General features: G+C 38.5%; 26 protein-coding genes across 26 annotated transcripts; 14 read left to right on the top strand and 12 right to left on the bottom strand.

Moving 5' to 3' along the window:
- Positions 1-2,529: 2,529 nt before the first annotated feature.
- Positions 2,530-4,784, top strand: GCK72_003697 (uncharacterized protein; the record flags this gene model as incomplete). The annotated part of the gene is made up of 2 exons (XM_053724197.1): positions 2,530-2,670; positions 4,500-4,784. 2 exons carry the CDS (start codon positions 2,530-2,532, stop codon positions 4,782-4,784), a joined length of 426 nt encoding a protein of 141 aa, XP_053588391.1.
- A 712-nt stretch (positions 4,785-5,496) lies between these two features.
- On the top strand, positions 5,497-9,123 carry GCK72_003698 (uncharacterized protein; the record flags this gene model as incomplete). The annotated part of the gene is made up of 6 exons (XM_003097245.2): positions 5,497-5,554; positions 6,136-6,360; positions 6,806-6,904; positions 6,958-7,127; positions 7,787-7,909; positions 9,037-9,123. The coding sequence occupies 6 exons, from the start codon at positions 5,497-5,499 to the stop codon at positions 9,121-9,123; spliced, it is 762 nt and encodes a 253-aa protein (XP_003097293.2).
- Positions 9,124-9,335: 212 nt separating this feature from the next.
- On the top strand, positions 9,336-11,594 carry GCK72_003699 (uncharacterized protein; the record flags this gene model as incomplete). Its single annotated transcript, XM_003097233.2, has 4 exons — positions 9,336-9,452; positions 9,984-10,150; positions 11,279-11,428; positions 11,483-11,594. 4 exons carry the CDS (start codon positions 9,336-9,338, stop codon positions 11,592-11,594), a joined length of 546 nt encoding a protein of 181 aa, XP_003097281.2.
- Positions 11,238-13,432, bottom strand: GCK72_003700 (uncharacterized protein; the record flags this gene model as incomplete). The annotated part of the gene is made up of 2 exons (XM_053724198.1): positions 11,238-11,577; positions 13,371-13,432. The coding sequence occupies 2 exons, from the start codon at positions 13,430-13,432 to the stop codon at positions 11,238-11,240; spliced, it is 402 nt and encodes a 133-aa protein (XP_053588392.1).
- On the top strand, positions 12,874-13,422 carry GCK72_003701 (uncharacterized protein; the record flags this gene model as incomplete). Its single annotated transcript, XM_003097225.2, has 2 exons — positions 12,874-13,021; positions 13,295-13,422. 2 exons carry the CDS (start codon positions 12,874-12,876, stop codon positions 13,420-13,422), a joined length of 276 nt encoding a protein of 91 aa, XP_003097273.2.
- A 250-nt stretch (positions 13,433-13,682) lies between the features above and the next one.
- Positions 13,683-17,915, bottom strand: GCK72_003702 (uncharacterized protein; the record flags this gene model as incomplete). Its single annotated transcript, XM_053724199.1, has 9 exons — positions 13,683-13,748; positions 14,574-14,758; positions 14,802-14,967; positions 15,402-15,737; positions 16,210-16,288; positions 16,333-16,489; positions 16,834-16,961; positions 17,012-17,105; positions 17,807-17,915. 9 exons carry the CDS (start codon positions 17,913-17,915, stop codon positions 13,683-13,685), a joined length of 1,320 nt encoding a protein of 439 aa, XP_053588393.1.
- Positions 17,916-25,351: 7,436 nt separating this feature from the next.
- On the bottom strand, positions 25,352-28,200 carry GCK72_003703 (uncharacterized protein; the record flags this gene model as incomplete). Its single annotated transcript, XM_053724200.1, has 6 exons — positions 25,352-25,515; positions 26,495-26,633; positions 26,756-26,849; positions 26,898-26,974; positions 27,031-27,196; positions 28,043-28,200. 6 exons carry the CDS (start codon positions 28,198-28,200, stop codon positions 25,352-25,354), a joined length of 798 nt encoding a protein of 265 aa, XP_053588394.1.
- Positions 28,201-35,343: 7,143 nt separating this feature from the next.
- Positions 35,344-36,820, bottom strand: GCK72_003704 (uncharacterized protein; the record flags this gene model as incomplete). The annotated part of the gene is made up of 4 exons (XM_053724201.1): positions 35,344-35,608; positions 35,653-35,750; positions 35,794-36,081; positions 36,665-36,820. The coding sequence occupies 4 exons, from the start codon at positions 36,818-36,820 to the stop codon at positions 35,344-35,346; spliced, it is 807 nt and encodes a 268-aa protein (XP_053588395.1).
- Positions 36,821-39,307: 2,487 nt separating this feature from the next.
- On the top strand, positions 39,308-42,401 carry GCK72_003705 (uncharacterized protein; the record flags this gene model as incomplete). Its single annotated transcript, XM_053724202.1, has 6 exons — positions 39,308-39,424; positions 41,374-41,516; positions 41,563-41,725; positions 41,835-41,908; positions 41,956-42,073; positions 42,126-42,401. The coding sequence occupies 6 exons, from the start codon at positions 39,308-39,310 to the stop codon at positions 42,399-42,401; spliced, it is 891 nt and encodes a 296-aa protein (XP_053588396.1).
- An 11,940-nt stretch (positions 42,402-54,341) lies between these two features.
- On the top strand, positions 54,342-63,512 carry GCK72_003706 (uncharacterized protein; the record flags this gene model as incomplete). The annotated part of the gene is made up of 10 exons (XM_053724203.1): positions 54,342-54,453; positions 54,948-55,321; positions 57,793-57,850; positions 58,690-59,066; positions 59,113-59,381; positions 59,428-59,582; positions 61,635-61,932; positions 61,986-62,267; positions 62,315-62,662; positions 63,191-63,512. The coding sequence occupies 10 exons, from the start codon at positions 54,342-54,344 to the stop codon at positions 63,510-63,512; spliced, it is 2,595 nt and encodes an 864-aa protein (XP_053588397.1).
- A 304-nt stretch (positions 63,513-63,816) lies between these two features.
- GCK72_003707 (uncharacterized protein) lies at positions 63,817-67,306 on the top strand (the record flags this gene model as incomplete). The annotated part of the gene is made up of 7 exons (XM_053724204.1): positions 63,817-63,874; positions 64,121-64,396; positions 64,446-64,591; positions 65,075-65,471; positions 65,576-65,864; positions 66,428-66,997; positions 67,054-67,306. The coding sequence occupies 7 exons, from the start codon at positions 63,817-63,819 to the stop codon at positions 67,304-67,306; spliced, it is 1,989 nt and encodes a 662-aa protein (XP_053588398.1).
- A 122-nt stretch (positions 67,307-67,428) lies between these two features.
- Positions 67,429-70,982, bottom strand: GCK72_003708 (uncharacterized protein; the record flags this gene model as incomplete). The annotated part of the gene is made up of 8 exons (XM_053724205.1): positions 67,429-67,729; positions 68,013-68,357; positions 68,830-69,096; positions 69,144-69,438; positions 69,482-69,648; positions 69,699-69,967; positions 70,024-70,409; positions 70,925-70,982. 8 exons carry the CDS (start codon positions 70,980-70,982, stop codon positions 67,429-67,431), a joined length of 2,088 nt encoding a protein of 695 aa, XP_053588399.1.
- Positions 70,983-71,280: 298 nt separating this feature from the next.
- GCK72_003709 (uncharacterized protein) lies at positions 71,281-74,488 on the bottom strand (the record flags this gene model as incomplete). Its single annotated transcript, XM_053724206.1, has 8 exons — positions 71,281-71,626; positions 71,680-72,015; positions 72,071-72,355; positions 72,410-72,704; positions 72,923-73,080; positions 73,134-73,399; positions 73,447-73,820; positions 74,428-74,488. 8 exons carry the CDS (start codon positions 74,486-74,488, stop codon positions 71,281-71,283), a joined length of 2,121 nt encoding a protein of 706 aa, XP_053588400.1.
- Positions 74,489-75,112: 624 nt separating this feature from the next.
- GCK72_003710 (uncharacterized protein) lies at positions 75,113-77,878 on the bottom strand (the record flags this gene model as incomplete). Its single annotated transcript, XM_053724207.1, has 7 exons — positions 75,113-75,422; positions 75,468-75,812; positions 75,860-76,129; positions 76,179-76,359; positions 76,899-77,062; positions 77,110-77,378; positions 77,423-77,878. 7 exons carry the CDS (start codon positions 77,876-77,878, stop codon positions 75,113-75,115), a joined length of 1,995 nt encoding a protein of 664 aa, XP_053588401.1.
- A 2,577-nt stretch (positions 77,879-80,455) lies between these two features.
- GCK72_003711 (uncharacterized protein) lies at positions 80,456-83,274 on the top strand (the record flags this gene model as incomplete). The annotated part of the gene is made up of 7 exons (XM_053724208.1): positions 80,456-80,782; positions 80,831-81,090; positions 81,135-81,289; positions 81,817-82,111; positions 82,159-82,275; positions 82,475-82,822; positions 82,869-83,274. 7 exons carry the CDS (start codon positions 80,456-80,458, stop codon positions 83,272-83,274), a joined length of 1,908 nt encoding a protein of 635 aa, XP_053588402.1.
- Positions 83,275-83,787: 513 nt separating this feature from the next.
- Positions 83,788-84,224, top strand: GCK72_003712 (uncharacterized protein; the record flags this gene model as incomplete). The annotated part of the gene is made up of 2 exons (XM_053724209.1): positions 83,788-84,036; positions 84,090-84,224. The coding sequence occupies 2 exons, from the start codon at positions 83,788-83,790 to the stop codon at positions 84,222-84,224; spliced, it is 384 nt and encodes a 127-aa protein (XP_053588403.1).
- Positions 84,225-85,227: 1,003 nt separating this feature from the next.
- Positions 85,228-87,861, top strand: GCK72_003713 (uncharacterized protein; the record flags this gene model as incomplete). Its single annotated transcript, XM_003097236.2, has 7 exons — positions 85,228-85,285; positions 85,331-85,692; positions 86,065-86,330; positions 86,386-86,528; positions 86,580-86,868; positions 86,927-87,532; positions 87,576-87,861. The coding sequence occupies 7 exons, from the start codon at positions 85,228-85,230 to the stop codon at positions 87,859-87,861; spliced, it is 2,010 nt and encodes a 669-aa protein (XP_003097284.2).
- A 798-nt stretch (positions 87,862-88,659) lies between these two features.
- GCK72_003714 (uncharacterized protein) lies at positions 88,660-89,184 on the bottom strand (the record flags this gene model as incomplete). Its single annotated transcript, XM_053724210.1, has 2 exons — positions 88,660-88,955; positions 88,998-89,184. The coding sequence occupies 2 exons, from the start codon at positions 89,182-89,184 to the stop codon at positions 88,660-88,662; spliced, it is 483 nt and encodes a 160-aa protein (XP_053588404.1).
- On the top strand, positions 88,675-89,109 carry GCK72_003715 (uncharacterized protein; the record flags this gene model as incomplete). The annotated part of the gene is made up of 2 exons (XM_003097227.2): positions 88,675-88,923; positions 88,975-89,109. 2 exons carry the CDS (start codon positions 88,675-88,677, stop codon positions 89,107-89,109), a joined length of 384 nt encoding a protein of 127 aa, XP_003097275.1.
- A 2,531-nt stretch (positions 89,185-91,715) lies between the features above and the next one.
- Positions 91,716-92,545, bottom strand: GCK72_003716 (uncharacterized protein; the record flags this gene model as incomplete). Its single annotated transcript, XM_003097230.2, has 3 exons — positions 91,716-91,755; positions 91,802-91,887; positions 92,459-92,545. The coding sequence occupies 3 exons, from the start codon at positions 92,543-92,545 to the stop codon at positions 91,716-91,718; spliced, it is 213 nt and encodes a 70-aa protein (XP_003097278.2).
- Positions 92,546-95,346: 2,801 nt separating this feature from the next.
- On the top strand, positions 95,347-98,781 carry GCK72_003717 (uncharacterized protein; the record flags this gene model as incomplete). Its single annotated transcript, XM_003097232.2, has 7 exons — positions 95,347-95,480; positions 95,958-96,420; positions 96,908-97,406; positions 97,453-97,534; positions 97,949-98,024; positions 98,076-98,461; positions 98,517-98,781. 7 exons carry the CDS (start codon positions 95,347-95,349, stop codon positions 98,779-98,781), a joined length of 1,905 nt encoding a protein of 634 aa, XP_003097280.2.
- Positions 98,782-99,065: 284 nt separating this feature from the next.
- GCK72_003718 (uncharacterized protein) lies at positions 99,066-101,682 on the bottom strand (the record flags this gene model as incomplete). Its single annotated transcript, XM_053724211.1, has 6 exons — positions 99,066-99,333; positions 99,682-100,067; positions 100,117-100,192; positions 100,668-100,846; positions 100,894-101,272; positions 101,555-101,682. 6 exons carry the CDS (start codon positions 101,680-101,682, stop codon positions 99,066-99,068), a joined length of 1,416 nt encoding a protein of 471 aa, XP_053588405.1.
- A 141-nt stretch (positions 101,683-101,823) lies between these two features.
- Positions 101,824-104,076, bottom strand: GCK72_003719 (uncharacterized protein; the record flags this gene model as incomplete). The annotated part of the gene is made up of 7 exons (XM_003097251.2): positions 101,824-102,091; positions 102,139-102,506; positions 102,804-102,879; positions 102,928-103,009; positions 103,058-103,368; positions 103,420-103,598; positions 103,684-104,076. 7 exons carry the CDS (start codon positions 104,074-104,076, stop codon positions 101,824-101,826), a joined length of 1,677 nt encoding a protein of 558 aa, XP_003097299.2.
- A 5,817-nt stretch (positions 104,077-109,893) lies between these two features.
- On the top strand, positions 109,894-111,800 carry GCK72_003720 (uncharacterized protein; the record flags this gene model as incomplete). The annotated part of the gene is made up of 3 exons (XM_003097228.2): positions 109,894-109,983; positions 110,716-111,513; positions 111,567-111,800. 3 exons carry the CDS (start codon positions 109,894-109,896, stop codon positions 111,798-111,800), a joined length of 1,122 nt encoding a protein of 373 aa, XP_003097276.1.
- Positions 111,801-113,147: 1,347 nt separating this feature from the next.
- On the top strand, positions 113,148-114,194 carry GCK72_003721 (uncharacterized protein; the record flags this gene model as incomplete). Its single annotated transcript, XM_003097218.2, has 2 exons — positions 113,148-113,387; positions 113,988-114,194. The coding sequence occupies 2 exons, from the start codon at positions 113,148-113,150 to the stop codon at positions 114,192-114,194; spliced, it is 447 nt and encodes a 148-aa protein (XP_003097266.2).
- A 224-nt stretch (positions 114,195-114,418) lies between these two features.
- GCK72_003722 (uncharacterized protein) lies at positions 114,419-118,541 on the bottom strand (the record flags this gene model as incomplete). The annotated part of the gene is made up of 5 exons (XM_003097234.2): positions 114,419-114,686; positions 115,644-115,801; positions 116,483-116,716; positions 116,874-116,963; positions 118,140-118,541. 5 exons carry the CDS (start codon positions 118,539-118,541, stop codon positions 114,419-114,421), a joined length of 1,152 nt encoding a protein of 383 aa, XP_003097282.2.
- Positions 118,542-130,161: the final 11,620 nt, after the last annotated feature.

Consider the following 130,161-nt stretch of genomic DNA (forward strand, 5'->3'; position numbering starts at 1 on the left):
CGGTTCTGCGAGTGCACTGGCAGATCTTTGTTATCTCCAAAGATAGCTAGAAGTGGTTTGTGATCAGTTTGCAGGGAGAACTTTCTTCCAAATACAAACTTGTGACATTTTTTTACGGTGTACACCAATGCTAAGCCCTCCTTCTCGATTTGACTATAACGTTTTTCAGTCTCCGTTAGTGATCGTGCGAAGTGAGCTATGGGCACTTCTTGTCCTTCTGGGTTTATGTGACTGAGCACTCCTCCAATTCCGTATTGGCTCGCATCTGCTGCAATGACAATCTTCCAATCTTCCTTGAAATGAGACAGCATCGTCGCATCGGCCACAGAATTCTTCAATCTATCGAAAGCATTTTGCTCAATGTTGGTCCACTTCCAGTCGACGTCTTGTTTCATCAGACGGTCCAACGGACCCCTAAGATCGCTTAGCTTTGGAACGAAGCGACTGTAGAAGCAGATCGCTCCCAGAAATGAAGCTAGTTGCTTCTGGTTTTTTGGAGATTCCATTCCGCGGATTACTTCAGTTTTCTGTGGATCGGGTTTTCTTCCGTTTCCGTTTACTATAAATCCCAGGAATTTGATCTCTGACTTGGCGAAGGCACATTTCTCTAGACTCACTTTTAATCCATACTCTTCAAGACGAGCGAACAACAACTTTAGTATGTGTTCATGTTCATGCATCGTCTCTGCGGATACAATAATGTCGTCTAAATAAGATGCGACACCTGGCAGCCCATTAGTTAGCTTATCAACAACTTTCTGAAAAATAGCTGGAGCGGGCTTCAACCCAAACGGCATCCGTTTATACTTGAACAGTCCCAAGTGGGTGTTGATGACAGCGAGCTTCTGCGCCTCTGGATCAAGTTCAATCTGCAAGTACGCATCTTTCAGATCGATTTGCGAGAAAATCTTCCCTTTTAACTTTCCAAATATATCTTCACTGGTTGGTAACGGATGGTATTCATCCTGCAAGGCAGTGTTCAGACCAGAACTTTTGAAGTCAGCACATATACGCACTTTACCCGAATCCTTTTTTCGGACCACGACAGTAGGTGAGGCCCAGTCGGAATGTGAGATGCGCTCAATTACTCCCATGTTTTCAAGTCGTTTCAGTTCTGCTTCTACTGGTTTTTCAGATCCATACGGAACTGGTCGGCTCTTTTTGAATGTTGGTTTTACATTCGGAAGAGTGCGAACTTGCGCTTTCTCTTTCGTGCACAACCCTAATGTATCTTCGAAAACTTTTGGAAATTCTGTTTGTAAGGACATTCTCAGCTGGTTGCTGTCCTTCTCCGCAACTGCTGTAGTTACGGTGCTTACCACGACATCGAGTGCTTCTCTGACTTCTGGAGAATGAGCCAACCATGACATGCCAATCAGATTTGTGAACTCCTGTCGAACGTACGCATATTCAGAGTACTGTACTCCTTTTAGCTCAAATGATACTAGCACACGGCCTTTCACGATCATTTCAGTTCCGTTCGCACAGGCAATTCGGTGGGGAACTTCTTCTAGTTCCGGAGCTCCAATAGCCTTCCAGTTCTTCTCGCTGATGAGAGTTATCTCACTTCCAGTATCAAGCTGGAACTTCAGCATCTGACTCCCAACATTCACCCACATCGACGGTTTTACCGACTTACTCTGATTCCCATCAAGATTATCTACTCTAACGCTTTGCGTTTTTTTGGCACCCTTTTTTTCCCAACGCTTACCCGTCTTCTTCTTTCCTGAATTTTGCGGACATTGTGGTGCACAATGACCCTGTTCGCCGCACTTGAAGCAAGTAAACTCTTTCTTCGACTGAGACTCTGAACCGTGACCTTTGGTTTCGGTTTTGTGATTGCTGGTGTTGCGGACGGGTTTCTTTTCAACTTTATTCACACTCAACGGTTGCTTTGGCGAACTCGCTGCCACCGTTTTTGTCTGTTGTTTGAGTTGAAGAAAGCGGAGCCACTCATCATGAATCAAAGCCAATGTGACTTTCTCCTTCTTCCGCTCGCACTGCTCAGCCCACTGCATCAAGAATGCTTTGGCTGCAGCATCACCAGGTCCATCTAATCCCCGGAGGAACAAAAAAACGGACCAATCATCTGTTGACATGGTAGCCAACTTCGAATCTAGGACAGCTTCGCTGATTCTGTTGCTATATTCGAGTGGATCGTGGAACATTCCGGAAGCTCGCGTGATTTGAAGGCACTCTTGTCGTTTCATCATCAGACTACGATGTGAACCAAATACTCTTCCTAACGCCTCAACTGTATCCTTGAATGGAATGTCATATACATCGGCAGCTTCACGCTGCGAGTCGACATAACGATGGAACGCTGATTCATCGAGAGCACCCAGTAGTAACCGGACTTGCTCTCTTGACGATAAGTCTTTTCCATCTTCAACAATCACCAACTCATGACGTGAAAACCATTTCTTAAAAGAATCTGGTTCATCAAGCGTGAACACAAAACGTGGAAGTCGTCTTGCCAAGTCACCCATTAACCGAGCGTTGTTTCTGGCTCGGGGTGTCTGCACAGTCATGTTCTCAAGAGTCTCCGTCTCGGATCCAGCTGCAGCTCGTGCCGCTATTTCTTCGTGTAGCCGCCGATTGTCAGCCATCTGCTGTTGCTGGATTTCCGCCGACGCCACCATTTGTTCGCGGAACATTCGCAGCGTTTCAGTGAGCTCTTTTGCAAATGCTAATTTTTCTTCCCCCATAATACCTGAGTACTTTTAGTTTCCTGATCGCCAATATTATATCGTGAAGCCGAATAAGAATAGCCAAGAATCGATAGACAGTCGTTTATATGAGCGGTGGTTTTATGTATGGTTAAACCAAAGAATAATCAATATCAGAGTTCACTAGTTCTATAATTCGAAGGTCGTCACGTCATTGCCAGCGTGGACGGCCACGCGCCTTTCGTTGCCCGGAGGAATTATTGTTGCCCGGAGGTGTCGAAGAGGGTTTTTATGCTTCTTTGTGAGGTAAGGAGACACATTTTTTAGATTGAAAATGCGTATTTTCAACGTTTTGTTTTTCTTAAAACGCAATTTTTCAGCTCGAAAATGCTCAAAATTCCAAAATGGTCAGTGCTGGCCGAACTTTTTTCTTTTGTGTTTCTAGGCCACGGAAACTTCTTCTACTCGACTATTCTTGAATCTCAGCCTGTTTTCAGTGTTGTTAGCTTAATAATTCTGATAAAACGACGCACTTCAAGAAACATTGTGAAAAAAAAGTTTAGAATGGCCTAAAACCCCTAATTTGAGCATTTTCGGGCTGAAAAATCGTGTTTTTTTTCCAAATTCTTGAAATTCCCCGTGAAAATACAACGTTTTTTGGCTAAAATCCGCTATAAAAACGCGATTTTTCAGAAAATGCTCAAAGTGGTTAGTGGTGGCCTTCTTTGGGGTTCTAGGCCACGGAAAGTTCTTCCACCCGACTATTTCGGTATTACTCTTGAATCTCAGCCTGTTTTCAGTGTTGCCAGTTTAATAATTCTGATAAAACGATGCACTTCAAGAAAAATCGTGAAAAAAAACCGTTTAGAATGGCCTAAAACCCCAAAAATGAAAAGTTTGACCAGCACTAAGGAATTTTGAGCATTTTCGGACTGAAAAATCGTGTTTTTTTCCAAATTCTTGAAATTCCCCTTGAAAATACAACTTTTTCGGCTAAAATCCGGCATAAAACGCGATTTTTCAGCTCGAAAATGCTAAAAATTGCAAAATGGTTAGTGTTGGCCGAACTTTTTTCTTTTGTGCTTCTAGGCCACGGAAACTTCTTCCACCCGACTATTCTTGAATCTCAGCCTGTTTTCAGTGTTGCCAGTTTAATAATTCTGATAAAACGACGCACTTCAAGAAACATTGTGAAAAAAAAACGTTTAGAATGACCTAAAACCCCAAAAATGAAAAGTTTGACCAGCACTAATCACTTCGGAATTTTGAGCATTTTCGGGCTGAAAATTCGCGTTTTTTTCCTGATTCTTGAAATTCCCCGTGAAAATACAACGTTTTTTGGCTAAAATTCACTATAAAAACGCGATTTTTTAGCTCGAAAATTTCAAAATTTCAAAATGGTTAGTGCTGACCGAACTTTTCGTTTTTGTGTTTCTAGGCCACCGAAAGTTCTTCCCCCGATTATCTGAAAATTTGGTATTTTTTGGTAATTTTTTATTAGCAGCCCCCGCCTTATTACAACTACGCCCCACTGCAAACGAGAGAGTATCGGCGAGAGACGCAGAGTTTTTTCTGGCGCGAAACAGATTTTCACCATTTTTGATCTATTTTTGCATAATTTTCACTCGGAAATTGGCAAATTTTTATTAAAACTTGTGAAAATAGATCAAAAATGGTGAAAATCTGTTTCGCGCCAAAAAACTCTGCGTCTCTCGCCTCTCTCGTATGCGATGGAGCGCAGTTGTAACGATATTGCTCTGCTAATAAATTCCCGTAGAAAATACAAAGTTTTTGGTCTAAAATCCACAATTTTTCCCACTTTTTTTCCAGGTGGAAACCGCGAATCCATTGGTTCTCTACGGATCGGAAGTTGACGCCGACGAACAAGTTCAACAGAATAAGAAGTTGTCAGTGTATGCAGCGGGACGTCATACACCAAAAGAAACAGTCGATATCAATGGAATTCCAGCATTCAAATGTGGATTAGAGGAGATTGAAGAGGAAACTCAACTGCTTTATGATGAATATGTCATGTTCGATCAGGAGAGATTCAAGATTAAGTATGTTGTCGAGGTTAAGGTCGAGAAGATGACGGCGGCGGAGATGATGGCGTGATTTGGCTGAAAATGGATGAAAAATAGCTTTATTTTTGAAATTTTCAACTCATTTTGCCAAGATTTTTCTCTAATTTTTATCCCATTTTCTTCTGAAACTCCCAATTTTAACTCATTCCAACTTTACCGAACCCTTTTTATGATTTTTACAATTTCTCATCAAAAATGATGAAAAATTGTTGAAAATCTATAGAAAATGGTCGAAAATCACTCTATTTTCAACATTTTCTACTCATTTTCCAAGTTTTTTAACGGCTATTTAGCCTTTTCCAGTATTTTCCTTCGTTCCCTCATTTTTTGACATATTTTCGTCGAAAATTCTCTTTTTGCTACATTTTTTTTATATTTTTATCCCATTTTTCATCAGAAACCTCCAATTTTTACCTCTTTTAAACTTTATCAATTACTGTATCTCGACCTTCAATTTTTCCCATTTTTTCCCATTTTCTACTGTAAAAATCACTCTGAATCTCACTCTACCTGTTCTCTTCCTCTGCTCATTCCCTTTATATATCTGAATCTCAACATTTCTGCTCAACTCATTTTAATGAATATATAAAAAATACGGATTTTTCTATTTATTTATAAGATTTTTGTGGTTTTTTGAAGGTTTTGAACCTGAATTTTATATATTTTTTGTCACTTGAGGTTGTCTGAAAATGGGCGGAGCCTAACAATTTCAAATTAAAAAACAATTTTCAGCATTCCCAAATATGAGCAGAAGAAAGTTGAGAGCAGTGGAATACGATCGGGATTATGTCAATTTTGATGGTAAATTATGGAAAATTTCAGATATTTCTTAAATTTTGTAATTCTTCTAGAAAACTAGGTTTACGAAACTTTTTTCGTTCGAAAAAGTAGATTTTAAAGGTTTTTTGAGTTGAAAATCACATTTGAAGAATAAAAATAGGGTTTTCGACTATTTTATCTTCATAAATCCAATATTTCTGCTTGAAAACTAGGTTTTTAAAGTTTAAAACGACATTTTTAACATGAAAAATAGATTTTTCATCTATTCTATCATAGAAAATCTATTTTTCTGCTAGAAAAAATGTTTTTCGTCTAAATATTTCAACACCAAAAATTCATTTTTCTGCTTGAAAACTAGGTTTTTTGAGTAAAAGATTACATTTTAATATCAAAAATAGAATTTTCGTCTATTTCAACACCAAAAATTTATTTTTCTGCTTGAAAACTAGATTTTTTGAGTAAAAGATTACATTTTAATATCAAAAATAGAATTTTCGTCTATTTCAACACCAAAAATTCATTTTTCTGCTTGAAAACTAGGTTTTTTGAGTTAAAAATTACATTTTTAGTATCTAAAATCCACATTTTCTTCCACGTTCCAGACGACTTCGAGATCCGTCGTCTCATCGCGACCGTCGAAGAAGTGCATCTGAAAAATCGTGGCGAGAATTGGTCGGCTCAAATGATGGACGAAACTGATACATCGAAATGGACGGCTGAGTTGGAGACATATTTCAGAGATCTCGGTGCACCAGATGGGTGTTCGAGAGCAGCCGCAGTCGATTATGTGCTGAATGCGGCGGTTGCGAAGATTTATGAGCAGAAAGGTACTTGAAGACATCCGGATAGACAGACAGTTGAACAGACATGACAGGAATGTCGATTTTCACACAAAAATTTGAGATTTTCAGTCCAAAAATTGAGCATTTTTAATCCAAAAAGTATCATTTTTAATCCAAAAATCGACTTTTTAAACCCAAAGGTTCTACATTTTTAACTCAAAAATTGAGATTTTAGCCCAAAAAATTCATGATTTTTAACTCAAAAATTGTCCATTTTTAACTGAAAAATTTGTCATTTTCAACCGAAAAATTGAGATTTTCAACCAAAAAATTATACATTTTTAACACAAAAATTATGATTTTTAACCCAAAAATTTACCATTTTCAGCCCAAAAATCGACATTTTTAACTCAAAAAATGAGATTTTAGCCCAAAAATGACTTTTTTAACCGGAAAATTGGCATTTCTTTTAAGCTCCGCCCATTTCCAGGTGGCGACACTGAGCTCTCATCGAAACGGCTCAAAGATCAAGCGGAAAAAGTGCTGGAAGCCCATCGAGACTCGCAGAATCCGATGAATCGACTCGACTGTATGCAACTTCATTTTCGCAAATTCCCTGTTTCCGAATTCAATTTTTTCCAGACTCCTCCCCAAAATTCGCTGAAAACGCGCGAGCACTCTGCTCGATTCTGGGAATCTCTGAACATCATCCGGATCCGAAGGTTCTGATGAAAGCGGCGTGTTTGTATATTACGGAGAATTTGTCGGACGATGTGATTGGCGAGGAAACGGACGAGGTGTTGAAGGGAAAGGTAGGTAGATCTGGCGTGCCTTTAGACGCGTTTCTAGTGCACAAATTGTCTATACTTGAGTCTGGGGCGCCTTTGACCCTTTCCAGGTCTCAAACTATAGAATTTTGAGATCTGGCGTACCTCAGGCGCGTTTTTCATCGCAAAAACTCCAAAAAATGAGGGCTGTAGCGTCGTTGACGCGTTTTTTGTATCGAAAAGACCAATAAAACATAAATTGTCTATATTTGAGATTGGGGCGCCTTAGACGCGTTTTTTCAGGTTTCAAATAACAGAATTTTGAGATCTGGCGCACCTCAGGCGCGTTTTTCAGCGCAAAAACTTCAAAAAATAAGGACTGGGGCGTCGTTGTCACGTTTGTTGAATTAAAAATAACCAGTAAAACATAAATTGCCCATAGTTGAGTCTAGGGCGCCTTTGACGCGCTTTTCAGGTTTCAAACTGCAGAATTTGGAGAGCTGGCTTACCTCAGGCGCGTTTTTCACCACAAAAACTCCAAAAAATAAGAACTGGGCGCCTTTGACGCTTTCCAGGTCTCACATTACAGAATTCTGAGAGCTGGCGCACCTCTGCCGCGTTTTTCCAGCAAAAAAAGACTCCGAACATACAGTACATCAAACAGACATTTTTCTATCAAATCCCAATTCTCTCTTCCATTTCAGAAGCTTCTCGACATCAAAGACTTCCCGATCGGAATGGAAGTTCCAAAGAACGGAGCCGCCCATTTCTCGGCTCGACTCCTTCGACTCATATGTTTGAGTCAGTTGAGAGATGTCTCGAAAATGGTAATTTCGATTATCGGATAGTCCTTACTTCATACTTGCGAAATTGAAAATGTTACATTTTTTGATTTTTTCGCTCGACAAAGTTCTTACAACTGCGCTCCACCGAAATGCCCTTGAAAAATGTCTCTTTTTCTCTGCGTCTCTCAATTTCGCACACCATTTTCTTCGGTTTCGGTAGAGCGCGGTTGTAAGAAGAGTGCCGTGCTAAAATACCTTACTTCAAAGAACAATCCTCTTATTGCAAATGGCTTCTTTTCAAAATTTCAGAAAATTTAAAAATACACTTTCCAAAAGCAAACATCTGTCAGGTTTCACTTCAAAAATCAGTGTGTGATCTGTCTTTTTTTTTGAGAATTTTAAAAGTTTTCCTTTGTCTACCAAAGGCTTCCCCCTCCCTCCGTTCAAAAACCAATTTGTCGCTTAAAATCTTTTAAAATTCTCCCATTTTTTTGATTTCCCCTGAGATCAAATGATCACTTTCTCGATTTTGCAATTTTCAGCCTCCGCTCCGTTTTATTACTTTTTTTCATTAGTTATTTTCCACGCAAGTGACTGAAAAATAGGGTCGGTCTCCATGACAACCGCGTTACACCTCACGGATTTATAGATTTTCTGAAAGCCACGCCCCCATTTTTTGCTAGAAGGCAGGTGACCGAGGTTTTCAGCTGGTTAGAAACTGAAAATATAGATTTTAAGCTCAATTTTCTACTGAAAAACATGATTTTGAACATAGAAAATCGAAGTTTTGAGCCAAAAAGCTCAAATAACCTAATTTTGGCTTAAAAATCCAGTTTTTCAGTCAAATTAACACTGTTTCTGACTGGAAAAGCCCCGATTTCCACTCAGAAAACTTGAGAAAACTCAATAATGCGGAAAATAAGATTTTGAAAGTGAAATTGAGTTTTTCACATCGAAAAGCATGAAATGCGCTTTTTCAATGCAAAAACCACTCTAGATATTCAATTTTTAATACAAAAAGTCGAATTTTGAGCTTATAATTCCGTTCTTCACATCTAAAAGCATAATTTTCTACATTTTCGAGCCTAAAAACCATTTGCCGACCCAAAAAATCCATTTTTCAACACCAAAAATCCAATTTTCCTCTAAAATCCCGCCCCTATTTCCAGATCAACGAAACCCTTGTCGAAATTCAAAATCTAACGATGGATATGTCGAAACGTGCCGATTTGAAACAGGTTCAATACGGACATTAATTCCTTTTTTTGTGATCTGAAATTCCCTGTTTTTTTCTATTTTCCACCATTTTTCCTGATTAAATTATTGCTTTAAATCTCTATTTTTCTTATTTATTTCTATCGCTGTTCTCTTCCCCAACAGCTATACCTATACTTTATACCATTTTGTCTGAAATTCCAGCCAAAAAATGGGTAGTTATTACTATGCGAACAACAATCAACAATTCAGTATGGCCACACCGGAAACTCGCCGAAAACCCAATATTTTGGTGACCGGATCACCGGGAACCGGCAAATCGACGTTGGGACAACAGGTCGCCGAAAAGTTGGGATTCGAGTTTATTGAGGTGAGATAAATGGGAAAAAAAGAGGATTTTCAGCCAAAAAATGACGATTTTTGTGGAAAAAAAGGGATTTTAAGCCTACAAATAACGATTGTTATTAAAAAAAATTGGAGATTTTCAGCCTTAAAAGGGCGATTTTTGTGGAAAAAAAGGGATTTCCAGCTTAAAAGTGTCGATTTTCAGCCTAAAAATGACGATTTTTCGGGGAAAAAAGGAAATTTTCAGCCTAATAAGAGCAATTTTGTGGAAAAAAGAGGATTTTCAACCCAAAAATAGCGATTTTCGTGGAAAAAAGGGATTTTCAGCCTAAAAACGTCGTTATCAACATTTTCTACTCTAAAAATTCATTTTTCGACTCTAAATAAAAACTAATTTTTTGACCATAAAAGACCATTTTTCGACTCTAAAAACTCTTTTTTTGACTCTAAAAGACCATTTTTCGACCATAAAAATCATTTTTTGACCCTAAAAAAAGTGGATTTTCAGCCTAAAAATATACAGATTAATTTCGAAAACCCATTTTTCTCGTTCCAGATCAGCAAAGAAGTGCGCGAGAACAATTTGCAAGGCGAATTCGACGAGCAATACAATTGCCACGTGTTGGATGAGGACAAACTGTTGGATCACATCTCGGAACGAATGGACAGTGATGACGGGGGAATTGTGGTGGATTATCACGGATGTGATCTGTTTCCCGAGAGGTATGAGAGGGGGAGAGACATCTGGAAGTGCGGATGGACAGACAGACTTGCTGATATTATAATTACCTGAAATCCAGTGAAATTGAGAGTCCGGACATCTGGATTGTCAGAAATCCTAGAAATCTAGAATTCGACACATCCGGAATCCTGATTTCCAGCGATCTTCTTCTAGTTTGCTCTGAGTGAGATACATTTCAGAGAGAGACTGAAATTCAGAAAAATAGAAAGGCAAATACTCATTTACTACTTCAACTCATTTACTACCATTTACTCATTTACTACCGTTTGCTCATTTACTACTTTTACTCATTTACTACCGTACTGCTCATTTACTACTTCACTTTTCACCATTCTCTTAGGCTTAGGTTTCTTAGAAATTCGGAAAACAATTGACAGATACGATGAATAACCGTTTTCGTCAATTTTTTCCGAATTTCTAAGAAACCTAAGCCTAAGAGAGTGGTGAAAACTGAATCCCAGCATATCGCTCTAAAGTAGTAAATGAGTAAAAAGTAGTAAAAGAGTAAAAGTAGTAAATGAGCAAACGGTAGTAAATGAGTAAATGGTAGTAAAAGAGTAATGGGAGTAAATGAGTAAGGTAGTAAATGAGCAATTGATAGTAAATGAGCAGGTAGTAAATGAGTATTTGCCAAAATGAATATTATGAGCTGAAAAATATACCAAAATGTAGATCTCGACGAGTTCTATGTCTGTTATCTGCTATGGGCCGGATGACTATTCGTTAATGTGCCGCGGGCCGGCAAAAAGTGCCAAAAAACTCGAAAATGGCCAAAAAAGCCTTTCTAGCCCGGCCCGTGGCATATTAACGAATAGAGATCCGACCCGTAGTAGGTCACGGACATAGAACTCGTCGAGATCTACATTTTGGTATATTTTTCAGCTCACAAAACTCAGTTTGAAGCGAGTTACGAGCCGGCCCGGTTGACAAGTATGATTAATACACTGTAAGATTGCATACAGACAGACCTTTAGATTTCGTATGTTTGAAATCTTAAACTTCCTTTCTATTCCCTATAACTATGATATAGATAGACACTCATACTCTGAAAGTTGAGAAATCTGCCCATTAGACACCCCCAACCATCATCCAAATCATTCCAATTCCAGATGGTTCGACGTCGTCGTCGTGCTTCGTTGCTCCACCGAAAAGCTCTACGATCGTCTCAAATCTCGTGGCTACACCGACTTCAAAATCAAAGAGAACGTCGAATGCGAGATCTTCGGATCCTTGTTGGAGGAGGCTAAGGAGTCTTATAAGTACGGAGATTTCAAAAAATCTTAAATAAATTTCTTTTTTTTTGTTGCTTTCAGAGAAGAAATCGTGCACGAACTCCAATCCGAAACACCCGATCAAATGGAGGAGAATATCGAGAAGATCTGCGAATTGGCCGCCGCCTTCAAGAATTCTGATAATCACATGTGACTAAATTTTGTCTGAAATTCTGAAATTTCCCACTTTTCTTACAACTGCGCCCCACCGCACACGAGAGAGCATAGGCGAGAGACGCAGATTTTCACTGTTTTTGACTTATTTCCGCTTTTTTCTTAGTATTTTTCTGATTTTCTATGAAAAAAATGCGAGAATAAGTCAAAAATTCTGCGTCTCTCTCGCCGATACTCTCTTGTTTGCGACGGGGCGCAGATGTAAGAGGGATGAACTGCTAATATCTTTGTTGTTGTGTTTGTGTTTCTCTTTCCTATCGTTTCTTGTTTTTTTCCCTTTCCTTTCTTCTTACTTTTTCATTTTCCCCATTGAGAGATTGAGATTTTTGAATTTTTTCGATGAAAAAATTTTCACTAATTTTTTTTTTTGAATTTTTCGAAGGTTTCTTCAACTTTTTCAATATCTTTTCTGCTTTTCTGATTACAGATTCAATTTCCTATTCCCGATTTCCATTTAGCGTAAAAATGAGTCAACTCTGGTCGAAAATCCGATATGGAGTACGTTGGAATCCGGCGGAGCGGTTGGCACTCGCCACCAGGGCTCTCAATTTGCAGAAGGTTGAGTTTTAAGTTTTAAGCGGGAAGAGACATTTCGCAACTGTCGATTTTGGCAACCATTTGGGAACCGCACAACTTTTTGATTATGAGAAAATCAATTGACCTAAGTTCCAATGTACTCGATATTTTAAAGTTTACAGTTTTTAAAGTTTACAAACTGACCCAAATTTCAAAACAATTTGGTTTCGAAACATCGTGGTTGCGAAATGACCGGTTTTGAGATGAAACTTTTCCGCATTTTTGAGAAAACTTGATTTTTATTAAAGAAGTACGAAGTCATATTTTTTAATTGTAGATTCCGATACTTCAGACAATTCTTTTAAAAAAAATATCATTGACGAATATGCTAAAAATAGCTCAAAAAGGCACAATTTCCGTTTTCCTGGAGCCTTGATGGAAAAGTTTTTCCACACGGCCGTGTAGTCCTCTCGGACAAGATTTTTGCTCAATTTCTCGTTTTCTTAGTCTTTTTTCGCATTTTTTCTTGATATAAATTGAGCAAAAACTTGTTCGAGAGGACTACACGGCCGCGCGGAAAAACTCCTCCACCAAGGCTCCAGGAAAACGGAAATAGCGGTGGTTAGAGCGATTTTTAGCATATGCGTCAATAAGAAAAGTTTCTTACCTGAAGAAAAGAAATTTGAAAGTTAAAAAAAATATTTTATCAAAATTCTCTCCAGGTAAAATCAATCGATATCTCGATGGACCCTCTCCACCACGACAATCTCTCAATCCGCACATTCTGGCACTCGATAATGGCGCCAAAAGTGCGATTGACCAACCCGAATGTTCGTGTCAAGACCGAAATCCGAAACGATCGACGTGCGCCGTTCTTTGTCACCACTCTTGGTATTATAAATTCACAACACTGCGCCGCATGGCTTTAAAGGCGCATATAATTTATTAGAAATTTCGCGGAATGGTCTCGTAGTTGAAAAAGATCAAATACCCTATTTTCGAGCTTTGCAGGTCTAAAAATAAATGCAAATAATGTTTTTCGCTTCGAGACCATTTTGAACAAATTAGAGGCGCCAAAAGCCATGCGGCGCAGTGTCGGGAATTTATAATATACATTTTTTGATGAATTCTGAGAAAAATTAACACAAAATAATTATTTTGCAGACGACGGTCAAAAACTGCACATTTCAACGGAAAACATGTCTGCAATGGACGTCATCATGAACTTCAATCGACTCACCGGACAACCACAACTCGGAAAAGCTGGAACTCGTCCGAAAGCGAAAATTTGATCGATTTCATTGTTTTTAGCCGATTTTTAGCAGTTTTTTGATATAAAATTCATTTGTTTTTTAAATTTCATTGAAAATAATCAAATTACCCGTAACACGTTGTGACAAGTGATAGGTGGGGAGGACATTCCTTAAAATATACACAAGAGGTATTTCAGCGGGATCACTTAGGCATCGAGAAAAGAAGTTTTGAGCAAAGATTCGGGGATATTTACAGGTTTGGAGGGAAAACAAGGAAAAAGTAACAAAATAAACGATAACTAGATGTTGAACAACAATTCCTGAGAGAGCGGATCGAATGGAGTGATTTTGAAGAGACGCATCACCTGGAAATTAATTAATTTAGTAAAAAACGCAGAATTTTGAGCTGAAAATTGAAATTTCAGAGTTTGCGCGGCAGATATGGTGCATCATGTAAATTGCGTACGATGCACCATATTTGACGAGCAGCGGCAAAAATTCAAAATTCTTGGTTGGTTTTTTCTGGTTTTTGCTGCAGTTTTATCGGGTTTTAAAATTGTCGCCTTTTAAAATTAAAATTTGAGGGTTGATTATGTAACGGGTGTAAAAGTTTACGGTGCGACAGCAGTGCGAGGCGTAATATCCCCAACGAGCAGAATTTTTTCCGAGTCGCGTTGCGTGCGCGTCGCGGTTATGTTGGTGAACCATGTTTAAATAGTTAACTGTGAAAATTTGACTAATATTCAAACTGCATGCCATGAGAACTATTTTCAGTTTATAAAAAGTCTTGGAAGTTAGAAAAAACCGTTTTAATTTTTTTTTGAATTTTTTCTAGTTTTTGGTTTAAAATTTAAAACACAATCAAAAGCGGAATATGTATGTTGATCTTAATTTGGAAATTTTGAAAGCTTTCAGAAAATTTTGTTAAAAAATGAGCAACTATGGTGCATTCAGTGCATACATATACGATGCACCATATTTTTTACATAATAATTTTGTTTTTCATTAAAACCTGTTTTTCATCAAAAGGCACGCTTCTTACAACATGCACTACCGAAACCGAAGAAAATTCGGTGCGAAATTCAGAGACTCAGAGAAAAAGAGACAATTTTGAAGGGAATTTCTGTGGAGCACAGTTGTAAAAACTGTGTCGAACTAATAATAAACCTCCCGATTTCAAGAATTCTCACCTGATACGCCTCCAACATGGTCGATGCTGCGGAAGACACGCCCGACAACATCAACACTAAATTTCCGAATCTTTCAGCATAATTTTCGAGACCAACACTTTCATAATACGCGAAAAGGGCGGAGATCACTTTATTTCGGAATGTCAGAACGACTCGGCGAGACGCTTCTGTGATTTCGGAGTAATCTGGAAAACTTTTTTCCAAATCAGCAAAAATAGCAAAAATTACCTGAGGAGCAACCGCAATTAAAAAGCACAATAATCTTGATGACCACAATCTCTTGAGGGCTTAATTTCAGATTTCTGAGGGGTGTCGCCACTTCGTCAATACAACAATCGGTCATCTGTTTGTACAGCTTCTCCTGACGCCATCGACGATCAGCGGACACGGAAATCTGGAAAAAATTTGGGTTTCGCCACGAAAGTATACGGTAAACGGGATTACTGTAGGATTCGTGGTGGGACTCACTCCGTCTCACAACGATTGCCACAGCGGAAATTTCGGAAAAGTTACGAATTCCGAAATTTCCTAAATTTTCAGTTCCGCAGATTCCTGGTTGGCACGGTGACAAACTTGACAAGGATTTTAAAGTTTATTTGTCGTAAGCCTCGCACCGCGCATGTTTATACATTTCTGGAAGTCTAGGGTCTAGGGTCTAGGGTCTTACAAGAAACAGCAAAAGCTACAGTAACCCAGCAGTCGTGCCTTCGTGAAGGGACCCTTTCATGATTATACTTTCCAGAAAGTTCTTGAAATGCAGAATTCCCTCAGCAAGCGTAATTTGAGTTTTTTCAAGTTTTTGGTGCCAAAAAAGATGCAAAAACTCACTCTACTCCCCTCCTCCAACTTCTCGACATTTCTCGGCATACACGTTCCATTTGTGATCAACCAAACGTCGTCGATATTCGCCTGTGCCGTATAGTATCCGTGTTCCAGAATCAGGCAGTGTACAGCAAATCTTTTCAATATTACTGTACGATCCTGTACTGGTAAGTTGGCAAATACTGGCAGCGTTCGCGTCCATTCGAGCATCATGAGAAGTTCGGTTTGAGTGGCGACGGAGATGTCTGTTCCGAGCATGACCATCATTTTATGGTCACCACAAGAGGGAGAGGTGCCGCCGGGTACATATCGGGAGGTGGACGGTCCCGAGGTGTCGGTGGCCTGAAAAACGTTTTTTTGAAGAAATTAACGGTAAATTGGTCAAAATAGTATTCAGACCAAGTCGCGTCTCGCCACGAAATGCTACAGTTGCCTAACTTTTGAAGCTACCGTAATAATAATTTCTCTAATCGATTTTAACAAATCTGAACCTATCATAACCATTTTGATGCGAGCTCAATAGCTATTAAAACGATCTTAACCGATATTTACTGTTATTAACTAGCCTTAATAATGATAAAAAACAATTTCAGCCGATTTCAGTTGCTCTTAACAGTTCTAAGATGTTCTTAACAGTTTCTACCGAATCGTAACAATTTTTTCCCAACCGCAATTAATTATATCAACCGATCGTAATTATTGTGAACCATATTCAGCCATTATTAACCGATCTCAACCGATCTTAACCAATTCTACCTTTCTCTATCCCTCTATCCTTTTCCAATTTTTATTCTCAAAATATTTCAAATCTCACACTCATGCATCCTTGTTTTGTTAGCTTTGACAGGTCAATGGCGGCTTGTCGGGAGGCGACCACTTCCAGCTTCTTTTTTCTGAACAACAAAATTTTTCTTGAATAATTTCTAGTACCACTTACCGTAACCTATCATCAATAGTTGTCAAATTATCCAAAAGTGTCAAATACTGAGTCTTATCCTCAACTTGAGGTCGTGGGGGTGTTGGTGTCGAGTTGGAGCAGCTGGGGCGGGAACGGATACGACGGCATCCGATGAGATCACGACGCGGTTGGAGGGCTGAAAATTTGAAAATTTTCATGATAAAAAGGTGGAGATCGTTTAGAAAAGTATAATCATTCGGGTCTTGCCACGAAACCATACGGTTGCCTAATGTTGTCAGTACCGTTATTTATAATTTCTTGGTGAGACCCGACTCAATTGAAACCCCAAAAACTTTGTTTGAGGTTAAACTGGTCGAAATAGGTAGAAACCTTTGAGAAATAGGTAGAAACTCATTAAGCTCGTCGAGGGCTTTCAGAGAAGTGTAATGATACAATTGCCTAATTTGTGAACCTGCAGTAATTTCGTTGTGGGACCAAACCTAGATTGTACTTTTCTAAAAGCCCTTTTCAAATCCTCACCTTCTTTACTCATCCCACTCTCCAAACACTTCCGATACCGACACGCGCGGCACGCTTTCCGTGCCATCGTCGTTGTGTCACAAGCCTTTTCTCGTTTACACTCGGTGTCTTGTCGTTGGACGACTGCTCTGGAACCAATAATATTAAGAAAATCCTCGAAATCTGGTAAGAACCGTACCTGCGAAAAAACGTTTTGCATCCAAGGCACGCCACTATTCCATAATGTTTGCCTGTGGAGGGTTCGCCGCATATTAAGCATTGACCGATGACTCCTGGAAAGGGAAATTTTGAGTTTTCGTTATGGTATTAGGGTCTAGGATCTAGGGTCTTACAAGAAACAACAAAAGCTACAGTAACCCAGCAGCCGTACTTTCGTGACGGAACCTTATCATGATAATACTTTCCTGAAAGTTCTTGAAATGCTAAATTCACTTTTCCCCCGATACTTTCTATTTTGTGCCAACTTCAGCACCAAAACTTTCAATTTTGTTTGTAATCGAAAAATTATGTGATCGTTGCTCCGAACTCATTAAAAAGAGTGTTGCGTTTTCTCTTTCTTATTATCAGTACAGGAAGCACATGGGTTTCACTGATTCTGTACACAATGATAAAAGAGGAAAATGTGTGTTTCAAATGCATAGAAAGTGATTTCTGTGTAGTTAGTTTGATGAGAACTTGCAAAAAATGTTTTTGACTGGGAAAGCGCTACAGTATCGTTTTCCTTACGATACCGTAATATATAATTTCGTGGTGGGACCCGAAACCCAAAAAAACGTTTTTCGAAGTTCAATTGATTAAAATAGGTATAAAATTTTGAAAATGCGATTTTAACCTCGCCTAGAGTAGAATGTTGCCCAATTTTTGAAGCTACAGTAATTTCGTGGTGGGACCAAACCCAGACTTAATTATACTTCTCTGAAAGCTCTCAACTCCCTGAATTCAAATTCAAAAATTTTTCTAAAAAAATACTCACCCTTTTCCTGTTTGACATGTTGTGCCAATTGGGGTGCCATCGCGGCAATACTGGGCACCGCACTGATCACTGATGTGAATGTGGGCATTGTTTGAAATGCCGTAGACATTGACTGGCTAGGCGCCGTTATTTCTGAAAAGATTTGAGGTTTTTTGGAGGGGGAAGCGGAAATTAAGACGGAAATTGAATAATAAAATTCATCGTGATGAGAGCTTTCAGAAAAGTATACATACCGTAAAACCTGTAATAGAGGCGCACAAGAGTTTGGAGCATCCTATCTCGACTGTCTTTAAAGAAATGAAAATGTTTTCAACAGAAAAAATATTCTATGAGTATTGAGCTATATTTTGTCAGTTAACAGCTTTTTGATATCTTCTTTGGGAACCGAGATTTACCGCTGCGAACAGTCACAACTAGGTGGCCTCTATTACAGTTTTTACGGTATAAACCATCGCGCTTAGATTCTAGGGTACAGTATCGTTTTGTGGTGAGATCCTCACCAAGGTTATATTTTTCTGAAAGCTTTTAACTAGCCAAGTATAATTATTTGAATAACTATAGATGAAATCAACGCTCAAGAAGAAAAACCAGAACTTCTACGAAATTATGATGCCTCAATGTTTCCAAATTAAATTCACATGTGCGTAGTAAGAGAGGGGGAATGTTCGATTATCAGTTGGTGGTCACGGGGCGCAAACGACGTCGGTGAGAAGAGGGAGAAAGTTGATACAGGCGAAGAGAAGAGAGAAAGACAGAAATATCATCGTGACAATCTCTGACACTCACACATTTTTACACTCGCCATACACGCCACAAACACGTTGGGAGATGAAATATTTTGGGGGGGACTAGAAAATAATATAAGTTTTGTATTTTATATAATCAAGAAGTAAAATTTTTGGTTGTTGATGCAAAGGTAACTCGCAACACTTTTTGTTCTCTCAGCAATCTTATCAGATAATGTGTTTTGAGTTAGAAAGGTGTCACGTGTCTTTTTTCGCGGGAAAACGTTTTGGAGGGGAGCGAGGTGACACCACACCACGAGGTAGATCTTTGGGGTCTATTCTTCATGTTTTTGAAGAGAAATTTACACTTGATTCTTTTTTTTTGTTGAAACAACTTAACGAACAAAGAACAAGACAAGCAAAAAAGTGAGTTTCAAGAATTATATGCACATCTTACAGAAAAGTACGAAATTTTACAGTATCCTACATTAAAAAGTAGTGAGACTTTTTTGAAAGGTCTCAACGCGAAAAATTCAAATTTGACGCCCTGACAGGAAAAGGAAATAGTTGAAGATGGAAATGTATTTTTTGGTGGGTAACGTTGTAGTAAAACGGAGTTATGTAGTTTCAGTCAAGAAAGTTTCAAATAGTCAGGCAGAAAAACACAACAATGGGAAGCGTAAGGTCGTAAAAACGCGCTCTATCGCACAACGGTTGGCACTGTGCCAAATTTAAATTTTACATTTAACCGCAACGCGCACGCAACGCTACACGGAAAAAATATTTTGGTTGCGGACCTTACGCTTTTTCAGTTTTAGGATATTTTTACTAAACTACTGTTATGGTAACACTTATTCGGATGATCAACTATAATTTCAATAGAAATTTCGATTCCACAAAGTCTCGAAGTGTCCAAAATTCTCTGTTCTCTGTCCTAGCCAACACCTAAATTTCTTATCTACCGGGCGAGTCTAATAGAATTCCCTATAGAACACGTATATCGGATCTTATCCCCCATCCATCCTTCCTGTTTTCCTGGTCAGAATAAACGATACATCTTTTGGAAAAGTACAACGGCACCCACATCCTCTATATATTCTGATGTCATCAGGTCAAAGATTGATAGGAGGACACACGGGAGTGGAGAAGCACAAAGTATATTGGAGATAAAACTAGAGATGGAATTGACAAAAAAGGGGGAAACGAGAAGAATTGATGAATAAGGCTACCATGAAAAGCGATACAGTTATGTATGCTTAGCAACTACAATGGATACCTGATAAGGCCCGGAATCACAAGCATATGTGGTCTTGACAGGATGAGTTATGACCGGACCGTCCTAACCCCCAAAAATCGGGAGACGGTATCATATTTCGTTTATATTATATTATAGGTCTGAGTGAACCGCAGACACAAAGTTTTAATAGAAATGCAACTTGAATGTAATACATTTTGTAAACATATTAGACTTGAAGAAAATCCTAGTTGTCAGTGCTGCCCTAATACAAAGTAAAATTTTCAAACAAAGTTCAGACATGTCTGGTATGATCTAGAAAACATTCATGTCTGGCACAATTTGAAAATAGATAAAAGCTACTGATGAATTCGATAAAAAAATCAAAAACTCCTGAATAGTCATTTATGTTTCTTATAAAGACATGAGTGTATCCAGTTGACAGATTGAGCGAAATGTAACTATATCAGCTTGAAAAAAACACAAAAAACTATTAAAAAGTACATAAAAGCTATGCTAAAACATTTCTATTATAAAATAGTTGTGTTTTGTGTCAAAAACGTTGTTAGTCATAAGTTCATTTCCATAGATACACAATCTTTATAAGATTCTAAAACATGGAATATCACATTCACTTCACTGACATTGAAAACTTATGTTCAGACATTAATTGAATTCAAAAACTAAGTCAAAACTATTATAAAACGTTTTAAACCGCACTTTAATTGTGTTCTGATCCCAAAAGTCAACAAAAAACTTCACTTTTTTCAAGAGCTCGAATTTCTAAAACATATATCACATTATAATGCAAATTCAACAAAAAAAACAAAAAAGCAACATTTCTCAAATCCCTCAATAGCAAAAAAGAAGAAGAAGGTTGCAATCGTTTTCGTCACAGGGCAACAAAAAAAGAAAATGAGAAAAAAAAGAGAGAGAGAGAGTTCTAGTAAAGAGAGAGAGAGAGAGAGCGCACGCGCTTCCTTTTTTTCTCTTTCTCTCGCATCTCTCTCCACACCACACTATCTCGTTTCGTAGAGAGTGTACTTGGTTTGCAGCGAGGTTGCATACGCAGACATTTGAACAAAACATACATACACTCACACACACGACAACTGATATCACGTGGGGGAGTGTTGCTGCTGTTGGTGGTGGTGGGAAATATAGTTAGAGAATAGAAAGAAGGACATCCGGACATACAGATTTACAGACAAACATGTTTATGTTTAATATATTCTACATATAGTTCTGAGTAATGTTTGTTTTCTGTTTTGTTGAATTTTTTTTGTTGCCGGTTTGATGGTTTAGTTCACTATAGTGTACTTGTTTTCCTGATGTTTATTTTAGTATCGTTTTTTTAGTTTATGGTTTTGTTATAACCTGACTTGCAACGGGTCGGGTCAGATTTTCAGGCTTATTTCCAGATTACACTAGTCCTTGTGGAATTTAGCGAAAATTGTGATTTTAACTGTAAAAAACCTCAAAAATCGGGAATTTTGAACAAAAAAAAAACATTAAAATTCCACAAAATAAGATGATTTAAGCACTTTTGCTCTAAAATTTTGAAAAATTTCAAAAAACTTTGTTGAAATGAATAAGTACCCATTTTTTGAATCCATGCTGAGAAAAAGTTCAGAACGGCCCGATTTTAACAAGTCCGGTTTTTTGTTCATATTTTTGTTAACACGATTATCTCAGTCAGATTGAATGAGTATTTAAAAATATTGTGATCACGATGTTCAGCTTGCCGAGAACTTTCAGATTAGTATAGCGATTGTTGGGTCTCACCACGAATTCATACATTACAGAATCCCTAAATTGGAATTTAATGATAATTAGACATAAGGTCTTCAACATTTTGTTACAGTGAAAAATTATACAAAGCAAAAACATGAATCGAGTCTAGTCAGAAGATCTAGGACAAAAACAAAACCGTCTCCACACCAACTAATCTTCTTCTCTTTTCCTACGCCGAACACGTTTTCGTTACACTGCATAGTAGTGTGTATTCCGAAACGAACAGAGTGTTGTGATCTCTGTCATTTCGGAGTATGAGAGGAGAGTGGGGGACGACCAAAGCTCAAGCGGTAAGATGGGCGGTTCTTTGATTTTTGGTGGTGTATAATCATTATATGGTGATAACATGGGAATACTGTGTGTGTGTGTGTGCGATAGTTTAGTCAGCACACACTCTCACACGAAAAATTTTTTGACGGGATATTTTTTTTTCAGAATGTGAAAAATCAAATTGTGATATGTTTCATAAATTTGGATTCCATGCAACGAGAGCTTTCAGAAGAAATGCACGATATTCCGTAGGCGGACGCGCCCATTTGAGAAAAATTGCATTCCTAAATTGGCAAGCAAGAGTTTGGAGCATCATATCTCGGCTGTCTTTAAAGATATGAAAATGTTTTCAACTGAAGAAATATTTTATGAATATTAAGCTAAATTTTGTCAGTTAACAGCTTTTTGATATTTCCTTTGGGAACTGAGATATAACGCTGCGAACAGCACCGCTAGGTGTGCCACAGGTTTTTCGGTACTTAAAACAATAGCATACATACGCATACCGACAAAACGCTATCTCCACTCAATTCCAGACAAAAACCTCATTTTCAAAAAGTTCCATAGTTCAAAATATCTCAGAATCGGAAAAAAATCTTTTCCGTTGTTGCTTCTCTCTAGTTTCTTTGTGTCGACGCAACCCCACTAGATCAACAACGTGGGAAAGACAAACAAACAAAAATTGTAATGAGAGAAAAATGATGATCTTTACCCCACTCTCTTAGAACTCTGGGCGCTGTGTGTACTTTTACACCGATGAAATAATAAACTTGATGAAAAAAAATAGCAGAATATAAGCTGAGTTAAGTTTGCCGCGAGGTTCCTATAGTACCTTCCTGCAGTACTGTTCGGGTTATGGTAATTATCGTGGTGGAACCCAAATACTATTCAATCTTTATTTAGTGGCTTCAGGAAAGTATAGTCATGACAATGTTCCAATGAAACTTTTGTGGCAGGACCCTAAAATTTAAATAACAACAGCACCCTTATCATGATTACACTTTTCCGAACGCTCGTGACATGGTGAATTCAAAAATCATAATCCCAATCTTAAAAATATAGGGAATAGTCAAAAAAATCCACTCAGAAGCCACTACAATTTACAACGTGTTCTGTTCTCCATGTTATCATTAGATCAGATAAAAATGGAGATAATCAATCTTTTTAGCAGAACTAAACTCGCCTCGTGACAATGAACCGATTGAACCATTTATCTGTCGATCCATCTTCTGTACGCTTATCAATGCATACGGAGTGAGAGAGAAACCCAAAAAAGATAGAAACTATGATTTCTTATCGTATTTTGGGTGAATTTATCGGAGGGAGATGTTTCAATAAATCGAAAAACTAATAGAGTTGAAAATTCTGTCAGAATCCTACAGTAAACCGATCATGAACTACTTAAAACCCTAAAAATCAAATGCCTCACTTTCTGGAAGTTAAAAAGTTTCTACTCTCGAAGATATACTCACTCTTCTCTCTGGCTACCATCACAGGATATTTGGGCACCGGACTCATCACTGACGGGAAAGTGGGCATTTGTTGGAGTACTGTAGTCATGATGACAGTCGGTGGGAGTTCTGAAAATTACTTAGTAAAGCACTTTCATACGGTAAGGCAAAAATTTGGGTTTCGGTTACTGTAACATTTCGTGGTGAGACCCAAGTAAGGAAGAAATTGTGAATACCAACCATCAAAAGCAGACAAGACTGAAAGAGCGATGCCCAAGTTGTTGTCCGCCCCAACCAGTCCGTTCCCCTTCAAAGTTCCCCCACGTGCTATTTTCAGATGTATACACAAAAAACAAGATCATCTGTCCTTTTTGTCCTGAAAAACTGAACAGAAAGTTCCCTTCTCTAATCCTCTCTTTCCTACACACTGTTTTCCCGGGTCTACGTGCATTTTTGCATTTATTTTCTCTTGTTGTTCGTGTTGCGGGTTCTAAATGTCCCTCCTCTCGCTCTCTTCTTTTTCTTTCTATTTTCTGTTTTTTTGGCTACACACCCGATTGAATTGGCCACGTGACGTGGTGTGTTGGCCATGAGGAATTGGTGATGATAAGGGGAAAGACATAGAAAAAGAAATAGCCATTGGTCACTGTCAAATAGGTGTAAGAATTGTTAGATAAAGAACCCGAGGAAAAGAGAGAAAGGAGAGAAGACAGAGAAAATTGTTTAGAATTTAAGATGGACCATGAGTTTTTAAAAATTGAAATAGTGGAAAGGCTTAAATAAGGTCAGGCTGTAAAATAAAACATGTCCCATAGACCGTCTGCAGTTTTCAGTTGTCACAGATTAGCACATAGATTTAAATTTAGATCTAGAAAAGTGGTTATTCGGAAGCTGAATTGCTTTGACGAGATACAAAAGTTCTGAAAGTCCCTGACGCTGCAAAAGTGAAGCTCCTCACTTTTCAAAAGTGAATATCCGCACTTTTTACAAAAATGAACAAAATTTGACAAGCAGTGACATTGTGACCACGGATGAGCGGAAGAGTTGACGGAAGAAATCCTTAAATTGGCGGAATAGCTTTTCTTGAAGACGGTAACAACAAATGTTAACAGCAACACTCTCCTTCTATCTACTAAAGGTAATTATTAAGTTAAACTAAATTTTTCAATTTCAGATTTTGAATCATAAGTCTAAAACCTTGAAAATTTCAAAAACGTCGACCTGCCACTACCAAAACTGATATATACATACATTTTGAAAACAAGTATGAAAACTCCAGAAAACTACCAAATTGTCGATTTGAGCTCAAAAACATATTTAATGCTCTCTGATAAGACTGCCCAAGTTCGTTAGTTAGATATGAAATGATAGGTTGCAATTTCTCTGATAGGAGAGAGGTATCACTTCAAAGAAGTATCACAGATCACCACGCTGGTGAGTGATTGGGGAGATCAGTGAGGAGTGATGTACGCGAAATGAGGTTACGGATCGGGAGGTTGGACAGACAAATTCTAGCAAGATAGAAAGTTTGTAACAAGAAACTCTGGATACCCAGGAATCAATAGATCAAAAAATTGTTAGAATGAGAAATTAGAAATCTAAAAATCGAGTAAAAACACGTTATGACCAAATTAGCCAAGCAGGAAAAATCTATGTTACAATTTTTAATCTATGTTATCATTTTGTAACAGCGTCCGCTTTAGGAAAAATATTTGAACCTGTGAACACTGGAAAGCTACAATTTGAATTAACAATCAATAAATTTGCAGGATGTTGTTATATTACCTTTCAATAACAATCTTCATATGTTGATCGCATGATGCCTAGTTCAAGAATCTTCTAGAAACTCTTTATATGTACTACGGTATATCACTGTTTCAAACTTCTGAATCTCTATTTACAATAAAAGTATACAAATAAAATGTTCATTCATGTTTTGCTCTCTTAAATAAAAAAAATAACCGTAAACCAAAAAAGATCATGTCAAATTAATTCTCTCTCCCAACTCAACGTCAACATCTCCAGGACAATACAGACAAACAGACAGAGAGAAAAAGGGGATTCAAAAAAGTTAGTATTTCGCACATGTCGGCATAGAAACATCAGGAGATCCGGAGCAGTACGTCGCGTTGTTTGGCGTGTAGTCACTGTTGTATGGAGGGTAGTAGAAGTTGGACGGGAAATATGTCTGGTATGGGTAGGCGTACGGAGCAGTTGCGGCGTTGTACGTCCAGGCTGGAAAATTTGAGAAAGTTAGTGATAGGTTTTGAAGATACTGGACTACAAGGTTACAGTACTTCTGAGGAATTACCCACTACAAAAATTGTGTTGTTGATCCCTTTTTCTCCTCAAACACCTCCAGAGTCATTCACTCACATTTTTACATTTTTGGGTCATGCCCAAAATCATGAACAGAAGGTAGACACTGGATTCAAGTAGTACCTAACCTATTACAGCTAACAAAGGAATTGAGGTTATCTGTCAGTGTAAAATGTGTCACTGTATTGAAATGGGTGGTGGGAAGTTTGCTTCTGGGAAAACTCATTAGGATGAGACGGACAGATGGTTTAAGACGGCTCTGTGGTCTCCCGGAATTCTTGAACAATGGAAAGGGATAAGACGAGTTTTGAGAAGACTGGTACTATTTCAACATGAAAATGTTCAAAAAACCAGACTTGCAAAATATCGGTCCGGTCCGGGGTCAAAAAATGTTCACAATTTTTGTCACAATATTTTTTGAATTGTTCGATAATTTCTATCAAAAATAGTCAAAAATTATATATATACGCTTGAGTTATTAAAAACATAGACAAGAATTCAATTTGCAAGAAATAAAAACAATCCAAATTTTCAAATTCTGTACTGAGATCCGGGCCGGGTCTAAAAAATCTCAAACGGCCCGTTGCAAGTCTGAAAAAAACCTATTGGGCAAAGTTGAGCGTCCCGTGTCAACATACAGTAACCCGAAGAAATAAGGGTACTAGATCAAGGCATCTTATCAGAAGCTAACGAGGACTTGTAAGTATAGTAGTAGCCAATGAAATTCTAGATTTTCAGTTTTTACTGCTAAACCATCAAACGTTTGAACACTTTCCGGAAGACAGTCATGTCACAAAAACTACAGTAATCTATCAGTAATTATTTGAGTAGTTTCGAAACTTTTTGGCCATCACATTATTATCAAAGACCCCGTCTCCATTTGTAATCTACTAACCTGCTGCCTGCGCTTGTGGAATTAATGACTGGGATGATGTTGTATCATATTTAGACTCTGTCGTCTCCTTTGTATCCTCCAATTCACTTTTTGGTTGTAGCTGCGATTGTTGCTGAAGGCTCAAGACCAGCGAGTTGGCCTGCAAACAAAATTGGATCATTTCCGGTAGTATCGCACGTCCGGAGTGGACCTGCCAACAGGAAATTAATATTTGACCTATCTACACATGCCCTCACTCTCTCACTATTTAAAGGATGTTACCTCATATTTAGCTGCGTTGAAGTCCGGTGGAGTGTGAAGGCCAAACGGTTTCACGTCCGGCTTGATGTCACTGTGTGGTGAATCATTGGACGAACTGCAAGAAAATAATTTCCAGATATCATTTTCCTTTTGTTGGCTATACCGAGACGAGATACTCTCATGTGGGCCATCCAGTTTCTTGTTGTTACGCTCCTTGGCCCGACGGTTTTTGAACCAGACCTGCAAAATGAAAGAAGTTTTAGAAATAGATGAAAGATAAACAAATATGGGATTACCGTAATCACCTGAACACGCCCCTCGGGGAGATTGATAGCTTTCGCGAGGGCTTCGCGCTTGTGGACATCTGGATATTGGGTTTCGACGAAAACTTTTTCGAGTTGGTCGAGTTGGTGACGGTTGAATGAGGTGCGCTCTCGACGGCCATTGCGGCGGTTGTCAACTCTGGAAATTGGAGGAGGATTACGGTAACCGGTTCAAGTTAAGGGAGTCTGTTGAGTTTGTAGAAACCTTTGGAGACTTAGGGGAGTTACAGTAGGGAAGATACAGTTACCAAGTTGAGAAACACAACTTTTGATAGAAATGCAGGTTACTGCTAACCTCACTAGGGAAATTTCTTTGGAGACGCGGCTGTCAAACTATCTATAAATTTGCTCATAGGTAATTTCGACTACGGGCAGTCTATTTCTGCCATCAAAACCGGCTAAATGTAAATGTAATCGCACGATAGCGTATAGGCGGCCGATTTAGAATTCCATGATAAAACGCTTAACCTTAAGAAATGTTTGAGAGCTTAGCTCGCAGTGACATTCAGCCGGTTTTGACTGAAGAAATGGACTTCACGTAGTCGAAAGTACCTGTGGGAAAATTTATAAATAGTTCTAAGGTTCTATGAACTTGTTGACCTAGGAAAATTGAAAAAAAGTAAACTAAGCTTATACGGAAAACTTTTAAAGGAAAATTGAAATTGATAGAATTGGATACCTGAAGCTCAAGAATTAAGCTAGAGTTAGGGAACTATCGTAAAGGTTTAGATTAAATAGCTAACTAACAACATTGGAGAGACTATAAATAAATTTTCCGTCCAAAAAACCTTGAAAAATTGCGGGAAAAGCAGAAGATGACCAACTAGCTATCAGTATCAAATAGCGTTGCCGCTTCCGGTATTTAAGCCTGTATCAGCCCTCCCAAGTCTTAGCGTAATCTCAAAATCCACCCTAATCTTGATCTGTGCCCGCCCTCCCTGTTTACAAATCTAATCTATTTTTATCTTAAGCGCTAATCACTTACCCGTGATTTGGCGCCATCGAGGATTTAGTAGACGTTGGGCTCGTAGTCGTCGTCAGCACTGTCGGACTGATAGTGCTCGTCGTTGTGGTGGTGGTGAAGAACGGAGGATAGCCGGGGTATCCGAGGGCTGGGAAGGTGGCGTAGAAGTTGGCAGCCATTGTGTGAAGGGTGAGAGAAAGTGCTCGACAGAGCCAACACGGGGGCGTGTTTGTGTTGAGTCGCCTGAAAAGAAGAAGCCTTGAGAAATGAATTGGTGAATAATAGGCAAAAGAAAAAAGAAAAGATAAAGTTGAATAGATTCTCAATTTCGCGGATTCAGATGAAAGGATGAGGCTAATGGATTCCGGCAAGAAGACAATAAGACAAGTCAAGGTACCGGTAATCCTCAGATTATCCTAATCCGCATTTTCTCGTGGCACCTCTTTCAACAAGATTTTACCTCCTTTCATTTGCCGCAGATTACTGTAACTTTCAGTTTTGCATAACTTCTGGCACTTTCAGAACTTTCAGAACAAATGACGTGGCGAAACGAAGCTCTAGAAACCTTACAAGAGGATTACGGTAGAGAAGGAGTCTCATGATGAAATCGTAGATAATTAGCAAAGTTTTAGGGCTTCTTGAGAAAGGGGCAGAACTAATGTCAGAGAAGGGGGGATTATTATGAAAAGAGAAAAATATGAAATTAGAAGGGAAGAGGATGAGCTTGGTGAACTTGGACATTGTGATTACGCTTAGAGGGTAATACAGGCTTAAGCCTAACCAGATAAATTATTCAAGGCAGTGACTTAAAACCGGAAATTCAAAAAATTACTAAAATAAACGTTAAAAAATAGTAACTTTCAGAAAAAATCAAAATAATTGGAATTTGGATGTCCTAAGAGGGCATTTAGAGGGGTTAGTCGGGTGAAAATTTTCAAGACGGATTGCCTAAGTGTGCATATCATACCTGTCAAAAGGTTATGGACTTGGCCGTTTTCAGTTGATAAATTTAAACTTTGAGAGTGTGTTATGGTAATTCTGATAGTTCCATCAAGTAGGTTTTAAATGGATTATACAGATCAAAAGTAGATCTTCATTTTTGTAGTTGACAACATTTTTGTACTGACAGTTCCTAGCAAGTTACGTATCGACAAAGTAATTTCTCTTTCAAATCAACCAATTTTTGTTTGAAACAATGCAATGTTTGAGCTGTCTCCTTAAAATCACCATAACTCTCTAGGGAATGTCCGTACAAAAAAGTTGCCAACTGCAAAGATGAAGCTTTACTCTTAATCTGTATGATTCATTAAAAATCTACTTGGCGGGACAATTAGTATTACCATGAAACACTCTCAAAGTTAGTCATTTTCAACTGAAAACGGCCAAAGTCATAATCTTTCGACAGGTACTGTAGGAAACTTAAGAAAACTAGAGCAAGTTCTCATATGATAGTTTTTATTTGGTAATAAACAGTGTGTTTATAATCAGATTTGACCACCGACGTATAAAATAAGAATTATGACAAAATCACCAAAGATCTAAGTTTAGAACCTCATAAACGGTTCTCTGAGGTTTCACGGGTTCAAAATCTAAGCCACAACAATCCATCGAGCAATTAAAACAGCAAATGCAAAAATAGGACCAACACAAATAACAACTGGTTGCATGGTCCCTCCCAACCATCTGCCTCCTCCTCCTCCCGCCCACACTTTCCCAATACGGTCTCGAGATGGGCGGTCCGTAAAGGATCCCCCATAGAGTGTTCTGTCTGTGTGTGTGTGTGTGTGAGAAAGTGGGTGAGAACATGAACTAAAAAGGGAAACCGCTAAGTTTGTTTGAGCGTCGTAACACGTACGTTTCTTTTCAGAGCAAATAACAAAGTACAAGGGATACCGATACCTGAGGAGGTGGCGGATTAGGAGGTCCTGGGAAGTCAAGAGTCACTTTTTGTGGTGTTATGTCTTAAGTGTTGAAAAAAAAACGAATGCTAATACTAATAGGTGGTTGGAGGATAAGCTTTATCCCAGATGGGCGGGGCTGAACTTTTCGATTTCTGATAGATTATAATAGAAACAACCTAGTTTCTCTTCCCAAAGACCTAATCCTGCACCTGCCTATGATTGACTACTCATTGTTCTACTAATCGTCGGCGTTTACACGTTCACACCTATAAACAACATGCCCATGACATATTGATACCAATATGTCAAAAAGTACTAAACAACCGTAATCCCGGAGGCTGAGCAGATGGGACCGTAATGTTCTGTGTGAAGTAATGGATGACATCGTCTAGAGGTGCCTCTCAAGAAAGAAGGAATTCCTTTGCGGTGAGCGCGAGAATTTTTGAGTGGGTTAGGTAATACGGTACTTGAGGAACATTGATGAGCAGAGAACCGCCTAGTTAGCGGGTGGAATAAGAATAAGGAAGGAATTGTGTGAGGAGGAAGAAGAAAATAGGCTAATCTGGAAACAAGTGATACTATGTATGTAGCGTTAATTCAAGGAATAGGGATTCTGGACTTAAACGTTTGAAATTTTAAGCCAGATCTGGAAATGGAAAAGAAGAAAAGAATAAAGATCAGGAGATTAGGCCATGGGGGGATGTGTTGGTCTAAAAAGAAAGAAAGACGTCGAATTATTTGTACTGCAATCCCAGCGTAAAGTGTCAGATATGTCAGAATCTTAATATTTAAAAATTTAATAGACGTGGGAGGTCAGAAAATTAAAAAAATAACTTATTACCACCCGACAACTAGCTGGTGATAATTATCAGTTATGGTAAACCTGTCTGACCCTCAAAAATAAAGATTTAGACTCGATTAATCTGAAATTATTTATTATCCCACTTCTAGACATTTATTTTGAAAAAGTCATGGCCGGAACTAAAAAAGTCAATTTTTCGGTTTTTGCAATTTTCGAAAATCTATCAGAAAAGTTGGAAAAACCGATATTTCTATTACGATTTTTGGGTTCGCACATTTTTTGCATGACGCTGTACACGAAGACGTTGATAAATCGATTTTCAGAGAATTTAAACAAAAAGTACATTTTAAAAGTAAATTCAGACACCCAAGGTTTTCTTTCTTATCAGTAATAAAAGAACAAGCAAACTAGCTGACTGTGATTGTTAAAACGCGTAGTGCTCACTGATAACATTGAGGGTAGTTAGTTCGAAAACTATCTCACACCACAGTTTTTGATCTACCCGACACATTGACAGAAACACTTTCATGCCCACCCATTCAAAAACCAATTTGCTCTATAAAGTTCTTTCATCCCAAAAAACACACACCTATGCATTTGAATACTACGTCTACTGGACCATTACTCTGTCATCATAACCCGGAATTAGTTGCACAATGTGTCAACTTCGTCTCGCATACTGTTACATTATGTTGTTTGGCTAGTTAAGCGAAGGAGAAACTAGGAGGGGGATTTAGTGACACCTTACGTAATTTCTCTTTTCGATTAACACACTCTTGACCAATAGGGCGCAAACTGTGTATGTTAAGCGAGGAATTTTGAGGGAAATCATCTACATACAGTACCGTTCAAAAATATTTAATATTTTTCCTTTTTTTGTTAGAAATGCCCAAATTTGACAGTGTGCCATGGTAAAACTAACTGTCCCACAAAATAAATTATGTATAAACCATACAGAACAATAGTAGTGATTTTTTTTTAGTTGACAGCTTTTTTGTACAGACACTCCCTAGAGAGTTATGGTCACTTTAAGGCGACAGCTCAAAAACCGCACTAATTTTGTACTGAAATTGGTCGATTTGAGGGAGAAGTTACTTTTTCGAGATGTAACTTGCTAGGGAGTGCCCGTAAAAAAAGTTGCCAACAACAAAAATGAAGTTCTACTTTTGATCTATATGATCCGTAAAAATTGATTTTCTAGGACTGTTAGTTTTACTATGACATACCCTCAAAGTTGGGCATTTTCAACCGAAAAAGGCAAAATATGATATATTTTTGGCAGGTACTGTAGCTCACTGGGGTTGGGGTTATTCATGACATGTAAAAGTGTATCTTATTACATGTTTTCCATATTCACGAGCGATGAATGAAAATTCGATGAAAGAAATGGAAATTAAATTAAATTAGCGTTGGTCTAACTGTATTTTTCCCCTTTTGGAATTTTCGACATGTTTATGTAGAAAAATGGGATAATAACAATAATGGGGAAAATATGTTTATTACGTTTAATAATATTTGGCCTGGATCAAAAGCCCGGGAAACTGGTGGCAAAATTCAAACTTCAAATTTTTTAAAAAGGATTTTTACGAATTTTGTTTGCAAAAAAGTCAAATTTTTGACAATCATTCAGAAAATGTCCCAATTTCGATGAAAAATTGAAAAAGTGAAAGAAATTTTGAAAAAATTGGTTCGTGTTTTGAAGCCGGGCCCTTGAGCCTTCCCTGGCCTTGCAGGGAATTTCCAATATGTTCTCAAATTAAACCCAATTTTGGAAATAATACTTTTCAATTTATTGCTTCATTTCAACAAACTGAAACATTTGTTCAGAATATTCAAATTTTCAGCTTTTCAGCAGTGCAACATTCCTTAGAGAGCTAAAGTTTTTTTTCAAGATTTTTCGTTCCAAAAGTTCCAGCTCTTTGCCACAATTCCCATTAAAATATTACTACAACAAAATTAAGAATAATCTCTTAAATGCCACCTTTTCAAAACGTTCCCCTTCAAAGAGCATGAGCTAAGCGACATCTAATCCCCCTCCCTCCAATTCTCTGTCATTTGTGCCGCTCATGTTCATAAAATAGACAGGGAAGATTTATAAGATAACATCTATTATGTAATAATGGAAGCCACCTGCATGTATATGAATTTGAGGAGGAGAAGCGGTGAGATGGGAAGGGAATGAGCTACATAATGATGAGGAGATGTTGAAACCGATGTACTTTTAGATTGTATCCAAATTGTATTCAGCGATTAGCCTAAATCTGGACCTTCATTTTTGTTGTTGTCAACAATTTTGTATGCTTGCACCTGTGGCTTCTGAAGCTACCGGATTTATTAAGCCAAAAATAAGTATGTGTTCCGAAAAGTGGTCAAATAAAATTCAGAACCGAAATTAGATATAAAACCTTTGGAACTTGCTTTTAGAAACAAGAAAACAGTAAAAATCATCAAAAAACTCGATTATTATGAATTCAATTTTTTCTGTGCAACTCTCTCCGCCCCTTGCGGCCACCACGCCCATTTTTTTGCGGCAGTGTTCAAAAGTGACCGCAGCGTTGAAATGGGATATTGAATTGATAATACTATATTAGAAAGCCTCATAGTGCACAAGTCAAGATTCCTTAAAATTCCGAAATGAAACAAAAAATATACACAACTGAAAGTACACATCGAAAACGACGGATGACTCACTTACTGCACTTTTTGAGTGATTTGGATACCGTTGAGGATTCAGATGACAAAAAATTCTTCTGATTTTGTCAACATGTACTTTACATCAAAATCAACCTCAAAAATTCAGAAGTGTAAAATTCTCGAAATCGAGTATATGGTTTTGTAGTTCTGTGTCGGTGACTGACATGAGGTACAAAATATAGACATGAGTTATGTTTTGATTGAAATTGCAACTGCGAGAAGGGTAGGTCAGATTGGAAAAATAGATTTTATCGGTTCATGAACGCTCATCTAATTTTTAAGAAAGGCGCATCTAATTCGTACGAAATGGTCTTTGCAGTTCTTTTCAGGCCTACAAAGATCAAAAATAAGGCATCTCTTTCAACTACAAGACCAATCCGCGAAATTCCAAATAAATTCTATGCGTCTTTAACACCCCCTGGCATGTGTTCGTGTACCGAAAATAACAGGGACCGAGTTACGTCTTGAAGATGTGGAAATATGCATTTTGTAAAACCATATCTTGTGAATCATCGACGATATGCACTGTTGATGATATGAATAGAAACGTCATAGTCAAATTAGTATTCAAACCAATTTATAGCAAAAATTAACGACTAAACCTAACAAAGTTCTATTAATGGATTTGCATTCATACCTTAGTCTGTCCATGTGTCTTTATGTCCAGACATCTTATTTTTTTGGTTTTGATAGAGATGCAAAATGTCATTGTATCTAAGATTTTTTCTGTTTAACATAGAAAATATACTAAAACAAAACTTTTGTTAAAAAGATATTTTTTTAAAAACATGTAAGTTCAAAAAAACTTATCTTCCAAGAGGTCAGGTAACTGACCTTCATGTAGAGCGATAGAGCGCAGTCACAACACATCATCAAGATTTCTAATCAGTTGACTACTGAATCGTAAAAACAGTCATTAACGGTTCTGAAGCCATGAAGCCACTAGAAACGGCACGAGAAGGTACGAGTTCTCACAATCCTGTCAATTTGTAACATCCGTACTAAACGGTGCCTCATAATTACTATCCTCCTACTCATCTTGCTCTTCCTCTCCGAGCAGATGTTCCCCAGTCAACCATTTCCGGAGATACGAATCGGAAGACATGCGCAACACAGTACGCTTCTCCAATTATACACCGTCACACCGGACTGTGAACAGGCGGCGGAAAATGGAGATGATGACGCTTTGTAACGAGATAACGATCTTGCTTATTAGAGGAAGAGCCAATAGGTTTAGATGTTTTGGGATTACGGAAAATAATATTTGGATGAAATTTTGGTTGCTTTTAACTAACATAACTTTAAAAAAGTAGACTCATCAATTTGGGCCTGTCGGGTTCAAAAATGGGTATTCATTTTTTAACGGCATGTTTTTTTTTTGAAATTTTCGAAATTTTAGAGAAAAGGGCTTGCATTACCTAGAATAATCAGATTTTGATTGAATCCTTAATTTTCAGTCAAAATTTATACTTTTTCAATGAAAAAATGCAAAAACTTCTAAACATTCAAATTTTGGTTCACAAAGGACCGGGCCCAGCAGAATATCTTTGATTTTGGCTGGAACATGACAAGTTTGAAAAAAAGAATCATTTGAACTGAAAAATAGACCAACATGTAGATCTAGGCAAATTCAATTTCTTTGGTATAATACGGCTTAGGATTCTATGATTTTCGCCTTCTTGGTACTTTAGCCCTGTGCGAGGTATCATAATAAATTCCTAGCCTGTCCGTGTTATACTTGCGTTACTTAACAAGATCCACGTGAGAATTTGGCTGATTTTTCTTGCAGTTTTGGAGTCAGCAGCATCGAAAGTATCTATGGTCAATTTTATAGAAAAAGTTAAATTCGAATCGTCATGAACTTCTCTTGTAAAACAAAAACATACGACAACAACTTCGAATAAATTATTTTTCATTTCTAAACTTCAATCAATAACCGTTGTAAAATGAACATATTCATCAGATCGAATACTCGGCACATGTTCCGCTCTATCTGATCTTCCAATTTTAGTCTTACTCTTCTTCGATACCCAATATTCAACATTCATTCCAAACCCTTTGCCATCAAACACTGGAGAGTGATAGGCAACTATTAGAATTTGACGTCGTCTCGGAGGAATCACATCAGCAAATTGTTTATCTTCATCATTCCTTGAAAATTGGATGAACGCTGTATGTGAAAAGTGGATGCTGGAAAATTTGTTGGCTTAAAGAAATACACTAGAATAACATACTGAACATGCAAGTATTTGTCGATTGTATAGTTTTCAGCCATAACCACCATGAACGAGTCTTCGTTGTCAGTATACTTTTGGATGGAGATGTCACGTCGCTAGAAATAATACCTTAAGAGACAAAAATGCAAGAAACCCTACCGTAATACCTCTCATTTCCATCCCAAACGTCCCTACCGCCTTCTGGAACACGTCGATCAAGGATTTTGGACTCCAACTACAGATTCTTGCAGAAATTGGTATAGATGTGTAGATCGCCACATTTCTTTCTTCTTTGACACCAAGTAATTCGGTTATCATTAGGATATAATCACCAGGTATCAAACTGATATCACGCGATGATTCTTGAATAAGCTCACACATTAGAAGCTCATCACACTCGTTTGAATCCAGCTCGTTGACTCGATGAATTGAAACCCATGTTCGGTTCTGAATGTGGAGTTTCTTATGGTTTAAAGCACTAAAGCACGGTGTCTGGGAGTGAGTACTGAAATCAGGGAAAATTTTTAGGGGGAATAAAATTTAAAAAAAAATGAATATTTTAGTAGAATTGATCTCAAAAAGACGCGCAACAGTCAAAAAACTGACCAAAAATGCGGGAAAACTGACATAGATCGGCTCAAAAGTGGTCGATTAGACTGCTGCGTAACAAAATGCCACAACGAAACTGCGGATTGAAAGAATTAAAATTTGAATTTACCTCCAAGGATCGCGTTTCATTTTAGTGCTCACCCCCAGACCCGTGTTAAATAGCTCACTTGCACTCTATTATTTGGATTTATAGCTGTCAGACAAATTTCACAATTTCTCGGCACATGAATCAATATACTCTTTTGGCTATCATCCCATTTCCCTCCAATGACCATATTTACACGAAGAACGCTCCAATGTGGCCGGTATCGACATATACACACTAAGAGCACATTTATGACGACTCATCCTCCTCTTTATACTTACACTTCCCGAAATATTTGAGAAACATTTTCCATTCAACAAAAAAACTTCCAGGAACCATAGGAACGTTCTCCATTTTCAGAAGGCCCGCCAATTCTGGTGAGCAAAGACTCCACTCATCGAATGTTATTTTGTTATCACCCCACGAATTCCGTAGGCGAAGATACTTATCGCCACCACGTTCCCCAACGTCAACAACTGAGTATCCGTGCATTGAAAGCAAGTTTATTTTTTGAACGGCAGGAAAAGAATTTGTCGCGCAGGCCATCGGAAAGCCGTTGGATCTGAAAGACTCAAATGTTATATTTGGATGGCTCAAGGAATGTCTAAAAATCATACTTGCAAACCGGGCCGGCACGTAACTTGCTTAAATCGCAATATTTTGAACTAAAAAACATACCAAAATCTAAATCTCGGAGAGATCTATATCCGTGGTCTGCAAAGGGCAGGAGGACTATTCGTTAATGCACCGTGGAATAGTTTTTTTGCCATTTTCGCGTTTTTGGCACTTCTTCCCAGCCCGTGGCATATTAATGACTATCCATCCATCCCGTAGCAGATCACGGATATAGAACTCGCTGAGATCTACATTTTGGTATACTTTTTAGATTATAATATTGCGTTTTAAGCGAGTTACTCCCCGGCTCGAGTCAGCCCGTGTCGGCTCGTTTGCAAATACGCTAAAAATACCTTGCATCCAATACCATATTCCAGGACAACATACTTGGCCGATTTTTAAAGTAGTATTCTATTGTTGGTGCTCCAGTGAGAAAAGAATACGTGTCCATTGAAGAGAAGCCAATTAGTTTTGAATAGCCTCCTCGCACTTTTGCTATTGCTTTCTCGACGAGTGGAGCCCAAAGCTTCAAACCCAACAGTCTTTTAATTAACTTCACATGAAAAAAAAAACGAACCAAATTATCCCAAACTACCGCAATACACCGTCTGTCACGTCTATGCGGAAACCAATCATCAACCAATATCATTTTCCACTCCCCATCAACACATAACTTGACTCGATAGACACCGTATTCCGATACAGTTGACACCGGAAAAATTCTTTCTAACAACTGTGGATTTGAGGAAACGGAAGACAGTGCTGCAACAAGAGCACAATTTCCAACACCATGTTGAAATACATCGTTTAATTCGGTGGGAAATGTCCAATATAGGTAAGGCTTCAATTTGGGATCATTTGACAAACGACGCCAACTTTTTTCCTTTTTCAACGGGTAAAAGCTTCTCTGAAATTCAAATCGTTTGATATCTACATTCAAATAACTGAAAAAAACGAACCCCTCTTAGTATCCTCTTAATTAGTATCCCCTCGTTGAAATCCTCTCCAAACGTCATAAAAGATTTAGTAGTGTGCGGGAACTCTCCATCATGGAAGCATGTGTTGAAAACTCTTAAAAACCAATAAATCGCTCTTAATGCTAACTAGGGAAGGTCATAGAGTCAGTTTGGAACTATAGGATGTGACATATATCATTGGAAAGCTGAGAAAACGCCGATTCCAAATATATTCTGTTTTTGCCCTTGAGATCGGGTATTCGAGAAAAACGCTGCCACGCTGCCAACATTTTTCGCACATCAAGATATTAATGACTTGTTAAGGGTTGAAACTTTGACCTTGTTTTTCTCGAATACCAGACCTTGAGGGCAAAAACAGAATATATATTTGTCATTAGGGTTTTCTCAGCTTTCCAATAACATAGGTCACATCCCATATCTCAAACTGACCCCCACAACCTTTCCTTGTAAGACACCAAACCTGCAATAAGCCAGAATCGCCAGATACTTCCAATTTGTCTCCTCAAAATTTTGAAAAATAAATCGAGCTTGCAATGAATCGATTCGTAGCTTCTTGGCCTCTTTCTCCGCCTTCTCTTGTTTCTTTTTGCCCATGGAAAATTTCGTAATTTGATTTTTAAGAAATGCAGAATAAGAAATGATGATGCGAGGGGGAGATAAGAGACTGTGAATTTTTCGGTATTCAAAAAAAAATCGATAAAGGACACGTCACAAAATTGACGCTCGGGAAGTATTGATGCTATTAACAGATCATTTTTATTACAACTGCGCCCCACTGTAAACGAGAGTGTATCGACGAGAGACACAGAGATTTTCTCGCGCCATAACAGATTTTCACAGTTTTGACCTAGTTTAGTCAAAATCTGTTTCGCGCCAGAAAAAAACTCTGCGTCTCTCGCCGATGCTCTCTCGTTTGCGATGGGGCGTAGTTGTAAGAGGAGGTGGGCTGCTAATAGATAATTCTCTTGTATTTGTTTGCAGAAACGTATCCTGATCCCTATTTGAACCCTTCCTCTCCGTTTTCATCTCATTTCCATCTCGCTTACCAAAAAAATTCCAGTACTCTTCTTGATAATTTATCTTCTGCTGATTTCTGACTGCTCCAGTGCAAGATCTAACGGATTGAGAGAAATGAGACTATAATTTTAATGTCAAACTTTAAAAATTAAAACTGAAAGCAGGGATACAAATGATAATAACAGAGGAGCAGGGGAATACTCGGAAAATGGAGGCATTTATTGTATTCTACGTGCGTCAGGGAATAAATGGATCCGCCCATTTCTTGAAAGCGACAAAAAAGTTTCCAGACAGACTGGGCGGGATTTCGGAATCATCGTAGGTTCACGATAAATTTTTATCTCATTTATTCGATTCAACGATGTTCAAGATGCAAACCATTCTTCTTATTCTGTTCCTTCTTGTCCCAGCAACGGTCGCATTCGTTTTTGGCAATTTAAGATCCTTCAACATCAGAAGCATGTTCTCCAATATTGATTATATGGGTGTAAGTTCACGAATCTATCATTTAAGGAAAGATTTTTGCTCAATTCCTTGTTTTTTCGCTTTTCCAATAAACTTTCGTGTTTTTAAATTTATATCTAGAAAAATTTGAAAAAAAAACTAAGAGAACTGTGAGAAAGCGAGGAATTGAGAAAACATCTTGTCAACACGGCAGCGCAAAAACTCTTCCATCAAGGCTCCTTTTGAGTCAGGAAAACGGGAAATGTGGCGTTTAGAGCGATTTTTAGCATATGCGTCAACAATAAAAGTTTCTTAGACTTGTTTGAAGAATCGGAATCTGTAATAAAAAATGTGATTTCAGTCCTCCTTTCAACCAATTCCATCAAAATGTGGTTATTTTTACAGGTGGTCGATGCTCGTCTCCGACTTGGTCTTCCCATGCCATCTGAAAAAGACAACATCACCGTTTGGTACAAGAGAAAGTAATCTGCCTCAACTCTTTCAACAATTCTGTATTGAACATTGTCTTGCACTATATTTTGAACATTTTCCAGTGCCCCGCCTTGCATAATATTTGTTACTTCATATTTAACTCATTCTATTTTTTTGTTGATTCTAGTCTTTAATCATTTTCTATGGCTTTTTGTGTTGTTTATTCAGAGTATTTTTTAGTCATCCTATCCCCCATTTATTCCAATAATCCTGTAACCGTAGAATCTTTATTGATTTCTTCTATTGAAATTTTTCGACACACTAAATAAAGTTTTAATAGATTATAATTTTCTAACTCTCAAGATAAAAAATGCACATCTCAAGAGCTACCGTACTACCGTACCCCCGAGCTAGCACCAATAATGTGTGTATGTGTTACTAGAGGCCCATACTGCATATAAAAATTAATCTGTCTTCTATACAGGCTCTAGGCCCCTATTTTACAGAGAACGCGTTATATGAGTAACATTACAAATTTTCAAGATCAGGCCGGGAGGGCGCATAACTTTTCTTCAAAAGTTTGAGGAGCTATAAGGTCATGAATTTATTTTGAATCTCCAAATTTATAATGGTGTTTCAAAAGGTTTTTGCACTTCTTTCCTGGCCGATATAGAACTCAAGAATTTCTCTCTCATTAATAAAAATATGCTGAAAAGCTGATAAAAAAGTGCAAAGATTTTCAAAACATCCTAATAATATAACCGTATCAGTTCCTCAAGTTTTTCTTCCTTCTTTTGAATTCTGACGTTGCATTCTCCGTTCCTACAATTCACATCACCCTTTCATCATTTCCTATCTTTGATACTTTTTTGTATCTCTTATCCCTTATCTTCGCCCACATAGAATACAATATAATAATTGTAATATAATAATTGTAATATAATAATTCTACACTTTTATATTGGAAGATGATTATTTACGCTGCTCAGTTGAAAAATAATTATTATTCTGTACGGTTGGCACCGTGTGTTTTTCTAAACAATTCTGTAAAGTCGCTTGAGTTTCTAGACTCACCTCCGCTAGTCACTGTGTACCGCGTTGACCTACGGGCGCCCGCGCATTTCTCGTCGCTGTTTTGTCAATTTCTCTTTTGAAATGGAAAATATAGGAACTCTTGGGCGCTGGCGGCGGCACGTTAGGTGCTCCGTTATTTTCGTTCTATATTGCTTTTCTCTTGAAATTCGTTGTTTCTCTTGGGTTTTTGTGTGTTTTCTCGTTGTTTTAGCTAATAAGTTCTGCAAGTTCGTTCGTTTGAAAACTTTTTTAAACGAAAACAAAGTTTTGAAAACTTTTGAAATAGTTTTTCTTGAAATCCATAGTTTTTTGTTATAAATAAAATCAATTGTTTTTCGGAAAAATTTATTTTCAAAGGTTTTCCAATTTTTGTCTATCATTTGATGATCGAATAGTCGAAATATTCTTAAAAATTTGTTCGGTTTTTTCTTACAATTTCTTTCTTTTCGCGTAATATTCATATCATATTCATATCATTATATTTAGATGTTGGATGAAATAAAGCAGTGGAAAAATGCTAACATGGGAAGAAAAACAACCATCTTCACAGCTGTCAACTTCAAAGACTACTCACAAGACCGGTACGATCTGGGAATCTCGCCGTTCAAGAAGTTTCTGAATACACAACAGTAAGTAATTCTCGAATCGTATTCAAGTATTTTCAACCAATTTCAGAACAGATCAACGGAAAAACTATCATATTCACGTGGCAAAGCTGCCATTCAAATCGGACAAATTTATGAGTATGATTGGTTTGAGAAGCGACAATGAGATAACTAATATCGAGAAACATCTGGCTGACAAAGACTGGCTGGTCTTCTTCTCTCATAATAGCATGGTACGAACCGGCATTTATTTATTTCATATCGGAGTCGCTACATTTTGACGAAATGTACTTATTCCGGCTTTTAGCATTTTCTCGACTTTCTAATTTCGTATCATTGCAGAGCCATGACATCAACTTTGTGTGCTCGGCGATAACACCAGAGGACGTGACGTCATTGTTGCTGCTAGCCACGAAGTGAGCCAAATTTTTTTATCTGTCTCCAATTATTCTGAAATTTTCAGAGAACAACTTCATCCCTGCCAACCATACAAGTATCGAAGCATGAGGGATGCTATAAGATCGAAGCACGACATTGTAAATGCATATAAAGACTATCAGACTCGAACATTAGTAGAATCAGTAAGTTTATAAGATTATGAGAAAAATAAACCAAAACTTGTCATAATTTCAGTTACTCCACCAAAATGCCGTGTTGAAACTGAACTCTGATATGCGAGGACTGGGATTCGATTCGGATTCAGAAGACGACGATCAGTGTCAGGACATAGTGAATGTGGCAAGACAGAAAAAGAGACAAGAATTGCTAAGGGACTTGAAGCGTGAGAGGAAGATTGTGAATACGCGACAAAAAGAGGGTGAAATGATCAGAAATGCGGAGATGCAGGCAAAAACGACAAATGATTGTACTATAGGCGAAGATTCGAAATCAGAGTTTGAGTTTTCGTAGAGTTTGAGTTTTCGTATATTGAGTTATAACTGTAAATATACATTTTTCTAATTTAAAACATTATGTGTAAAACAAAAATAATACTGTGTAAAATGTAAGATATATGTGTAAAATGTAAGATATATGTATTACTGTGTTGAATAAAATATTTGTTTGAGTTACTGGTCCGTTATTGTTGATATTGAATGATGGATCAGTAAGTATAACATTGAAATAGGAGAATCTTTTTTATTGGTGAACTTGGTTTTGTTTTTGGTTTTCAACTTTGATAAACAATTTTTAATACAATTGAAATCTTGGTGTATCTGGAGATATACATTTCTGGCGGAAAGATGCACCCTTTCAAATAAAATAATAAAAATACAAACATTGAACAATCAGAACATAACCTCGATCAAAATAATTGGGAGAGACCAAATACAAATCAGAAATAATTGAGTAATGACAAAATGATACTAAATATATTACATATTGCAAAAAGAAATTATTCTTTGTCAAATTGGGTGCCCGTATGTCTATTAGAGTAAATGCTGTAACGTAACTTCAGCAAATTTAATTGGGAAAACTTTGAACATACAATTAACTTCGACTCAATCCAAAACTATGACATTTCGGTCGGCATCCGGCGCACTTTCATCCCCCATCTGCATAATTTGGCTCACAACCCAATTTCCAAAATTTTGGGAATCCGGGCTTCTTCCTTTTGATATCACAAGAAGAAACACTCGTTTCGCGTCTTCTCCATTCTCCATTCTATAATTTTTCACCACTCTAACAACTTCGGCAACAAGGTTTTCTTTGTTTTCAGCAGACAAGTCTGGGTTGCAGAGAAAGTATACTGTAGCAAGGAGAGATGCGACTTCTTTGTGCCTATTGTATTCTTTTTTGTGTAGAATTTCTCTGAAAAATTGATAGGAGATTAAGGAAATCAAGTTGTCAAACTAACCCTAAGATTTCAATCAAATTCTTCTGGAACATTTTCTTGAGGGACTCCACTCTCAGATACGGGACGATTCCCTCTAGCATCCTAAGCGTTTTTGATTGAGTTCTATAGTTGTGATTGAAAATTCCCACATTCTCCGCAACTGCTTCAATTATCATCTCTCCCATATCGATGCTCTCCGTTACTCGGCGAGTTGAAAATTTTTCCACCACTTCCAGCCATAACAGATAGATTCCTGGATGTCGGATTTTCTTTGCTCTTCCAGCTGTCAGAAGCATCCTTTTCCAGTTCTCATCTTTGAAAAGTTGATTGTATTTATCATCCGATGTTTTGCCAAGAAACGATGCGAGAACAGTCATTGCACACTCAAAAAGCGCCGTCTCCGCTGGTCTTCTTGGTTCCCGTGTCTGTGTCAGCTGGGCGCGCACTTTGATGGCATGCTGCACAAATTTCACAGCTCGATCACACAACACGTCATAATCGAGAAAGTCGAGTTCCCGAACTCTCCAGATAGAAACCGACGGGCGACCATGCAACATGAATAATCGCCAAGAGTCCACAAATTCCATATGTCCATAGACCACTGGATACTTTTCGAAGCCCGGGAATGCGAGACACTTCACATACATATGTAGTTCTTGAATGGAGAACATTTCATGTCGTTCGTCACTAAAAAGAAACAAAATTTCAACCTCAACAAGCAAAACTCTGATTTCTCAGTTAATTTGTTATAATTTTTCCTAAAATTTAGCACAGATACAGATTAAAATGTTTTGAATCGGATACATTTTACCGTTTGGCTCAAAAAGAAAGTTGCAGCATTTTTTTTCGATTTAAAGTCTGACGGTCCACATATTCGATCCCTTTTCACATAAATTCAGATAAAACAAATCTACTTGCCTGAAAAGTTTCCATGCACATCCCCCTGCATAAAAAAGCATTTGGGCGTTCTTTGGAAACGTCTTCATGACGCGAATTACTAAATGGAAGACATTCCTCAGCACGGATTCTTCCAAACTTTCATAATTTTCCTCAACTGCATCAGCCATTTTGTCCACGAGTGCTTCTATGGTCATCTCGTGGGTGTCATCACGTTTCAGATAGAACTCAAGAGCATCGATACAGTCGGCGACAGTTCTATCAGTCAGTAACCTGACACGTAGGTTGGGCGCCACAAAGTCTCTATGGAGATCAACTTCTGCAAGAAATCATTGTTAAATGACACAATTTATCAGCAATTAGCAACTCACCGACCAATCCCATCAATTCCAAATTCGGATGATTGTTCAAGAATGTCAGAACTTGATCTTGCTCAATTCGAGTCCTGGAGATCTCCAAGTACTTTAATGCAGGGAGAACCCGTCCCTGCGCAATCAATTGCATAAAAATCTCAATCTGCTCTACTTGAGGAGGACGAACACCTCTTTCTCCGCTAAAGTTATTAATGCGCTGAGAAATGTCTAGTGTCTCCAGTTGATTCAGCTCAAAGATATCCGCCATGTCTTCTTGACTGCAAATATGGAGTGCGGCAATGCGGAGGGTTTTTAGGTTTGAGAGGTTCCGGATTCCTTTCAAACTAGTGAAGGATGTATTTGTGTATGTCATGTCGAGCTCCTTCAGGTTCTTCATATTGTCGCAGATGCTCGAAAATTCGTATCTTTTCAAGCGACAACTTGGGATGTATAGTTTTGTCAGGGAGGGAAGGATGTTTGACAGCTGGAACGTTAGCATTGGACATCCGGACATACATACTTCCACTTACGCTTTCAATCCAACCGTCTGGAAACTTCAATTCCTCTCCATTGATTGCCAGTTTTTGAAGATTGTCACGAGTTGATTTGTTCAATAGAGCATTCAGCCACATGACAACATCAAAGAGTATTGGATCCGCTGAAAACAGAAATAATCATGTTTGCAAACCGGGTCGAAGCGGTCCGACACGGGCTCGCTTCAAACTCAATGTTATAAGCTGAAAAGTATACCAAAATGAAGATCTCGGCGAGTTCTATGTCTTTGATATAATACGGGCCAGATGGCTATTTGTTAATATGCCGTGGGCCGGGCAAGAATGGTTTTTTGGTCATTTTCCTATTTTTTGGTAATTTTTCCCGGCCCGCATTATTTGTCGGGACCCCTAGATTCTCTAGAGTCTCCGGTAAATCGGTGTATAAGGGTTCAGTGGTATTTGTTGTTTATTAGGAAGAATAAAATGTAGTAGAATAAAATGGGGTGAAAAAAGGGGGAAGAATGCGATGGGGAAAGGTAGAAGAGGGAGTTTTGGAGGGGGGAACTCTTTGCTTCAGGGAAGCGTTAAATCAGGGAAGTAAATCATACCAAAGTACAGAAGACAAGAGTATTTATAGTCGAGAAGACCGGTCCCTGATTGTTGCCAAATTGTTGCGTTGCCAATGCCATCCTTCGTCCTCAAAAAACCATAAGAAGGTAATTGACGTGCTGATGCGGGAAAGCAATTGAGGCGAAACGAGAAGGTTTCGCTTGAGTAGGTGGGAGGATAATTACTTCAATAGATGGAAGGGAGGGCACGATTCGGAGGAAGGTGAAAGTGGTTGAAGATGGAAAAAATGATGCAACAATTATAGAATAATTATAGAACAATTATAAATCGCGTCCGCTGGGCGCGAAACTCCCGGGCGGCAATGATTGTGTGATAAGAGATAGAGCAAGAAAGAGTGGAAGGGAAAAACAGCTGACTGGGGAAGAAAGGGAATTGAAAAAATGGGGAAACTTGAGGAATGCTTTTAAGAAAATTACATAAAATGTTTCAAGGAACTGGGGAAGATAATGTGATACAATAAAAATACATAAAAGAAAAATGGCGGATTTCCGTCATCTTCCGGCGCCTACGCGATCGAGACGGCGGGTATAAAAGAGCTACTGTATTTTATTTTATCATCATTCGAAATGATTTTTTCATATTTCTTTCCGCTGTTTATTCTGTTTTCTATTTCTATAGAAGGTTCGGTTGTGGTTGGTTCGGTGACTCTTCCGGTTGTAATTGTCGTTACCGTTGTACTTGGCGGCTGTGGTTTGGTTGTACGTTTTGTTGTGGTAGGGCTGGTAAACGTCGTGGTTTCCGTTGTTGAATTTGGCTGTGGTGGCGTGGTTTGGTGAGGTACTATTCCTGGTACTTTTGCGAAGTGATCATCTGCTGGGGTTGCTGAGGCTGTAGCCAGTAAGCATAATGCCAAAATCATTGATGGGTATTTCCAAAAACTCATTGGAGAGTTCTTTTTTATCGACATTCTGCAATTATTCACCAATTTGGTTTTAATTTTAACTTGCTTTTCAGTAACGTTTTCATTTGGTTCTTCAACAATAGTTTTATTTATGTTACGTGTCAGGAAACTAGCTATTGACTGTTCAGGTCTATCTTCTTTTTGTTTTACTAATTCTGGTAGCTCTGGTTCGACTTTATCCGTGGTTGGACGGATTTCTAATGGGATGACAAGTTGTAATGGTCTTGTTACTTCTATTGTTTTTCCTGCTTTATTGGATTGAATATTACGACTCTTTTTCTTGGTCGTAGTTCTTACACGTACTGATCTAATTTCGCCATCTCTACCTTTTATAAGTTCAGTAATTATTCCGGTTTTCCATGTTTTACGATTCGTATTTTCCTCTTTCAAAAGTACAACTTCTCCTACTATAGGTTTCACTAAATTAGAAAAGGCTCTATTTTGCTGAGAGATGGTTTGAAAGTTTTTGTTTTGTTGTAAATAGTCTCTATGAAAGACTTGCCAAAATCTTTTAACGTGTTGGCTGACTTGCCGGTAAAGGGATGAATACTCGGAGTACTCGTCTCTTAGTTTATCTTCATCAAAATAAGGAAAACAAAGTCCTGGAGTAAAAATATCAATAGGTCTTAGGACTTTCCAGTCTTCATTATCTTCATCAATGTAAGTTATTGGTCTTCTATTTACTAAACTTTCGCATTGAATCATAATAGTTTCTAGGTCTTTAGTCCTAAATTCTTCATCGCCTAAAGCGTGTTTCAGTGACTTTTTTGTCAGTCCTACTAGTCGTTCAAAGAATCCTCCTTGCCATGGAGATAATGCAGTATTAAAGTACCATTTAATTCCTTTACTAGACATTTCTTTATCAAGAGTGCTAATTTTCTTATTTTCTTCTTGACTTTTCCTATTTTCCAGTTTAGCAATTGCTAGTTCAACGAGAAAATCGTTATCTTTCGTTGAACATTTATCTAGGATTTCAGCAGCCAATTTGAAAGTTACTGCGTTATCGGAAGTTATCGTATCGGGATATCCTCTACGACTCATAAATCTCGATAGTGCTAAAAAAAATTCGTCAGTAGTTAAATCTCGGACTAATTCTAAATGAATAAGTCTAGTTGTTGCGCAAGTAAAAAGTGCGATGTGAGATTTTTCAATTTCAGTAGAATTTCTTCTTTGAGTTTTTATGGGTCCCATAAAGTCTACTCCTACATGTTGGAATGGTCTACATTCCGTAGTACGACGTTCTGGGATTTTTCCTGGGGGAGCATCACGAAAAATTTTCTTGCGGTATTCTATCATTTTTAAGACGGTTCCTTCATTGACAATGTCTGTCCATTTTATGTTGTGGTCAGCAATGCTGCTGATAATCAATTTACCTTCGAGGTATAAAGGTGCAAAGTATTGCAAAGGATCAAAAATAGTTGCAATTTCGCTTACTATTTTGCGTTTATTCATTCTCGGAATTTTGTTTACGTTGTATTCAAAGGAAGGTTTTCTTACTTGCATAATATCGCTTTCTAGGTAATAGTTATAACCTAGTATCTTAATGTTTTCCTGATTTGTTGTTCTATCTTCTGGGTTAATGAAATTTTCTGGGCAGTTGACACTAAACTCCCGGATGTTCATACCTATTTGTTTAAAATAGTGTTTTGTTTGAGTGTATAACTCTGGTAATTTCTCAATTTCGTCTGTGGTCATGAACATGTTATCTACGTAACACATATTCTCAATAGCTTCTATCAGTTCTTTAGGTGCGTTGGAATGTTGAATTCCATAAAGAATTGCCATAGACAAAAGATACGGAGAACAATTAACTCCGAATGGGAGGTTTGTGAAACGCATATGTCTAATGTTGTCATTAGAAGGTGGCATGTTAGGATCCTTAAGCCATAAAAATCTTAAGGCATCTCTATCTTCTGGATTAACTTCGACTGCATGGAAAGCTTTCTCAATGTCTCCACTGAGAACGTATTTTCCTATTCTAATTCTTAGAAGTATTCCTTGTAAGTCAGGAATCAAGGAGGGTCCTTGATGCAGAGCGTTATTCAAACTTATTTCGCCTCGCTTTTTACTGGAGGCATCAAAAACAGTTCTTACTTTAGTAGTATTACTATTATTGTTGAAAACGAGTTGATACGGGATGTAAAAGCCTATGTTAGGATCGTTATCAATCTCTTCGATGATACTATTATTTTCCATGATTTTGAAATTTTCAATCAAATTATTCCATGCTTCTTTTTGAGAAGTGGATGAGTATTGTTGCTTCAGTCTACAAAAGGCAACTTCTTTGTTATTTGCTAGTTTTTCTCTCTGTCCATGTTTCCATGGAAGAGCGACTATCATTCGCTTAGTGTCGTTGTTTATTTTTACGGTTTTTTCAAAATTTTCGATTAAATCTTGGTTAGTTGGTTCGCTGGTTTCTTCAGTGATACCTATATTTCCTAATTGAAAATATTCTTCGAGGCTTGTTTCTGGGAAAGAGTCTTCGTTTACTCTTGTCATAAGTGCGTGAGTCAGAGTCACGGGTTTTTCATACTTGCCACAAATAAGTGGTCCTAAATGAGTTGCTATCATAAATCTACCTGATGGCAATTTTTCTTTTGCTTCATCAGCCATTAGATTCCAAAATGTATCACATCCTATAAGTGCGACAGGTGCCTCTGGTTTTGTAATATTGATGGTTTTATAATTACCTTCTTCAAGGTATTCTCTATCTTCTTTAGTCAATTCGATCGGGTTAAAAAGATCGGTTAATTTGGGGACAGTGAGTGCTACAACTCTTACAGAAGTTATATCATCTCTATCTATTATAATATCGAATTCTACTTTATTAGAAACTAAAGTAGACTTGTCTTTGCCAAAGACGGAAAGGTCGATTTCGACGTTTTTCTCAACTATTTTCATATTTGCCCTATTTGCATAATCCTCTAATATGAAGGATTGGTCTGCTCCCGAGTCTAGTAAGACTGGGATAGTTTCTATACTCTCATTCACGTAAATTGGCGCGTTTGCTATCATTAGCGATGTGTGATGTGATCCTACTTGGTATCCACTCACTTTATTTGAATTTTGGTTTCGGTTTGGTGCTGACTGACCTTGGTTTCTTTGCTGTGTTTGCCCTTGTGGTTGGTTCCATTGCCCTTTTTGTTGATTCGATTGCCCTTGTGGTCGGGTCCCTTGCCCTTGTTTCCATTGTGGTCTCTGATTTGAGTTTGTGAAGTTTTGCTGCTGGCGATTTCCATTTCCGTTTTGGAATCCTTGGTTTGAGTTTCTGTAATTCTTCTGATAAGAATTCGATTGAGAGTTCTGAGTTTTGAATGAGTTTCCGTTTCTATAGTTTGAGTTTGAGTTTCTGAAGTTTGAGTTTTGAGAGCTTGTGTGATTGTTCCTAGTCAGGTTTTGATTTTTCGGGCAGATTGACATGTTATGTCGTGTGTTGCATTTTCGGCATGCTGGGGTTCTACAGTCTTGGGATCTGTGTCCACTATTCATACAATTAAAGCACAATTGGTTGTTTTTGATGAATTCTCTTCTATCATCAAGTGATGCGACTGTTTTACACTCATTTGTGGCGTGATTGTTTCTCTGGCAATACTTACATTTTCTTTGTGTTTGCCTAGGATTTGCGTTACTTTGTCTTAGGGCGAAGACTGATTTCTCTTCTTTTTCTGGCTGAAGATTAGATCTATAAGCTAATTCTTCTATCTCGATAATATCATCGAGAGTTTTCAATAGGTCAGTTGTGTTGCTCGGTTTGGCTTTCAAGATTTCTAATAAGGTAGCTTTGGGAATTTTGCTTCTGATTACTGACTGGAAATTTTGCGATTCTATATCGCCAAATGGTTTTAGGGCATTAGTAATTGCTAACATCTCATTATGTAGCGCTCTCAAACTATTCGCAGTTTCTCTAGCTTTTGGTAAACTAGTAAGTTTCTGCCAAAAATGATCGTATTGCTTATTTTCTGCATTATACATCTTGATCAGTCTATTTAGGGCTGTTTTGAATTCAGTACCATCTGTCTTAAATGGTCTGACTATGTCGTAGGCTGCGCCTTTCAAATGTTGTCTTAATATGTTATGCTTCATAACATCTGAGAAATCCTCGTTTTTAGCTACCATTGGGTCGAACATCATGAAGAATGCGGGCCACTCCGCGATATCTCCATAAAAAATAGGGATTTCCATATCTCTACTACTTAACATGTGCTTTTTGGTTTTTTGATGATTTACCTGAATCGGTTGTTGTTCCTTTCTCCATTGTGGGGCTGGTTCATATTCTCTGATTTTGTATCTGTATTCTCCATACTTCTGGACATTTTCCTCATCTGCGACTTCGTTCGCTGTTTCGTGTCTACTTTGGAGTCGCTTTTCGATCTCGGAGATTCCTTCTCTGACGGTTGTGTCACCTTTCTCAATTTCTTCGGCATATTTGATTGCTTGTTCTGCAAATGTGGTTCCTATAGGGGCTTGGTAAAGTTCACTCAATCCTTTATAAAGTTCTTCTTTATATGTTTTGTACTGGTCTTTAAATTTCGCTTCTTCTGAACGAAGAGTAACCATATATTTGCCAAGATAATCCTCAATTTTCTCATTATTGGTATCTGCTCGGTCCTTGGATGGGACCGCGTGGAGCGTAGTATGCTTAGAACTATGAAGATTGGTGTTTATTTGTTTTTGTAAGTCAACAATTCTATCTTTTATTTCGCGTACTTCTTCTAAAGAAGACATTTTTCAAAGTTATGGGAAAAGTTTTTTGTTTTTTGGTTTTTAGGATTTTTGTACTAATGATGGATAAACGTTTGATTATAGATACTGTTTTCGAAGTAACTGATTAAAGCACCGCCGATGAGGTGTGAGGTTGCCGATATCCGTACGTGGCTTAAGCTATTATAGCTGGCTGTTATAGCGCCGATCAAGGACCGGTATATTCCACTGAGTGGAATGGGACGTACCTGGATAAATCCTCCAATTGCTCGATTTGGTCGATGCACCAATGTCGGGACCCCTAGATTCTCTAGAGTCTCCGGTAAATCGGTGTATAAGGGTTCAGTGGTATTTGTTGTTTATTAGGAAGAATAAAATGTAGTAGAATAAAATGGGGTGAAAAAAGGGGGAAGAATGCGATGGGGAAAGGTAGAAGAGGGAGTTTTGGACGGGAAACACTTTGCTTCAGGGAAGCGTTAAATCAGGGAAGTAAATCATACCAAAGTACAGAAGACAAGAGTATTTATAGTCGAGAAGACCGGTCCCTGATTGTTGCCAAATTGTTGCGTTGCCAATGCCATCCTTCGTCCTCAAAAAACCATAAGAAGGTAATTGACGTGCTGATGCGGGAAAGCAATTGAGGCGAAACGAGAAGGTTTCGCTTGAGTAGGTGGGAGGATAATTACTTCAATAGATGGAAGGGAGGGCACGATTCGGAGGAAGGTGAAAGTGGTTGAAGATGGAAAAAATGATGCAACAATTATAGAATAATTATAGAACAATTATAAATCGCGTCCGCTGGGCGCGAAACTGGGCGCGTCTTTGATATAATACGGGCCAGATGGCTATTTGTTAATATGCCGTGGGCCGGGCAAGAATGGTTTTTTGGTCATTTTCCTATTTTTTGGTAATTTTTCCCGGCCCGCATTATTAAAAACTAGCCATCCGCCCCGTAGTAGGTCACGAACATAGATCTCGCCGAGATCTACATTTTGGTTTTTTTTTCAGCTCCTAAGATAGCGTTTTAAGCGAGTGCCCGGATTGCGTATAGAAATAACAGTATATTTTATGAAGAACACCAACCTTCCATATTGTCCATCCACAGTGATTCATCATCTGAATCAGAATCGTGCGTGTGTTCTTCCACTTCTACCACCTCCTTCAATTGGTTGTTAACTACTAAAATCGGTATTTTTGTACAATTCACTATTTTCAAAAAAAACTAACGTTTCTGAGTCTCCATCAACTCATTGAGTCCTTCTCGTACTCTTGGTAGTGAAAGCTCGAACGGATTGAGATTCGAGAGAAGCAAGCAAGAGTTGTACTTGTGGAATGAAGGACCCCAAGCCACTTTGGTCACTTTTTTGAACAAATTGTGAAGCAAGTTAATGTTCTCCGGGGTGATTTCCACATCATTGCTGGTGATTGCATTGAAAACTTTGTTGACGAGATGTTTGGGGAGTGCGGATTTGAGGCAAGAGTTGTTTCCTGGAATTTTAAGTCCAACAGTGGCTGGGGGCACCTCTGGCGCGTTTAGCAGTAAAAGAAGCGGAATTAGAGAAGTCTGGGGCGCCGTTGACGCGCTTCGGCTTGAAACCACTCGATTTTGACCGTTTTCGAGCAGATTTTCAGTCAAAAAATGCAATTTTTGAGCGATTTTTATCAAAATTTAGCAGAAACCATAAAATCTCGAATATTCTCAGTCATGGTTGAATTTGATGATGAAATACGACATTGCGTGCTTCTAACTTTTTAAAATTTGAGACAACTAACCACTCTTGAGAGCATCCACCAATGTATCGATACAAATGTCTTGGAGTTTCTTCGCATATACTGGAAGAGGTTGGTCTTCCATTGAGCCGTAACTAGTTTTCTTTTCTATCGAACTAGCTGCAAAAAACGAAAAACTAGACAGAAACATTCATCGAAACTGAGAACCAGTTTGGAAAAAAAGAGAGAATTCAGAAATATCGGAAATAAAATAAATAACAGATAGTCGAAAACAAAATAGAGATAGGTTCAATATGGAAGGAGACGCAGAGAAGTCATAGCGGCGAGATACTACATATTGAGTGGAGTGCTAACCTAAGCGAAGGGGGCTCCTCGTTGTCTTCTCTAGATGGGAGAAAGTATAAACGAAAGTGAAATCAGAAGGAATTGAGTGACACTATAAAATTGTGGGTTTGATGAGAAAACGTTTTTTTCGAAACTGTGTTCATGTCTACGTCTATATGCACATACTGAGAGTGCGATCGGTAATGACAAGGAAAGATCTGGCGCGCCTCACGCGCGTCTCTAGACACGCGGCTTTCAAACGATCTATGAATTTGGTCATAGGTACTTTCGACTACGGGGAGTCCATTTTTACAGTCAAAACCTGTTGAATGTCTCTGCAAGCCGAGTTATCGGCTCACAAACTTTTCATATGGTCAAGCTTTTTCACATGGAATTCCAAATCGGCCGCATCTGTTCCATTTGTGTTAGCCAGCGGTTTTACCTGTGCTCGTACGTTAAAGAGAATATATTGCGTATACTGTTTGCCGATTTGGAATTCTATGTAAAAAAGCGTGATCATAAAAAAATCGCAGAGACCTTTAGTCGGTTTTGATGGCACAAATGGATTTGACGTAGTCGAAAACACATATGACCAGATTTATAGATAGTTTTTTCATAAAAAGTAAGAAAAAAAATCCAAAAAGTAAAATTTCTTAGCTTCTTATTTTCAAATTTCGTATGTTATTAAAAACTAATGCTCTCGAGAAACAGAGGCTGTATAAATTATTCAAATTTCTTCGAAAAAATAGTAATTTCTAGTGGCAATGTGCCATACGTCCGTCAACAGCGGATGGCTCAATCGGAATAATGACTCTCATTTGTCGTTTTTCGAATTGTGAGGAGTAGCCAGAACAAAAATCAGAACCGACACGAGATATAGTGGAAGGGCCGATAGTGAGAGAGAGAGGAGTACGTGGCTCTCATTCTTTTGACAAAATGTACACATAATCGTTAGAATTTGTCCTTTGAATGTAATTGCCGTATATGTACGCATTTGTGGCTATCAAGCAAAATACTAAGTTTAAAAAGAAGCACAATCAGTGGAGACACGATACGGCCAAGGCTACCAATGCAGCCGCACTCTATTGTAAAGAAGGTACATTTTTTGCGTCACAGTGAATATTCGAACTTATGTGCATATTATACCGGCTATATTAATTCTAATGTTCACCGTAACGCAAAAAATCAACCATTCTTGTCAATAGAGCGCGGCTGCATTGGTTTCCCTGGCCCCATCATGTGGAGACTATATAAACCATGCAACTAATGATAAAATATGTAAAGTTGATCTTATTCAGATGAAAAATGGGTTGCTTAATACAATAAGCTTCATGAAGAACGCAAAGAATATAAATGGATAGAGTGTACACTAGACAACGGAGAGCTATCAAAATTATGCTAATTTTGAGTCTGTTTGTTTGGTGAGGTCATAATAGTTTTGCATGGATTGGTAAAATGAAGACTTACCGTAAATACTGTATTATAACGGCGTGCCTTTATATTTTTCAACTGCCTCCCAGAGAAATTTTGTGGTTTCAGAAACCCATTAAAATTGAAAGGAAAAACTTTTTTTTGGACGTTCTGTTACAGGTGCCGTTATAATACAGTATTTACGGAATATAATGTATGACAGAACTGGAGTGGCACTAAGATGCATTGAGATTGTAACAATCAAAAACTGGCAACGTCTGTTCGATAAAACACTTGTCTTCACAAGACACGCCGTTCAACCTAATGTAACCATACAAGAGAAGGTGTCTGTTACATTTGGTTTATTCGTTTATAACAGACAGATTGACCTCATCCACAAAAAGATGTCGATTGCATTGAGCAAAGGAGAGGAGAAGGTTGCACATTGGTTAGGAGAGGAACGCAGCTGGGTAAGGTCACCAGAGTGGAGAGCAGGAAGAATGACGTGTAGTGTAGGGCAGGCGTCAAGATTCTTGACTCAAGAAGGAACATGTGTAAGCTTTGTTTTTGTCTATTAAGGATATTTACTAAAAATTGATTCATACAGCGAAACATTCAAAATTGTAGTGAACCCACCTGTCTGTCCCGCCTTGGGAGGTTCATCCAGCTGGATTCTCCTCAATTAAATGGTCTAATTACAAGGCGGCGGTCGCTGTCCAAAGCGGATCAATTCGGTTTTGTCCGCTGGCTCAGCTTCCATAGCACAGGGTCAAATTTTGTCCATATGAATTCAAATAATTTTCCCGAGAAAACCGGAAGCTCAGTGAAGCGCGTTTACACACGACTTGCCTGGTTGCCAAGCGAGTCGTCGATCAGCATAATGCTGCCCGCATGCGGGACTTATAACGTGGACACAGTAAGACGAACGATAGGGACTGCAATTTTTCGAATGAAGCTGACTGTTCTTCCATTTTTCTCGCTATTTTCGAGAAAACTTCGCACAAAACATATCGAATTCATCAAAAAAGAGAAAAATACAAATTTTTAATACACAAAATTTTTTTTAAAGATAAATTTTTTGAATTTCGCTCTAATTTCACGCTAATTTTTTTGAAGCGCAGTTGCTTCATATGGACATTCTATGACCGTCTGTATAGGAAGTTCGGCTCGTCTCGTTTCATCAAGCAGCAGGTTTGAACAAATGATGGATGAAAGTGTACGGTTAAAGTTAACCTCAGAGACTCACAATTCCCTTTGGCTTGGCCAAAGGGAATTGTGAGTCTCTTTTCCAGGTTTCCATTCAAAAAATTTCAAGATCCCTCTTTTTTTGAAATCCATTTATGGATTCTCGCTGCTTTTATCTAATCCTTGAATATAAGAGGACTACATTCAGGAAAGTTATTTGACGTTGTGGGATTTACTGACGACTCACGGAGCTGTAAGTCAGGGATTATTAGATTTTGAATCTATGATATGAAAAGGCTATCAATCCCAAGAAATATGCGGAGATGAACAAAAGTGTAACAACAGCAAATATTGTTTCAAATATTTCTAAATCCCCTTTTCAGGAAACTAACAAATGGAAGCTCTGAATATTAATGTGCCATTGCATCATTCACACTATTTCTTCATGGCACATATGTAAATGTAATTAAAAAATGCAAAGAGATGAAGTCTTGTGAACTTCATGTATCCAGAATTAGATACCAGAATTAGATACTGAGTAATTGTTTATTAAAAACACAACGGCAGCAAAAAGTGAGAGCTTATTTAATCTACACAAGATTGAATTAGGTTAACAATGTTTTGGTTCTTTGAACTCTCTCATACCTTTTCCCTCATGTTATCTAATTGCCGTTAATAAAATGAAAAAAAACCCTTATCAATCTGATCTTATCAGTCACAATTCTTGTTCAGAGTTATCGTCTTAGTTCGCCGCGCTACTAAAAAAACAGAACTGTTAAAATAAAAAATTTGAATAGCCTGCTTTATTTCTGAGTTGTGTATACACATGAGAGACTACTGGTCATTTTTAGCCCATATTAAACGTATACTCAAACAAAAAGTTTAGAGACTGAAATTCAAAAATTTTAAGACTTTTGAGTGTTTGATATAGAATACATAACTAGAAACTATTGGAAAGCATTGTTACTTTATCCCTGTTAACGAAATGAAGCTTTTCTACAAACTTATGTATGTAAAAGTTATATAATTTATTTAAAAACGATTAAAGATCGTAAAAAAATGCCAAATCTCACCGACTGGCAATCCAAAATGATTTTGTATAAATGCATTATCATGACAATAATTTTTTTGCTGGTAATAAGAGAGTGCATTAATGCAACTGAGAGATGCATGGACCGGGATAGTGCTATTACCGTAAAATCTTTAATAGAGGTGCCTCCAGCAAAGTCTATTTAAAGCAGTGTGTCTTTTTTCTCAAAGGAGATATCAAAAAGTTGCCAACAGACAAAATATAGCTGAATTTTTATAATGTTTCTTTAGTTTAAAATAGCTCTCAAGGCATTCTCGCGACTGGGAGCACATCTATTAGAGACTTTACGGTATATGGATATTCGCGTTAGTGTTTAAAACTTTTAAGACTTTGACTGATATTGCTAAGTCCTATTTATCTTCTGAGGCTCTGAATTCTGTTTTTCCTTGATCTCCCTTATAATTTCCATTCGAATACATCAATTCTCTCTACGCCGAACCTTATTATCATTTCTCTATCAACGAAAACCCCTTTTCATGAACTTTTACCCAATTGCAGGCCGGACGCACCAGACGCGGCCGCCGGTGGTGCGAGTAACGCGGTATAGAGAGTGATACTCTCTTTTTCTCTCGTTTTCTCTGCCATACGTTATTCGTCCACATGTAGTCCTTCACCCCTTATTTTGCCCCACCGCTGCAGCCGCCACTGCTTCTTCTCCTCCTTCCCCGCCTATTCCATCTTTTCTCCGTCTTCTCCCACTTTTCACTTTTTTGATTCTCTTTTCTCCCGAACAATAATTCGTTCTTGAAGATGTCACAACCTTTGCTGAATATGGTCGCCAAGAAGGTTGGGAACAGTATTATCAGAGGTGAGTTCGAAAATTCAGGTGTCCTCTTCTGAAATCTTGTGTAAATAGAAGGAATTAAATACGTTTTGACCGTTGAGAGAATGAGAGACGCCGAGACCGGAAAAAAAGCGCATGGAGAGAGAGTGTCTTCTCACAAAAAAAGAGAGAGAGAAAGAGAACACACGTATCCCCTATTTCTATCTTTCGTGATGTTCCATTTTCTTAAAAATTTATCTGGTCTTTTTAAAGACGCTAGGGTGTCAGAAGGAAGATGAAAATGGAGAAATTGAGTTCAGCGCGTAAGGAGATTTCGAATGAGTGGTAATAGTCATATCCTAATGTATGCGAAAGGGTTTCAGCAGCTTATGGGAAAATTGAAGATGTTGATTGGCTAGAGAAAACAGCTTGGAAATACAGCAGAAAAACTAATTAAGTAACTTTGGGGCTCTTAACTTTAGGGGCTCATAACTCGGTCCAAAGTCCCGAACGTGTGTCAAAGATTTCAGGGAAGTAGGCAAATATATGGTAGCAATATCATCAAATTCCAAACTCACAAGTGCTTGGGGCTCTCTTGTAAGACCTGATCTCCAAGCTATTATGTTATCAGTTTAAAAAATGTTCCAATTGGTATATAGCTAAAACAAAGATCTTCGTTTTTGTAGTTCAGTTCTTTTTTGAGAAAGTACTCCAGAAATAAATACCACAAGAGTGCCGTTCCAGTCTTTTGTTCAAAATTCTGCAATTAATTTAACCCAAAGTTTGTTGAACGAAACAGATTTGATGTTTTTCCGAGTCGCGTCGTGGTTTATATCAAAGATATACTATTGACAATCAAATACCTTTATTTCCCCCTTTTCCAGGCGAATATTCAGATGTCGACTTCACGCTCCCTGAGAATCTCAGCAATGTTGTCTACCAAGCCATATCTCAAGAGTGGCCAAGCGCTGATTCCGATGAAACCAAGAAAAAGCTAGGAGTGACTAGTTTGAAGTTGTTCAACAAGCCGTTAACTGACGATGAGTACACCTTCATCAACTCTCAAAGCTTGAAAAATTTGGAGCTGAAACGATTTGATTTTGCGGCTCCGTTTCGTCAGAGGTCTCGTCAAGATGGTTCTTTTAATGTGAACATTGTTGGTTTGTTGCAAAGGCTTCTCAACAAAGAAAGTCAAAAAATCCTTACAAATCTGACCATCAATGGAAAAGGCGCCAATTTCTCAGACAATTGGATAAAAGATGTAAGATTTTGGAGAATGGAGATATAGAAAACAATAAAATTTCTAGATTCGTCCGCTACTCCCAGCAATCGACTTTCTTAACATCGCCAATTGTACTTTGAGCCCCCAGGAATACACTAATCTCTGCAACTCATTTATCACTATCACAAAACTGGACATCAGCAAATCAAAAGTTCAAGATCTCACTGGAATTTCGAAAATACCAAACCTACAGTATCTCAACTTAAATGAACTGGTCTTTGACAACCGCGAACAAATGATAGAATTATTCGAGCTTCAGCAACTCCGCGTATTAAACATTGGCGCGAGTGCCTCGTAAGTTGTAAGTAGGAAAATCGCAATTCAATAGTGAAATTTTCAGTAGTGCATTCACAAACAACTTCAAATACTATTCGCAAAGTGGGAGGTCTCTCCCAGAACTGAGAATTCTGGACTGTAGAGGCGCTGACATCAATTTGGAAGAGCTCAACCAGTTGGTGAAGTCTCACCCTTTGTTGAACATGGTAGTATTGATTGGTAAGTGTTCGTGAGCAAACGATATACAGTACCGGTCAAAATTATATGGACTTTGGCCGTTTTCAGTTGAAATTGTCCAATTTTGAAAGTGTTTCATGGTAATACTAGCAGATTTTTAAAAAATTATACAGATTAAAAGTAGTGCTTCATTTTTGTAATAGACAAGTTTTTTGTACGGGAACTCCCTAAAGAGTTATGGTCATTTTAAGACGACAGCTTAAAAATCGCACTTTTTGTATTGAAATGGGCCGATTTGAGGGAAAAATTACTTTTTCGATTGTAAAAAAGTTAACAATTACGACATCGAAATACACTATAAGAGACAATCTCTGACTGCCTCGAGCATAGGCCTACAGGGCATGTTACACATAAACCAAAGGGATCTGTTTCAGCTGATTTTTTGATATGTTAGTACCCGAGGAATTCTAAGATTTTTATACCATACCAGATTAGGCTCCGCCCCCTTTCACCTACCTAAACCATCGATTGAAGTTGAAAAATGAAAATTTTTGTTTCGAAAGATAGGGTCAAAATCTTTTCAGAAATGAATTGCCAATTTAATTTCGTGCATTTTACAAGATAACTACTTTTTTCTAGCTCTCCTGCATCATATAGAAAAAATCACTTTTTTGAAAAAATTGTCGATTTTTTCGTATTTTTTGGATTTTTCGGGATGACGAAGTACTGCGGTCCGAAGTAAATTTATAATGGTAAGATACATATTTGTGTTGGCTATCTGAGAATATAAAGACTTTCTTCAGATTCCACTGTCTAGGTGAGTTATGATCAAAAAAGTGGCTAAATTTGATGCATTTCAACGTACCCCCCTCCATCGTAAAAAATGGCTGGGTGATGAAAAATAAAAATATTTTTGATTTGAGTTAATGAGAGCTAGAATAGTACTCACACAACTTTTCAGACAATTTTAACCATGTTTCAGTTAGTTACAGACACCTCCTCCATTTTTTCGACACAAAAAGTTTGAGCTCTCGTAACTTTCCAGATTATTACTTTAAATCTTAGAAACTTTTGGGAAACAGTGGAATATACTTTAAAAACACAAATGAATAAAAAAAAGTTAATTGCAAAAAAGAATGCTGGCATTTCATGCCCCAGAATACCTCCCTATTGTAGACACGTGAAGCTATCTTATATGAAATGAGACGAAAGTTGAACAAAACGACAAAACTTGACATTTATCTATTCATTTATGTTTTTGAAGTATATTACACGGTTTTCCAGAAGTTTCTAAGATTTTAAGTAATAATCTGGAAAGTTACGAGAGCTCAAACTTTTTGTGTCGAAAAAATAGAAGAGGTGTCTGTAACTCACTGAAACATGGTTAGAATTGTCTGAAAAGTTGTGTGAGCACTACTCTGACTTTGATCAACTCAAATCAAAAATATTTTTATTTTTCATCACCCAGCCATTTTTTACCATGGAGGGGGGTACGTTGAAATGCATCAAATTTAGCCACTTTTTTGATCATAACTCACCTAGACAGTGGAATCTGAAGAAAGTCTTTATATTCTCAGATAGCCAACACAAATATGTATCTTACCATTATAAATTTACTTCGGACCGCAGTACTTCGTCATCCCGAAAAATCCAAAAAACACGAAAAAATCGACAATTATTTCAAAAAAGTGATTTTTTCTATATGATGCAGGCGAGCTAGAAAATAGTAGTTATCTTGTAAAATGCACGAAATTAGGTTGGCAATTCATTTCTGAAGAGATTTTGACCCTATCTTTCGAAACAAAAATTTTCATTTTTCAACTTCAATCGATCGTTTAGGTAGGTCAAAGGGGGCGGAGCCTAATCTGGTATGGTATAAAAATATAAGAATTCCTAGGGTAGTAACATATCAAAAAATCAGCCAAAACGTATCACTTTGGTTTATGTGTAACATGGCCTGATGGCTTGAGCGAGACATTGTCTCATAAAACTTAGTCATTTTCCACTGAAAACAGCTAAAGTTGATTAACTTTTGGCCGGAACTGTATAATTATCAGTTTTAACTAACTTATTTATCTCAATGTTTTACTTCAGAAACACCGTTGAAAAGAACACCTCAACTCGACCTACCCAACAGGGCCATTAACCTTTTAACCACTGAAAATCTCGCCTGTTGCCTCAAGTCCCTGAAATACTGCACTGAAGTCGTCGCTGCGAAAATTCCAGTCGTAACTGCTATTCTTGGTGAAATGGATCGCTGTATAAAAGAACAAAACTGTAATATGGAAGACCGCAAGGAGTGTCTAAAAGTGATACTTGCATTCATCATCAAATATAACCGCTTTCCGAAAATTCAAGAAAGAGGGTTCCGTTGTTTGCAGAGTCTCTGGAGGCAAGGATTTAGGAATGGAGATCTTGTTAGAACAATGTTGAATTTGTTTGCAGAAAACCAGAAATATTCGAGTTGAACGAGAGACAACAAGTTATCGGGGCAGTTCTTAAATCTATGCCCCGATATGAAGGACCGTTCCAAGAAGAAGAAGAAGTCGAAAACTGTCATACTGCTGGATGGTCAGTTTTGAGCAGTGATGAGATTATGGACACTATGTACAGTACCCCTGAGAATACGGATACAATGTGCTTATTGGCTGCGGAACTAGTGGATCACGCGGAAACTATTAGCGAGATGGCGAAGATCGGTTTTCTTGTGCTTTCACGATTGTTGACGTATGTTTTCTCATAGATTTCAAACCAAAAATTTCAAAACGTTCTAGAAAATTGACGCCGCGCGGTGCCGAAGCATTCATTGGTCGTAAGCCATGGCTCAGAATTCAACTCACCGCATTTCTTCGTAATCACTTTGAAGTTGTCGAAGAACGTTGTCTTAATGTGATACTAAAAATTATTTACGAGCTGACCTATCTGGTTAGACACAATCCTATGGATCCAATGGTTTTTAGTGTCAATCAGGGATGTTTGATGAGTTATGTGGAGATTCTGCAGCAAGTGGCAGATGATGCGATGAAAGAAAGAGTTCTGGAAATCATGGAGGATTTCTTGAAGTTGATTGATGTGCGCACATTTGATGTCTTCTTCCAGAGAGATGGGATTTCAGCATTCTTGTAAGTTCTAATGAGAATTTTTGACCTAGAAAGCCTGGACGTCCGTCAAGACAACAAAACAAACTTATTCAAACGTACTTAACTAAGTCTGCTTGGAAAAAAACATGAAAATGCTAACGAGTGTCTAGTATTCTGACGCTAATAAGCTAAGTTTGAGCTAAGAATAGTCTAGTCTAGGCACCTCACCTATGTGATCGGAAAGCTGAAAAATCGCTGGTGCCAAATATATATTCAGTTTTGGCCCTCGAGACCTGGTATTCGAGAAAAATAGGGTAGGTAAAGTAATAATTATCTACTTTCCCTAACTTTGAGCCTGTTTTTCTCAATCACCATCCCTCAAGGGCAAAAACTGAATATATATTTGGAATCAGCGATTTTTCAGTATTCCAATGATGGGTACCGTCCCATTATTTCAAACTGCCTCCATGACTTTTAGAAAGGGAAAAACGTCTAGTAAACATATTTAAATAATCTAGCTGTTCTATACTCCTTTTCCCATGCGTTATCGTTTTATATCTTTGTTTCCAGACCTCTCCTCCGTGATATGAACACTGGAAAGCAACGAGCTGCCATATCTGTCCTGGTCACGATGCTCCACTGTATAGAAGATAACGAAAACAGAGCCGCCCCAGATCGTAACAAGGAGTGGCTTGTCGATGACATCCTAACGAGCATTTCTTTATTTGAGGAACCAAATCATTTTGACAGATACGATGTTTTGCAATGGGTTGGATTAAATCCAAGGAGTGTAGAAGCGTTCGATTGGGCCAGGTGGCTATTGGGCAGATGTGGTGTGGATATAGAGGAGGACGCAGAGAATGTTGCGCCTGTGCATCGAAGAAACGTATAACATGAGACATATATAATTTTGGATACTTCACATATTTTTTCTCGAATTCTTGCATTCTTGCTAGTTTTTATTATGTTAATAAATATTTATTTTAACATTTACAATCCACAGATTTAAAAAAGTATAATAGTTTCTTACTGAAACATAATATATTGATGAACTTCTTTTTTAAACAGTAAATAGAAGAGAATACGCTAGGCCGCGGTGATAAATACGTGTAATACTATTGCTGCGTCTCCGGTCTCTCCTTTTCCGCTTTCAAATCAATTCTTTTCAGAGCTTTCACCTATTTTTCGCCGTAACCATGGTCGCCACGCTTCAGGACATAGCTATGCGTCTATTGGTGGATTCACTTGAGAAGTGTAAGGATATTTTAGCATACTCGCCGGGCCGGTCCGGATTATTCGCGCCAAAATTCAAAATTTTTCGATTTTATGATATTTTTTTGAATTTTTTCGCGAATAAGTCAAACTTTAGACTATCATTCAGAATTAGAACAAATTCTGAAAAATAACCGGGAATGTTCGCATTTCCGATGAAAAATTGAAGCCAGGCCTTGACAAGTGTGTATTTAAGCTTATTGACAATTTAAAATCTCATCATTTTAGGGTCTATCGATTATTACAATGGGGACAGGAGTGGAAAACAGAAAGTAATTCTGGAAAATTCGATGGGTAGTGGATTCAAGTGTCATGAGAAACTCAGCAACACGCTTTTCGTAAATTTGATAATGAGACAGTTTGAATTCCCGCCTGATATGACTTCTGAAATGTGGAAAGTGTGCAATGTAACCAAAGTAAATTGGATTTACAACACGGAGCCGATGATCGTTTATGGTTTTGAATTGAAGGAACTTCGATTGATGATTCCTTCAAGAAATAAAGGTGAGGGGTATGCTCCTTTTGAAAGTATGTATATTCTCTGGAATTTCAGATGCCGTGCTCAAAATAAGGGAACTGTTGAATCAAAAGAGTGCCGACAAGCTGAAACGATTGGTCATTGAATTTGAAAAAAGGAGAGCTCTTTCAACGGATGAAATTCGAGAGGCGCTGGAAGGGTGCAGGGAATTAATAGAGGAAGTGAGTAGTACTAATCTTCAGGAGAGTCAGATTTTTTGAGAGAAGAGGAAAAGAAAACATGCGCCAGCGGCACGCCAGAAAATATTGGTTCATAATGTTTGTTTTCTAACTGTGAAAAAATGAAGTTACGACAAAAATGTTCAAAAAGAACATTCGCTGGCTATAAAACGCAAGTGCGGCAGGGTATCGTGAGCGGAGCTGTGGATGTAATTTCACCTGATTTTTTAACGAGCAACATCGAATTTTCAGACAAACATGAAAAATATGAAAATATACAACTAAAATGCAAAAAACATTAATTCAAATACGAGTATGTCTTGAAATTCATTGTTGCTCGTCAAAAAATCAGCTGGAATTTTATCTTTGTAGTTTAAGCTCCGCCCACGCAAACTTGCAACTCAGGCCGCGAACTTTTTTTTTGAAAATGCGTCAGCGGCGCGCCAAATAATGTTTTTTGTCTTCTGAGTATCTTCATCTTTTCAGAATACCCCCATGCTTCCGATGCTTCAAGAACTGGCACTTATCCGATGCGATCTGTCCAATGATGTCTTTGAGTTCATCCATAAGAACTGTCCCACACTCAAAAAACTCAATATTTCTTTCACGAATCTTACTGATCTTACAGGAATATCTGTTTTGGAGAATCTGGAGTCTTTGGCGTTGGAGGGAATAATATTCGAGAAGAAAGAAGATTTGATGGAAATTTTTGAATTGAAAAAGTTGAAGGACTTGGATTTGTCTATGCAATCTCAGAGAATTGATTTCGGACCTTCTCGTGCGCGATTCGACAATTTAAAATACTTTCGGCAGTGCATGGATCTTGGAAAGGCTCTTCCAGAGCTGAAATACATTGATTGCTCTTATAATGCGGTAGATGAGAGTATAATAACAAGATTGCTGGATGTTCACCCAAATCTCAGAAAAATTGGAGTGCTAAGCAAGTTTAATAATATAACAACTTTTGTTGATTGAATTTCTTTACAGCGGAAGAAAGACCCTTTAACATTCCCAACCGCAATGTGGACTTTCTAATGGTTAACGATTTGGCGAGTACTCTAGAATATATTGAATTTTACAATTCACACGACGTGGAAGCCAAGGAGTCTCACGCATTGTTTGTCTTTTTCCGAATGGGTATTATTTATATAGATAATAACATGAGTGAGATGGAGATCCGAAGAAGTGTGGATGGTATAACTATGTTCATGAAAAAACATTCTTATAACGGAAGGATTTTGTACGTAGCTGCCTTCTGCTTGCACTTGATTTGCAGGTGAGTTAGTTTGCTATCTAAGGAAGGTCATGGAATCAGTGTAGAGATATGGGACGTGGCATTTATCATAGGAACGCTGAAAAACGCTGATATCAAATATATTTTTAAAGAAGACAAAAACTAAATGTATACTTGGAATCAGCATTTTCTCAGCTTTCCACTGGTATAGGTCACTTTTCATAACTCCAAAAAAACTCCATGACCTTCCCTAATAGAGTCTTGATAATTATGACAGTTTTCTAATACCGTAACTCAAGTTTCAGTTCCCAAATCCTTAATGTGCAAGCCCGTAGTATAATCCGTTTGCGAAAACTAGGCGACCCTTTTTGAGGGCGCGTGGGATTTGTTTGGATGGGTTTTGCAGTTGAACACCTGAAAAACAATTGCAAAATGCGGTATTTCGAGCAAATTACATGAGCTTTTAATACCCACCGGCCAGTGTTCACAAACCGATAATAGGTCACAGACGTAGATCTCACCGAGATATACATTTCGGTATATTTCTTGCAATCTCGGATAAAAGCCATTACTTCTCTATTCTCCAAAAAACAATTTGATTTCAGATATAACGACAAATATCTTACCACTACCCATCGGCAATCGATTATTGAGCACGTTCTTTTTCCAAAACTATGGACCATTGAACATAACCATAAACTGAACATTCGCTATCATTGTTCCGAAACACTTGTATCGAAATCAATGATCGATACTCCTGGGATCAAAGCCGACATATATTGTAGGCGTGCCGCCGATTTACTTATGGAGTGTGATTTCTTGGACCTTCCTTTCGAATCCTGCATGCATATACTCTGCGAATTCTTGGAAGACGTAACTGAAGAATGCTATTTGAAGTTATCTGGAGACAATGCTTTGAAACTGACGATCTCCGAAATTTCAACGCATCACGTTAACCCACTAAACATTGCAGTTCTTATCAAGTTGCTCAATTGCCGTGGAAAAGAAAACAAAGAGATCAGTAGAAATTATGTTCAAGCCTTTGCTAACACCATGCGAGAATATCGAGATTACGGTACTGTGGTAATGCTTGGTATGTTAGAGGAAACTACATTGCATTTGGAGTTGAATCCACTCAACGAGATTTTCCCGTGGGAAATCTTCGCCTTTTTGGAGTGAGTTTAATTGCATGTAATTACGCCATCCATAAAATACACCGATTTGTTTCCAGAGAACTTCTGGCATCGCCTGATCTAGAAATTCGACGTGCCACGGCTTCTCTACTTGTCACTCTATACCATCAGTACATGTTTCCCAGAGATATGGATGATAGCGTTAGATCTGAAAAGAAAGAAGACCTTATCTCAAAAATAGTGGATTCTGTCGAAAAGAATGTGAAAGATGCATTTCGACATATCAAGAGAAATTCGAAACACCCGCAAGCAGTTTTGTGCATGAATTGGATTTTGGTACATTATGTATAGATAATACATATTTTTCGACGTGTTTTATTTTAATAACTTTTTGATAACACATATGGGTTTTTAGTGATAAACATTTTTGTAAACCTCGTATTCAATAAACGTAACGATTTGATTGAAAATGATTAGATTATCTTTCTATTGCATTTCTCCAACATCCACGTGGCCCAACTGATGGCTTCTGGAGATTCAGATTTTGAAACAATGTGTTTTAATACATCCAATGTCTTCGATTCATCTTTAACCTCCTCTTCTGAACACTCGAAAGTGTTGATCGCATTCAGAATCGCATCCAAATGTGTCCTGTGGCTAAAATCTTCGGGGAAATTTGACGGGTGTCGCTTTTTGATGTAACGATACATCATTTTCCAGAGTACAGCAACCAAAACTTTTTGCTTGAATGAGTTTTTCCTGGTGAGAAATGATCTGAAAACGATATAGCAGTTTTTAGGGGAACCTGGCTTCATTTTGCAGTTGTCTACCGTAAAACCTGTAATAGAGGCGCACCTAGCGGTGCCTGTGCCTTGTTATATCTTGGTTTCCAAAGGAAATTTCAAAAACTGCTAACTGACAAAATATAGATTATAATTCATAGAATATGTCTTTAGTTAATAAAATTTTCATATTTTCAAAGACAGCCGAGATAGGATGCTCCAAACTCTTGCTAGCGATGCGCCTCTGTTACAGATAATATTGAAAAGAGACTCACATTAACTCTCCATTGAATATCTTGGGAAGAACCACTATGTAAACTCGTACGCTAATCAGACTGATATACCGCTCGAACTTTATCAAAAACCATGTTCGCATTCGTCGTTCATCACTCAAATTATACAATGTTGATAGAAAAATTGTAAATACGGCAGCATCCAAATCGATAGTTCTGCTATCATGGTATACGTACTTCTGTATGGATGTCATGATATGAAGGGTCTTGATTAAACTGTAAACTGTGTCTCCATCGAGTCTCTCACTATTCACAAAACAGAAATGGATTCGCTCCTTCAATATTCCGTCCTCCATCACTTCTCTTGCATAATTTGGAGTGATTTTTCTGGAAAATATCAAAGATGATATGAAGCAAACTCCACGAGGGAAGTCCTGTCTTAAAAACGTGGTAAAATCCTAACCATATGGAAAGTTTGACGGGTCACAACTCGGCTCATAGCAGAATTTAGGGAAATTTTTATTCGAATTCCGAATCTACGTACTCAAAAGTATGAAGGACCAAATTTCAAAGTTTTTTGAAAGAGGACTGTTTGAGGACTTCCAATGTTTGATATTATTGGTTCTCAAAACTTTAACACATCCCAGGAGGTGTTAAAGACGCATCTAAACTGTTCGAAAAAATGGTCTCGAAGGGAAAACATGATTTGCAGTTCTTTTCAGACCTGCATTGCTCAAAAATACAACATTTTATCGTTTTAAACTACGAGACCGTTCCTCGAAATTCCGAATAAACAAGATGCGCCTTTAACACCCCTGGCAAGTTTTCGTAAACAGAAAATATATATTTGTTAACTGACCTCATCAAAACACTCAATACTCCCAGACAAATACGTGTTGCATGTGAATTTAGATTCATCGAACGTTTGACAACCATTGCTGCCTGGTCACATATCTTCTCCATATTCTTCATAGAAGTTTCTAGAAACCCTTGAAGAACAATCCATCCAGCTCTCTGAATTCTGGTCACAACCTCGTCGGGCTCGTTTGGTTTATATTCAGGCAAGGCGTCTAGAATAGAGTTGATGAGTAAATTCTTCTCTTCCTCATTGAATAAATAAGGTCTTCTGGAAAGAAAATCAATTTGATTTCTCCTTGAAAATTTAAAGCAAACCTTCGACATCTGCACAAATAGATTAGTGATTCCTGTTGAATATCTGTGCAATCTTTGAACCCATTTAGAAGCGAAATCATTATATTAAAATGCTCCCTATGACTATCATCACTGATATCCAAATCATCAAGGTTTGAGATATCTCTGAAAACCTTTGAGACCGCTCGAGCTTGAATTTCCTTTGCTTGAGTATAAAATTTCAACGATTTCAAACAACAATCCATATTCTCCACAGTCAATAGCTCAATGTTACGATTTGGTAGTGTTAATTGGGGAGTTCGTTGCAGTGGGGTGCCTAGAAAACTTTAGGAGTTACATAAATCCCACTGGGAACTTACCAATCAAATTAATCATCTGTAGTGTTGGGTGAGACTCAATCAAATGCAAGAGGTCCGCCAAACTGATATCATTATAAGAACAATCGAGAAATTTCAGTGATGGCAGTGTCTTGCCACATTCTAGGTAACATTTTAACAAGCTTGAATTGATGTCACTTCTAAAGCTTCTAAATTAATTAATTATGCATATTTGAAATATTTCAATTATCCAACTCACCTGACCAACCCGCTGATGCTCAAAATTTTCAGTTTCTCCAATTCAAATAGATCAACCATATATTCTTTTGTTTGAATTTTCAAATCAACCAAGTTTAAGAGTTCCAGATTTTGAAGATTTGAGATTCCAGTCAGACTCTTTAAGCTTGACGCATTGATATCAAGTTTAGTAATACTATTAAACAAATAACATAGACTGGAGAACTCCGCTTGAGTTAAAATACAATTTGGGAGCATGAGACTATCCACGAATGGTGCAAATCCATAAATCTTTAATAAAAAAAGCTATAAGAATCATATTGAGTTAGGAATAGAATTAAACTCACTACTCGTATCCAGCCACTGGGAAGTTTGACCTTCTTTCCATTGATTATCAACTTTCTTAGAATTTCCTGACTTTTAATGTTCAGAAGAGCTTGTAAAACCTTTGCAATATTTATAATGGGTCTGCGACCTGATTTTCCTTCACGGAAAATGAAAAGTGGTTTTAGATCAGTGAGCTCTAGACTTTCAAGGTTTTGAGCTATGGCTACAGTGAAAATGGCATCCGTAAATCCACCAAGACCACTGATTTTCATTTTTGATATGCTCAACTTTTTGATGAGCTCATTGGCAATTTTAGGAGTGATTGGATTGTTATTAGCACGCATATAGTCATACAAGATATTGCTGCAGTTCTCGTCTAGCTTGAAGTCGATGTTCTTGTAGTCACCTGTAGAAGATGAAAATGTGAATAGAATTAGCTAAAATTAGTATCATTTTTCAAAATAATACCTATATAATTGCAAAGCTGAGAAAACGCTGATTCCAAATATATATTTAGTTTTTGCTCTCGTGGCCTCGTATTTGAGAAAAACAAGGTAAAAGTTTAGGAAAAAAGAGATTTAGCGTGTCAGAAAGGTAATAATTTGTCATTTTTCAGAACTATGGTTTTATTTTTCTCGAATACCAGGCCTCACGGCCAAAAGTTGAATATCTATTTGGAAAAAGCACTTCCTCAGCTTTCGGGCAAATTTCACTGCGAATTTTGGGATGAAAATGCTTTTAACTCCGCCCATTTATGCATTGAGAAAAAAATGAATACATATTTGTAAGCTCCTAGATTTCAGCTATCTAATGAAATAGGTCATGTCGGATAACTCCAGTTGGTCCTAGTTAATCTCGTCTTAAATCTATTTTGGACACTTCTCTCAAGACATGTTTTCTAGTTTTCATACTATGACTCACCATTCACAAGACTTTTCGCAACTATCTTTGCAGAACTTCTCAGAAGCGATTCGCTCATGCTTGACCGGAAATACGTTTGAGTTGGAATGAAACAGCGAAAAGGAAAAAGAGGGATTATGGGTTAAAAATGAAGAGAATTGCTATGGAAACGGAGCATTGATGTGCGAGAGAGTCGGAAAGAAAACAGACATTTTACTTGTGAGAAGAGCAAAGAGGGGATTGTTGTTTTATCAGTTGTAAAGCAAGACGTACTTAGGGGACTTGCGATATCATTTTTTTTTAGTTTTCAAATTGCACGTTGTACATGAGATAAAATAGGAATGGAGAACAAATAAATAGAAAAGTTAAATAAGTTATCACACTCTTCGTCTCTTGGCTTCTGGCTCTTCTTCCCTCGCTTCTTCTGGAACGATTTCTTCTGGAACCATCTCTACCCAAGCTCCCTCTTCTTCTGCCACCCCACCACACTTTCTCAAAAACCATTTTGCCCAGTTTACAGCTTCTCTGTTATCTGACGTCTGCACAATACATCTCATCGGATGTGTATATCCAGTTGCCTCAAATGAATTAAGGGATTGCAGAATGGCATTGAGAGTTTGTTCGGTGAACGGAGTGGCCTGCTGGTCTTCACAACACATCATTGAGCCCAGAGCTGATACCGCAGCTTTCTGTTCCTCGCTATTCTTTGCAAGAAGTGATGACCTAGAAATAGTATAAATGAAGAGAGATAAGAAACTCTACTTCAAGAAACTCACATCATAATTTCTTCAAATCTGTGAAACAGACTCTCAAAAACCAAGACGTTCACATGCTTTACATATCCCCCTAAAATATTCAAAACGTCTCTTTTCTGAGAGTCGTCATCGAGGTTTGCCATCGTGGCTATAATTAAATGGATAACGGCGGTGTCAGACACGAGAGCTAATTCTTCTGCGCAGAATTCTCGGTTGATGTAGGTCAAATCATATATGACATTGAGCAGTAGAATGAACGTTTCTACTCCGTTTTCATGAATATCGTATTTCCGAGCAATCTGAAGAAGAGGAAGTTTCAGCTCCGCGACATCTAATGCGTCTGGGGATGTGATTCTTCTGAAAAGTAAGCTATGAGATGTACAGATTTAGCCCAACAGTTAGTTCAACATACCTCGCCACCTCTTTCAATATCAATAAACAACAATACGGTGTCGTTCCAGGTCTCACAAAATTCGCGAATCTGAACACATCAGAAATTCCTTTACAGACAGCGTCGATTGCTTGTGGCGAAGCTTCAAAGATTTCGTTTCTGGATAAAATGTTAAACGCGTTATAATAAACAACTGAAATCGGGTCATCATCATCGTCGTTTTCATAGGGTGGATAGTCCGATAAAGAATCCAAAATGGTTCTGATAAGGTGATGTTTCTCGTTGATATCAAGAAGATTTGCTTTTCTGAAAAACATGAGCGACTCAAATTATATTTACAGACGAACACACAATACTTACAGGCAGGCATACTGCAAACAATCGAGGGCATATTCTTGATATGTCTTGCTATCCTTATATTTTTTGATAAAGAAGAGCATAAGCCTCATACAATCCTTGTAATCTTGGTCGCTTGTATTCAAATTTTCCAGAAATTCTGCACATTCGTTGAAAATCCTTTTGACATCGCCTTTATATTCGATGGTTTGCATACAGTAGTTCAAGGATCTAAGACAACAATGGGCGTTTTCAGTTGTTAACAGTTCGATAGTGCGCCCAGGGAACTCAATCTGCGGACACTTCTCCAGTGGGGTTTCTGTAAAAGAGATTTTGATTTACGGATGCAGAGCAGCGCAAGGCGTAAGGAATGCGCAACACTAAACGACGTTTCAGTATCTCAGTTGTAAAATATCAGTATAATGAAAACGCACGGCTAACTTCTCTGAAAATGGTCTACATATTTCTTGGGCAAAACGCTGTCTGCTTCTTTCATATCTTTAGTAGTTGCCCATTATATGTCCCGCCCGTACTTACCAAGCAGGCAAACAACCTCTAGCATTGGATGTGTCTCTACCAGAACACTTAGATCTTTCAAATCGATATCGTTATTCGAGCAGTCAAGAAATCTCAATTGTGGAAGCGATTTTTCACATTGCAAATACAATTTCAAATTTTGTGAAAAAAAATCCTCGCTGGAAAAAATCTTTTAATAATGATTTCTTCTTTTTCGAAGAGCATAACTCACTATAGAAAAGAACTCATATTTAAAACTCTCAATTGTTCCAAATTGAACAAGTCCATAACATCCTCTTTTTCCCGGAATTCCAGGTTACTCAAGTTGAGAAGCTCCAGATTTGTAATGTTGGATATTCCAGTTAAGTTGTTGACTGCCGAATAACTTATATCAAGTTCTGTGACATTTTTGAACTGGCAGAGACTTATGAAGTTGGATGGATTCATGGTACAAGAAGGAAGATGTAGTTTGGCCACTGATGGTATAAACTTGTAGACCTATAAGATGGAAACTGAATACCTGCTGAGAACATTTCAAATCTTACCTCATCTACCCAATTGTTCGAGAGCGTTGCATAACTCCCATTAATCCTTATTTCTTTCAATATCTCCTGACTTTGTGAATTGAGAGATTTTTCCAAAATTGTACCAACATTAATTTTGCCATCATCATCACGGACACCAGACATTTGATAGAGATATTTCAAATTCAATTTTGTCAAATTTTGAGCGATAGCAATATCAAAGTAGTCTACTAACATATGTTCTGTGTCGATTGTCATCTCCGTGATGTTTAGTCTTTTTAGAATCTCCTTAGTTGTTGTTTCAGTAAAAGACAACTTTTTATTGGTTCTAGTATATTCATACACCAGATTGCTAACTCTTGGATTCAGCTTCAAGTCGACATTCCGAAATTTTTCTGAAAAAAGGAGACATTGGTGAGGGAATTGAATTTTTAAACATTTTTGGCACTAAATAAGGATGGGCTTATGGTTGGACAAGTTTGAAAAGTTCGTGTAAGCAAATATTAAACAATCAATTCAAGGCATGGTGCCCGACGATCGATTTATTCGAAGAATTATGTTTTTCGAATTATTGATGACCCACTATTCGAATAAATGTATTATTCAATGCTACTTCAACACAGATACTATTTAAACCGCTATTATTGGTTCACTCTTTTTTGTTCGGATGTGACTAGTAGTTGAAAGTATGAAAAACCGTGGTAAAATACGGTTTTTAACCCATTTCAACTACGCGACCCATCAGAACAAAATCCATCCGCTTTTAACATCGCCGAAAAGGGTTCGTGAACTGATATTAGCTTTGAATTCGACAAAATTATCATCCCAAATGCTCTACTCTATAACAGATTCCTCCGGAACATCGCTCTAAGTGGAAGAATTACCGAGCCATCTCTCGTCATCTCCATCTCACACTCTCTCGTTTCACTCTCTAACGTCTACTTTTACCACCCTGTTTGGCTCATTTTAAACGAAACTCTACGATATTTAATTGTGACTCACCGATATGAATAAAATCTGCAACAGATTTCGCAGCGATTGTCTGCAACGAGTCGACGACCATTTTCTGAGTAGAAACAATTGATTCTTAATGGAATGAAAAAAGAGCCGCGAAGAATGGAAAGTGGACGACACGAGAAAATGTGAGAAGAGAAAGTGGAGGGCAAAGAAAGGAAGGAATCAGAGAAAGAGAGGAAAAAAATAGAATGCATTTGGAAAAAAACCAAGTGTTAAAAACTGAGAGTATTGCTATGTCAGAATATTTATTGTAAGGAGTTCACAAACAAAAAAAAAGAAATACATAGTTTATCAAAATTGAATATAGATATAAAATTAAATTGAACTATCAGAATTACGATTGTCTAGATTTCATAATTAACAAGACATCTGAGACCCAATTTTCTTAAAAATGAGCAAAGTTTAGCAGATTTTGAAATTAGAGCATGGTCGAAAATGTATCTCTGCAAAATTGCAGCCAATTCTCAACCCTGATATGAATAAGATTCCCTTTTCAGAGATTTTGATGTAGAAGTGGTCATTTTGCATTAAAATAAGAACATACACGTCAAAAAATGGGCAATAAAGAATAGGAGAAGGGAATAATGTTTTGAAATGACATAGAAAAAAGGGAAGATTGTGAAAAAAAAACCCGTCAGAATGTAAACTTTCAGAAAACACAGTTCAAAAATTATAACGATTTTACTCTCTTTGCTGCTGGCTCCTCCTCCTTTTCATCCTCTTCTTCTATTTCCACACCACACCGTCCGGAAACCCATCTTGCCCACTCAGCTGCTTCTTTTGACTCACACTTCTTCACAATCCATTCGAAAACTTTTAACCCGTCTTCCTTCCTATCGTACTCATAGATATGCATGCAAATCTCGGTTATTGTGTCACCCGTGAGTCGAGACGCGTTTTGATCCACACAACACATCATTATCCCGAGAAGTGATATCACACGCCTTTGTTTTTGAGTCTTTCTGGACAGGATGAAAGGTCTGCAAATTTGTTTTCGTTACCCAAACTAGATTTTGAAAGCTTACAAAAGGAATTTCGAAAAATTCTGGAAGAACACTGCATAAACAGACGTGTCAATGCGTTGCACATAGTCCGTAAGCATACTCAAAGGCTTCAGCACTTTCACCTCGAAGAATAAATCCGATACAGACTGCATCAATGTGAAAATACATTTTTCATCGACACTAATTTGCAATGGATCCGAGCGTTTTTCTCGTTCAATAGAGGTCAATGCATTTATAACTTTGAAGAACTTGTAGACTGTCTTAATTCCAATCGAATCCTGGTTCTGTCCGGAAAGAAGGTCGACAAGGTGAGATTTCAGATTTAGACTCGTAGCCATTGCCAACGCACGCTGGGGAGTCATTTTCCTTTAAAAAGTGAATGATCAGAAAGCCTGTCTGTCAAGAATTCTTACCTCAACAACCTTATCACTACATTCAAGCAATATTTCGGGGTGGTCAGTCCAATATCTGCAGTGCGTGTCAAGTTTTCTGCTGCTAATTGGCATATGTTATCCATATTTTCCTGTGTCGTTTCAAGAAATCCAGCGCATTGAAAAATGAACCATGTGCATTCCCAAGCTATTTCATCATCGCTCTCAGTTGCTGGGGAGTATTCAATTAACTGATCATGCAGTATTTGAATAAGCCTCCGCTTCTCTTCATAGCTTAATACCCGAGGTCTCCTGAAAAAATTTGCGATCATGGGTTATAAAATTTTGTATTTAGTATTACCACCCAATGCATTGCATACATCTGAATGCGCTATCCCGAATGAGAGGGATGTTGTATTGTGTTAATGGAAACATAGTTTCTAAACATTCTCTATAATCTTTGTCAGTAGGCAGCCTTGAACGTTCCATAAAGTAATCACATTTGTCGAACAGTTTCAGAAGAATCGAAGGGGAATTTACTCCTGTATTAACACAATACATTACAGACTTGAAACAATGGTGCGCATTTTCCAAAGTTAATAGTTCGACCTTCCGATTTGGCAGCTCTAATTGACTAGAAATTTGGAGTCGCGTCCCTGGAAAACGATTTAGTTTGCTGGTATAGATTTTTATTGTGAAAAAATAAAGTTTAGAAATGAATTTTCAAAAAAATGTTCGCGGGCTGAAACGCAACGGCGGCAGGGAGTTGTGGGCGGAGCTTACACTGCAAACGATGACACTCTAGCTGATTTTTTAACGAGTAACATTGAATTTAAAGAGGAACGTTTAAAAAACCAGTTTCAATCGATTTTTTCATCGTTGTCTCCTCTATATTTGCTGATTTTATATGTTTAATCAATTATAACAATGTTTATCGTTAAAAAATCAGCTGGAATGTTATCCTTGCAGTTTAAGCTCCGCAAACAACTGCCTGCCGCACTTAAATTTCAGGGCGCAGAGTTTTTCTTTTGAAAATCCTTGTCGGGTATTCTTTTTTTACAGTAAAAGATAAACCACTTACCTATCAAACTGATTTGCTCTAACTTCGGATGAGTTTCAATCAAAAGTATAATATCTTCCAAATCTACATAGTTGTTTCCAATGTCTATCATTCTCAACTCGGGAAGAGTTCTGCCGGATTTAACATGACTTAGATAACGTTTGAAGTTGTGTACGGGTCTCTCACTAAAAATTTGAAACTTAATTATATTGTATGGTATTTTCATACTCACGTATCATATGCACGAATGTTCAGCACTTTGAGGTTTCGCAACTGAAATAGATCCGTCATATTACCCCTCTGATTAAAAATGGATTCAGCCAAGTTCAGGAGCTCAAGATTTGGAAGATTCGAAATACCATCCAAACTGGAGATTTTCGTATCGCATAAGTCGAGTCTTTTCAGAGAAGTGAATAAAGTGCAGAGGCTCCTGAATTCTCGAGGTGGGAGATCACAACTGAAGAGAATCAGATTTTCCAGTTTTGGAACCAAGGTATGGATCTATAAATAAATAATGTATGTCCAAGTTTTTAAAAACCATTCACCTTAGAAATATATTCATTTTGAACAAATAATGTTTCGGTTCCATCAATTTCCAACGTCCTCATAGTCTCCCCACTCTCTTTACCGATAATTGCTTCTAATAACTTGGCGATATCAACAATAGCTAGTTCGTTATCTGTTCCTTCAGAAATTATGGCATCATGAAAATCTCTGGCTCCTCTTAATTCACGAAGTTCCAATTCTTTCAACGTTTTCTGTGCATTGAGGACTCGGCATCTAGGTGCATCATACTCGTCAAAATCAACACGCACTTTACTCAGTTTCAGTTTTCTGATGACGTCATCGGCAACTTCTTCCGTGAATTCTTTATTATCGCGGTGGAGGTTTTCGTAAACAAGATTACTCAAATCTTCTTCCAAATTGAATCCCCAGTTTTTAGTGTCGCCTGAAAAGAATCGAATGAGAAGTTGATAGTAAGAACTCAATAAGAACTTCATTATATTAACTCGGCACCGAAATCCCCAAGAAAAATGTCTATTTTACTCTGAATCACTCACAAGTTTCTTCGGTTTCGGCAGAGCGCGGTTGTAAGAACCGTGCCGTGTTAATAAGTATCGGTGTCAAGGCTTGCCTTATTATTTTAAATTTAGGTAAATTTAATATATGAAATCAAGACTTTTTTTTCTCCGGCGCATAGAAAGCGGCGAGTCTCGGTGGCCCACTTCTTTTTTCATTAAATTCCATTTTGATCTACTTTTTTTTGCAAAATTTATGACAAATTTCTGTGTCGCTCGTCAAAAAAAATTTTTTTAACAAAACTTTTTCTAAAAAGTCCTTCTCCCTGCGCCGCTGTTGCCTGCCCTTAATAGGCTCTTCCCACAGATGAACTTTTATTGAAAACATAACAGAATAGAAGTTTCTAGCTCTAAAACTATGTTTTTTTCTGGAAGAACGGGATTTCTTCGTCTAGGATGACTATATATACCATGCAACCTATACTTTTCACACGCCTTGAGGGTAATGACTTGCGAGCGATCCTAAATTTGACTTCGGTTTTTTCGAAAACCAGACCTCAACGGCAAAAACTACACATATATCTGGAATCGGCGTTTTCGCAGCTTTCCAATGATATAGGTCACGTCCCATAGTTCTAAAATGACTCCATGACCTTTGCTAGTAAGAAAAGTATGCTTCCAGATCTGGGATAGTCAGAAATTCGTCCAGGTGTCACAGCGAACGCAATTTATTTTCATTTGAATTTTGGAAATGACTTAAATTTTGAACCTTATTAGTTAATGTTCTTCTCTTCACTCGGAAGTATTTTATTCGGTTTGTGTCTGCATTTTGCGCGCCTGCGTCTCGCGCTCTTTATGCCGACCACTTTCTTTTTTTTTCATAACAATCTTCTACCCTTTTCTCGTTTTTCACATTGATTATAAAATATAAATGTATATTACTCACCATCCAACATATATGATGCGAGCATATATGCAGACGTGTCCCGTAATGAAGTAAAATCATCAGCGAACAACGACATAATTCACAATGAACTGAAAAAAGAAGGAATAGAAGGGGCAGAAATAGAGAGCGAAAGAGAGAAAGATGTGGTGGTGGTGTCTCGAGAGAAGGGCAGAAAAGCAGTTCGATATGTTTTGATGGTCAGAAAAAGGAAAGAGGCTGCAGCAGCAGCAAAGTATATGTGGGGAGAGAAGAGAACGTTGGTCTTTTTTTTAATCAATGAACTAGCGCTCTGGAATATGAAGAAAAAAAGGAAAAGTGCGTTGTTGGTTCATGGGGAGAAAAAATCACAATAATGGGCATAGAAATCAAAGGAACTCTAAAAATGAAAGTTTGAGTCCAAAACTGAGATAAGTATGAACTTTTTGCTAGTTACCGTAAAACCTGTAATAGAGACGCACCTAGGGGTCTCGGTTCGCAGCAATATATCTTGGTTCCCGAAGGAAATATCAAAAAGCTGCTAACTGACAAAATATATATTAATATTCAAAGAATATTCCTTCAGTAGAAAAAATTGTCTTATTTCTAAAGACAGCCGAGATGAAATGCTCCAAACTCTTGCTAGGGGGTGCGCCTCTATTACAGATTTACGGCATTTCAGTTTTTACAAAATATGAAATTCCCGATATTCTGTATGAAGCAAAGCATAGTTGATTGTTTATCCTAAATAAATTGACACAGCAAAACTGCAAGTTAATGAAAATTAGCTTAAAAATCTGTTGCTCTTGGAGTGCCGAACTAATGGACAGACGCACGTGGGTGCAACCATTCGTAGGTTTTGATAGTTTAACATTTGTGAAAATACTCTTGCTCACAAGGGTGTGAGTCGTAAGGTCAGCAACAAACAGATTTGATTTTTTTTCCAAGTCGCGTTGCGTACGCGTCGCGGTCTATACTGAAAGATACAAAAAAAACATAAAATTTGAATTTGGCACCGTGCCAACCGTTGCGTTTCGCCGCCCTTACGCCTTGCACTGCTGTGCTGGCTAAACTCCGTTTGCTTTTTTGTTTATATGCATATACCCACAATTCCAACAACAAATTATTGTTAACCTAAAATCCATCACCCCAAAAATGCCCTACTCTTTTTCGCCAGCTTCGTAAACATCTACTCCCAAATTTTAACTATTCTAATTTCCTCCTGCATATTACGTGTACTTTTGTTTAAATCCTTTCATTTTTGACTCTCCTTCATAACCTTATAATTAATCCCCTTCTCTATTCTCTTCATCTACTCACATGTCTCGTGTCCCCCTTTTTTCTCTGGCTCACAGAGACCCCCTCCCTCACTTCTACATTCGTTGTTGTCTCTATTCGTATACACTTTTATTGTTATTTCGAAAATGGTCGAGACATTGGAAGCGCTTGCTGAATCAAAGGTGGCTGAGTTAATTTTTGAAAGTAAGTTCTATTTAAAAAAAAAGATTTTCTAATATAAAGCATGCGAGAATGTATGAGACGCAGACCGCAAGAGGATTGGATTCTGAAACAAAATTGTGATTCCAGACAAGTACAAAAACTTTGAATTCAAACTGAATGAGTATCAAAGCAACAATATGTATGAAATTATAAAAGAATGGAATATCAAATATAAGAACGTCAAGCAAATCACCCAAAAGTTGGACATCACTGACATGGTTTTCGAGGAAGGCGAATTCAATAAGGAAAAATTTAACATTGCCAATGCCCAAAGACTTAGAAGAGTGGAGATCAGTGATTTGTTCGCTGCTACACAGTTTCTTACACAAAATGAAGAAAACGAAACTATTGCGGATATTGTACGACTTTTAAGAAATATTATCAACGATAAGTATGAGCCAACATTGAAAACACTAAGAATTAACGGAAACGGATTCAAATTTCAGGAAGATTGGATAAAAACAGTAAATTAATTTTGTTTTCAAGAAAAATGCAAAAGATTGTATTTTCAGATCAGCTGCATGGCTCCATCGATAACAAGTCTCAGTCTCCCTTGTTGTTCCATAAGTAGTCTGGAATTCACGAAATTATGTTTCAACTTTGCAACCCTCACAAAACTTGATATTAGTTGGTCAGGCGTGAAAAAACTTAATGGAATCTGGTTTCTGCATAATCTGGAAGTCCTAGACATGATTAGTTTGGAATTCGAAAAATCTGAAGATGTTATGGATTTGTTCGAATTGAAGAAACTGAGAGTTTTAAATATTACCGGGTAAGTTGAAAACATATTTTCTTTGTTGTAAAAAGGATTTGCAGAGAAGGTTTATCAAATAATCTGCAATGCTACTTAAGTTGCAACAAAGTTTTACCTGAACTTCGATTTTTGGATTGCTCTTGTAACGTCATTGATTCAAATAATCTTGAAGAGTTGGTGCAAACTCATACAAAATTAGAAATGGTTGTTTTGTTTGGTAAGTGTCTTATTGTAGAAACGTAATACCATTATTCGAAAGTTATGGTGAAAAATGTGAATTGCACAATGGAGTCCGCATAAAAAAGAATAGGACGTTTAGAAATCAAACTTTGGAAACTATGGCATTTGGACACTTAACGGGAAAAGGTTTACTTACTAGGAAAGGACACCCACAACAGTGCAAGGCGTAAGGTCGCGGAAACGCGATCTGTCGCACGACGATTGGCACGGTGCTAAAAAATACTTGGCAAGAATTTTAACGTTTGCTTTTCTTATCTTTTAGTATAACCCGCCCGGCGCACGCAACGAGACTCGGAAAAAATTGAAATCTGTTCGTTGTGGGCCTTTTCTTGTTTAATCAACTGAATTATGAGTTTATCCTGAAATAAAAAATTGCTTGTTAATAAATCAGGTAGAATTTCATCCTTGCAATTTAAGCTCCGCCCACGATCACCTGCCGCACTTGTGTTTCAGCCCGCGAAACAAGAGCCACCTTTAGTTTTCCTTATGAATAAGGTATTTTAGGCACCGCCCTCGAGAGAACACCACAACTCGAAATACCAGATAGAAAAATTGAATTGCTGACTGTTGAGAACATCCAATGTTGCATTAAGTCGACGAACTATTTTCTAAAGGCATCGAAAGTCAACATGGATTTTGTTAGACAAATATTCTCGGAACTCTATAATTATATGAACAACTCGGAAATCAGTGACACTGATTTCAAAGAATGCTGTATGTTCTATATTTATGTTATCAATCGATGGAATTGGGATGTGTTGCGTGATTTCGCATTCTGCAATTTGCAAATAATTAGAAGGTGAAACCAGGCAATTAGGTCTACCAATAGAAAAAATAGAATTTCAGTAGACCTCACCTATTCGACTTTAACGAAAAACAACGTCTTGTTCAAGTTATAGTGAGATCGCTACCGAAATACAATGAATCTGAACCACATCACATGTCAATTCATGCATCAGCTTGGTACATTCTCGACGGACAAGAATTTTATAGGAATTCAAATGATACTATTAATGCGATATGCGAAGAGGCAGCTAACGTTGTGATGAGCTGTAAAAATTTGGAAAATTATACGCCGAGTTTTTGTGTGTATCTTATATACAAGTCGCTTCAGTATGATGTCTTACTGAATTTATTCTAACTCAAAAACTCAGTATTTCAGCCACATAGAACCAGAACCATCATCACTTTTAATTGGAAACCATTATCTCAAAATGAAGCTTATCGACGGTGTTATAATTTTTCAAACAACTTCAATGAGCTACTTTCAACTATTTACAATAATAAAAGCAGTATGTATCCTGACGTACCACGACAGGGACAACTGTTCAAGTGCGGAATCCATATTTGCTGCTGAGATCTTCATTGGATCGGTAGTCGGTCTGGTGGATCATTTCTGTGAGGAATTGATGAGGGAAATATTTGTGTATTTGATCAATCACTATATTAGCAACATCGACATGTCTGTATTTAAAAAAATATTTAAGAGAGATTGCGCTGAAGTGTTTTTGTAAGTATTTCTAAATATGCTAAATAATAAACTACTCAATTTTCAGACCAATCCTTCTAGATAGACAATCAAAAGAGCAGGAGAGTGTGATATACTATTTGCTTGCGTTAATGAAGGAGAGCGAAGCCAGGAACTCTGACATTGAAGACAACTATTGCATTGAATCAGAAATAAAGGAAATTCAGACATCGATTGAGTCATTTGAGAAGATAAAAGGAGCTGACCATATGGAAGTGTTTCGGTGGTTGTGCAGAACATCAGAGTCAAAAGACGTCGTTAGATGGGCTAGATGGTGCTTGGAGACCAGTGGTTTGGAATTATTAGAGGGAGAAGAAAAGGTGGGCCTTGGAGAAAAAGAAGAAGAAGACGACGACGAAAAAGTGAGCAAATCTAATGAAAATCAACAGGAAGAGGATGAGCAACCGGATTCAAAGCGAAGACGGGTTGAATGATAATATTATAATATGACAATGATGATAATAACATATCTGATAATTTATATTAATTAACTTGGTATGTACATGCTTTCAAAACAACTATAATACATATTGAAATGTGACCGGTTCTGTTTTCCCCAATAAATAACATGAACAGGATGAGCAACCAGACGCGAAGCGAAGACGGGGTGAATAAACACATATGAGATAATTGATATTAATTAACTTGGTCAAAACAACTACATATTGAAATGTAACGGGTTTTGTCTTACCTATTTTACCCCAATAACTATCACAACGTTTTGATTTGATTTTCCGTGAACTTCCGGAAAAAAATATATATTCCCGCAATAAATTTGTTTTGATAGGTTTTTTTGCCAAATTCCTGCGTGACCATCACTTCTTATCAATTCGATCTTCCAACTCATCTGGCACATTAGATCTAGAGCAAAGATAATCGTGCCGCATATAAGGAGCCCCTCGCCACAGAGAAACCTCACAGTTTGTCAAAAACTAGCAACCAACGCCATGGCTCAATCCGTCCCACCAGGAGACATCCAAACCCAACCCAATGCGAAGATCGTCTTCAATGCTCCGTACGACGACAAGCACACCTACCACATCAAGGTGATCAACTCGTCGGCCCGTCGTATTGGATACGGTATCAAGACCACCAACATGAAGCGTCTCGGAGTTGATCCACCATGTGGAGTCCTCGACCCAAAAGAGGCTGTTCTTCTCGCCGTCTCTTGCGATGCTTTCGCCTTCGGACAAGAGGTTAGTTACAGTGAAATCGAAGGGATCCCGGATCCTAATTTCCTTTATTTCAGGACACTAACAACGACCGTATCACCGTCGAGTGGACCAACACTCCAGATGGCGCAGCCAAGCAGTTCCGTCGTGAGTGGTTCCAAGGAGATGGTATGGTTCGTCGTAAGAACCTCCCGATCGAGTACAACCCTTGAGAGTGGAAGAACGATGCCAAATAGCTAAACGACACTTGTCGGTTCAGGAGTAATCAAAAATATAAATCAAAAACCCTTTTTTTTGTATTGAAAAAATAAATAGTAGTGTATTTTGCTCTTGTTGTTTTTTGCAGTCACGCGGAACAGACTAAAGTTTCAATGAAGATTTCTTTTCCGTGCGAATCTTATCATAATTATTCGATTGACTAGAACTTCTTTGTTTCTATTCTTACTGAAATTATTCAAATGCTTAAGAAAAGTTTGAATTTCTTATCAATAAGAAAAGTTATGAGTTGAGCTGCTGAACAGCTAAAGAATGGCAAAGGCACTGATGTGAAAATTTTTGTCTGGTTTCTACAAAAAAAAACATTCCAAAAATAACCATATTATATTCGCTAATTGATAAGTACTGATAACTTTCTTGGCATTCTCTGTTTACCTTTTTTCTGAATTATTTCTTTGAAGACTAATATCTGAAAAACTAAACAAGCTAACAAAAAATGAGACTCAGTGAATAAATGTAGCACTAGGCTTGCTCTCTTTTTTGTAGTAGACAACGGTTCTGTAATTTTTCTAGATCTCGTGATAAGGAGGCCAGAGAGGGCAGCAGGCACCGGAGCACGATATTCCGAGGTGGACCTTTGCAAACATGTCCTTTTGAGAAAAATCGCTTTTCAAAACACTTTGTCTCTCCTTGATTGTGCGTGTTCTCTGAGCCCCTCTTCCTCGGCACCTGCTGCCCTCTCTGGCCTCCAATATCAAGAGACGCTCTTTTCCGCTGCCCTTCGGCGCCAGCTAGTTGACCAGTACATGTCTTTTCAAACACTCTGCTTCTCTAACCGCTCACACCAGAATCTTGCAGCTGACACTGCCTGGGTGTCCAGCCCCGCGGCGAACATGCTACGCGTTTCTTTTCTCTTTTTTCGTTGTTGTTTTCTTTTTCTTGCTCACTCTAAATCTCCAAATCTCGTGGTTCTTTAAGAATTCAAAGCTGTTTTACAGAATGCCAGATACTCTATACAACTTATGCATCGAAAAATATTCAAATTCTCTTTGTGAAGGTTAGTTTTTTCCCTTCCAACTTTAAATAAAACAAAACATTTTAGGACAGCTACATCTGAAAAGAAACGATTTGGACAATAAGTTAGGTGTCGCAGTATACGAGAATCTTGCACAACCAAAACGAAATACTCCTCCAGAAGTTTTCGAGAACTTTGTTAGAAGTTACAATTTCGATAGGCTCAAGTGGAATGTTTGTAATAATGATGAGGAAAGTTATTGGACTGCTCCAAGTACGCAAATTTTGAAAGAGTTTCAATTATGTACTCAAGATCGTATTGATGGAGAGAAAATTGAAACTTTACTGCAAAAGATGGTTAATGAGACTAGCCGGCAAACAATGACCAGACTCGAGATCCGATGCCGCGTAGTTGATTTAGCTCTTTTCAAACGTGGATGGATGAAATCTGTGAGTCTTACAAGGTGTCCTTTGTCGAACAGCTCAAAAATTCGGATACTTTCGAGTACGTAGATTTCGAATCTAACATAAATTGTGCAAAATTCTTCTGTTTGTCGAGTTATGACCCGTCAAACGTTGGAAACGGGGGAAATAGGTTTGGGTAGACATTTCGGCAAACCCCGTGTAAACACTTAACCATAAGAAATGTTTGACGAGCCATGATTCTGCTCAAGAAGGATTTAACAAAATTTTAATTCAGAATATGAATTTATGCACTCGAAAGTATCAAGGACCAAATTGTGTAGTCGTTTGACGGATGACACTTCAAGTAATTCCGTTGTTAGACATTTGAGACCATGAGCGTGTACTATGTGATTTCAGATAGCTCAATTTCTACCGAACCTCCAATTTTTAAGCCTTTACAAAGTTCAATTGGGGAAAACAGAATTCGCAGGCCTCTGTAAATCATTGCCAACTTTGAGAGGTTTTGAACTCCGAGAATGTCGAGATTGGAATATTGATGGTATTTCGCTCTTGTCACATCTGGAGCATCTATGTCTACGAAGAAAACAATTCACGCTCAGCGAATATTACGAGGAAATTTCCCAATTGCCAAAATTGAAAAGTTTGGATACTAATGTTGGTTTGTGAGTTGTCATCAATCGCAGTTCCTAATAACTAATAATAATAACAAATTTTTAGATTTTATCAAAATGACTTATCAGTGCGCAAAGAAGCATTTCCGGCCCTGGAACAGTTGGATATTTATTGCAGTCGGGTTGACATTTCATGCTTTAAAAATTTTGTAGAGACACATCCAAAATTGAAACATGTTAACTTGATTTGTAAGTTATTAGCACTGGAAATCCGTAGAAACTGATAAAAATTAATTGCAGACACAGATTTAAGCGAGCATGCGGACTTCAAAAACTCGAATACCAAGTTTTTAACAACTGGAAGCTTGAAAAGTTGTCTTGCATCACTCGAATTCAATGGAAGGCCGGAAAGATTCCCTAAAATTTATGAGATTATCAGACAAATGCAAATTTATCTGCACAATTATGAGCAGCAATCAGAAGACATTTTGAGAAAGTGTCCAGAAGTGATGATTCGATCTTGTAAAAAGGTCAATTTGCAATTCCAACTCTTGATATCAACAGTTCGTTGTTTGTGGCTACTATTAAAGTAAGTTTTGATGTTTTAATGTTTTAATTTTTAAAATAACTTTTTTTTTAATTTGTAGGGATGGTCGCTCCGAGATATTCACCTTTGAAGAGAAACAAAGTGTTTTGAAATTTCTGCTGTATGAGAGTAATAAAAAGGATCCAAAAAACGGAAAACTGTGCTTCAAAATGGTAGAAGAGGCATTCAAGGTGTTCTGCATCCCAGAACTAATCAAAAACTCTAGAGAAAATGTTGACTCTATTTTGAAGCTTGCCGAACAATTCTGGGCGCAATCAATACGTGGAAACAGGTTTCCATTGAACTGTTTGATGGCTGTATCGACATGCTTGAAGTTAGTGACACCGGATAAGAGAGAAAAACTGAATTATGAGGTTACAGCATCGATTATCAGATACGCGAAACAAGCAGTATTTGATAATGATGAAGTACATCTGGAATTGCTTCGAGTTGTTCGACTGTTATTGATGTTTGAGATAACTGAAGATAACTGGAACGATAAGAAACTTCTGAAAGAATCTTTGTTTGGTTTATTGATAGATATGGATAAATACAACAATGAAGTAGTTCAAGTCCAGATATTAGAAGTTTTGGAGATTTGTGTGCAGAAAGTGGAAAGAAAGCATCGGCTCTGTCTTTTCCGCAAAAGCGTCTTTTTCAAATTGGCGTAAGTTATTTCAAAACACTCTAATTCTATCTATGAATTTCAGAAAATTTCTGCAACGCAATGAACAAGTACAAAAAGCCGCTGTATGTTTATACGTTACTTTGATGAAAATGGATGATTTTCTTATCACTGGTTCGGAAGAATTGAAGATCACCATTTTGAATTGTATACAAGGTTACTATAGACCGGATGACCCTGATGACTTGGCCATTTTTAAATGGGTAAAATCGTTGTTCAGTATTCCTGGAGTTGTTGTATGGGCAAATTGGGTTTTGGAGAAGTTTGAGGAGATCGAGGAGCCAAAAGCGAAAATTCGGCGAAAGGAATAACGAGTATAAATCAGTTTTATGTTGATTTTGTTGTTCATTTTCTTTGTTTTTTCAATCATAAACTCTGTTGATCCGTTGGGTTTTGAAAATTGAAGGTACGCTCAGAATTTTTAGAACAACATGTTCATTCTGCCAGCCGTTGGTCAGAGGGATTAGCTGCCACGATTGGGCCATCTTCAATTCTCCATTGCAGAAGAAGGGTTTCTGGTCAGTATATCTTCCCTCTCTACTAGCACACGTGTCGTCGTCAAACTCATTTGCCAGAGAACAGGTGGAAAAAGTCAAATGTGAGAGCAGACGGAGATATGATAGGTTAATTTGTTGGAGAGCGGCAGAGGACGACAGGTGCGGTGCGTGAAAAGAAGAGAGAAGAGGAGATATGTTGTTATGTTCTTATTCAATTCTAAGCAGACGAAGAATCGAGAACAAATGTGGCAAGTAGGAGTGCAACAAATTCAAAAAGCAAATGATCTGACTAGTCACACATCATTGGAAAGCTGAGAATATGAAATGAACTACAATGTAACTAGAAATTGCTGAATTTCTTACACTAGTGTAAAGTAATAATAGAAAACAATAGGATCGATAAAAAAAGTTTATTATTTGTTTTGTACGTGAACTTTCCAAAAAATGCTTCTCGAAAATTCTTCCCAACTTTTTTTCCATATTCCCGCGTGACCACAACTTCTTATCAATTCGATCTTCCAACTCATCTGGCACGTTAGATCTAGAGCAAAGATAAGCGTGCCGCATATAAGGAACCCCTCACCACAGAGAAACCTCACAGTTTGTCAAAAACTAGCAACCAACGCCATGGCTCAATCCGTCCCACCAGGAGACATCCAAACCCAACCCAATGCGAAGATCGTCTTCAATGCTCCGTACGACGACAAGCACACCTACCACATCAAAGTGATCAACTCGTCGGCCCGTCGTATTGGATACGGTATCAAGACCACCAATATGAAGCGTCTCGGAGTTGATCCACCATGTGGAGTCCTCGACCCAAAGGAGGCTGTTCTTCTCGCCGTCTCTTGCGATGCTTTCGCCTTCGGACAAGAGGTTAGTTTCAGTGAAATCGTGGATCCGGGATCCTAAACTCTTTCATTTCAGGACACTAACAACGACCGTATTACCGTCGAGTGGACCAACACCCCAGATGGCGCCGCCAAGCAGTTCCGTCGTGAGTGGTTCCAAGGAGATGGTATGGTTCGTCGTAAGAACCTCCCGATCGAGTACAACCCTTGAGAGTGGAAGGATAACGCCAACCCCAACAACAACGACACTTGTCCGTTCTAGAGTTTGATCAAAAACATAAATCATTATTTTTATAAAGAGAATAAATTGTAGTGTAGTGTGTTCTTGTTTTATTGTGAAATTGCAGGTTGTAAATGCGCTCGGATCCTTGCTGAACCGAATGAAATTGCTTGACGTAAAATCTGTAATAGAGGAGCATCTAGCGGTCCCTGTTCGCAACGGTATATCTCGCAACGGTATATCTCCAATTCTTTTCGAGAAACATTTTGTTGAAAGTTCACGTACAAAACGAATAATAAACATTTCTATTGACTTTATTGTTTTTTATTATCACTGAACACTAATGTAAAAAAAACTCAGCAATTTTTATTATTCCAATTCACTGGATGCGTGGATATTCTACGGGTCGAATCGTTAATGAGCCACGGGTCGGGCTAGAATGTGTTCTTGACCATCTTCGCGTTTTCGGTTTTTTTCGGCCCATTAACGACTAACCACCCGGCTCGTAGTAGGTTAAACACATAGAACTCGCTGAGATCTACATTTTGGTATATTTTTCAGCGCATAATATTGAGTTTGAAGTGAGTAACGCGCGGGCCCGTTTCGAGACGGGTTACTTTTATTGCAAAATCAGATTCTCCAAGCTCGAAATTATGTATAAACGAATTTTCCGCAAAATCAAAGTAGCTCTGTCGAGTGACGTTAATTTTGTCGTGTGATCCACGACTGTCCAGTTGAAGAATCCGAGAACAGCACTTTTTTATACCGATTTCGATAATAACAGCAGCATTAGAACTGATCATCTTTATATTCTGAAACTTTGCGGGCTCATAACTCCCTTTATTTTCGCATTTCGCTTGTTTTTTTTGCTTGCACAGGTGGTTCGCGATGGAAGCATTGTGCGTTCGCGCGGTGTCGAACATGGGAGTCATAGGAAACTTATGTGCTAGTTATATGCCAGGTATATGGAAGCATGTGGTGCAGCGGGAAGCATATATGACCCACGCGCGATCCGTGTTATTCTTGCCGTTTATCATGTCTACCGACAGCTCGTACGATGCCCTCGCCCACTAATTCCACCCATTATAACGTGTTGCTACTTTGCTATTCCATTCCGAGTCTGTTCAGCTCTATTCTTTATGACATATTCATTTTTTCCGTTTTCAGTTTTCATTGAAAACAAATTACGACTATATCCTCAGTAACAAAAGCACGAATAGTTTTAGAGAAAGCACAGAAAGCTATAACTTATTTCCTTTTTCTTTCATTCCATTTCTTACCAAAAAAACAGAAATGAATTAAAAAAGTTTAAATCACCTAATCAACGAAATGAATGTTTTCCGAAAACCGTATAACACAGTGATGAGCTTCTTACTTTTCTTACTTCGTCTTGACAAAAACTTACCGTCTTACCTTTTTCCATCTAAAAATAATTATTATAGCCAATCCGAAGTAAGAAAAATAAAGACGCTCTTACTTTCATGGAATAAGATAACTTTATCATTTCATTTCATTGAGCTTTCCCTAAAAACTCGCGATTCAGCTTGAAAATTAAAATTACACTTTTCGGACATTAATTAAAAATTAATTTTTATTTAGTCGTAATTTGTTTTCAGCAAAATTTGACAAAAAGTGCATGAAAATCTTCGAAAACGGAGAAAATTATGAAAATGTCTTTGAAAAAAAATTACAGTTTCAATTACGATAAACAGCACGCCATGGTGTAATGGCGGAGTGTCGTTGCAAGTTTCAGGTTTACGGTGAAAACATGGATCCTATATGCGAGCTATATGGAAGCACGCAGGATCCGTGCCACAAGCACCACGCCTCGAAGCATATCACTTCCGCGCGCGAAGCACATCGTTTTATGCGAGCACATGGGAGGTTATATGCTTCCATTTCGAATATGCCCCATATAGCATCCATCGCGAACCACCTGTGTGTTTTCCCTTTTTCACTACAGAAATAAATTCACCGTGTCTAAAAGTATATATTCACAAATCGCCAGCAAAATCAGATCTCATTTACCCCTGGAAGAACTTCAAAAAAGTGACAAGCGGTCTGAAGGTATCAGGAAGGCTGTGGGCGAGCGACAACTCACAAGCGCTATCCGGCCACTGCACCGCGCGGTGGCTTTTGCCTGCTGCCTTTCGGCCCTGAGCCGTGCACCACTCCTTATGCGCCCGGGATCACCAACGTCTTCCGACGAGTGACCCCTGGCTACGTGGCGCTTGGCGCGGACGCTCGGTCGTCGTTGCCGACAACACCCACAGGACTCCTCCCTTCACTCCATCCACACTTATCTACCGTCAAGAAGCTGACTCACAGACGCCCGCCACGACGCCCGGTGGTTTTGCAAAAACGGGAAGAGTATAAGAGCGTGAAGGGAAAATAGAAAAGAGAGTGTTTACGCGTTGGCCTTCGCTGCGGGGAAGGGTCACTCGTTTTCCTCTTTCCTTGCAAAGACTGGCGTGCGTGCGGCGCGTGGATTTTCTATATGTACATAGAGAATAGTGGAGAACAACTTTATTATGTTTTTTATGTTAATCCATACAAGTTTTCAATTTTCAAATCAAAAATTGAAAAAAAATCAAAAATCAAGGAAAGTCAGGATTCATGAGGTACTCGCCGAGGTCGCTGAAATTTTTATTTAAATTTTTAACTCAAATTTTCTGTAACTCACTCATAGGCGGGTCCAGACACCTGAGCACGCTTTCCGATGATTCTGAATGGCGAGAAGAAGACGGAGTCGACGTCGCCGCGGATTCTCTGAAAGAGAAAAAAAATTGATTTGAAAGTTTTGGGATTACTGTAACTTTTCATGGTGCGCTCCACTGAAATCCTTTATAAATATCTCTTTAATCCTTTATAAATATCTCTAAGACTCTCAATTCGCACGCAATTTTCTATCGTTACGATGGAGCGCGGTTGTAAGATTTATGCGTGTCGTGGTAATATTTGGCCTGCAAACGTCAGAAATCCATTCAAAAATAGTATTCCGGACACCTGGACATCCAGCCACACAGATTTACAGAAAGACAGCTTTTTGACGTTTTTTCGTGTTGAACCACTAATAATGCATTTTTCCTGCTTAAAACACTCAAAAAATTGTTTTTAGCAGAAAACCCAGCTTAAAATGGGCATCTGGACTTTCAGACACACATACAAAGCTCCGTACCAAAAAATTTTCTAAAACTAAAGTAAAAAATTCTGACAATTTTCAAAGGCCCGCCGTTCTGGAACCTTAGGATGTCCTTTTGAAAAATGTTGCAACTTTTTTATTCCGATAAAAACCAGGTCATAATTATAATTATATAATTATACTTTTCTGAAAACTCACTCTCTCTGGAAGTCTGACACCCGGATAGGCGGTACATGTGCTCAAGAAGGCGAGGGCGATCACAAGAACGATGAAAGAACGGAACATTATTGGGGGAGAGCTGAAAATGTTTTTATTTAATTTTGAAAAAATTGGATTCTTTTTATAGCAGGCAGAGGAATTAAGAATAACAAAATTAAAATAACAAAAATCCTCGATTCAAAACGAAAACAAATGTGTTTAGTGTCAAATTTCATTTTAAAACTAAACTACTAAAGGCTTCGATTTTAAGCCGTACCACGAAATAATGGTCAACTAATCTTCAGTTTATTTTCCTCCAAAATGGGAGAAACCCTGCGGAAAGTATAGCAGAATGTGATGGATTAGTTTTGGGGAATGGGAGAAAATGAGCAATTTTAGAGCAATTTTATTAGAGAATTCAGAAAAATCAAAGGATCGAAAATTATTAAAAATAAACATTGCTATTTATTCAAAAAGTCTGACAATTTTTTATTCAAAAATCTGAAAAAGGTTTCTTTTGTCTTAGTCAGAGGGCGGTGCTTAGTTTATTTCGAAAAAACACTCACCACGAATTTTTACATTCATTTATCGTATCTTTTAACATAAACCGCGACGCGCACACAACGCGACACGAAAAAAATTCAAAACAGTTCGTTGCTGACCTTACGCCTCGCACTGCTGTGACGTTTTGAAACGATGGTTCCGGAACTTCCCGGTTTTAAAAAGATACATCCTGTTCTAGAGCCCAAAATTATGAAAAGCTAAGAAACCTTGAAACAATAATGTTAGTGTTTAACTTGTCTCATGGTCTAGAAATCCCTTCATTTTTATTCCCACACTAAATAAATTATATGGTTCAAAAGCTCACGTCTTCAGAATTCTGAAACACTTTTTTAGATGTTTTGTAGCACAAAAATTGAATTGTTACACACGGTTTAACATGATTTACGATCAAAACTGAGCAAATTCTTTTTTCAGTTTTTCTTGCTTTTCAGCTGTCTAAAACGTGAAAAACAGGTGAAAACCTAAAAAAAAACGACCAAACTTCGTCGTCTTGACCACCATGACTAACTGAAAACGAAATTTCAGACATGATGAAAAAGTTGTCAAAATGTCAGCTGTTGTTGTCTCCTACGTGATGTACGAAACTACAGACCACGAAAAGAGTTGTTAGCTCGAAAGCTCTCTTTTCTGCGAGAAACATATGTATCCAACTGGAACATGGGATATGCACGGTTGGGTACGTCATTAATGAGGTTAATTAGCAGATGTGCATACATGTATGTGGGCGATGTTTCATAATGTATTTTTAGAGAACAAAAATATGAGTAACAGAATTTTTCGAGAACGTGATTTCTGAAACTTTGACAGGAGTTATGTATTTACCGTAAACTTGTAATAGAGACGCCTGTTCGCAGCGCTATATCTCGGTTTCCAAAGAAAATATCAAAACGTTGTTAACTGACAAAATATAGCTTGATATTTATAGAATATTTCTTCAGTTCAATTCTGATTACGTGCTAGACGTGGCTTCCCTAAGAACCTGAAATGAGGTATCTTAAGTGGAAACGGTCATGTTATTCGCAAAACTGAATAAAATTCATATTACAGGAAAGATGGTGCTATATAGGAAATCTTCTAAAATGAAGTTCTGCAAAGCCTAAATATCCCCACTAAATCGTAAAATGATGCAAACTGAAGCACTTCATTCAATTGCTCCTCCTCTGACGCTTCCCCCGCCCATTTCCGAAAAATGAATTAAAAATTATGTGGAAATCTCTTCCGCCCCACTATACGCATACACTTCAATAAATTGGTATTTAGTAAGGGGGAAAAGGGAGGAAATGTGCTCATGTTAGGGGCGATGAATAATAAAATGAAACAAGAGAGGATGTGTGGAAATGACGTGAATTTGGGGTGGGTGGAAGGGAGGGAAGTTATGGAAGCAGCAATCTAAATGTTGCGTCTGAGGTGAGTGGGTTATTTTGGGTTTGCAATGGATCTATGAAATAGATCGAGCCCAGCTAGAATTTCTGTCGGACTAAAACAGGAGGTGGAATCCATATTCCCAGTATTGGTTTTGCTGATTTTAAAAATCTGTGCACTGTCTCCCAGCCTCCAAAAAGAACTCTAAGGAAATGTTCGATCTACTCTCGCAAAACTAATTTTTTGAGAAAATTGCAGGTCTTACACTGTATTACTTTAGTTTTAGCGCAAAGCTCGAAAGAAAATTTCAGTTTTATTATAGAAATATTCTGAGGGCATTCTCCACCCATTCATTGCAAAAAATCCTGGTTTCAGATATTATTTCAAGTCAAAACGTCAAATTTTTCATTTTTGATTTCGTAAATAAATTCCATCATTTTAAATACTCCTCAACATTATCACATTTGGCTCATTAGTTTCCCAGAAATCGAATAAATTTCGAAAATTTTGTGATTTTTTCGGAAACTATTGAGTCAAATGTAAAAACGCTGACAGATATTTTATTTATTTTATTTATTTATTTCAAGGGATAAAAGACCATAAGATACAATTTACGAAACCAAAAATGAAAATTTTTGCATTGAATGGATGAATAATGCGCTCAGAATCATTCTAAAAATGAAAAAAATGAAATTCTTCGTGTTTTGGCACTATTACCCGGCTCGCGGGCCGTAAACAAATATTAATCCGGTTTATAATAGGTAACGGACACACAACTCGCCCAGATCTACATTTTGGTATATTTTTTAGCTCGTAAAATTCAGTTTGAAGCGAGTTACGCGCCGGTCCGTGTCGGCCCGGTTTTCAAGAATGAAAATGTTCACGTGAAGACCGCCTACTTTGGAAAACAAAAAAGTATCAATTCATCTCCTACTCATTCCCATCACTTTCCATTTAAAAAAATGAGTTCCAAAACCTTCATCGAAGTCGATTTAAAAGCAGAGCAAGCCCGAATCGATTCGATACAAGCAAAATTTCTAGAAGTCGGCACGGAGGAGGATGAGCTCAAGTATCAGACTATTATCCAATCATGCAGGTATGTACAGAACTGTTTAAAACGTTATCAACTTTGGCCGCTTTCAGTTGAAATTGTTCAACTTTGAGAGTGTGTCATGGTATAACTGATTGTCCCATCAAGTAGATTTTTAATGTATCAAACAGGTCAAAAGTAGAGGTTCATTTTTGTAGTTGACAATTGTTTTTCTGTTTGGGCACTCCTTAGAGAGTTAAGGTCATTTTAATAGAACAGCTCAAAAAATCACTGTATTTTGCACTGAAATTACACTATTTGAAGGAGAAATCACTTTGTCGATATGTTACTCTTTAGGGAGTGTCCGTACAAAAAAGTTGTCAACTACAAAAAGGAAGCTCTATTTTTGATCTGTATAGTTCATACAAAATTTTCTTTGTGGGTCAGTCAGGCATACCGTAACATCCTCTCAATTTTAGACAATTTCAACTGGAAAAGGTCAAAGTTTCTATCTTTTTGCACGGTATGAGAACCGGTTTCCAGAGAATTCAACACAACATTCCATGACGACGAGTTCCCTCTCACAGATGAGAGTATCGGGAAGCAGTTGAATAAGAATATTCAGGAACAACTGAAGCAAGTGAAGACGCTTGACTATCTTCCACCGCATATGAGACAACCGATGATGGAATTTGTCAATAATGCTATAAAAATTCAATGGGCACGTGCGGAATACGATAGCTTTTGGTTCGACTACAACCATTTCCATGTCTATCAGAATTCCTATGGAAACTGTGGTCTCGTTGCGTCGTTATCTGCAATTTCAGCACATAACAGTCTCATTAAGTTCTTGTTCCGCGACTTTGAGATCAGTCCGTACGGGGTTTATCAAGTGAAGTTATGTCTAGATGGAGAGTGGAAGATTATAGTGATTGATGATTATATCCCTTCTCTAGGTCAAGTTTTCAACACTACTGGCTGCTATGCAGGTGTGGACAATGATATGGTGAGCAGCTGTACGATAGAGCGCATTTACAGTACCGGCAAAAAATAAATCATGTTGTGCCTTTTTCAGTTGAAAATGTCCAACTTAGAGGGTGTGTCATGGTAGAACTAACTGTCCCACAAAATAACTTTCTATGCGATCAAACAGAACAAAGGTAGAGCATCATTTTTGTCGTTATTAACTTTTCTGTACGGACACTCCCTAGAGAGTTACGTATCGACAAAGTAATTTCTCCATTCTCTAGTGCAAAATAGAGTGATTTTTGAGCTGTCCACTTAAAATGGCCATAACTCTCTGGGAAGTGTTCGTACAGAAAAGTTGATAACTACATAAACAGAGCTCTACTTTTGATCAGTTTGACCCATAAAATGTACTTTGTGGGACAGTTAGTTTTACCATGACACACTTTCAAAGTTGGGCATTTTCAACTGAAAAGGGCAAAATGTGATATCATTTTTACTACACCTTCCTTACCAAAATGCTTCAGATTTGGGCGTCTCTTATCGAGAAGGCACTTGCTAAGCTCCATGGAAGTTACGATATTCAGGATGGTTTCTGTGATAAGTTGGCACTGACTGTACTCACTGGAATTCCAGCAATCCATTTGATAATCAAGACTTTTTCAAATAAGCGGGATGAGTTGTGGGAAATATTGAAGGATGCAAGTGCCAAGAAGTTTCCGATGGTCTGTGCGAATAAGGTTACGGGAGAAATTGATAGGAAGGATCGTCGACCTGATATCCTAACCAAGCCCCATTTCCGCCATGCCTTCACAATCATGACTTGCTTCGAATTTGGCTCGAATCGTGTCCTCAAAATCCGTAATCCGTGGGGACACAACGGAGAGTACACTTTTAATGGGAAATGGACTACTCCGGATGGCTCATGGGAGATTTATAAGAATGACACGGAGAATTGCGGGTATTGGGAGATGATTGGCTCGTTTTGGATTGATTTCGATGAGTTGTTCACCTATTTTTTTGATGGTGAGTTTCGAAACGTCCCGAGATCATATAATCTGGATGGTTTCAGTGAGTATAAGCCGCTATCGTGATTGCTGGAGTGAGATTCGTTTAAATATGGCTATCGGCGGGTTGTATGATGATTCGCAAAAGTGAGTCTCCGTTTTAGAACTGTTACAAATTGAAATCAGTTCTAACCATACTTGTCAACCGGGCCGGCACGCAAATTGCTTCAAATTGAGTTTTATGAGCGGAAAATAAACCAAAATGTAGATCTCAGCGAGTTCTATGGCTATAAGCCATTGTTAATAAACCGTGAGTCGGGCTAGAATGCTTTTTTGGTCATTTTCACGTTTTTTACACTTTAACCCAGCCCTCGGTACATCAACGACTAGCAATCCGGTCCGTAGTAAGTTAAGTCAATAGAACTCGCTGAAATCTACATTTTCGAATATTTTTCAGTTCATAATATTGCGTTTTGAACGAGTTACGCCTAGTCCCGATTGATAGGTTTGGCTTTGACATTTTTCAGTTCTGAATAATGTTCTGAAATGAAAACGTTGCAGAATGATCAAAATCAGTGTCTCCGAAGAGTGTGATGTCTGCGTGAGCGCCGTCAAACCTAAGTATCATAAGCAACGGGTAAGCTAGCAAGAAAATTTTCGAACCCAATCATCTTCAAACATGTTACAGTACCACACATGGATCTCAATTCACCGCTCGGACCCATCAAACCCGGAGAAAATCCTCCAAGTCATGCTATGTGAACCAATTGACAGAATCTCAGAAGACGTTCACTTGCCACCTGGAGACTATATTATGATTGTCTCGAATTTCTACGAATCATCTAAGAAAGAAGAACGAGTTGTTGCTATCCACTCGTCGAGAGCCGTCACTGCACAGTTTTGTACCTGGAATCCGAATGTTTTAGTCAATGTCTATCAGAATGTAGTGGCAGAGAAGGGAGAAGAGATTCCAAACAAAAAAGAAGAAGGTGCCAGTATCAAAAAGTATTCAAGTGACACTTTTGTTATAGTAATGGCTGAAAATTGCACAGATGACAAATACCTCCATGTGGAGTAAGTTTTGCTCTAAAGGTTACCATCCCTATGACTACTTTTCATTATTTTTCAGCACCCGCTGCTCAAAAGTTGAAAAAAGTTGGTTGTCAAGAGGAGATGTATTCAATCATCACTATGAAGATGTGATTCCCCCAAAATCTCGACAGATTCTGATATTGATGTATCGTTACAAATGGATCGATCAAAAGGGCTTCCCGATGAAGATCAGCTATTATTTATCGAATAGAAAGAAGAAATTTTGGAGATTGTATACAGTAGAACATTTCCCAAGTATTGCTCCAACTGATTACGTTCATCAGACGGTTTTGATGAATTAGATGAGAAAAATAGAATAAATGTTGTTTTGGTTTACATTTTGTCTATAAAAAAAACAAAAAAGTGTTCCGACCACGGCAGGATTCGAACCTACAATCTTCTGCTCCGTAGGCAGACGCGTTATCCATTGCGCCACGCGGCCACATTTTGTTGGAGGGTTCAACGCCCAATAAAAACTTGCGCTCTCTTCCTCTCTTTGAAGGCAGCTGTTGCGTTTGCAATTGATAATAGCTGCTGGCGGTAGCTATTTCACCTCGTAGATAAAACAGAACGAATCGTTTTTATTTCAATCTATTTTAGCAATCTGATGAATATAATCAGTCGGGCGAAGACTCGGAATATGGGAAGCTCGATTCAACATCCCCAGCACTGTAACGTTTTCATCCGATAGGTAATAATCAATAGCCATCGGGAATCCTTTTTGCGTGGAATACTCATTACGACACATTGTTATGAGTATCTGTCGAGATCTCGGAGGAATCACATCTCCATAGTTATGATTATATACATCTCCTCTTGATAACCAGCTCGTTTTTACTTTGGAGCAAAAGGTGCTGAAATAATTTCAGAGTTATTAAACGAGAAGGCTTCCCCAGAAAAGAACCGGCCGGATAAGACCTGGTACAGATCAGAATAAAATAGGCATGAGAAATTGTCATGTACGTTTCAATTTGATAGTCATGATCAGGACCGTTCTAATTTGGGTGGTTATCATCATACTTGCAACCCGGGTCGACACGGGCCAGTGCATAACTCGCTTAAATCGGAATACTATGAGCTGAAAAATATACCAAAACGTAGAACTCTCTGAGATCTACATTTTGGTATATTTTTCAGCTCATAATATTGAGTTTGAAGCTAGTCACGTTTCGGCCCAGTTTGCAAGTATTGACAGGACTCACTGAACATGTAGATACTTATCATCTGTATAATTTTCAGCCATTACCATCACAAAATTGTCTCCTAAATACTTTTTGATACTGACATCACGTTCTCTTTGTTCCAAAGTCTCTTTTCCCTTCTCTCCCATTATTCTCTGATAGACGTCAACCAATACTTCTGGGCTCCAACTTTCCAGTTTTGCACTGATTGGTATGGAAGAGTGTATAACAACATTCCGTTCATCTTTTTTGAATGACTCGAAAAAGTTCGAAACATAAATCATGTAATCTCCAGGAGGTAGGGAAATGTCTTCTGATGATTCATATATCGGCTCACAAAACATTATTTCTTCTGGTACACAAGGATTTCTTGAGTTAACTCGATGAATCGAAATCCATGTGTGATACTAAAATGTTTGCGTATTATTGTATACACAAGTAATTGCAAAAACGTACCTGTAGTTTCTGATAACTCGGTTTGAGGGCACTAACACAAATATCGCAGTCTTTGGGTACATTTATTTCAATGACTCTGAAAACATTCTATACTAAGATTATATAGATTTTTCTCACTTCTGTGAACCATCCTCTAATCCCCCAATAGCCATATTCACTCGTAGTTCATCCCACGATGGACGGTATCGGCAAATGTCAAAATGATAAAAGTATTTCAGAAATTCATCGAATCCTATCCAGAACGAGCCTGCGACATTTCCATATGCACGATTTTTTGTATCTTTGGAATCAAGAATTTTGGTGTTCGTGTCATCTGTCCATTTTCCTGTCCATATATTACGTCCCCATGGGTTCCGAACTTTCAGTAATCGATGGGATTTGTATAAGATCACGGACATAATTGTGAATACGTGACGGCTTTTATGAGAAGGTCCTTTTGCTTCCCAACCGTATTTTAAATGAAGCTCTTTTTGTGACCAACATGAACAAACCATCGGATAGTTTTTTATGCTGAAATAAATGTGATGGTTTGCTTCAAGTAGAAAGGATACCTTGATTTCATTAACATTTCCCATAATTGATTGGTCTTCCCTCTGAAATCATTAATTTGAAATGGTTTGACGGGCGCTCCAGTAGTAGTTCTCAATGCTGTGGTTGAATTGAAAAATTCGAGATTAGCATAGCCATTATACAACTTGGCGATAGCTTTTTCAATCAAGGCCGCCCATAACTGAAAACGTTTCCATGAAGAATAAATAACCTGTACACCCAACCTACCAAATTCTGGCCAAACTCTGATTTAGACATTACACCTTTTAGATTTTTCTTAGTTGATGGCATCCAATCATCAATTATAAAATTTTCCCATTCTCCATCAACACATAACTTCACTTGATACACACCATAATCATTAATTTTAAAATCTCGAAAAAGAGACTCAATTAGTCCTTCATGAATGGAAATTGCTGCCAGACTTGCAATTAGTCCACAGTTTCCCAGCCCATTCTGATAGACTCGATAGGGACACGTATTCCATAATTCCCAATTTTGGAAATTGGGTTGCACAAGTTTTAAATTGAATTTCTTTTTTCCTCTTATCAAAACATTATCTCCAAGAACTTCATACTCTCCATCCCAAAATGTTGTATTAGATTTTCTAAAAAAAAACCATTTGTTCGACTGATACCATTTCATGCATAGTTGTCAAGGCCTCAAATTTTTTTGAATTTTTTCGCGAAAAAGTCAAATTTTCGACTATCATTCAGAATTAGAAGAAATTCTGAAAAATAGTCAACAATGGTCACATTTTCGATGAAAAATTGAAAAAATTTCGAAAAAAGGGTCATTTTTAAAGTCGGGCCTTGAAAATTTTCTACCGGCCCGGCCCTAGCCTTCGGGCCTTGCCGGGCCTTCACTACTATGATTTCATGTCACTTACTGGCAATGTTTCAGAGCAGTCTGGTACTTCAACTCATCCTCTTCTAAATCTTCGTGCAGAAACTTCGCTTGAATTGAATCAATCCTATTTTGTTCCGAGTTCTTGTCGAAATCTCCGGTATAGCTCATGGAGTCTAGCAGAAATGATTAAAAAGGAGTTTTTTCTAGAAGGAAATTAATTTTTCTTTGGTTATACAGATAATGTCACGTTTCTAATTCGGAACTTTTGGGAATACAACTGATTTATTGATATTAAAGCAAAAAAATCATCTATTCCATTAACACAGTCTGATGAATATAATCAGTCCGGCGAATACTCGGTATATGGGCGGCTCGATTAGACGTCCCCAGTTTTGTCATTTTTTCGTCAGATAGGTAATAATCAATAGCCATCGGAAATCCTTTTCGCGTAGCAGATTCAAGATGACAAGTGGCTATAAGAATCTGTCGAGATCTTGGAGGAATCACATCTCCATAGTCACGGTTGTTTGAATCCCCTCTTGACCACCAACACATTTTAATTTTAGAGCAGAAGGTTCTGAAAAATTATATAGCTTCGTTTCATAGCGTATTAACATGCCTTACTGTACATGAAGATATCTTTCATCTGTGTAATTTTCAGCCATCATTATCACAAATTTGTCTCCTGAATACTTCTTGATACTGACGTCATCTCTCTGTTTCAGAAGCTCCTCTCCTTTTTCTGCCACTATTCTCTGATAAACTTTTACCAAAACTTGCGGATTCCAGCTACACAGACTGGCATTAATTGGGATGGAAGAGTGGATAACAACATTCCGTTCTTTTTTGCTATAAAAATTTGTTACATAAATCATATATCCTCCAGGAAGAAGGTGAATGTCTTCCGAAGATTCATATATCGGTTCGCAAAATATTATTTGTCCAATTTCATCGTCCTGGTTGATTTCATGAATAGAAACCCATGTGTGATACTGGAAATTGTGATTTCAATGTTAAAACGGCTTATTATTAGGGAAGACCACCAAGTGACCGTGGAGTTATAGGGCGAGGACGTTTGGTAAGATAATGACTTGTCAGTGGTCCAAAGTTTGACCTCGTTTTTCTCAAATACCAGGCCTCGAGGGCAAAAACTGAATATATATATATATATTCGGAACCAGCGTTTTCTCAGCTTTCCAATGGTATAAGTCCGATCCCATAACTCCTCGCTCAGCTTTTTAACGATATAGCTCATGGCCCATAACTCCACGGTCCCCTAGTTAGCATACCTGTATTTTATAACAATTGGGTTTAATGGCACTAACGCAAATATCGCATCCTTCAGGTACTATTATTTTAATCCCTCTATAAAATTACTTTTGACAACGTCTCTACGGAACATCCGGCCCTTACTTTTGTGAGTCATCCCACAGTCCCCCAACAGGCATGCTCAATCGTATCTGACTCCATGATTCACGGTATCGACAGATCTCCACTGAAATAATCGGTAATAATCAGTAACCATGACGTCAAATTCACCAACCGCTATCAAAGTATTTCAGAAACTCATCGAATCCTATCCAGAATGAGCCGCTGATCTCTCCATATGCACGATTTTTTGTATCTTTTGAATCAAGAATCTTTGTATTCGTTTCATCAGTCCATTTGCCTGTCCATATATTATACCCCCATGGGTTCCGAAGTTTCAGCAATCGATGGGATTTATATAAAATCACTGACAGAACTGTAAACACATGCGCATACTTATGAGAAAATGGTTTCGCTGTACGTCCGTATTTTCGTAATATTTCTCCCTTCGATAAGCATGAACAAACTATCGGATAGTTTTTTGAGCTATAAAATGAAACATTTTTAAACGATCATTGTTTCAAATAACAGTTTTACCTAGATATCAGCAATATTTCCCATAGTTTCTCAGTTTTTTCTCTAAAATCTTTGAATTGTAGTGAGGTTACAGGTGCTCCAGTAATCATTCTCAATGCTGCCGCTGAACAAAAGGCGTAAATATTTTTGTAACCATTGAACACTTTGGCGATAGCTTTTTCAATCAACGCAGCCCATATCTGAAAACATTTTTCTCAAGAATAAATAGCCTGTATCATCTGTTCATGAACTTGTGTTCATGAATCGATTATTCACATGGCTTACCAAATTCTTGCCCAGTCTTGATGCAGACTTCACACCTCTTAGGCTTCCATTGGTTAACGGTATCCAATCATCAATGATTATATTCTTCCATTCTCCATCTATACACAACTTCACTTGGTATGCACCATAATCGTTAATTTTAAAGTCTCGAAAAAGAAACTCAATTATACATTTATGAATGGAAATTGCTGCCAGACTTGCAATAAGTCCACAGTTTCCCAGACCATTCTGATAGACTCGATAGGGACATGTATCATTCCATAGCTCCCATTTGGACCGAGTACATATTTTAGTTGTTCTGTGTTGTGATTTGATTTCTTTCACCACATAAGAAATTGGTCGTGCCCACGTGGCTGTTTGATTCGGATTGAATTTTGAGACAAGAAATTGCATTTTGTGGGACCTCAGAATCTGAAAAATGAGATTTCTGTAACTTCACGTTTTACGTTTCTTGCCTGCATCAGTTTTAAATCGATTGTTTCTTTTCCGTTTCTCAAAACATGTTTTCCAAGATTTTCATATGTATGTGCAAACTCTCCATCATGAAACGGTGTATTAAATTTTCTGAAATCTCAATTGTTTGGCTGACAACATTTCATGGCACTCACTCGCAATAGGCCAGAATAGTCTGGTACTTCAACTCATCTTCTTCTGAATCTCCATGTAGAAATTTCGCTTGTAATGAATCAACTCTTTTTTGTTCTAACTCTTTGTCAAAATCTTCGGTCTTCATGGAGTCTAGTAGAAATGATTGAGAAGGAGTGTTTTTCTAGAAGAAAAGTTATTTTTCTTCAAGTATACAGGTAAGGTCAAGTTTTTGAATTTGAGTGTTTTATACTTTTTAAAATGTAGTGCATGTTTATGCACGTACATGATTTTCGAATCAACGGCATAGTTTCATTCTTGAAAAAAACCTCCGTAGTCTTCTGTGATGTGCCCCCTGCTTAAACTCTTCAGTCCCCCGACTTGCCCTTTCTCTCGATCATTTTTTGTTTCCTGTCGAGTGAGACAGAGAGAGATGGCTCAAATTCCTTTGTCTTTTCTTTTTTCTCTACCCATCAAACATTTTACATCGACTCGGGGAGTGCGCGAAGAAAAAAAATGGGTGAGCGCAAACACAGCTCTTCTTCTCTCTGACCATCTCCTCTGACCGGTTCAGGTGTCTTCTCTCTCGAGACTTTAAGGGAGAAAGATTAGGAATGAGAGATGATGAGCATACAATATGATATGGCATCTCCGAGGGGGGAGGTAGACTCTATCATTTCATTTCCGGCAGATTATTTTTTAAGGCTCTCCTGCTCAGTCTCAGCTCTATTATCAATACCGGTGCCGATGCACCCCCTCACCCGAATCAAATAGAGACAAACAATCCGGAAGTGAGGAGGGGATGGAAAAGTTTCAAGAGAGAGTAGAATATCAAAGGAGTGGCAACTGATCCGTATAGTTTGTACTTTGGCCGGCCAGGAACTTGAGCAAGTGATAAGGAGTGTGATAAAACACTGTTGTTAGAGGAAAAGAACTAGCTGTGTTAAGGAATTTAGAATTCCCTAAACTTTTAATGCAGATCATACAAAATTTAATGTAGCTTAGAAGAAAAACTACAATTATCGGGGTTGAGCAAGCCCAGTTTTACTATGACAGTACCAAACACAGCGTACCGTTGCCCCTTTATAATAGAACGGTCCCTTATACCAAACTTGGAAACCGGGCTGAAAGCTCGCTTCAAATTGAGTCTTATGACCTGAAAAATATACCAAAATATAGATCTCGACGAGGTCTCTATCCGTGACCTACTACGGGCCAGCGAAAATATATTTTTCAACCATTTTCGCGTTTTTCACACTTTCTCCTGGCCCGCACTACATTAACGACTAGTCATCCAGCCCGTAGTGGCTAAAGCCGAGATCTACATTTTGGTATATTTTTGAGCGCATAGGATTGTGTTTGAAGCGAGTTACGTGCCGGCCCGGTTTGCAAGTATGATTTTTACTATGGCAGTACCAAACACAGCGTACCGTTAGCCTTTTAATGGAACGGTCCCTTATACTACATGGTCCTCACAAGATAGTGCGGTCTCCTCTGCATTACAGTACAGCACATTCAGTGAAAAGTGTGACGGGAACTATATAATGTTGCAAACTTTCTCCAAATCTGAAATTATGTTTATCCTTGCATTCCTGAAACGGAGACAAACTTTTTTCATGAACCTTTTTAATTTACCAATAGGGAATTTGATGAAACATTGGACACATATATTTTCGGATATACTCAATTAAATGGTTGTTTCTTATATTAAGAAACTCTGAGGGATGGCGAGTCTTGAATTTCCAGAAATTTCAGACCGAGATTTCTAACCGTTGAGAGAGAAGAACTCTGCAAATTCTGACAACGCGATTTCATTAATCATATTTGACATATCTGAAAGCATATGTGTGATAAGTTTCATCAAATTTTTAATCGGCATATTATGAAAAACTGTCCCTGCTGAGTCTGGAGCCTGCATCAGTTCTAACAATACGCAGTTTTAAAATCCTAACAAAGTTTAGTCCATTACAACTTGAACAGACCGTATCTAGATATTTTTCTGAAAAATTTATCGTTTAGCAGCATTGAAAAAAATATCTTAGTTTCTTGTGCCTCACCATTAAAACGTTAGCTACTTTGTACTTTATAAGTACGTCACTCTAAAATCCCCCCTCCCTCACTTGTTGAGCCTGATGAACACCATCTTTGTCCCTCCCTGTCCTTCCAACAAATAAGACCAATTCCGGAAAATATGGCAAAAAAGTTTCTTGAGTGTGCTCTTTCTCTCTTCTAAAGAACAGAGTATAATAATGGGCATAGGGTGCACCACCGTGTCAACGTATTACGCGTCTCGGCGCATTTCCTCCGAAGTTTTTTTGTCACCGATCCGGTTATTGCCAATCAAAGAAAAAAGAAATGTGAGGCAGGATGTAGGAACATCTGAGGAAAGTACACGTGTTACTACAAATTCTGACATCAAACATCATCTGTGTTTCGCTGATCAAATTGTTCCGCGCGAACTATTGACCTGGTTTGTTGAACTTGGTCGTCGAATCAGGAATCCGTTGGAATGCGGCATGGAGCATTGCTAAGGATGAGCAAGAGACTAGATACTTTTTTATATAATTAAGAGTCTCATTTTAGCTTTGTTTTGAAGTGGTCCACTTGGAACTGATTGTGAGATTAGAAATTAAAAATGTTTAATTCAAAAAAAGAAGTTTATTTGCTCGTAGTGATTGAAATATAGTTTTTACCGTTGTGTAAGTTTTTAACACGGCCGTTCTAGGCACAAGGAAAAAGCTTACCGCAAAATACTGTCTACACTGGTCTCTAGTAATTTAGTGACTATAACAAATACCAAAACAAAAAATGGTAACTCATAATGAAGATCTTGACATGCTGTATCTCCCATAAGTTTTGACTTTTTTGAAACCGAACTCAAAATCCTCACGTTTTCAACTTTCCAGTCATCCGGGCAGTTTGAACACACAGACATACACTATTTAGGCAAGAAACTTTCGGATGTGTCTGTCAGCGTGTCCAAATTTGATTGGAATGGAAATCGGCAGACGTGAGGATTATGAATCTTTTTTCAGATTTTTGAAATAGTAAAAATTGATAGATTTACAACAATTTTATATCTGAAAAATGGTTTTTTTTGTGAAAATTGTTGTGAATCGATTAATTCTCACATTTTTTCAAAACCTGAAGCCGAATTCAGAATTTGACCCAGCAAGATTACACGACCACATTCAATTTTCCAATAAAAAATGCTTCTCCCCACCACGAACTGACCAAACAAAAAGTGTCCAACTTTCTGGCAACTCAAGTACTTGAAAAGCGCGTGTTTATTGACATAGTGATTCTTTTGATTTGGTCACTTTTATTGACAGATTAACTAGTTGCCACTATTCCTTTTTGTTCATGTTCATTTCCACGTCACGCAATGTTTAGGCCAAGTGGACCAGTCGTTTACAGGAGTCAGTTATGGATGATGATGAGTCATCATGACATGTCAAACGTCATTTCTTAGAAAAAAAGAGGATTAATTTTGTTTCAGGCAAGAACTTCCGATTAGCAAATAGAAAATTGGCAGGGCAGACATGGGGCAAAAAACGAGTGTTCACTTTTTGATCTTCGTTTCGTTTGGAAACGATAATTCGTCATGGACACGTCATGAGCTGAAAGTGACGTACATGTGGTTTTGGTATTAAATGAAGTTTTCAGGAGGATGGATCTTACTAACTGGGGTAACTGGGGTACGAAAAATTGCAGATATATCAACTCACTGAAAATCGACAGAACAGAGGAATCAGATAATGGTTAACATAGATATATTGCGACACAATATATTTTTTAAAACCCATTAGAATAAATTGCTTTTGACAGCCATTTCAGAGTTGCATATGAATATTCAGTACCGGTCAAAGATTGTAAACTTTGGCCGTTTTCAGTTGAAAATGTCCAACTTTGAGAGTGTTTCATGGTAATTCTGATTGTTCCATCAAGTAGGTTTTTAATGGATCATACAGATAAAAAGTAGAGCTTCAGTTTTGTAGTTGACAACTTTTTTGTACGGTCACTCTCTTAAGAGTTATAATCATTTTTAAACGACAGCTCGAAAATCGCTCTATTTTGCACTGAAAGTAGTCGATTTGAGAGAGAAATAACTTTGTCGATACGTAACTTGCTAGGGAATGTCCGTACAAAAAAGTTGTTAACTACAAAATAAAGATCTACACTTCATCTGCATGATTTAATAAAAATTCTTTCCCTGGAAAGATTTCCCCTGGAAAGACCAAAATTAAATGTCTAATTTCACGGTACTGCAATAGAACAACCCCAAAATTCCTTATTCCAAAAAAGTTGTAAAATAGGCTCTCCAAAATCCTCGAAAACCGTTCCAAGGTTCAAGAGGGAAGAAAAGCGACAAGAACATGTGTTGTTGTTTTTTTCCACTCGACACAAAAAGATGCGCATCTTTTTATAGCCATCGTTTTGACCCGATATATACTCGAAAAGATAAGAAATTGCGCAACTTGAACTAGCGAAGAAGAAGAACAAGAGAGAAATAATCAGAGAAAGGGAATGAGCAGCTGCTATTCTTAGATTCGTATTTCGAACGGGGACAGAGAGAGGAGACAAGCCGACCCGAAAAAGGGCAACTTGTGCAAGGGGGAAGAAGATGAAAAGATGTTGAGCAGAAAACATTTCAGGAATCCGACAAAAAGCATGCTTAAGTTATCTAGGTTTTTGCATAAAACCTTAAAAACTACTGTACCATGGGTTACTGTACTTTTCGTCATGACCCTGAAGTCTATTCGGAAGTATAAGAAGAGTTTTAGGTCCTGGCTCAAGTCTCGCCCCAATTATTAGCAAGAAGTTCGGCCAGAGACTCAATCATTATCTTATGAACATTTTTCCAACTGAAAATTTGTAATTTTTTCGGTGTTTTGATGGCAATTACAAAAATACACTGACCAAGGTACAGTGACAAAGATAAACTGACCACGTTGCTCTACCGAAATCCACGAAAAGTTGTGTACGGTATATCGGTGAAGCGCAGGTGTAAGAACTGTGCTGAGCTAATAACTACAGTAACGTGATTCTGTGGAACAGGAGCATATACGGTTTGGGTCTCACCACGAATTCTAGAATCCTAAAGAATGGTCTTATCAGAAAAACTACAATGTCTACTGTAGTTTTAGTAGCTTCCGGAAGGTGACGAAGGCACCCACCGCCACGTTGTAACAAATTTCGCAAGGAGATGGTTTCCGGCTATGAAAATTTTACGGTCGCGTGGAAAAATGCGTTTCGTAATTTTTGAAAAAGCGAGGAGCTATGTCTGTTTTTTCTCATTGACACCTGCGTCTCTTCCTCTCCCACACTATTTCCATCCCCTCACTGATATCCCGATTGTCTCCTATCTCCAGGGAGGGTGCATTGAAGAGCACCTTCTCCAATTCAAGGAGTTGTTTCGAACGCAAGAGCTCTCTCTCTCTCCCTCTTTTCCATCTCTCTCTCTCTCTCTCTACGGGCGGCTCCGTTGCCGCATGGGGCGGAGCCAAATGCCGCGCGCGCGCCCCCTTAGAGCACCCGATATAAAAGGTACGCGGTGGCATTTGGCAAGAATACAGAGCCTTCGAGTTCTAGTCTCTTCTACCCTTCCACTCATACATTTCCCAAATGGCAGCCCGCAGAGCAGCATCGATTCTTCTTGTCGCCGTCCTGGCACTTTCCAGCACCTTTGTCTACGCTGACGAAGAGACTGCCAAGGTATTTTTTTTTCTTTTTTTCTTTGTGATTATGATGTTCCTCTCTTATCTTTTACATATACCATTTTCTTAGTTTCTTACGAATTATCTTCCCCTTTAGTACAACTTTTATTGAAATTGAAATTGAGCAAACAGTCCATTAGGGAAGGCGGATGTGTGCGCCGTGGGTCTGGACTAGTTTTAACCGTACTTGGCTATCTTTACAGCTGAATACCTTTAAGCCTAAGACACCAATGTCATTTAAGCCTAAGCCTAAAGAGCTACGCCTGAAAAAATTATTAAGCCTGAGGCATTAAGATTAAGCGGGATGGCTTAGGGTACCTTAGGCCTAAGAAACCATTTCTAAAGTTTAGCCTAACATTCCAATCTCAATTAATCCTAAGCCTAAAGATCTAAGCCTGAAGAATTAAGCCTAAGGAATTCATTAAGCCTAAGTCTAGACGGCTCCTTGATATTTTCCTTCTTTCCCACCACTAATAAACTTCAAGTGGTCATTTTGAAGAGCGCGAGAGGTCAGCTGTGTCTCTCCCACTTTCTTCTTTCATTTTCGGCGATAAAAACAGGAAAAATGATAGTGTAAACACCGCGCATGAAGATTTTCGGGAGCACACACTCTCGCTCCCGCACAGAACTCTCCGCTCTCTGTATACACAGTCTTAAGACACCCCTCTCCCGAATAGCCACCCCAATAGCCCAACAAACAAATGGGGAAAATAAGCCAAAATAACTGCAGAACGAGACCGGATTGGCGTTGTCGCGTGCCAAGCGTCAGTGTTGTTCATCATCGTCCAACTCATGCTGCGGTAATAACAACAACGTGCAATGCATCCCAATTTGTCTGCAACAATGCCAAAACTCGTGCCAATCTGTGCAATGCGTGCAACAGTGTCAGCCAGCGTGTAACCAACAGTGCGGCGGTGGAAACCAGGTCATCCTTCTCCCACAAACCAGCTCATGCAACCAGTGCCAACAACAATGCATCAGCTCGTGCGCCACCCCAATCTGCGCCCAATCGTGCAACAACCAGTGCTCCAGCTCGTGCGGCAACTCCTCCCCACAAATTGTCGTTCTCCAACCACAACAGAACCAATGCGGATCGTGCCAATCGTCCTGCCAACAGACATGCCCAACATGCAACTGCCAATCGGCTTGCGCTCCAGCCTGCGGAGGAAACAACAACAATCAGCAAATCATCGTTGTTCAACAGGACAACTCATGCTCATCCAACTGCAACAACCAATGCTCCAGCTCATGCTCCACACCAATCTGCATTCAGTCCTGCCAATCCTCCTGCCAACAGGCTTGCCAGCCAACTTGCCAGCCACAATGCATGCCATCATGCTCGTCTAGCTGCACTTCCAACCAGGCGCCAATTGTGATCGTCGCCCAGCAAGGAGACTCCTGCTCCAACTCGTGCTCCAACCAGTGCCAGTCCGCGTGCCCAACTCCAATCTGCGTCCAACAGTGTAACTCGCAATGCCAGAACCAATGCTCCAACTCGTGCTCCGGAAACAGCTGCAACCAACAACAGGTAACAATTTTCAGATAGTCCAAGACACCCTAACATCTACAAAATCCTTCCAGGTCATCGTCCTCCAACAACAAGACAACTGCCAGAACCAATGCCAATCCTCATGCATGAACACCTGCCAATCGTCGGCCACCGTTCTCCAATGCCAGCCAATCTGCCAACAGACATGCCAGAACACATGCCAACAGGCCGCCCAGATTGTCGTCCCATGCCAATCGACATCTTCCGGATGTGGATGCTCCTCCGGATACTCCCAATGCGGAGGATCATGCTGCCGTCGCCGTTAAGCGGTGACTTCTCAGTTTTTTGGTTACTTTTCTCTCTATTTCTCTCCGAGTGATCCATGTAATTGGATGTGTGACCCCCTTTTCTTATCCGTATCCGCGTTTTTTATGCGACACAACTCCCTCTTCTTTCTTCTTTTCCATTTCACTTCTCACATAACTTTTGAATGACATTGTCTGTAAATAAGTGGTAGCAATGTGAGGTGTCTCCTAATTATTATTTTTTTGATTATTTCATTGTCTTGATGTTTTGACAATAAATTATTCTAATTTAAACATGGTTTTTTTCGGGTTGGCGCAGTTTCAGAAGACACCTCAAAACTGGGAGGTTTCAAAACCGGTCGAACTTGAATAGAATTCCGAAACGAGCGCTCCTCATATATTGCCGACCACTCGACCAGAAATGTGTTCGGTTGGCGCAGTCGGTAGACGTCTCGTTTTTGGAAAATATTTTCCCAAGTTCGATTCCTCATGCTGTTTTTCCTTTTTTTTTTCTTTATAGATTTTTGTTCCCAGAAATGAAAGTTAGGGTTTCACATAGAAAAAAAAAATTTAGGTGATTTTTTAGATTTTTGTTCCAAGATCCCATCATAGGGAATTTTTTTTGAAATGCCAAAAACCCATTTTTTCAAGGTGAAACCCTACCATTCATTTCTAGGAACACGAATCTATAAAGAAAAAAAAAAGAAAACGGAATGAAGAATCGAACCTGGGTGAAAATTTTCCAAAAACGAGCCGTCTACCGACTGCGCCAATCGAACACGTTTTGAGTCGAGTGCTCGGGAATATATGAGGAGGAGAAGTTTCGAAAAATGGACAAAAGTCTACAGAGCCCTGGGACACTTTGAAACCAGACGTTTCGAAACTGGGAGGACGCTTCATAACCGTACATCTCGGAACTCAACATTTTCTGCATTGCACCTTGGTTACGAAACGTTCCACTGACATCAAAAGTGTTTTTAAAAAAGTAAATAAATTAATTTAAACAATGTTTTATAAGTAAACGTGAACTATTTACCCTGAACACGAATTTTCAAAACTTTTGATTCGGAAAAAAATCTGATAAGAGATCAATACCAATTCTCGAGAACCTCTTGTGGTAAGTCTCTCCCCGGCAACACAGCAGTGCGAGGCGTAAGGTCCGCAACGAAAAGATTTGAATTTTTCCGAGTCGCGTTGCGTGCGCGTCGCGGTTTATATTGAAAGATACGATAAATAGTTTTTTTTAGCACCGTGCCAACCGTTGTGCGACGGAGCGCATCTCCGCCACCTTACACCTCGCACAGCTGTGTGGCAATCAACCGGCACGCTGCCCAACCGCACAAATTTGAAATTTCTAGGTAATCCACCATGGCAGATGGGGGATACGAAGTGATGGGCCCGGCGCACGGTCCGCTCGCGCCGGCACCTGTCGGACCACCGGTTCCTAAGGGACAAAAAATTACTGTAGCGCCGCCGAGTGCTCCGCCGCTGCCGCCAACCATCATAAATCCGAAACGATCGGAGAAGGAGGCGGACTCGACGTTGATGAGCTCGTTGGATCCGAAGACATCGCGGACGAGTGTGTTGAGTTCGACAATGGGCGATACGGTGAGAGTCGTAACTTTTCGTGGCGGGACCGAAGAGTTATAAAATGGATATTTTCGGAATCAGCGCGTTGAGAGCTTTCAGAAAAGTATAATCATGACTTAGTTTGGAAAAAGTTGGGTCCCGCCACGAAATGCTACAGTAATCTACAGTAATACGGGATTTTCGCGTCGAGACCTAAAATAAACAGAATCTTGACGCGCTGATCACAAATATATAAGTTTCATTCGATTCCGTGCCCCATTTCGGCCTACTTTGAGAATTATGGGTCTCGCCACGAAAATCGTGGTGTAACTTCTCGTGGCGGGACCCAAGAGCTATAAAATTTATACATTCGTGATCAGCTCGTGAAGAGCTCTCAGAAAAGTATAATCATGATTATAATCCGTTCACTTTGGGTCTCAGCGCGAAAACACCGTATTACTGTAGATTACTGTAGCATTTCGTGGCGGGACCCAACTTCGCCCAAACTACGTCATGATTATACTTTTATGAAAGCTCTCAACGTGCTGATTCCGATTTTGTTCATAAATTCACAAAATCTTAAATTTTTGAAAAGTTACGCCTCAATTTCCAAAAAAATACATTTTTTTGAAATTTCAGAGTCGCCTAGAAAGTGTCGACAGCGGTGCCGTCGCAGTGACTCAACGTCCATCGTCCCTCGACATTGCTTGCTTCTCCACAGTCATCTTCATCACAATTCTCGTCATCTCCACCGCCATCCCAGTCATTTTGACCGGTACCGGCTCGGCGGATATCGAGTATTTCAAGACGAAACTATCTCAACTGGAAACCGATGATTATGGCTGAAAAGGCAGGATTGTGGCGATATAAAGTGAAAAACGGAAATGTCAAATTTTATAATTCTCTTTTTTTGTAAATATGAAGAGAGAGAATAAAGTGAATATAATGGTATTTTTAACGGGGAAGAGATGGGTAATCGGGGATAATTTTTTCAAAAAAAAAGAAGGTATTCACAATTTTCTAAAATTCAGCGTATTTTACATAAGAATGGTGAGGAAAATGAAAGAAATTTAGTTGGTTTGAAGATTGTGCACAGTCGACGAGTGGAGAGGTAGCGCCGGCTCTTTGAACACCAATTTCTCCATTTTTTGCTCCAAAATTTGCTCCGTTTCCTCCTCGTCTTCATCCTCACAAATTGGTCCAAGAGCTGGCTTCTTCGGCACTTCGACTGGTTTTCTGCTGGCTAAAAGTGAGCCGAGTTGCTCTTGAATCGACTCGACCGACTTCCAATCGGTGGGGGAGAGTGATGAGGTGGTGGTGGCGAGTTCTTGGATGATTCTGGAAGAAATAGTGTAAAATCACTGAAAATTCGGACCAAAAAAATGAAAATTTGGGCATAGCTTCCGCCTACGCGTGACTAAACGCGCTCTATTGATAATCGATGTGAAAATTCCGGGATTCACACAGAATTTTCAAATCAGATTATCAATAGAGCGCATTTGTCACAGAAGTTCTGGAATGAAATAGCAGTTTAGCATAGTTGCACAGCTGGGTCTCGTCACGAATGTCCAGGGTACCGTAACTTTTCGTGGTGGGACCCAAGCGCTATAAAATTTATATATTGGGGATCAGCGCGTCGAGAGCCTTCAGGAAAGTATAATCATGACTATATTCTGCTCACTTTGGGTCTCGACACGAAAATAGCGTATTACTGTAGATTACTGTGGCATTTCGTGGCGGGATCCAACTTCTTCCAAACTACGTATTGTTTATACTTTTATGAAAGCTCTCAACGTGCTGATTCCGATTTTGTTCTTAAATTCACAAAATTTTCAATTTTGAAAAGTTACGCCACAATTTCCAAGAAAAAAATTATTTCGCGGGGAAACGAAAATTATGGGTTTTGGATCATTCTTAACGTCAGAAAATTCAAAAATGTCTGAAAATGGTCAGTAATCTGTTTACGACAGATTTTCATGGTTTAGGAGTCAAAATTTTCCAAATTTCAGCAGAAAAACGTAAAAAATGGCCAATTTTCTAATCGAAACCAAAAATGATTTCAAAATCTCTAAAATTAGCCTAAATTGCTCAAAACTGATCAGAGTATCTGAAAACAGCCAGTTTTCGGAAATCCAGTTTAAAATCCGAAAAATGATTAAAAATCTGTCAAAAAACTTCTGAAAACACAATTCCCGTCGAAAAAATGTCTTAAAATCCCGAAAATTCGGCTAAAAATAACCAAAAAGTCAAAAATTCCACTTTTTTTTTTTCGATTTTCCACAGAAACGCCCTCACTTCTGAAGCGTGGCGATCTTCTTCTGAATACACTTCTCATCATTCTCCTTGTCCATCGAAGTCACCGTCTTTGACTCATCCATCGTCAAATCCACATCAAAATCGATCCGACGACGTGGATTCGCTGGAATTGGTGTCGCCGCGTAGCCATGGGCTTTCTGGAACTTTAAGAGAGGGTTTTGGGTGAAATTTGATGATTTTTTATGGGAAAAAACTGAAAATCACTAGAAAACTGAAAATTCGGGCATAGCTTCCGCCTACGCGTGGCTAAACGCGCTCTATTGATAATCCGAGTGAAAATTCCGGGATTTACACAGAATTTTCACATCAGATTATCATTAGAGCGCATTTGCCCCAGAAGTTTTTGAAATTTAGCTAGAAAACTCCAATTTTAGCTAGAAAATCGAAAATTTGGGCATAGCTTCCGCCTACGCGTGGCTAAACGCGCTCTACTGATAATCTAGTGAAAAATCCGTGATTTACACAGAATTTTCACATCAGATTATCATTAGAGCGCATTTGCCACAGAAGTTTTTAAAATTGGGGCCTAGAGAATTTCAACAAGGAAGATGTAACTAAAGAGGTCACTGTAGGGTGATGACTCTTTGGATGGCGCAGGTGGTTCAGTGGTATTTGGAATAAGCTTCCTAATGGGCGATCACAGCAGTGCGGGATGGAAAGTCGCTCCGTCGCACAACGGTTGGCACGGTGCCAAAGAAGACTATTTGTCGTTGCTCTCAATATAAAACGCGACGCGCACGCAACGCGACTCGGAAAACGCCTCGCACTGTAGTGAAAATCGGTATGTCTGTCTGTCTATCCGGATGTCCTCTACCCACCTTCCTCGCCGCCCGAATCGTCGTCGGCGACATCAGAATCGACGATGATGACGTGGCATTTCCAGCACTGACGTCATCTGAAACGTTCTCCTTCTTCTCATCAGACTCCGCCCCTTTCGTCGGCGTCTCCTCTTTGAATCGCACTCTCTGCGATTTCATCGGATCCATCGTCGCTCCGCCGCCCTTTTTCGCCGGTGTCGCCGCCTCGATTCGCTCTTTCAGAAATCCTTCCACCTGGAATTTGGGAATTCGGGAGAGTCGGGGGCGCCTTTGACGCATTTTTGGCGTGTCTTTGACGCATTTTAAGGCTAAATTCGCTTGAATGGCGCGCCTTTGACGCGTATTTCGAGGAAAAACGTGCCGTCTGGCGCGGCTTCGACGCGTCGCTTACCTCTGATCTCTGTGATTCACTGGCCGAGAAAATGTTGATTCCGAGTGGGAAAAGCGATTCGCGTGGCTCATTTACAGCGATAGAGGCTCTCTGGAAATGGAAAAATTGGGGAATTTTTCGATTTTTTGAGTAAAAAATGGGGGTTTCGGCATTATTTGAGTGAAAAATTCGATATCTCATCGACTTTTGACATTTTTCATTCAAAAACAGGTATTTTGAGTGATTTTCTGCAGAAATAATCGGTTTTTCAGACGAAAAATCCGGTATTTCGATGTTTCACCCAGAAAACCTATCAACTTCTCTTCGATGCTTTCTGGAAACAGACAAATAATGATTTTTCGGGATTTTTTTTAGATTTCAGCGGTAAAATATTCATTTTTCTCTATTTTTGAGCTGTTTTTAACGGTTTTTTACTCAAAAACTATCAATTTCTCTCCGATACTTATTGGAAATGGAATTTGAGCGAAAAAATCATCATTCATCACGAAAATAATGAAATTCTGAGTATTTTTAAGCTAAAAGACTTAATTTTTCGGTTTTTTCAGCTGTTTTTTCACGATTTTTCATCGGTAATCCATCAATTTTTCTCCAATTCTCTCTTACAAATCTAGCCAGCTGCGAAATGGAAAAATTGAGATTTTTGGCATTTTTAGTGGAAAAAGCATCATTTTTCAAGTAAAATTACGATTTTTGAGCATTTTAAGCTCAAAGACCTATTTTCCGATTTACAGCGATAGAGGCTCTCTGGAAATGGAAAAATAGCGGGATTTTTCGTGATTTTTCATGATTTCAGCGGCAAAATCATCATTTTATAGCCAAAATTATGAGATTTTTATCATTTTTGCTCAATTTTTAAGCTAGAAAATCCGATTTTGAGCTGTTTTTAAACAGGTTTTCATCTGAAATTTTTATAATTTCATCATTTTCGCTGAAAAATGACGATTTTAGGGAATTTTCGGGATTTCAGCGGAAAAATCTTTATTTTTCACTAAAAATGATGATTTTTTCACCATTTCTTCTTAATTTTGAGCAATTTCAAGCTAGAAAACTCAATTTCTAGCTGTTTTTAACGGTTTTTCACCCAAAAATCCATCAATTTTCTTCGATTCTTTCTTACAAATCTAGCCAGCTGCGAAATGGAAAAATCATCATTTTTCACTTAAAATTATGAATTTTTGAGCATTTTCAAGCTCAAAGACCTATTTTTCGGCTTTTCTCAGCTGTTTTTCACGATTTTTTCGCCCAAAATCCATCAATTTCCCTTACAAATCTAGCCGGCTGCATTAGCTGCGCCCTCCCTCCTCCAATAGTGTTCCGTGGCCGAGCCGTCCCAAATAAAGACGGTCTTCCCGCCGATGACAAATAATTCGTTTGATTTCTCGCCGGAATCACCACATTTCCCGATTCTATCATCGCCATCGACGACTGATCCACACGGAATTCATCGTCGAATTCGTCGACTTTTCTCTGGAAACTTGACGTCTTCTGAATCCGACGTGGCACATCTGGAGGTTTCGGACGGGCGGCTCCGAGAAGCGGTGCCATTGAGACACGTGGCTCCGGTCTAGCTGATGGCGGTGGGCGGGTGCTATAAGTCTGTCGGGATTCGATGAGTCGACGACGCAATTCCTCTTTTGTCAGCGATTTTCGCTTATTTGCTGGGCGCATTTTATCTTTTTTTTGGCTGAAAATAAACGTTTTGCTGGAAAAATTCTTAAAATACTCTTAAAATTCCGAAAAACTCGAGAAAAAACATAAAAATTGGAAAAACAAATTCAAAAAGCAAAGTTTCGCGGTCACCGAAACCTCAAGTTCAATGGGGCGCGATTGCTGACACCCCGAAAAAATCATCAAAAATCACAAAAATTAATGAATTTTATCGCTGAAAATCCATAATTTATGATATAAAACAAGTTGAGGTCATGGGGGAGGAAACAATAAATACCCATACAAATAAAATTTTTGTGCAAACGAACAAAAAACCCATAAAATTAGAAACACATTAAAAAACTATTAAAAAAATTAAATTGGCAGAGAAAAATACAGGGAGAAAGAGAAAAAGTGGGCAATTAAAGAGCAGAAAATTATTATGGCGGAGAATTAAAGCGTCGGCATTTTCAGCATTTTCCACGTCGACAGTTTTCGTCCCTCGGTGAGCTTGGGAGCCATTTTGATGAGGCCCGTTTCGACGATTTCTGGAAATGGGAAATTTCTGATTTTCGATGGAAAATAGGTGATTTTCAGCTAAAAATAAGGATTTTAATCCATTTTTTAGGCGAAAATCGAGAAATTCGATCAAATTTACCGAGTTTGGCAACAAAATTGCGGTGTTCCTCTGATCGGGTGACGTCGAAACAGCAGGTTCCGAGTGATCGGGCGTCTGCATCAGAGATGTCTCCTTTCTCGAGACACAGTTGGTAACAGAGAGCGGACATCTGGAAATGTGGAGATGATTCGGGATTTTATCAGTGGGGGGAATGGGGGTTTTGGTCTGCTAGCTCCACTACAAACTACAAATCAGAGAGAGAGAGAGCTAGCAGACCGAAATCGAAGTTTTACCGTATTTTTCCACTTTTAAAAAGGTTTTTTATTAGTAAACTTGATAATATTCACTGCTGATTGCAATTAGTGAACAAATTTTTAGAAAAATCGACAAAGAAAGTGCAAAAAGTGACTGAATGTCGTTTTTGGTCTGCTAACTTAATGTAGTTTGTAGTTGAGCTAGCAGGCCAAAAATTCCGAATTTTTCATAGTTTTTACGCTGAAACACCTCAATTTTTCCAATTTTCGACAAAAACGGTGAAAAATTGAAGTGCCATTTTCAGCTATTTCAGTCATTCTTTGAGCCATTTTTCGCGATTTTCAACCATTGTCAAAATATGTTAAAATTTCAAAACTTTTCCAAAATTTTCTCATTTCAAGAGACTAAATGTCGCAATTTGTCGGTTTCGAAACGTCCTGAAGCTCTATAATATCCCTGGAGAAGATGAGGAGCTCTCACCGTGCGAAACTGATAACTTTTTTGAGAGTTTTCGATCCAAAAACCACGAAAATCGTAGTTTCTGACAATTTCTAACCAAAAAATGACGATTTTCAGCCATTTTTTCCAGCTATTTCGAAGAAAATGCATCATCTCTAATAATCTGAGTCTTTGAAAGAGCCAAGGAGGCCCTAATGGCAAAAATGATGTCTTTTTAAGAGTTTTTGATTCAAAAAACGGTAAAAATAGACAATTTCGAACCAAAAATCACTATTTTCAGTCATTCTTCAGCTATTTTCATGATCTCTTACCATCTGATAAAGTGTCATTCGTGCAACAATAAGTCTCAATTTCGGCAAAACTGCTCCAATCATAAACGTCTTGAACATCTCCGAAAAGTGATCATTCACTCGTTTCAACTCTTCCAGAACCTTCAAAAACGGAAACTGATCGCCAAAACATCTCAAGAATAATCCCTCGAGATTCGGTGGAATATCTTTCCGTCTGGGAATTCGTTGTTTCGACGTCATCGACACAAGTCTCGCGATAGCCCAGAAGCATTGTCCGATGTCACAAAGATATGAGAGTCGCCAGCGTTGATCGGCTTTTCCGCGGTATTCCTCTGCGTATTTTATGAGTTCTTTCGCCGATTCACGGAATTTTTGAATGATTGAATTCTGATCGTTCGACATGTTTCCAGTGACGTGTTGCAACTCTTCGAAGATCGATGAGATGGTCTCACGGATTCGGGTATCGTAGGTACTTTGATGGATGGCACCGGACCGGGATTTCAGCTTTTTCTGGAAATTTTGAAGTGATAATGAGTAGAAAACACGATTTTCAGCTAAAAATATCGATTTTAACCCAAAAATTGCTGATTTTCAGCCAAAAAATGCCAATTTCCGAGCAAAAAATGTCGATTTTTAGCCAGAAAATGTCGATTTTCATACAAAAAATGTCGATTCTCAGCCAAGAATTGTCGATTTTCAGTCAAAAAAAGACGATTTTAAGCCAAAAAAGACGATTTTTAGTCCAAAACTGTTGATTTTCAGTCTAAAAATACGATTTTCAGCCAAAAAATTACCCAAAAATCGCCAAATTTCCCCCTCAAACCCACCATATTCTCATCCAAAAAGTACTTCTTCTGATATTTTGCATATCTCAGAATTCCAATCAGTGACGAGTTACATGAAATACAAGTCAATTTCTTGTTCTGTTCTTTGAGAGATTTCACATGCTCATCGAGTAATTCCACTGGGAAAATGTGATGACATTTGGGAATCATGATGAGACGGTGGACACGTGCAGCCGCTTTATCGTTGACACATTTCAGGTATTCCGCGCGTTGGCACGTGCCACAGATGGCTGAAAATTTGAAGGTTTTGGACCGAGATTTTCTCTCACTAGGGAAGGTCATAGAGTCAGTTTGAAGTTATTGGACGTGACCTATATCTCTGGAAAGCTGAGAAAACGCTGATTTCGAAAATATATTCAGTTTTTGCCCCCGAGGCCTGGTATTCGAGAAAAACAAAGTCAAAAAGGCAACGAAAGGCAATAATTTGTCATTTTTCCGAACTTTGACGCTTTTAATCTTGAAAACCCAGCCTCTAGGACAAAAACTGAATATAAATTTGAAATCCCCGTGATTTAAGCTTTCCAATGATATAGGTCATGACTCCATGACTTTCTCTAGTCAGACAATAAACTCACTCGGACACTTTTCTCCACACATTCCAAGACACGCGTGTCCACACTTCAGTTTCAGAGTACACGCTTCTGAGCACGGCTTCACATTGCACTCCTCATAACATCTCATCGTACAACTTCTATGTATACACTTGTTGGCACACGTACTGATACACATGACACACAACATGGAGCACTCCCTTCCGAAATCCTTCTCTCCGCCTCCACAACTCTGATGCTCACAGTTGTTGCTGCAAAACGATTTGCACGGTGGACATGGATCACTGCACTTGGCACTGCACGAGTGACCGCATTCGAATGTTTCACGACACTTCTGCTGACACAGATGAGTTTGAGTCAGGAAACAGTGCCCGCAACGATTTCCGCACAAGTGTCCGCAGTCTTTGATCAGTTTTGGACATGATCGAGTACACATATCGGTCGTGGGCTCCTTTCCGCATTGAATCGGTTCGGTGTGGCCACATGGAGTGAGTTTTTTGGAAACTTGCGTCTGAAAATGAAGAGAGTTGGATGAAAATGTCTGAAAAATGACTTAAAGTATAAAAATATCCAATTTCGGTGTCCATTTACGCAGCTTTAACGCCGTAAATCGACACCAAGCTTAAGATAGCTAGAAATTTGGATGAAAATGTCAAATTTTTACATTAATTCTTAGTTTTTGGGACCTTTTTACTCTGAAATTGTTGGTTTTTAAGTAAAATTGAAGTAGAAACTAGTGAAAACGGCCTAAAGCGAACGAAAAGTCGACCAAAAGACAGGAGACCGTACTCATATGAAAATATATGACTTTCGTGTCGATTTACGCAGGTTTTACAACGCAAATCGACTTTTTCTAGATTTTGAACAAAAAATGACCGGATTTTCAGTCAAAAATATAGAAATAGACAACACGTTTCATAAAGAAAAGCCGACATTTGCCAGGACGCCAAAATCACTGAAAAACTGAATATCGTGTCGATTTACGCCGCGTAAATCGACACGAAACTCAAATTCTCTCGATTCTGATCGAAAAATGACCGAATTTTCAGTAAAAATCTAGAGAAAATCTGAGTTTAACAGTTGGACTTCAAACTTTTGTCAAAAAACTGAATATCGGATCGATTTTACTCGGATTTTCAACATTTTTCATCTAAAAACTGTTATTTCCGAACTTTATTACCTCGCACTCAATCAACTCCAATCTCTCCGGCATATAACTCGAACACACCACCTTCTGCTCATGTCTACACGGCAGAATGACCTCCACAATCTCCTGACACTCAATAGTACACGGCTCGCCACAGTACTCCGCGCACTGATGATTGCAAGTGAGCATTCGATTCTCACACCGTTGATTGCACGCTCCATCGAAATTTCCAGTCATCAAGGCGCCACATTTCACGGGTTTCGAGTGTCCACACTCCAAATCTAACATCACGAATTCTTCGCACTCTGTCGATGGGATACACGGGTCTCCACACCTCGCCGCGCATCGATGTCCACATTGGAGAGTTTGAGAGCACAATTGATCACATTTGGCTATTCGAATTCGGCTACACGGTGTAGAGACAGAATGACCGCATGGTAACGTGAGATTCACCAAACGCATACATTGTCCACACTCTTCATAACAGAGTTTCGCGCATTTGTGACGGAATTCCGGATTTGGACACTCCTTCTCACAAACGTAGTCACATCTCTGATCATGTTCGTACTCGACATTCGGATGGCATCGACGACTACACAAGTGTCCGCACATCTTCTCAATTCCACACAATTCCAGACAACCTCCTTCTGGAGATTTCTCCGCGAATTCCGAGGGATCTTTGACAAGTGAAATGTTGCCATGCGCGGCGCATTTCAGTGGGATACAGTACTCGACGAGATTGTGATGACAGAGTTGAGCGACGAGTTTATTCCATAACCACGAGTTATTCTTCAGGTATGCACCGTTTCCAATGATATACATTCCGTGTTGAGCACGAGTTAAAGCGACACAGATTCTGTTAGCGACTGCCAGAAATCCGATTCCAGTGTTCTCCGGAGCGCCACGATGAGAGCGGACGAGCGAGACGATGGCAATTTTCGATTCTCTTCCTTGGAAACTGTCGACGGTGTGCACTTGAATGAGATTCTGATCCTGAGAGGGCAAACCGAACATTGATGGATATTCACGATTGAAGAGATTGCGTTGAGCGGCGTATGTGGTGAGGACGACGATCTGGAAATATCAATTAAATATAAACAATTTCAGCTATTTCAAAAAATGTCAATTTTCAGCAAAAGCACGTCAATTTTCAGCCAAAAATGTCAGTTTTTAGCGTAAAAAAAACCGATTTTCAGCCAAAAACGTCAATTTTCAGAATAAAAAATCGCTATCTTTTCATCTTGATATAAAAATTTCAGCGTTTTCAGTTGAAAAATTCAACTATTTCACTAAAAATTGCTGAAAATCCCATTTTTCACATACATCTTGTGGCTTATAGCTTTGTTTCAACAAGTGTCGAACCAACTCGACAACCATCATCAATTCGTGTTTGTTCATCCACGAGATTCCATCGGGAGTGTCCTCTCGAGCTGCGTGTGACCACAGGAACAAGTTCGTCGCCATTCCCTCGACATCCGGATATTCGGACACGTTTTCTGCGTCGAGTACGCTGAAAATTAGAGATTTTTGGTGTGAAAATGTGAAAATAACAATAGAAATAGCTGAAAACGCCTCTTTTAATGATTTTTTATGGGTTTTTCTGAATCTGTGTCAATTTACTGTACATTAAAAAGCTCAAAAACAGAAAAACACATTAGAAATCGATTTACAGCAAAATGCTTGTTCTTTCAGCTAGAAGTTTTCGCATTTATTCATTGATGATTCCATCTCAAATCGACTGAAATCGATTTTGAGTCTTTTTTCTTTCTTTTTATTTGAAATATTTGAATTTCGAAGACAAAAATAACCGATTTTCAGTAAAACTTGGTTGAAAAGTTCCTCAAAATCAATGCTAATACCGAAAAGACGTCCAAAGCGCCCCAGACATTGCCTAAAGTCAAATCTCTCTGGCGTGCCTTTGACGCGTTTTCTGGTGAAATAAGTTCGAATTTTTTCAAGCTTTCCCCTTTCTAAAAACGCACTTATCATAGAATCCTGGCTTCACAATCACATTCGAAATCATCAAATTCATTCTGTGTTGTTCTCTCAATTGCGAGTACGGTAACGCCCGTTCGACGAGTCGTTCAAACATTGAAATCTGCATTCCATACTCTGTTCCGAGCTCGTGAACCGCCGGATTCGGACGGAGTTGCTTATGATCTCCAATCATAACACAATGCTCGACACTCGAAATCATCGCTGACACAATATGAGCTTCCAACACTTCGGCCGCTTCCTCAACAATCAGAATCCGCGGTTCGACGCGCTCCAGAATCGGACGAAGACGTGAGCATCCGGTAGTTGTCGCACCAATAATCATAGGCATTCTCATAATCTCCGCATCCACTCGATCCATCGCTTCCTGCATTTTCTTACAAGCCGCTCGGTACTCGCTGATCTGCTGCGGCAATATCTCCACAATCATTTTCCGCACCTCCTCACACCAATGCATATAGAGAGCCCATCGTTTCGGTCTCGCCAGACTGAAAATGAACTTGACATCTTCCAATTCCTTCTGTTGAAGCGGTGGCGTCGAGAGAATCATCGATTTGACTTCTTGCACCAATTTGTTGATATTCTCGTCGACTGGACAATTTCCGGCGGTTTGTTTCGATTTCACTCCCATCAGGGGAACGGTGTGGGGTCGTTGATCTCCGGCGACTATCCAAGGATGTTTCGTGTAGTACTCGTCGGCGGCGGAAGGTGTCAGTTGGGTGACGATGTCTTTTCCAGAACAGCTGAGCTGAAAATGAGAGGAATTTCAGATTGAAAAAAACAGTAAAATCCATACTTAACACGCTTCAAACTCAATATTATGAACTCAAAAATATACCAAAATGAAGATCTCGACGAGTTCTACGCCTCTGATATAATTTGGGCCGAATGGCTATTCGTTAATATGCCACAGGCCGGGCTAGAATGGCTTTTTGTCTGAAAATATCGATTTTCACTCTCGAATCTGGTTTCTCCTGGAAAATCTCAGTTTTCTCACTAAATTTGTCGTTTTTCACTGAATTTCCGTTAAATTCGATCTTGAAATCTCATATTTTTTAAGAAAAATTGGATTTTTCCGGATGAAATTTGTCGAAATTATAGTAAAAATGACAAAATATGAGTTTTCAGACTCGAATTGATCGAAAACTCAGTGAAAATCGACAATTTTAGTAAGTAAACTGGGATTTTCCAGGAGAAATCAGATTGAAAAATGGAAGAATGACTGAAAATCATCATTTTTCGTGAGAAAATCAATATTTTCAGACAAAAAACCATTTTAGCTCAGCCCGCGGCACATTAACAAATAGCACTCCGGCATGGACATAAAACTCGTCGAGATCTACATTTTGGTGTATTTTTCAGCTCATAATATTGAGTTTGAAGCGAGTTACATTTGCAAGTATAGATTGAAGGGCAAATTCTTATTTTTGAGGGATTTAGCTCGAAAATCGACAATTTTCGGCCGAAAATCGACATTTTTGACGAAACCCCTTACATTCATCTTTTCAAAAATGCGATCCAACACTTGCTCATCATCCAAATCCATCTCCTTCTCATTCTCCTCATCATCTCCTTCAACCGTCAAAAACTGGCGATCATTCTCCTCATCCGAATCTTCTGGAATCTCCAGAAACTTGCTCTTCTTCGCCTTCTTCGTCTGCATCTTCGTCGCTCTTCCGAAATCTCTATCAAGCAGCCAACAAGCGAGCGCTTCATCAGCATTCAGTGGTTGCTCCCTCGTATCTATATGTTCTATAGCGAAATTGTTGATTTCGTCTTGGAAATTCGGATGCATCACATGATGGAGTACTGTATACGATAGCAGCTCAGTTCGAGAGCAATGTAACGTAAAACTTGAAACTGCCAGATGATCCGCCTTCTTTCTCCTCTGTCCACTCGCTTTCGATTGCTCCCTTTGTGCCGCATCTGACACCGTGGATCGATACTGTTCATGCACATCGAATCTCATGATATTTTTTCTCTTCAAGAACTCGGATTCACACTTTCTTCCATATCTAATCATCTTCGGTTTCCCATTGTCTTTCGACAACTCCTCATCATCTTCAATCATCATCAGAATCCTCTCCAAGAAGTTGTCCAATCCTGAATTCGTATAACACACCACAAGAATCGGCTCCGTCATTTTCCAGTGACTTCTATTCTGCAACATCGTCTTCACAATTTGCACTCCAATATGCGTTTTTCCAGTTCCCGGCGGTCCTTGAATCAGCGATAACTCGTGTTTGAAAGTGGCACAGAACGCCTGTCGTTGACTTTCATCCATATTTTTCGGGTGGAATTCATCCAACAATCGGGAGATTCTGTACCATTTCTTGTCAATCAGAATGTGATCAGATCCCTTCGTATCGACACCAATCAACTGGCGGAAAATCGGCTCCTGTAGTTGACAGTACTCCAGATCCATTTCTTCCTTGGAGGGCGCTTTGGTGTTTATAGTGATATAATCATCATCATCATCGTCTACACCTCTCGGAATCGCTTTTCCACTCATAAACCGTCTCGCCGCCGCTTGGGATCTCAACTCCAAAAAGTACTTCTCCTTCGCCTTCTCCTCCTGAATCTGCTCCTGATTCTTCTCAAATCGATGAAAATACGGTCGATAGATATCCTTCTTCCCATGAACAATGTAGCGTTCGAATGGCATCGGTTTGAACGGGCTAATCGTTTTAAGATTCTCCAGAACATGCTTATACATCGGGAGGTACGAAGTGGCCTGTACCATCTGATAAGTCTTATTCGGCTGGAACGGAGCGGTCTCCTCATGAACTGCAAAGTGCAAACATCCATTGTAAACCAGTTTCGACGTTTGAATGTGTCCCAAATGGAAATCCGTCTCGAATCTATCACAACTGAGCATCACCAATCCCAACTCCTTCATCTCTCTATCATTCTCCACCAACTTCTCTACATCGTATCTCGCCGGGAAGATGATTCTCATCTCCGCTCCATCTCTCTCTGTCACCTGCTTTCCTTCTACTGACTCAATGACGAATACAGAGATATCCGAGCACGGCTGACCATCCAATCGTTTTCCTTTACACGTTCCATTCCTTGTGTAGATTGATAATCCGTCACGCATCGGACTAACCAGATCTTCTCTCAACAATCGGAACTGGACATCCAAATAGTGTTGAGCGTTCTTATAGATTCCAAGCTCCTGAATCCGTCGGAGATACGGTTCCGTGGGATTCACATATTCTTTCAACGTGGGAACTGATGGAAACGTTCTGAAATCTTCCGGAGGCTCCATTCGTTCACATTTCATATACGGCGGCTGGTAGTCGTCTTCTTCGACACAATTGGTGTACTTATAAGGCTGCTTCGGTTTCTCATCGCAATTCGTAGTCGGTAGATCAAGATCTGGTTGTGGACCACCATCTTCCAAGTCGTCAGATATATCTAGTACCGGGAAGTCGTCGTCCTCTTCATCGACGGTACCACCGCCGTTCTGAAACCCCATCGGATGTAGACGTCGTCTGGCTTCTTCTTCTTCGGCTCGTTGAAGTTCTCGGATTCGTTGTTGCCGGTAGAATTCTTGCTCGTTACGCTGCTCCTCCTCCATTCGTTCTTGCTGGCGCCGTCGTTGCTGCTCTTCGGTGCGGCGTTGCTTCAGAAACCTGTGATCGGATTCAGAGCTTCTTTCATCGATCGAAGAAGACTTGAAGTCCGAGGAGTGCAGGGAGTGATCGTCGTAGGGTCTTCTGAATTCTGAATCTTCTTGACGTCGCTCCGCCAGAATCCTCCGCTCATCGAAATGAGAATCCACTTGTGACGATGCGGAGCTTTGTTCTCCTCTCGCTTCGGGTCTTCTGAATTCCGAATCTTCTTGACGTCGCTCCGCCAGAATCCGACGATTATCATCGATACCAACTTGTGACGAATCAACTTGTGACGACGCGGAGCTCTGCACTTCTCCTCTCGCTTTTACTATCCATTTTTCGATATGTATCACCATTTTTTGAATGTTTTCAAGCTCTTTTTCAGTGGCTCCACCACGTTGCAACTCTGTCGTGTGGCACGATTTGTATTTCTCGTAAAAGTCTTGCCAGGAAGAGCTCTGAAAATCAACCATTTTCATCAAAATTTTAAGCGAAAAACCCACAAAATTGTCTATAGTCAACATGTAACCATTCTGATATCTGGCGGTATTGAAGTAGAGCATAATTAGTTCAATGAAAAGTGAAATCAAGTCATCACTCCACTTTCTCGTCACAAACGAGCGATCCAGAAATTTCTTTTTGAGTTTCGTCTCGAATGCCCGATGGAACAGTTCGTTTAGAATATTTTTACTGGAGCCCTGAATCTGTTTATTCCGAGAAGATACCGCGTGATTCACGATGTAGAGAAGATCCAGATTCTTGGTAAGCGAGAGGAATGGATGCTCGAATCGGTTGAACAGTTTGTCGCCTTTGATGTATTGTGACTGAAAATCAGAGAATTTCAGATGTTTTTGATCAAATTTTAAGATTTTTCAGCGGATTTTGACTGAAAATCAGAAGTTTTTTTGCTATTTCTGACATAATTCAAAAGAAAATGCTTGCAAGTATTACCACGGCACGCTTCTTACAACCGCGCTCTACCGAAACCGGAGAAAATTGTTTGGGAAATTGAGAGATGCAGAGAAAAAGAGTCATTTTTCAAGGGGATTTCGGTGGAGCGCATTTGTAAGAACTGTGCTGAGCTAATATCTGAAACTCCAAATTTTCAGATTTTTCAGCGGATTTTGACTGAAAACCAGAGAATTTTGACTATTTTTGACAGATTGTTAAACAGACTCCGTATTTTCAGATTTTCAGCTTAAAATCGTAGAAAATCAGAGAATTTCGAATATTTTTGACTAAATTTTGGAAGGAAATTGCGATTTTAACGTCTAGAAATGTTTTAAGCTTCAAATTTTCTAATTTTTCAGCTTTTTTAAACCATTTTTTTTTTCGGTTTTTTATAGTTTTCAGCCTAAATCCCGTACCATATCACTCTCATGTTTCTTAACCGGCGATCCTCTCTCCGGATTCTCTGGATCTGGCACAAATCGAAGTGCTTCCAATACATCTTCATGTGACAGAATCGAGTGTCCATTCAATTCTTCCTCTTCTTCGTCTCGTGGCTCTTCACGTCTTCTGCTTGAAGCTGACGACGTCGACGGCACGTCATCACTGAATACCGAGACGGTTGTGCTCGACGAAGGGAGTGGAGCTGAAAAATCATAGAAATTCTTGTGATTAGAGTTGAAAAATCATTCAAAAACCACTTTTCGTGCTGGAAGATGAATAAGAATGGTCAGTGGTTATTATCGGAATAAAAAAGTTCCGACATTTTTTACCGACACGCAAGAGTCGCGGTACTGGTAGATCAGAAACGCCCACTCATCATAAACATTTCTTCTGCAAAATCAGGGCACGGTTTCATTGAATTCGCGGGTGAAGTTTTGTTTAAAAATACCACTTTTTAAATAAAATTTG

This window comes from Caenorhabditis remanei, chromosome II (assembly GCF_010183535.1).
Source record: "Caenorhabditis remanei strain PX506 chromosome II, whole genome shotgun sequence".
In the NCBI taxonomy this organism is placed as follows: Eukaryota; Metazoa; Nematoda; class Chromadorea; order Rhabditida; family Rhabditidae; genus Caenorhabditis; species Caenorhabditis remanei.